At 41.6% G+C, this 144,179-nt stretch overlaps 3 protein-coding genes across 4 annotated transcripts; all 3 read right to left on the bottom strand.

Moving 5' to 3' along the window:
- Window positions 1-14,129: 14,129 nt before the first annotated feature.
- Window positions 14,130-14,684, bottom strand: GREM1 (gremlin 1, DAN family BMP antagonist; the record flags this gene model as incomplete). Its single annotated transcript, XM_079700593.1, has 1 exon — window positions 14,130-14,684. The coding sequence occupies one exon, from the start codon at window positions 14,682-14,684 to the stop codon at window positions 14,130-14,132; it is 555 nt and encodes a 184-aa protein (XP_079556719.1).
- A 39,834-nt stretch (window positions 14,685-54,518) lies between these two features.
- On the bottom strand, window positions 54,519-109,956 carry LOC307049590 (neuroendocrine protein 7B2; the record flags this gene model as incomplete). Its single annotated transcript, XM_079699139.1, has 7 exons — window positions 54,519-54,655; window positions 58,534-58,587; window positions 65,246-65,358; window positions 68,811-68,960; window positions 108,134-108,366; window positions 109,131-109,260; window positions 109,857-109,956. The coding sequence occupies 7 exons, from the start codon at window positions 109,954-109,956 to the stop codon at window positions 54,560-54,562; spliced, it is 876 nt and encodes a 291-aa protein (XP_079555265.1). The 3' UTR covers window positions 54,519-54,559.
- A 3,602-nt stretch (window positions 109,957-113,558) lies between these two features.
- On the bottom strand, window positions 113,559-139,303 carry LOC307050852 (rho GTPase-activating protein 11A-like; the record flags this gene model as incomplete). Of its 2 annotated transcripts, none has more annotated exons than XM_079701080.1 (12): window positions 113,559-115,144; window positions 115,546-115,684; window positions 118,307-118,415; window positions 118,900-119,029; window positions 121,639-121,803; window positions 122,601-122,675; window positions 131,120-131,266; window positions 131,433-131,596; window positions 132,273-132,526; window positions 133,049-133,145; window positions 135,380-135,450; window positions 139,175-139,303. In XM_079701080.1, the coding sequence occupies 12 exons, from the start codon at window positions 139,301-139,303 to the stop codon at window positions 113,559-113,561; spliced, it is 3,066 nt and encodes a 1,021-aa protein (XP_079557206.1). The 2 variants fall into 2 exon arrangements, with proteins under 2 accessions (XP_079557206.1, XP_079557207.1); XM_079701081.1 differs by having other exon boundaries at window positions 118,361-118,415.
- Between the last annotated feature and the right edge of the window lie 4,876 nt (window positions 139,304-144,179).

The raw sequence follows: 144,179 nt of genomic DNA, 5'->3' as shown, positions 1-144,179 counted from the left end.
GGATATTTCTTTTTTTTTTTTTTTTTTTTTGCGGTACCTGGGCCTCTCACTGTTGTGGCCTCTCCCGTTGTGGAGCACAGACTCCGGATGCGCAGGCTCAGCGGCCATGGCTCACGAGCCTAGCTGCTCCGCGGCATGTGGGATCTTCCCAGACTGGGGCACGAACCCGTGTCCCCTGCATCGGCAGGTGGATTCTCAACCACTGCGCCACCAGGGAAGCCCCAGGATATTTCTTAAAAAGAGAGAGAGAGAAGGACAACAAGCAAAAGAGAGCCGTTAGAAGTGATAAACGTAATAGCCCAAATTAAAACTCATAGGAAAATATATATTTTTTATGCTGCAAAACAACTTACCAAAAACTCAATGGCATAAAGCAACACACATTTATTAACCCACAGGTTCTGTGGGTCAGGAGTCTGGGCACAGTTTAGCTATGTCCTTTGCTGAGGGTCTCACAAGACAACAATAAATGTATCAGCCAGAACTAGGTTCTTATCAGAAGCTTGACCAGGGAAGGACCCAATTCTAAGCTCCTTCAAGTAGTCTGCAAAATTCATTTCCTGCAGCTGTAGGATTCATGGCAGCTTGCCTCTTCAAAGCCACCAATGGAGAAAGAGAAAGATCCTAGAAAGATGGGAGCTACACTTCTATGTAATCACATTCACGTGATGATCACATGGATCCCATTCCCCTGGTCACATTCCATTGATTAGAATCAAGTTCCAGGACCCAGCCACACTGAAGGAGAGGGTACCATGTAAAGATCTGAATATGGTTTTCCTGGGGGAATGACTTAAAACATGGTAGGGGTCACTCACAAATCTGCTTCCCATAGAAGAGGTGTAATAGTGCATTCAGGAAATCACTAAAAAAGCTATGGAAATAGAAGTGAAAATATAGGAAACTAAGAAGATTGGTCTAGGATGTCTAATACCTGACTAATAGTATTTCTAGAAAGAGAGACCAGAGAAAAAACATGGAGAAATTTACAAAGAAATAATACAGGAAAATGTCCCAAAACTGAAGGACATGATTCTGTAGATTAAAAGGATTTATGGAGTGCCTATCAAAATTAAGAAGAGGGATTTCCCTGGTGGTGCAGTGGTTAAGAATCTGCCTGCCAATGCAGGGGACATGGATTTGATCCCTGGTCTGGGAAGATCCCACATGCTGTGGAGCAACTAAGCCCGTGTGCCACAACAACTGAGCCTGCGCTCTAGAGCCCGCGCTGCAACTACTGAGCCCATGTGCCACAACTACTGAAGCCCTCATGCCTAGAGCCCATGCTCCACAGCAAAAGAAGCCACCACAATGAGAAGCCCATGCACTGCAGCAAAGAGTAGCCCACGCTCGCTGCAACTAGAGAAAGCCCGCGTGCTGCAACTAGAGAAAGCCTGCGTGCAGCAACAAAGCCAAAAATAAATAAATAAAAATAAAATTTAAAAAAAATTAAGAAGAAACTCAACATCAAAGCACATCATTGTGAATTTTTAGAACACAAGAGATGAAATCCCTAATAGTTTCCAGAGAGAAAAATTAGAATTCCTTTGAGCTTCTTAAAAGCATGGCAGAACATAGAACACAATGGAGGAATGCCTTAAAAATTCTGAGGGCCTTAAAATTTTATGCTCATTAACTCTATAAATCAAAGGAGGAGAAACCAGAGACATTTTAAAATGTACAAGGACTCAGAGAACTCTCAAATAAAGAATAACCAGTCCACACTTAAGCAGGTTAAGTAGAGAGTCCTGAAAGGGAGTTCTTCAGTGAACAAAATGGAACTAATATATTCTATGGAATATTTTTATTTTCTTCCTTTCTTTCTTTCTTCCTTTCTGGGTGTGTTGGGTCTTCATTGCTGCACATGGGCTTTCTCTAGTTTCAGCGAGCAGGGGCTACTCTTCGTTGCAGTGCACGGGCCTCTCATTGTGGTGGCTTGTCTTGTTGCGGAGCAGGGGCTCTAGGTACGTAGGCTTCAGTAGTTGTGGCATGTGGGCTCAGTAGTTGTGGCACACAGGCTTAGTTGCTCCGTGGCATGTGGGATCTTCCTGGACCAGGGCTCGAACCCATGTCCCCTGCACTGGCAGGCAGATTCTTTACCACTGCACCACCAGGGAAGTCCCTCTTTGGAATACTTGAACACCTAAAAATCAGTATTATAGACATATAAAAAACGAATGGAGTGTATAAAAATAAGGATAAGAATATATACACACATATATATATGAATACCTAGTGAATGAAAAATGATCAAATAATTCTAGGATCAAAAAGTTGAACAAGGAAAAGTAATTCAGCAGTAAATAATAATTGTCATAACAATGCGAACTCTGATTATTGATGTAAGCAAAATTTGTGATATAATTGTATTGATAGGATAGAGTGAGCAAAGTGGACAATGTATGAGCAAAAGATTCTTTCCCACAACACTTTGCTGACAGACAATATGTAAAAATAAAATAAGAAATGGGAAAAATTGATGCAATGGCAGAAGAAATAAACAAAAAGAATTGAAAACAGTTGATCCTGAGGATGAGACTGAGGAGAGTCAGGTAGGAGGGATGGGATAAGAGACTGATGTCTTTCATTAGAACCCTTTAAAATCTGGGGTTTTTTCCACTCCTGTGTTTATGAATTACTTTGACACCTATTCCAGTATCCTTTTAGATTGCCTACTGTACTATAGAGCATAGAAAGCTAAACACTTGTACTTCTCAGACTCCCATAAAGTTAATAATTTGCCCTAGGTCCCAATGAGCAGACACACTACACTAGACTTGTAGGCAGAAGCAACGAACCTGAGTCAGCAATGATTCATAGAGACTCGTAATTTCTGTCAAGCACAGAGAGGGAGTCCTTGGGTTCTTGGGCAGCTGGGTTGCAGTTTCTACATGTGTCCCTAGTGACATAAAAAGTGAATAGTAGGCAAACCAGTGGGGTTTTCCTACAATAGCCCCATGGTGTGTTGGACATTGTCCATGGCTAGCTCATTTCTGGATTTTATATTCTAGGTAACATCCAAACAAGATTCTTGCTCCCTCTCAAGATGTTCTCTGAGCTATCTAATAACTTTTAATATACTTTTTTCTGATTAAACTACCTAGACTGGATTCTGTTGTTTATAACCAAGAACACTCACTGATATATTTAATAAAAACAAGAATTAATTTTTAAAATTTATAATAATTTTTCTAGTCAACTAGTTTATAAATGTAATTCAAGGGACAATTTCTTTTCCATGGTTTACAGTCTCTTCTGTTCAAAGCATCCTTTACTTCGCTCTACTGGCATAAATTTTCAAAAATGTAATATTTAGAATCTTCAACATTAATATTCTCTTTCTGGGCCCTTAAATTGAAAACTTCAAGGTGAACAAGTGTTAATTAGGCCTTTTCTTCTTCTAAATGAAAATTGATTCCAAAATTTTGATCTATGAAGAGGATGCCTGAGTTTGAGATTTGGAGAGGAATTGAAAGGCAGTGTAACAGGTAGCTCCATGGTACTAAATATTGGATCCTATCAAGAAGGCCATGCTCTGGGCCTGCTAGAAAGTAAGTTATCTCTGATATATGTTAAGGTCTCACCTTCTGTAGACTAGTTTTGTTGCTACTGATGATACATATGTAAGACAGTGAAAGTAACACTGCTCTGATTGCAATAGATCATGAGAGACCAATTCACTAGAGTAAAAGCAATAGATTATAAAACTTTCTTAGTGATGCAGATATAGATGTTGGTCAGGACTCTTTGGGTTTTAAGTGACATATGTCCAATACAAACTAAGCCAAAAAGAGGAATTTATTTATTTATGTAACTGCAAGTGTGCTGGTTTTTAAACTCTTTGATACTTCTCCCTTGAAAAGTTGAAGACTAAAAACCCTCCTCTTGAATGTGGGCAAACTTAGTGACTTGTTTCTGACTAATAGAATAAAATAAAAGTAAAGGTATGTGACTTTGGAGGCTATGTCATGAAAGGTATAGTGGCTTCCCTGTTGCTTTCTCTTACATTATTTTGCTGAAGGAAGCCAGCTCCCATGTCGTGAAGAGAAGTCCACATTGTGAGGAGCTGAGGCCTCCAGCCAACAGCCATGGGGGTGAGCCATATTGGAGGTGGATTCTCCAGCACCGGCCAGCCTTTAGATGACTGTAGCCCCTGCTGACACCGTGACTGCAAACTCATGAAAGATTTTGAGCCAGATACACCCAGCTTAGTCACTCCCAGATCCCTATATGAACATGTGTGAGGTCGTAAATGTTTGTTGTTTTAAGTTACTAAGTTTTGGCATAATTTGTTACAGAGCAATATATAACTAATATGAAATGACTCAGAGGTTGGCCTAACTTCCAGCATAGCTTGATCCAGGGGAAAGAAAATCTGTCATCAAGATATTTAGTTCATCTTTTGGCTCTACTTTTCTGTGTAGAAGCTTCGTTCTTCAGAAAGTTTTATCCATACACTTGGGAAAGATGGCTGTCAACAGATTTTGTTCTACAGGCTTATTATGACTTGTGATCCTAGAAGAGGAAATAGATCTCCCAGACCTCATATTCAAATCTTAAGGAAGATTCTAGGGACTCAGCTTGAGTTTCAAGCCCATTTCTAAAGCCAGTCATGGTGGCCAAGTGGAATGAGTATTCTGATTTTCTGCTGTGGCCTTATGTCACCCCTATGCCTAGGGAGGGATCAGGGAAAAAATATACAGTGATAAGAAGCCTGGACGACACCACATGGAATGAGGGAAGGATAGTTCTAAAAAAAATTAAGGAAAAGAGATGAAAGAAGTAATAAACAATAGGTATCTACTTAAAAGCTATTCCCATATTTAAACTTCTGCTGTCATTGTGCATAGTATAAACTTCTACATTCAAGGGATCAGTATTGACAGTTGTGTAATGGATTGTCTGGATGGCAGTGAAGCTCATTTCCAATGGACTCATGCTACATGCGTTTAGTGATAAATAGGATAGAGAAGGTGGTTTTGATCATAAGCATTGAAGACGGTAGAGTCCTTTTGTGAGCATCAGAATCTAAGCCTTGTTTATATGATGATAGGGAACAGTGAGAATAATTATTTTATTATTTTTTGTTTGTTTTTGTTTTTTATTAATTTTTATTGGCGTATAGTTGCTTTACAATGTTGTGTTAGTTTCTGCTGTACAGCAAAGTGAATCAGCTATACGTATACATATATCCCCTCTTTTTTGGATTTCCATACCATTTAGGTCACCACAGAGCACTGAGTAGAGTTCCCTGTGCTACAGTAGGTTCTCATTATCTGTTTTATACATAGTAGTATATGTATGTCAACTCCAGTCTCCCAATTCATCCCACTCCCCATCCCCCCCTTGGTATCCATACGTTTGTTCTCTACATCTGTGTTTCTATTTCTGCGTTGCAAATAAGTTCATCTGTATCATTTTTCTGGGAGAATAATTATTTTAAATACCTTGATACATACAATTATTTTAACCTTTTTTCCCAGTAAACTTGTTGGTGCAACAGGAAGTGAACACTGGTAATCCTCTACTTGGTAATCACCATTAAGATCATAGGAAGGGGGTTAGCACTGCTGTAATTTAGGCTTTTATCTTTTCCCACTTAAAGGTTTGCAACCAGACTAAACTGTAGAATTTAGGCATTCACAATTTGGTGATAAAACTAAAGATACGCAAAGAAATTACTGTAGAAGTTAGGAGAGTGATTATTATTATGGTGTGAAAAAATGGTAAAATTGAGCTGGGGCATAGAAGAGCTTCTGGAGAGACTGGAAAAATTATATTTCTTAACCTAATGGCCGTTAAAAGAGTGTTCGCCTTATAGCAATTCTTTACTGTAAATTTTGAAATCAGGAAGTGTGAGTCCTTTAACTTTGTCCTTTTTCAAGAATATTTTGGCTATTCTGGGTCCCTTGCATTTTCATATAAATTTTAGGATTAGCTTGTTAATTTCTGCAAAGAAGCCAGTTACGGATTTTGATAGAGATTGTGTGAAATCTGTAGAGCAATATTAATTCTTCTAATTCATGAACACAAGGTGTCTTTCTGTTTATTTAGGTGTTCCATAAATTCTTTAAACAGTGTTTTATAGTTTTATTATATTTCCTTTGTTAAATTTGTTCCTGTGTATTTTGTTCTATTGATGCTATTGCAAATGGAATTATTTTTTAATTTTGTTTCAGAGTTTTCACTGCTAGTGTATACAATGCCACTCTGCAGCATGTGGGATCTTCCCAGACCGGGTATACACTGCTAGTGTATACCGTTTTCACTGCTAGTGTGTACAATTAATGTTTGAATATTGATCTTGTATCCTGCAACTTTGATACTAGCTTTTGCTATGGTCTGAATGTTTGTGTCCCCCCAAATTCGTACGTTGAAATCCTAACCTCACCAAAGATAATGGAATTAGTAGGTGGGGCCTTTGGGAGGTGCTTAATTCATGAGGGTGGGACCCTAATGAATGAGATTAGTTCCTTATAAAAAGGGCTCCAGAAATATCCCTAGCCCCTTTCACCATGTGAGGACACAATAAGAAGTCTGGGACCTGAAAGCAAGCCCTCAGCTGACCAATGTAGCACCCTGATCTTGGGTTCCCAGCCTCCCAAACTGTGAGAAGTTACGTTTGATGTTCATAAGCTACCTAATCTGTAGTATTTTGTTATAGTAGCCTGACTAGACTAAGACAGCACTAATACTTTTTTTGTGAATTCCTTAGGATTTCTACATATAAGATCATGTCATCTGAAAATAGAAATAGTTTTACTTCTTCCTTTTTAGTCTGGATGACTTTATTTTCCCTTACTTGCATAATTACCCTGCTAGAGCCTCCAGTACAATATTGAAAAGAAGTGGTAAAGATATCTTAATGGGGAAAGTTTTCAGCCTTTCTTTCACCTTTAAGTAATGTTAGTTGTTGGTTTTTCATACATGCCCTTTTTCAGGTTGTGGAAATGCCCTTTTATTCCTAGTGTGTTGAGTGATTGTATCATGAAAGGGTGTTGGATTTTGTCAAGTGATTTTTCCATATGATTGTGTTTTTTTCCTATATTCTATTAATATGTCATATTGCATTGATTTATGATTAAACTAACCTAACATTCCTGGGCAAATCTCACTTAAGCATGGTGTATAATCCTTTGTATATGTTGCTGGATTCAGTTACTCAGTATTTTGCTGAGGACTTTTGCATCTATGTTTATAAGTGATATTTGTCTATAGTTTTCTTTTATGATGTTTTGTCTGGTTTTGGTTTTCATGGTAATACTGGTCTCATAGGATGAGGTAGAAAGTGTTTCTATTTTCTTAGAAGAGGTTATAAAGAACTGGTATTAATTCTTTAAATATTTGGTAAAATTCACCAGTGAAGCCATATGGTCTTAGGGTTTTCTTTGTGCAAAGCTTTTTGAATATGAATTCAATCTCTTTATTTGTGATAGTTCTATTCAAATATCTGTTTCCTCTTGAGTGAGTTTCAGGAGTTTGTGTGTTTCTAGGTGTTGTGAACACCTGTATAAACAGAGTAGACCCTTACCCAAAGTTTGGTTCAGACCCATGACACCACAAACACCCCAAGAGTATATGAAAAGATTGATTACTCACATAATGAGGCTTTCTGTGGAGAGCCGGGCAGTCCTCCCAACCTGGTCTGAAAATGGCTTAAGAGAGCAGGGAAAGGAAACTGACTTGCAGTTTTTATGATGGTTAACAAATGATGCTGGGATGAGTGTTCCCACCTGGGGGAGAGGGGCCCTTGTATAGTTCAATCATCTCATCAGTGGTAAATGAAAGAGAACCTGGGCTTTCTTATCAGCTTGCTCAGCTGTGGGGAAGAGAGAGGAGTAAGGCTTAAAAGACTAGGAATTTGTCCGTTTTATCAAAGTTTCTAATTTGTTGGCATACAATTGTTTATGGTATTCTTATAGTCCTTTTTATTTTTGTAAGTTTCATAGTACTGTCCCCTTTTTTATTCCTGATTTTAACAGTCTTCCTCTCTCTCTCTCTCTCTCTCTCTCTCTCTCTCTCATCAGTCTAGGTAAAGGTTTCTCAATTTTCTTTTGCCTGCTCAAATCTGCTGTTCAGCCCCTCTAGTACAATTTTTATTTCACTTACAATACTTTTCGACTTTAAATTTTCTATTTGGCTCTTTTTTATGATTTCTACTCTTTACTGATATTCAGGATTTGGTGAGATTTTATTCTATTTTTCTTAAATTCTTTAGAAACGGTTTTTCTTAGTTCTCGAACATATTTAAACAGTAGACTGGAAGTTTTTGTCTAAGTCTAATGTCTGGGCTTCCTAGGGGACAGCTTCTTTGTTTTCTGTTTGTTTGTTTGTTTTTCCTGTGTATGGGCCATACTTTCTCGGATTTTTTTTTTTTTTTTTGGCATGTCTCAATGTTCTGTTGAAAGGTGGGCATTTTAAGTAGTATGATGTGGTGACTTTTGAAATCAGTCTCTCTCCGGATTTGTTGTTGCTGCTGTTTGTTGCTACTTGTTTGTTTAGCAACTTTTCTGAACTAATTATGTAAAGTCTATATTTTTTGTTGTACGTGGCCTGAAGTCTCTGCTTGGCTAGCTTAGGGGTCAGCTAATAGTTGAACAGTAATTTCCTTAAACACTTGGAACCAGTAAGTCTTCCAGTCTTTGCTGAGGGGCTCTGTGTTGTTGGGGCACACCTTCAACACTCAGCCAAGCAGTCGATAACTCTGCCTTAGTCTTTATTTTCTGCCTATGCAGACCCTCAAGGTCAGCCTGAGGTAAGAGCTTAGGGCCTTCTCAGATTCTTCCTGATCATGTTGAAAGCCCTGGGCATGGACACAGCCCTATACCTGATTTGGCTTTCTAGATTCCCAGTAATATGTTGAAGCTTTTCAAAGTTACCCCCCCCCATTCTGTACTTTTAAGCTTGCCATGGCTCACTGGCCCAGCCACTCCGCGGCATGTGGGATCTTCCCAGACCGGGTCACAAACCAGTGTCCCCTGCATTGGCAGGCGGACTCTCAACCACTGCGCCACCAGGGAAGCCCCATCCTTTTAAGCTTTTTGTTTAGGCTATTGCTTGCCCCAACCGCTATCTACTGCCTCAGGCAGCCACAAAAATAATCAATTGCCTCTGTTTTCAACGGGGCTTTTCACACTTGGCAGTTTCCAATTAGGTCAAGTAAAGATACCTTTGCAAGGGGGGGCCTTCAGGGCCTGACAGGTCAAATAATTACAATTCTCTGGGTATTTGGCTTTGAAAGAACTCCAATCTCATTCTACCTCTTTCAGTGACTGCCAGATTGCTGGTATTCACTATAGTTGCCAGCTGTTTGTTTTCAAGTCTTCCATGGAACTGGAGAGGGAGATGAGAATAGGGCAAGTTACAATATCACAGTGCTCACTGTTGTTACAGAGATTCAGCTTTTTCTTCAATAAATGTTCCTCAGACTGCTGCAAGCCTTAGGTTAATGCCCAGAGTTCTAAACATTTTTGCCAGTTTCTCATTGCTTTTATGGAGGAAAAAATTTTCAAAACTCCTCACTCCAACATTTTTGCTGATGTCTTACTACATACTTTTTTTGAAACCTAGAATGCATTTGTTTCCAATCCCACTACCTTTTCAAACCCTTCCAGCCATTACCTCCTAGGTGTGAGTGTGGCTTTTCTGAGGACACTGTCTCCTTGGTACTTGCTGCCTTCTTTCCCCTCCAAGTCCAAGGAGGCCGTGACAGAAAGAGAGGTGGCAAAGAGGCTTTGAATGCTTCAGAGCTGGGGCTCCTGATGATGCCATCTACAAACTCAGGGGGGCCTTCATCATTAGACGAAATAAGCAAGAGTTGGATCTATTTTTAGACTGCTGCATTCTATCCTTAAAAGAACAAACTGATAAGTTGAACATCTCACAATTTTCCATAGTGTTTAAGCGCACAGCTACTGCAGTAAGACTTATGAGTTCACTGCCTCCTAGCAGTGATGATAATGGTATACATATTGTTGAGTCACTATGAAAATTAAGTGGAAAACAAAATAAAATCCTTGGCAGTGTCTGGCATAAGCACTCCATATATAGTTGCTGGCACTTTCATTATCACTGGCAGAGTACCAATACCTGGTATAAATCCTGTATTGTACATCTGAGTAGAAAGGGACCTCAGAACTCCACTCATTTAATTGCATATCCAGGACAATAACTCACAATGCTGCAAATCCCTATCAAATGATATCTAGCATATGTTTTAATATTTCCAAGGACAGGGAGTGGATCATCTCAAAGGCAACTCATTGCATTGCCGAATCACTCTCATCGTTAGAAAGCTCTTTCTTCTACTGAGCCCCAAATCTTTCTCCCCCTTTTCCCTTGAACACCTCAAAATAAAGCTATTATCTTTTCAGTGTGACAATTCTTCCACTATCTGAAGGCTTCTCAGAAGCATTCTAACTCTTCTTTCTAGCTCTGGGGAAGAGGTTGGTACATTCCACTGCTCACCAGATTTCCCCTGCCTCTAATTGCCATGGCCTGAGGTGTCCTCCTGAAATCCAGTGGGATCTGGAAGGTCTGAGTGGAGAAAATAAATTTCCTTTCAGATCACAAGAGATCTCATGATCTGTTTTCTACCTCCCTTCCCATGACAAGTGAATCCCTGCACCTGCCCTGTGAGCATTACCCGTGAAACACACACACACACACACACACACACATATACACATGCAAACAGAGAAGAGGTTCAATTTATTGATTGCTCTTTGGGAAAGGTTATATAGAATATTATTGGGGTGGAATTAAATTCTAGTTACAGATTCATAAAACGTTGCTTTCAACCCAATTAGCTTTTATGAGACTATCAAATCCCCTCTCATCCTCATATACAGCAAAGGACCCCAATCATAGTCTTCATAAATTTGTTGTTTTAAATGATTAAAGCAGACATAATACATAATGCAGTTGATATTAAATATATTGAGAATGACAAATCAGTAGAACTACTTTCACTCTTCAGCATTAACTGGTCATTTATAAATGTTCTGTACATACATTTTTTATTTTAGATGTTCTCCTTAAAGGACCTTGTGAACTATTCATTATTATCTGCTATTTGTTTGTATACACACATTTTAATTCTTCCAAAATAACATTTAAGATCTTTCTTAAATTGCCTCAGAAACGTTAACCTTTAAGGAACATTCAATTAAAAAACTAAAAGCTCAGGTCTTGACTCTGTAACACACGTTCAGATGTGTCAAGATTTTGTTTCCCTCTGATAAAAGCCTCCAACAATATACAATGTGCCAGCCTCTTCTTTGCTCAACTCAGAGGAAGTCATATAAAGGAGAAAAAAAAATGCTTGAAATCACAGTGACCAAAGGATTTGAGTTAATAATTACATTAAATAACCATAACTTTTTGATTAACTATTCACATTCCACACAGTGGAAATTATCCTTTCCTCCAGATTTTTCACTTACATTTTTAACTTTGCAGAACTACAATAACAAAAAACAACTTACAGACTTGCAGGATGTGTTTTTCTCTTTTAATGCCAAGCACAAAGTGTACATCATAAAATTCATATTTGGTGTTTGGCATTATTTTAATAGGAAAGATCTAGATCACAAATATCTTGCCATAAAAAATTCTACTATAGTAATGAAAAAAACATATCATTACATCATCGGTGACTTCAGTACAATATGTGACAGATATGGCACTCTCAATAAATGTTGGAAGACACACGGGACTTGGGCTCGTCTTAATGTAGGCACAGTAAGAAAAGCAGACATTTCCCTCTTTGGCTAGTGCTGTGCTTTTAGGGCAGTTATGCTGCTGATTACCCCAGTGAAGCTCATTTTGAGGAAATTCTCTTTACTTAAGCCAAATCCAACTTACATGCAAGACTGTGGTACAAGCTACTAAAAGAAGATTCCTGCTGCCAACTGAAGTCATCTCTTTTTAACAAAACTGCATGCTTGTGGCAGAGTTAGAACAAGAGAGATTCGGTGTCTGCTGGTTCTGGGCGTCATTCTTCCTCTCTAGTGTGGTTTTATATGTTCAGCTCCTTCCCCCTTTCTTTTCCTCTCCCCCACCCTCAAAATTCTAGCTTAGCATTTGCATGCTTAATTAAATCCATTCTGTGTTTTATTGTTGGGAGGACGTGGACGATACAAGGATTTAGGGCAGGGGCGTACGGTGTATGTGACATGCACAGACTATGTGTTTGCACAAATTCGCCTAGTATAGAATCATCAGTAGTGAATTTCAAAGTTTTAAAACTAGACCCAATAGTTCGGGTGTTCAAGATGACTTCTGCCTCAAAGTATGGTTCCTATTTATTTGTTAGGAGGGAGAGCACTGGACCAAAACAAAAATAAAATAAAAGCAGCCTCTTTAGTTGCACTGGTTCTTTGAATGCTGGAGCCTTCATGGGCAACTGAAACACAAGTCTATGGTGTTTGTTTCCCATGTGACACATGACTTGGCTGGTGAGACTGAGGGTGCAAGGCAAGAAGAGTATCGGGGGTGGGGGAGGTTTACATATAAAACCTCAGGCTTGAAGAGAGCAAGTTGTCCAAATCCAAAATGCAGGAAGGTTCACCCACCCTGTGCTTTGGCCATCAGATAAATACTAAATACACATTGCAAATAACCTAAGTTTAATCGGGGAACAGTAGTTTCCAAATGGTTACAATGTTACATAAATCCTACCAGCTGTAGGAAAGCTAATGCACACAAATACTCTGATTTCTTAACTGGGGGTTCCCATTAGACCCTTCAAGGGCAAAGGAAGAAAGGCTGGTGTATCCCTTACATGTCCTCCCTGACTTTTGACTACTCCTTAGCCAGAGGCAATCTCCTTCCTTTCCTTACTCTCCGCTGCTCTCCAGCTCAATCTCTTACAGATGGCTAAAACAAAAAGACCCCAAATATACTTCTTTCTAAACAGGAGCAGGCCTAAACTCTCTTATCTTAGCCTGGTCCTTCACTGTCAGGTACATTTGGCAGAGGCAGAATCTTTACAATACAGGGTTGTGGCTCTCAGAAACATGACACAGGAATAAGGAACTGGGAAAGAGGTGATTATACCCCAGCCTGAAGGAAAGATAATAAGACCTTCTGCTTATAAGGTTTTTGTCTTTTTCCTATTCCTGGGGCAGGGTGGGGGGGGCGGTTCTGAACTACATCTTTTGTCCATCTGAGGGGCAAAGCAGGAGGGGCTGTTTTGGTTTCGCTCACTCACTTGGTTCTGAAAATAGGAGTGGTCAATATTTATGTTTTAAGTTTGGTATTGGGTTACAGCTAATTTTGACAGTCACAGTGACTCACAAAGTTAATGATTTCTTTTGGCAATTTCATTTCTCCTCTGTTTCCTTGGGTTCTTTAAATACCAGGAAGAAACTTGCTGAAGCATGGGTCTCACCGTGTTTGGGGGTTGGCCTTTCCAGGCTCTGCACATCTCCCTCCTGAATTTTGCTGGGCCAACTGGTCCTCACCTGCGATCTCTCCCTTCTCTCAATCCTCTAACCTTCCTGCCCTACCAGCCTCCCCCAGAGTCTGAAAGGTCTTCCCCAAATAGGAAACATTTGCATCTGTGGTCAAGCGAGTTACTTTAGAAGCTCTGGCAGGTAGGGGATTAGATGGAAATAGTCACTGAGATCCTAAGAAGGGATGGACTGTGTCAGGGAAGAGGAAGGGGGAAAGCATGCACAGGTTGAAATATCCTAAGGCCAAGGCAGCACTAAAACAGGTCTCTTGCCCTCAGAGTAGCCTCTTCCATTAACATTCATTCTGAAGGGAGGTTCTGGTCCCCAGGAGGGCACATGGAAGACCAAGGCAGAACCAGACCACAACCCCGCCCCTCCAAATGTGCCTCAGGTGGTGTGGGCTTTCTGTACCATCCCGCATGGAAGCAGATACATTTACATAATAGGAAGTGCCCTCTAGCAGAGACTGTGTTTCCTCTGGTGTCTGCAAACACCCACAGGGACCCGTGCACACTCATGCACACAAACTACGCACTAGCAGGCTCCTGGCAGAAGGCAGCTGGTGGTTCTTCTTGCCTCTAGATTTAAGCCAAGTAAGAATCAGGTTGATTTAGGTCTGGTTCTGGGCCCGTCTGGGGGCTGCACCCCAAGGACAGGCTGGGTAGGCCCGGCTTAATCCAAATCGATGGATATGCAACGACACTGCTTGACACGAGTGACCCTCTTCTTCTTGGTGGGTGGCTGTAGTTCGGGGCAGTTGAGCGTGACCATCATGGTGGTGAACTTCTTGGGCTTGCAGAAGGAGCAAGACTGAAAAGAGCCTTCCTCCTTCCGGATGTGCCTGGGGATGTAGAAGGAGTTGCACTGGCCGTAGCAGAAACGGTTGATGATGGTACGGCTGTTGCAGCCCTCCTCGTGGATGGTCTGCTTCAGCGGCTGGGTTTTGCACCAGTCTCGCTTCAGGTATTTGCGCTCGGTCACATGCAGGGCCTCCTGGCTGGACTCCAGCACTTCCTCCCCCGGCACGGCAGTGCCCCGCCCCTGGCCCCGCCCCCGGTTCCTGGAGCCAGGCTGCTGGGGAGACTGAGTCTGCTCCGAGTCATTGTGCTGGGCCTTGTCTGGCGGGGGGATGGCCCCTTGGGACCCCTTCTTTTTCCCTTCAGCAGCCGGCAGCAGGGTCCCCAAGAGGAGAAGCAGCGCTCCCACAGTGTAGGCCGTACGGCTCATGCTAAAGGGGGGAGACACAGAGAGGAGAGACATGAAAAATGGAAAAGATAATTAAAGAAAACATTCATAAAACAGCTAATGTTTTATCAGGCACTTGCTAAACACTCGACGTAAACGATTTCATTGCCTCTCACGGTATATCCGTGCATTAGGTACTGTTATTCTCGTTACCCTCTGGGCCATTAAGCCATGAAGTAGCTTGCCCAGGGTCAGCCAGTGAAGAAGCCAAGATGTGAACTCTGTCACTTGTCCTCCCAGGGGAATTGCTTCCTGGCTTCTGGCACCAACTACGTTTGACTTTGTATTATGGTCCCTTAACTGTATTCATTCTTTTTTTCTTTTAATTGAAGTATAGTTGATTTATAATGTGTTAGTTTCAGGTGTACAGCACAGTGATACAGTTATACATATATATATTTATTCTTTTCCAGATTCTTTTCCATTATAGGTTATTACAAGATACTGAATATAGTTAGGGTCCTTGTTGTTTATTTTATATATATTCATTCTTGTACTTGACAATATTTGGTTAAGTTCCTACTACGTAAATAGATGAATTAGCCTCGCCAGCCAGAGGGCTCATCTGACAGGAAAGGGTCTCACTCTTTCTCCCTGACTGGCCTGAGCCCTTCCTGAGTTTGCTTGGTTGGATGCTTATGAGATGTTCAGTGTTATCAGGCATCGGAAGGAGATGTGCGGAGGCCAGACGGAGGAAGAATCCTTCACAGGAAGAGCACTAGACGAAATGTCAAGACTCAGCTTCTAGGGCTTCCCTGGTGGCGCAGTGGTTGAGAGTCCGCCTGCCGATGCAGGGGACATGGGTTCGTGCCCCGGTCCGGGAGGATCCCACATGCCGCGGAGCGGCTGGGCCCGTGAGCCATGGCCGCTGAGCCTGCGCGTCCGGAGCCTGTGCTCCGCAGCGGGAGAGCCCACAACAGTGAGAGGCCCGCGTACCGCAAAAAAAAAAAAAAAAAAAGAGGGTATAAGAGAGAAGCATCAGAGTCTTAAGATTCTCCTGGGACAGTGGCTCTCAAACCTGAGTGTGCAGACAATCACCTGGGGATATTGTTAAAATGCAGATTATCATTCAGTAGGTCTGCCTTTCTAACAAGCTTTGAGCAGCAACACCTGTAGCACCTGCAGCCGTGGGGCACAGAGGGAGCTGTGAAAATGTGGAGGGATTTTCTTCTCAATAAGTACAGTTTCAAATTCCCAGCCTCCCTCCTCAGGCCATGACACCAAGTCTGCCCTGAATCCAGAGGTTTCCCTTGTCTTCCACATCCACCACAGTTCTGAACCCGAGGACACAGCAGTGAAGCACCCATGTCCCTGCTCTCTTCTGTCCACCAGTGTGACACATGATAACCACTAAATGCAATTTAATAGTAACCTCACCGTGGCCCCCAAGGGACTATCCAAGTTGGTATTAGTAGCTGGAGCAGTTACCTTTCAAAGACAAAGGCAGGGTGGAATCTGCATTCTCTAAAGGGCAGCCCCTGTAAGTAAAGACCATGCAACCCTAAGGATAATGTCAAATTAAGATAATTAAATATTAAATTCAAAATATTCTTAAATGGCACCATCTTTTAAACATTAACCTAATACTTTTGGGCAAGTTCAAGTTTGGAGCTGATAATGTGACATTTAGCTCTTGCTCTGACTTCCTGGCTTTTGTCAGTTTATGTTACGGCATCTTTGTTCTTTAAACAGAGCATTTTTTGCCTCAACAACAGCAAAAAATTAATTTCCTTGTTTTGTCTTTAAAACATCGCTCATGACGAAAGCCCAGTTATAAAACAGTGCTGATTTTCTCCAGGGAGTCGGACAACTTGAGCCATGACGATCCAGTCTCCTGGGCAAATATATTGTGAATTCAAGAAGCTTTCACAAGTTTCTGTTTTTATTCAATTCTGGGCCAGGATCTGAACTAAAGTTCAGTCTCTGCCCATTTCCAAGAGGAACACATAAGACAGCCCTAGGCCTCCACCCACCATCTTCCCCATCCCTCCTAAAAATGGCCTCCAGAACAATCCAAGCCTCCAGAGCAAGATTTCAGAGCCAACATCCCAGAGGCCAATCTGAGACTTGACTGGGAAGGTATATTGACTGCATGGGAGAGGTTCAAGTCATGGGGCCAGCCATACCCACAAACATCTATCCAAAAAAATGCAATTTTCTTTCTCTACACCACTTAGGACCTCCTTTATACTCAGCTTTCCCTATCTGGCATTTCCCATCTGTCATTAAATAAATACCAAGTCTGAGAGTCATGAGGGCTTATTCATCACCTCTTCCTCCATGCCTGGCAGAGTAGATGCTCTTTTGTTCAATGAATGATTGTCATGGACCACACTGACCGACAGAGTTTCTGTTCTTTGCATTTAAAATGTCTTCACACATGCTGAAGATCAGCAGAGTCTAGCCTAGGGAGCTTCTTAATACTTCTCTTCCTTTTTCCAAGAAAACTCCAAATACCCACTTCTTTTTACCTGGTCCCATGGAGAACACCATGGGGTTTATATTTCCAATTAAAGCCATGTATTCTCTCACTTCGTCCCAGCTTACCCGTCCCCCTCCCCATGTCCTCAGGTCCATTCTCTACGTCTGCATCTTTTTTCCAGTCCTGTCCCTAGGTTCTTCAGAACCTTTTTTTTTTTTTTTTTAGAGAGAGAGAGTGGCATGGACATACATACACTACCAAATGTGAAATAGATAGCTAGTGGGAAGCAGCCACATTGCACAGGGAGATAAGCTCGGTGCTTTGTGCCCACCTAGAGGGGTGGGATAGGGAGGGTGGGAGGGAGATGCAAGAGGGAGGGGATATGGGGATATATGTATATGTATAGTGGTTCACTTTGTTATACAGCAGAAACTAACACACCATTGTAAAGCAATTATACTCCAATAAAGATGTTTAAAAAAAAGCCATTGTATTCACTCTGGAAGAAACCAACAATAAAGCAGTAAATTCAAAATCAGTCAACTGTGGTTTTCTGTTTTAATTTGGACTGACTTCCTGTTCCTATGGGAGTGTGCAAACCCCATGAGAAAAAGGGGTCTAGAGTGACAGACTTTTTAAGAAAAGTAAATTTTTCTCAAAATTTATTAGGTGTATTATGAAGTATTATGAAATGGCTTTTCATTTTCAAAAAGTCTACTCTTTAAATATCTTCAGCTTTTGAGTTCTTAAATCTTATAACTAGTTATTTGGAGAGAGGAAAAAAACCACCTTAGGAATCTCAATCAACAGAGACCTCAGCTTCTTAGAGAACAGCAGTGCTCTGAAGGACTCTGCATATCCCACACAAGTAAGAGGGAGGGGGATGAGAACTATAACCAGTACTAGAACCAGGGCTCTGTCAAGTCACTGTGGTCAGTCACCCAACCTCCTCCACACCAAAATGATCTTGCTTACTCACTGAAGGAAATAGGGCTGTTGTGTTCTTGAAATCCCAATTGTATTGCCACCAAATAATTTGCACTCTGTAAATATCACAGACATGGAGGAAACCAAGAAAATGTACATTCCTTGAGGATAATTCTTTTTCCCATCAACACCTAGCAGAGTGCCTCGTTATCAAAAGTGAATCCAGGGCTTCCCTGGTGGTGCAGTGGTTGGAAGTCCGCCTGCCGATGCAGGGGACGTGGGTTTGTTCCCCGGTCCGGGAAGATCCCACATGCCGTGGAGCAGCTGGACCCGTGAGCCATGGCCACTGAGCCTGCGTGTCTGGAGCCTGTGCTCCGCAATGGGAGAGGCCACAGCAGTGGGAGGCCCGCGTACCACAAAAAAAAAAAAAAAAAAAAAAGAATCCAAAGGCTAGTCCAGATTTAGGTCTTATGAACTGTCATCCATATCCAAACGAGAGCTGAAAACATTTCTGGTAATTTGCATTCATGAAACGACCCACTCACATTATTAAATTAAAGCTGCATCTCATGGACCCAGAGTGCATCAGACACCCACAAAGACCTCCCTTTATTCTCCTTTGCAGACAATATTCTTTTCAAATGCTACCTCAACTTCCCCTTAATGTATTTCTGCTTCTCCAACTAATGTGATCATATTTTCATGATGAGTTTCTCTGCAACTGTTTCCCACCAGCAAGACCCACCCACCCCTACCTTTTTTCTTCCTGTACCACTGTTCTCCCCTCTAATCCATTTGTCCCAGAGGACATAGATACTCTCAAAGCATGTCTCCTCTACCTGATGCTTTCCTTCAGGTTGCCCCAAGTGATCAACAGCAAACATCTGCACAAAGATATGCCATATCAGCCACCCTCTGTCCTGTGCAGGTCATGGTGATTTATTCCAATCTTCGCCAGGCTGTGAGAACACAATCATGTAATTCTGGGGAATCAGAAATAAAAGTGTTATGTGTAACCTGTTTCTAATATTCTCAATGTCTTTGGGAAAGTTTAGGCCAGCTCCTTTCAGCACTCTTCTTGCCCTATTTCTCATTTTAGCTAACCAACCTGCTTGTATTCAGTTAAATGGAGTGCTGAGTGGAATAAACAGTGAGGAGACAATGATCAGCAAGCTAGATGTCTGTGGCTGATCAATTCCTCTTGATGAACTGAATTTTAGAAAGCTATTCAACAGGCATGCCATCAAATTATTCCCCAGTATTAAAAAAATAATGGAAGTGACAGCACAGGCTCTAAGGGCAGGCCAGGTTTTAGAAGAGCCTATTCCTATTTCTCAGAACTAAATCTTTGAGAAGGGCAAAGGTTGTTTTTAAATTGGATCTTTAATTTTTAAAAAGACAGTCAACTTTTAGAAATTGAGCAGAGAAGCTCTTAAGAATATACTGCGTTGATTTTTTTGTTTTCAGACAATTTGCACCAAAGGCAAACTAGTAGAGGATAAAGTCTCATGCTGTATGTATTGCAAGTACCCTAACTGCAACCTCCCTATTCTGGAGACCATTCAGGCTAAGTCAGGCTGGGGCCCAACATCATATAGGGCAGGGAGGAGACCACCTAGTAGTTAAGTATCTCAGGAGCTCTCAAGGCTCATCCGAAGATTTTTTGGTGAAGTTAATGATGGTATACAATTCTTGTGGTCAACAGGAGACAAGTTAGAAAGTAATAAATCTTAAATGTCCACTGAGCGGCACTATTGAGAGTTGGTCAAGTCATAGGTTCTATATTGTAGTGAAAGATGTGTGTTGGTCCCTGTGTGAGTGGGATTTGTGAGTTCATTTCAGAACCACCTTGTGGTACACGCTGATGTCCTATAATGTTACTGCCTCTCCCAATACCACGACTAAGAGCCACCTCTATTTTTTAAACCCTATGCCAGGCATTATGCTCAATTCTGACTGAATTTTATAATTGATTTTTCACAACAAAATATGAGGTAGACAATATCATCTTCCTTTTACCGATCAGGGAATTCAGACTCTGAAAAGTTAGGAATTTGTCCAAGGTCACACAGCCCCTCATGGGAAAGCCAGGGTTTGAGCCCCATTCTCCCTAGCCCTCATACACATGCCCTTAACCACTATTCTATGGACACTCAGCACGATGTTTAATAAGGGACACATGGACTTGTTTCTAATGCAATCAAATTTGAACAATATTGTGACTCAAATAATTCTCTATTTTGTTCACATGTAAAGAAAAAACCCTTTCTGGTCCCAGGAATTATTGTTGTACTTTGCATTTCTAAGAGCATATGTTAAAACTAAAGACAATTCCTTGCAGATGTAAGACATAGGCTGATAACACTGGCCTGATTTGTGCTTTCAGTTGGATGCTACAGTCACCTCCCCTACCTCCCCCACTCCTTTTACATAAAAGGTTTAGGTTTTCCCGTCTGTCCTACACTCTCTATTCTGCACAGCTTTGCTGGTCCACAGCTTTGCTGCTGACAAGCATTTCTTGGGAGCAGGGTTTGTGGCATAAAATTTCGTGGCGTTGCATCACTTTTAACACTTAAACCTTAAGATTAGGGCTTCAGTTTAGAAGACAAGGCAGGCAGCTCTCATTCAGAGAGCTGAGGATGTAATAGGTTTCTATTCTCCCCTGTGTAACCATTCACACAAGTCTATGTTAGCCAACTTGGATTTCCCATAGATCGTGCATGGGTTACCAAAACATTTCACTCAAAACGAACTTTTAAGAAAATAGGAAACCTGTGAAATTACAAAGTTTACAAAACACTTTAATTCCTACAATGACCTGGGGGTTAAACACACACACACAGCCCTACACACAGCAACTAAGTTCTAAAGAGCCCTTAAATAATTAGTTAATACTAACAATTTGGAGTGTGCAATTTATCCAGTGATGGTAATCAAATCACCTACCACTGTAGGCTGCAGTGTGCCAGGGAGGAAATGAGAATCTGTAATTTTTAAAAATATTCTTCTTTCCCTCCTTGCTTTGAAAAGTCCATCCTTTCAAGTCCCGCATCCCAGAGAGACAGAGAGAGAGAGAGAGAGAGAGAGAGAGAGAGAGAGAGAGAGAGAGAGAGAGAAGGGAAGGAAGGAAGAAAAAAAGAAAGAAAGAAAGAAAAAGAAAAAGAAAAAGAGGGTGCTGGAAAGTGGAAAGCCCTGGGGTGAAAGAAGATTCCTCACCCTGGGTTCAGGGTTATCTTAACCTCTTCTCCGCTATTTATTTAACTTGTGTGTACAGCCAAAAGGAAGCCACTACTCTGGGGTCCCTGGGACAGCTTAAATCCCTGGTGACCCACTTAACACAGTAGATTGTTTTAATCAACTCGTGTCCTGGCACCATCTCGAAGGGGAACATAAACAGACGCGCACACCGCTTGGATCTGCTCTTTCCAGCGGGAGATCCAATTACCTACCGATGGTCGCCTCTCTGCCCTTGAAACATTTAAGAAGAGATTTTTAACCCCTAACTTCGAGGCTATATTTCTGTCTAAAAGAGGAGAAAGCAGCACCCAGATTTGACCGGGGAGCCCCTTCGAGCCAGCTCTGGGGCGCGCTGGAAGGGCTTCACTGGAGAGGCTCCTGTCTGCCCCCTGCCTCGCCCGGGGGGCCATCACCAGAGCCCTGCGCGGGGAAACGCCAGGCTGGGGCGCCCCCAAGGCACAGCTGGGATCCGAAGACAATGCCAAGCCAGAGCGGTGGCGCGTCTGTTCTTCCTAAGCCAGAAATCTACCAGTAACTCCGGTCGGCAAGGTGACGGCCCCGACACCCCACCGCCCGCCGGCCTTGCTCCGTGAGCTGCAGAGGGGTCAGCAAAGTGGCGGGGGAGGACGAGGGATGACCTGGGCGTCCAAGCCCGGGGACCAGCCTCCCGCCGCCAGTCCCGCCTAGTCCATCTCTAGGAAGGCGCGGCGAGGTGAGGCAGGGGCCTCTCGGACACAAATTAAGGGGTACCCGCACAAGTGGGACCCGGCAGGTTGTCACTGCCCATCGCCCGGACGTCCGCGGTTCAGCCGAGAAGCGCATGGGGCAGGGAGAAGCCTAGAAGAGGAAACAGCGCGCACGAGCGCGCAGTCAGTGTGTGCGGTGTTTGCTATGTGAGCACCGCGGGCTCGCGGGACTAGGCGTCCGGGACCGCGCACCTCCCTTCAGCTGTCCAGTTACCTGACCCTTGGGTTTCCGCCACGGCGGAACTCCGCAGCTCCGCTGTTGCACGAGTCTCCATCTTGGGGAGAGGCAAATGCATCGCTGATTCTCAGGATCCACCACCTCACGGCGGGATCACTCATGGCCCTCCGACGTGCGCGCCCCGAAGTCCCCAGACCCAGCGCCCCGCCTCAAACAAATGGGACCCTCTCATTGCAACCTGCCCCGGCGTTTGCGGTCGAGCTGAAGGTCCCCGCAGCGCCTCACTGCTCCCGCTCGCTCATTATACCTCAGCTCCTGCGCTCTGGATTCACGGACTCTGCGCCCTCAACCAGCGGGCGCGACTGTTAAGCGCGGCTGCCAAACACACCCGGAGCGTATTAGCGGAGCTCCGGGAGGTGGAACTGGGATGCGGGGCTCTTGCTCTTGACATCCTCTTTCCCAGTCTTGCCCTGCAGACCGCGCAAGGTGAGGTCATGGCAGCCAAGAGCTTGGCACGAAAGACTCCGCGATGGTTCTTCAGGGCTCACCCCAGGGATCGCGGGGCCTCGGCCTGCGCTCACGAAGGGCTACGGCAAGTCTGCACGGAGCGGGACGCGGCAGTCGTTTGCCGACCCCTACACACACACACACACACACACACACACACACGCCCGCCCGCGCCTTCGCGCCCACCTGTCAGTGCTGCGGGCCTTCGGGGCCTGCGCTCTCGACGCGTGGCGCGGTGTGCGGCCGCGGCACGAGCCGCCCGGGCTCGGCGCGGGGTCAGCGGGACAGAGCGCACCGCTCTTGCTGCACACTAGGTCGCCCGGTCCGCGGAGGGCGCACCGAGTGCGGGGCATCGCGCCGTCTCCCGTTTAAATGCCGGCGGCGGAGCGCGGCGCCCGGGGCCGCGCCTCTCCATTGGCCAGGCGCCGCCGCCGCCGCGGGACCCGCTATCCGCCCCCTTTCCCGGTACTGCCCCCGCCCCCCGCACCCCTCCTGCCTCCCCGCGGGGTCCCCTCTCCGCCTGCCTCGCCTCTTTGTCTGCTCCCCCCGCCCAGGCCGGCTGGGAGAGGTCACCCCAGGGAACCGCGCCTGGAATGCACAGCAAATCACATTTTCCGCTCCCGTTGGAGGGGGAAGCGCGGGAGGAAATCCCCCCGGCTCCCGGCCCCTCATTCCTCCTCTGCCCCAGGCCTGGGCTTTTCCTCTCGCCGGCTCCGCTCCGCCCGCGTCGGCCCCGCGACGCTCTCGGTCCCGGAGACTGCCCCAGGAAGAGCAAGACCTCCGTGGGATCGCGACCAATTAGGCGATCCTTTCCCCGTGGAGGGAGCGGGACTGCAGGGCGCTCTGGTTGAGCGGTCGCCGCGGCTCTGGTGCGTCTCCGCCCGAGGCCCCCAACTTCGAGGGCGCTGACCCCTGCGCCCCCGTTAACCCCGGCGGGCTCGCCGGCCGCCAGCAGGAGCCTGTCGCCAACATGACACCCTCCTCTCCTCGCCCTCCACGGGTTCTTTCAGCTCAGATGCCGGCGGCCTCGGGTGTGAATGTACAGAAGGGAGTAACGGGGGGCAGAATAAACCTAAAAGGAACCTAAAAAATCTAAAATGGAAAGTCAAGCTTTCCATTCCTGAGCCATTTTTAAAAGGGAGAGAACAGTCGCTAGGAGAGAAGAGGTATTCCGTAGCATGTTAAATTTAATAAATCAAGGAAATAAAACCTCAGACGAGGAAATAACTTCCCAGAAATGGAAGACAAAAACTTACGTATGTGAAAAACCCATGTCACATTCTGTGTTCATTCCTTCGAACCCGATAAGAGTGGGAACATACCAAGCGCAGAAATATTTTTGAGAGATGAGCGAACACTTTCATTTGTTCTCTTAGCTTGGAAATTGGCTCCTCAAAGAGGCTGTAAAGTTTTGTGTGTCGAAGTTAGAGCCCGTGCAAAAATCAACTCGGCTGCAAGGTCTGCAGACCAGCTCCATCAGCGAGGTCAGATGATGACTTTGAAAAACATCTGTTACAGAAGGAAATTTGAAGGTGTTTGTACTGACTACAGCAAAGTAAACAAGGCAATGAAAGCCATCAAAAGGTACTTATGAGACATTTGTGATTTAAGTATTTGGCTTAAGAAAACAAAACAAAACCCCCAAACTGTGGTTTTTTGTTTTGTTTTTGTTTTTGTTTTTCTCTCTAGGCAGGCATTAGGGGGAGGGGGCAAGAAATATTGAACTTCTACTAGATACTGCTAGGGACTTGAAACCGATTTTTCAAAATAAACAAGAAGGAAGTCTGCATTAAATCAATATCTAGAGAATCTTCATCATCTGAATGTTTTGTATGTGCAAACAGCGGTTTCTATCCATGAACTCAGTGCTGCACTTTAAATGTTTTCAATAATTTTTTGTTAAATCATCCCGTGAGCCATAGTTTGTAGTTGCCTGCGAGATGCAAACATTCAGTAGGGCTCAGAGACTTATCTTGGTCAAGTGGGCTGCAGGAGAGATACACAGTCAGAAATACACAAAGTACGCAATTAACAGCCCAGCCAAAGTGCACCACCAAGTCCTAGGAGCCAGCTGTTCTCTCCCTGTGTAAACTATTCCGCCAAAGAAAAGGAAGCATATTTTACAAATTCATTAACTCCTTCTAATCTAAAATCAATGCTTTAGTCATTTTTTTCCCCCAAAACTCATATGAACTGCTCCAAATAAAAATACAAAGAGACAAGAGCTTACCTCCTACATTGGAAGTCATTGTTTAAGAGCCCCGACCCTGTGGTTTTATATATCCCATCTTTTTCTCACCATCTCTATCTAGTAAGTGTTGTTCATCTTTAGGATCCCTCCTCAGGAGGCTTCTCAGACCACACTTCCTACAGTAGAAACATCCCGACCCCCATCCCACCAGCCCACAGCTCTCTGCCCCATTTCACTGCATCTTGTTTCTTCATTGTCACTTATCTCTCCCTGCCACTAGAATGTAAGCTTCACGAGGGTGGGCACTTTGTCAATCTTGGTCACTTTGATTACACGAGTATATAGAATACAGAAGTAGCTAACACAGAATTGGGATTCAATAACTAGCTGTAGATTGGGAATATTCAGCACATGCTCACTCGGTAAGATTATCAGCTGAGCCAATGCTGAGGATATAACCATCATGCAGATGGTAAAGACGGGCCCTCGTCTCGCCGTTTATAGTCTAGTATGTTGGTAAATATTTCTCAAGTTTTCTGCCTCACATTTGTGTTTCCACAGCTCTCAACCAGTCATTGCAAACCATTATCCATTCAGGATGAAGGCATGAGAGTAAAAACTCTTCAGACCTCTTTAACCATAATTACATAATTGAAACCTGCTCTTAGTAAGAGAGGGAAGAAGTAGAATGACTCCATGTAGGCAAACTTAAAATTTGAAATCTGAGATGCCTAAACAATAATCACTCAATGATAAATTTCACTTACAGAAACCACTTTCAAATTAATTTGAGGCTCTTGTGAGAAGTGTTGATGCTACTGGCTTGTAAAAGGAAAGTCCATTTCTCTTGTTTTGCTCTCCTATCGAAATATAAAAAGTGTTTCCATCTAACTCACAAGATGCTAAAAGGGGGCTACTCTCAAGATCTGGAGAAAAAATTTGAAGGCCTTTGTAGGGAAGTTTTTGCTTAGATCTGCAAAAGCTATTTATGCCTATTCCCTCAATTGCAGAGACTGTGTATGCCATCTTGCATTGACTTAAAAAAAGAATAAAGATCTTTACCCATTTGAAACTGAACTTGTATGGCCCTCTTTTTAAAAAATGTGATAATGAACTTGACAATGATTAAAGAAAAAGATATTTGCAATGGTCAAATAACAGTTAAATGATTCGTATCCAAAATGCATCCCTCTTATAAATTAACAAGAAAAAAACTCCACAAATAACTGTAGGAGTTGGCAAAGCACATGACCAGGCATTACACAAAAGAAGAAACCTGAATAGCCAATAAACATGAAAAGATGCTAGATTATACTAGTAAATAGTGAAATGCAAACAGAAATAAGAAGGTACCCTTGCTGATCAAGCAGATTAGCAAAGATTTAAGTCTGTCTGTATCTAGCATTGAAAGGAGTATGGAGAAGCAGGTAATTAAATGCATTGACAATGAGGCTGTAAATTGGTACAAACATTTCAGAGAGTAATTTGTCAAAATGTGATAAAATTAAACATGTACCTAGTATACCATCCAGCCATTCCACTTCTAGGCAAAACACCTTATAAGAATTTGAGCACATGTATGAAGGATAGAAACTTGTGTGAGCACTTCTATTGTGGTTTGTTTATAACAATCTTAGTTCCAATCAACAGGAGTAAGAGAAGGCATAAGAAATTATTTTATTTATATAATAAAATGCCATACAGTTACTAACAGGAATGGACTAGAGTCTTCTGTTTCAACACACAGCTCAAAAACTTAGTGATATTTGAAAAAAAAAAGCAAGTTGTAAAATGATACAAGCTGTATGACACCATTATGTATATTTTATAATAAACATATAAAACAATAGTATAAATTGTTTATGGAAACATATGTGTTCATGTAAATATATAAATAGTGGATTGGAAACCAGACCCTTGACGGTGCCCACCAGAATGGAATAGGGGATGGGGTTGGACTGGGGATAGAAGACAAAAGAGATTGCAATTTTATAATGCTTTTGAAATTTTTATTTTTTAAAAGATCTCGAAACTAATATGACAAAATGTTGACAGTTTTCATCTCTGGGTGGGGGTATGTGGCTATTTGTTAGATTATTCTCTTTACATTTTGGTTATTTAAAAAAATTTCTCAAAGTTAAAAGAAAAAAGGATCTGATCTTTCTATCGTGATTTCAAGGGTGATTTTGATGCTCATTTGGACGCTGAGGATTTTTCCTTCCTGCGTGTCCTCTGTAACCAGCTCTAATCAAGGTAGGCAGGCTTTCAGAACACATACAAGCCCTTACTGGGGTCTGTATGTCTGCAGATCTGTCTGAGGGTCAACTCCTGACTAGTCAGCTTGCTCTTTACACATAAGCAGTAAAACGTTTACCAGTCGTCTGTATATAAAAAAATGTGTGTGAAAATTCTGACCAATGCTGCCAAATGCAAGCATATGAAAGGCTGAAGCATGCAAATTTTAATACAGTTTGAACCTAATTCTACACAAGTATTTATTGTGCACATTACATGTGCAGTGCAGTATATAAAAGGCGAAAGCATAAAAGTCCTTCCCAGTCAATATGTAGGCACGGTGGAAAACACACTGAACTGGGAATCAGAAAAAATCAGAATGTCCTGACTCCTCCTCGTAGGAACCGAGTGTCCCTGGGTTAGATATTTAAACCCTCTACCTGAATTCAATCATCTGTGTTACAAGAATGGGAATAATACCTACCTCTGGGTGGATGATGGAACTAAGTAAAATAAGCTCCATGAAAGTGCCAGACATGTAACAGACATGTAATAAACAGTGGTGTCTGTACGGATATTAGAGTTCAATTGGGAGCTCAACCAAGACAATGAAAGTATAATATCAGTATGGGTCGTGTCTTATGAATCTTAATTTCACAGTGCATAACACAATGGATGCCACATAGTAGGTGGTTGATAAAGCTACTAAATGAGTACTTGCAGAGGGGGAAGGAAGAAAGGGAGGGAGGGAGAGAGGGAAAGAGGGAGGAATGGAGAAAGGGAGAAAGAAACAGAGGAAGGAAGGGAGGGGTGGAGGGGGAGAAAGAAAAGAAAGGGAAAGAAAAGAAAAAGAAATGAAAAGAAGCAATCCCATTCCAGTAAATGGCACAGCGACTTCTATTTTTGGTAAAACCAGTGAATGGTATAAATACCCCACAGAGGGGCTCAAGCAGAACAGAAAACCCTTCTGGCACTCTTCTGCCTGCGTCATAAGAATCACTTTAAACCAAAACTTACAATCCTCAGGCTGTTTTCACTGCAGTGACAGAACTTGAGAAAAAGAGACCAGAAGATGCCTGAATGTGTAACAAGAGAGGCTGAAGCTCCCCAGCCGAGGTCTGCCGGCAGAGACATGGGAGTGAAACAAGACAAAGGCAGAGACAGAAATGTATCTCAGCAAAAATTCACATCCCCGGCGCCAGAATATAATGGAACCTGCTGAAAATTAGGCTCCCATCTTTGTGTGCAGACTAGGTGACTTGTTAAGTCTGAAAAGTTTCTATTTGTTTTGAGCTCTTTGATGTGACCTCCCTCTTGGAAAAAATTGGATGGGATTTTAATCAGTTATTGATTTCCTGCTTTCCCTTAGTGTTTGAACTGCTGTGGGTCTTCATTTTCTAAATCTTTTTTTGGGTACACTCCCAAGAAAAGCTCATTCTACTGCGAATTTTAAACGCTGGCGCCTTGGAGAAGATCTACTGAAGGTGCTTATTAAACTGAAGTTCTCTGGGTTTTACCTCATTGTCTTGGATTGTTCCTTCTTTTACTTTTGGCTCGTTTAATTCACTTGCAGCCTTTGTTCCCTCAAGATCTCTGCTATTTACTAGGAACTATGTTTTAAGATTTATCTTTTTTTAAGGCATGGAAACATATATCTGATTTTGCTCTTGCTATAACTGTCCTAATAAGTCACTTGCTCTGGTTCATTACATTGAAAAAAAAATTTATAACATTACAAGTATATTATAAACTCATCCTGGAAAACTTGGAAAATAGAGAAAATACAAAGAAATTTTCCATAAGCTCACAACCTCCCCCAAACCACTGTTTACACATATACAACACACACATACACACACAATACATATATACATATATGGATTTACTTCCAGTGATATAAAGTGTGTGTATGTGTGTGTGTATCTTAAAGTTGACTTTTATTAAGTACTTAACATGTACCGAACACTAGGCTTTACCTACATTATCTAATTTAATCTTTATAACAGTCCTATGGAGTTGCTTCTATTATTTGCTCTCTTTGAAGGTGAGGAAACCAGTGTCCAGAGAGGTTGTGTCACTGTCTCAAGGGCACACAGCTGTATGAGGCCGAGGAAATATTCACAGCCGGCTGATACCTAGGCCCCCTCCACTTACCTTCCACACCATACACTGTGTAGTTAAGAGTCTACACTGCACACTGTGTCAGAGCTGGTATTCAAACACCATGATCACTCCACAAAACAGCACCCTAAATGCCAACCGATTTAAATAATTCAATAGCTGGTATTGTCAAGACATTGGTTATGTAAGATATGAACATATATATGAGAAATATGAGTTAGATTCTACATGACTTGACTTATTAAAAATTCTGAACACGTGGTCATTGAAACCTCAGATATGCCCTGTCTTCTTGGGGTTTTGTATGAAAACTGCTTTACTGCGATTACAATTGTTATTAGTGCCAGACAGTATCAGTCTGTTTTTAAAATTAGGAGCTCATCAATAAGCTCAGTGTTTGGGGGTCTGCTCAGGGCAGAGAAGCGCCGAGCTGGAGGTGGGAAAGTAAATTCAAGACTTACTTTTCCCATCTAAAGATCAATAGAAGCTCATATGTCAGTTTGCACTTGGCTCACAAAGCGTTCAAATTTAAATCTCTTTTAAGTCATGGTAACCTCTTCACTCCTTCCCTCCTTAGCTGAAAAGGTTGGATCACCTGGAATAGGATTTCTCATTCCTTTTTAAAAGAAAGACAAAAAATGTAAACTGTGGGCCCCTCGCTGCTTATGTCAGAGTAATACATGTGTGCTTTATATAAACTAACCATTTGTCTATTAATGTTTGTAAAGCTTCGTAGACATAAGGTATTTGGGACACACTCTCTAGAGAAATGTGGTGCCTTTGGAAAAAGGATCAGAGAAGGAAGAAACCAATGGGAAGAGAAAGTCCTTTATCCTCACATCCAGAATGTGGAAGGACATCTCCAAGATGAGCATCAAACTGCCTTTCCCCCTATATTGAAGGCCATGGCAGGAGGAGGAAACTTCCAAGGAGACTAGGCAGCCTGGCCTGTAATGTTGGTTTCTAGATTCCATGTTACTTGTCTGTGTGATAAGAAAAAGAAAAATACAGAGGACATACTTGGGACTGGACAACATGGCAGTGTGTCCCCAGATACTGGCTTTCAGATGATCTCCCAGAGGTTTCCTGGTGACTGGATACCCCATCAGCCTGAGTGGTGAGGGGATCTCAGGATCTCCCAGGGGCATGTGTCTACCTGCCCACAGGCCCACCATGTTGTAGGGAAGTGCAGGGCTGAGCACAGGCTCTTAAAGACTATAAACCATAGACAAAACAACGTAGTGAATATAACAGAAAAGAAGCAGACTCACAGATATAGAGAATAAACTAGTGGTTACCAGCGGGGAGAGGAAAAGGGGGAGGGGCAATATAGGGATAGGGGAGTAAGAGGCACAAACTATTAGGTATAAAATAAGATACAAGGATGTATTGTACAACACAGGGAATATAGCCAGTATTTTATAATAACTATAAATGGAGTATAACCTTTAAAAATTATGAATCACTATATTCTACACTTGTAACATATAATAATGTACAGCAACTATACTTCAATAAAAAATACTGTCAAGCATGGTTCTTAGTCACTGTTGCATAGAGCTAAAAAAGAAAAACTTTCTGAAAATAAACCATGATTCCTGCTGCAGCTACTCTGCTAGCCAGAGAGATCCATGAGGCTGTGGACAGATTAGGAAGTACTTTCCCTTGACACATCTCTGTGGCCACCTCTCAACACCAGCAGCCTCAAAAAGCCTGCCTAACCAAAACCTCACGACACTAGCCTGAGCCCTTGTTAGGTTGCCTATATTCTTGAAAGGATGGAAGGGTGAGAGGGAAGGAGAGAAGGCGGGAAGAGATCACACCTTTTAAATAAGAAAGACATTATTTCAGAAAACAACAGCTTCCCTTAATTGGTACCTAAACTTTGGCTCTGTCATTCTAAGTGTCTATATTAATAGCAGTGATTGCTATGTGAGCTCTGTGCTGTCAATCTAGGGAAAAGAATCTTGCCCTAGGAAGAGGAATTTCAGAGTTAGAGTTTGCTTTTGATACAAACATTTGATACAAAGTTGCACAAATACAGCAGAGGAGGATGGGAAAGGAGCTGCCAGTGTCTGCTGCTGCCCCAGGGATGCTCTCAGTCTCATTTTCTGCAAATCCAACACTTGAGCCAAACTGGACCAAGGGCTGGTCCCCGAATACATACCCAGATCCCCACTTCCGGGCTTTTGCTCCTGCTGCACCTTCCACTTAGAATTTCCCACCCTCACATCTTTTAAATTCCTACTTCTACTTCAAGGCTCCTTTTCAGACGCTTTAGCATTTTCTGTGATTCTAGTCACATTTCTACTTTGTTTTAGTTGCATGTTTATTTGACATATTTTGTCCATGGAACACAGACTCCCTGAGGTCTGGCATCATTTCTTTCTTCATCCTTGAGTTCGCTGCGGGCCTAGGGCTGTGTGCTGAGCAAAGAAGTTGCTCACTCAGTAGATGTTCGTTGAACTGGAAGCCAGGATTTCACTTAAAATAAAGGAGGCTGAGTTGAATAGTAACAAAAGTGCCCCAAATCTCCCTATTGTTTCTGTCTTCTGTTTTATCCCATCACCTGTGGGAACTCTTGTCAGAAGTACTAAGTGCTAGCGTTCATCCACCAGCTAGTTGCTGGTGGTGGCCGTTAAGGTGCTGAGTTTGAGTCCACCCCATCTCTTTGCTTCCAGCACTCCAGTCCAGGTCACGGACATTTCTCTTCTGGACAGATGCAGTGTCTTCTTTACTGACTCCTCTCCTCACTTCCACCAACACTGACACAGAACTGTTGGAGTCAACTTCTTAAATCACATACCAGAGCATGTCGTTCCCCAGCCTAAAAGCTTTCTTCCTAGCTCTTACTGAACTTGCAAATTATTCAGTTTGTTAACTTACCTCGTTTTTGTCCGTCTCCTCCACAAGCTGTGTGAGACACGAACCATCTCTGGTTCCCTGTCTGCCTGGGCCCTAGCATGGTGCTTGGAATATAGTAGATGCTCACAGACATTTGTTGAATGAATAGATAAAAAGCACAGAGTTATTATCATTCTCCTTCACTTTAGAAACCTTGTGCTACCTCGCATTTTCCTGGTTTCTGCACTTTGCCTGGATCTCACTGGACAAATGAGCGTGCTATGGCTCTGGATCTGAGCCTTCCAGTGGAACCTCAGTTTTTAGTTTTGTTTTGGAATCAGAGATCACATCCCTGTGCTCTGTGTGTGCCCCACCCATTGAGGACCAGCCAGCAATGATGGCACAGACTCACTCTGGGAACTTCAACTGCATCCTAACATCCCTTGTAAAACCAATCATGGGACAACATTCCAAGACCCCAGAGACGTGAAGAAGTTTCATCGCCTGCCAGATAGGATAACATCCACTCCACTAAAAATATCATGGTAAAATTTTGTGAGAAATTAATAATACACTGTTCCTCTTGTGTTTGGTGGAGGCCTTAAAGATTTGCTGTAGGCAGATGTTTTTGTTTTCTTAGCCTGATGAAATAGGGCACAAAAGAAGAAAGTGATATTGAATGAGAGAAGGAACATTTGTGTATGTGGCCAGGAATGATGCACATTTTGCCACTGATTTTATACTTTACTCTTTTTTTTGAAGCACGGTCTAGTAAGTACACTTTTAGGGCATCCATATTTCCAAATGCCTCTTCCTTTACTCTTTTTTTTTTTTTTGGCTGCATTGGGTCTTTGTTGCTGCACGCGGGCTTCCTTTAGTTGTGGAGAGCGGGGGCTGCTCTTCGTTGTGGTACGTGGGCTTCTCATTGCGGTGGTTACTCTTGTTGCGGAGCACGGGCCCTAGGTCGCACGGGCTTCAGTCGTTGTGGTGCATGGGCTCGGTATTTATGGCAAAATAATCAGTGGCTCAGTAGTTATGGCATACGGGCTTAGTTGCTCCGCGGCGCATGGGATCTTCCTGGACCAGGGCTCAAACCCGTGTCCCCTGCACTGGCAGGCGGATTCTTAACCACTGCACCACCAGGGAAGCCCCCTAATTCATCTTGAGGAGACAGGATATAGTGACAGCATTTTATCATGGTGGTTGTGGCTTCTGAAAGCACAATTCCAAACCACAGGAGTATCCAATTGCCATTTGGAAGGAAGTGGGCTAGTTAGAAAGGTCTGGGGTCTCAGAAATAAATTCAGGTGATGCTAAGGCATATTTTTCAGATCTGGTAGAATTTTGTGAGACTGACTGTGGTTGGGTGTAGTTTTGCCCACTGCTCACACAGCAGTGGAGTGCCTATATTCCACCCCCTCCTCTCCTGGCCTCTTCAACCATTCTCACACTATCTCTGGTCATAATTGTGGGCATTGTTTCCCCAAATGGACCATGCAGCAGAGTCATTGGAGGAACTTACTTTTTTTTTTTTTTTGATTCTCAGAGCTTGCTCTAGACTATTGAATCAAAATTTCCTGGGCTAAGGCACAAGAATCTGTTTTGTTTTTTGGGTTTTTTTTTTTTGCGGTACGCGGGCCTCTCATTGTTGCGGCCTCTCCCACTGCGGAGCACAGGCTCCGGACGCACAGGCTCAGCGGCCATGGCTCACGGGCCCAGCCGCTCCGCGGCATGTGGGATCTTCCTAGAACGGGGCACGAACCCGTGTCCCCTGCATCGACAGGCGGCCTCTCAACCACTGCGCCACCAGGGAAGCCCAAGAATCTGTATTTTTTTTTTTTTTTTTTTTGCCGTACGTGGGCCTCTCACTCTTGTGGCCTCTCCCGTTGTGGAGTACAGGCTCCGGACGCACAGGCTCAGCGGCCATGGCTCACGGGCCCAGCCGCTCCGCGGCATGTGGGATCTTCCCAGACCGGGGCACGAACCCGTGTCTCCTGCATCGGCAGACGGACTCTCAACCACTGCGCCACCAGGGAAGCCCAAGAATCTGTATTTTTACAACACTCTTCAATGATTCTGACAAGTAACCTGGATTGGAAATCGCTGGTGTGGCAGAAAGAATTCTATTTGTCCCTAAACTCAACCACCAACTGCCTAACCAACTTCAGGCAAGTCACCTCTAGGACTATCATGAAAACAGAAGAAATGACACCTACATAACAAGGATGCACAGAATTAAAGGAAATTACATACAGGATCAATCCTCATGGGTATTTAATAGGCCAAGTTAGTTAATACTCTGCTGGTGACCTAGAGGCTTCCCAGAATCTTTTTCTGAAATAGTGTTTAGCTTCCTCTTCTGTGTTTAATTCCTTATGGAACTTCATTTCTCCCTTTGTCAGTCACTAAGAATAAGGCCATATGTAGATGAATCATAAGACCATTATGCCATGTGTTCTAAGAGCCTTCCAATTTCATTGATGCAAGAAATGCTCAACATTTAATGCGTATTGCTTCTCGCTATCTCTTTCCAAATTGCCAGTACAGTTTCCATTTCTGGGAAATTACATAGACATGTCTGGATCCAACTCTTTTATCTTTGCATTTCCAACTGCTCTGTTTTCCTTCTTTCTTCCCATCAAATTCTCATATTTTGACAGTTTTAAGACCAGCTCTTCCTTGATCTTTTCCTTTCTATAATATATTGAATTGAAATGAGCCCATTCTCCTTGGTGTGCATTCTCTCCAAACACAAAATATTCTGAAGCTCAGATTCTCTGTCCATGAGTGGGTTAACATCACAAAAAGTGTGGTTTCCTCCATCATAAACAAGAATGTTTTAAATGAACTCTGTTTCTTTCCTTACAGACATCACAAAAAGGTTGGGACAAAATGAAATGAAGTTTCAGTAAGAAATGTTACGTGTTAAAAATAGTGACAAGAAAAGTATGTAAATTGATTCAGGAGAAAGAATTTGTAAAATGCTTTAACTTAAAAGGAAATACTCTGGTAGACATTCACAATGAATCAGGAGGAAAACACTCTAGCCTCTTGAAAAAAGCTGTTACACTGTTTAGTATTGACCAAATGTATCCCCCCAAAAAAGCCCTTTCCTCTAATGATGTGAGGGAAGGAGACAAACTGCATGTGAGAGCATCTGATCATACATACTTCATTTGGGAATGTGTACACACTTGATCTGAGCATATTAACAAGCATAGTATTAGCTGCTGACAGTGTTTTGTATTGAACACACCCATTTGTAAAAATAAAAGAAATACTCTATTCACATTTTCAATTCTCCTATTTAAAAAAAACTGCAATGTGGTTTGAGTTGTGAATCTATTGAAGACAGCTTTGATGAATCAACAGTCAAGGCATATGTAAAAAGTGATTTGGAAAATTTCTTCTGGGTTATGGGGGGATGGATAAGACATTGGGGCATCTCTCCACACTCTTTCTGGCTTTTCCATTGGCCCCTTTCACTCTCTAAGTTCATCTGCTGTTACAATAAAAATAACTCCCTCCCTCTGATGCTAAACTCAGAGTTTTCTGGGGGTATGATTGACTAATGGAAAAGTAATCTGACCATTTTGGATAATGGGTGCCACCTGGATATGATGACGATTCCCCATCAGGCACTCTAAAATAGCATCATCCAATTTGAAAGCTTCCCAAAGCTGTGGAGGACAAATAAGGTAACAGCCCAATCCAAACCTCAATCAAAAAAAGGACAAAGTATAGTGAAAAATGAAAAAGAAAACCCTCCATTTTCACTTTTTTCATTCATACCATTGTACAAATGGGGGAGATGGCTCTTACATCAATACCAATGATAAAGCTTGAGTCTGATTACATCTTTGCTGCAATTACTCATTTTCTTTAGAATACATTTTTAAATTTTATCAAACAAGAATGTTGTTTAAAAAAAAAGTAGGGCTTCCCTGGTGGCACAGTGGTTGAGGGTCCGCGTGCCAATGCAGGGGACACGGGTTTGCACCCCGGTCCGGGAAGATCCCACATGCCACAGAACGGCTAGGCCCGTGAGCCATGGCCGCTGAGCCTGCGTGTCTGGAGCCTGTGCTCTGCAGCGGGAGAGGCCACAACAGTGAGAGGCCCGCGTACCGCAGGAAAAAAAAAAAAAAAAAAAAGTAGTTGAAAATTCCACAGTCTAGTGTTTGGCCAGACTTTCTCCTATGGAGCTATTATAAAATGATGAACTGATGGCTAAACTGAGGTCAGGTCCACAGGCTCTACTTGGACCTTTGACAGAGCATTCAACAGGCCTGTGCTTCAGCCACTCCTAGATGGACAATATAGATTTCCTGATGATTTACTTGACAGAGTGGAGCAAGGAAATGTGATGTGGACTACCTTCACTTCTAAGAATAATAGCTTATGAATGCTGGCCTAAATTTGTATATCTATTAATCATGATGATTAACATTTAAGATCTCTTATGTCAACACTGTGCTAAGTAGTTGAAACATTGGATGTGGTCAACTGGCACACGGTATTTAGTCCCATCACCTTCCATGCGCCTTCTTGTATAGCAGGCACTGGAAAACTTAAAACTGCATTTGCTAACTTGTGGGCAGTGAGGATTCTGGAAGCAAAACAGAACACCAGGTAGATGCACTCCCACAAGTTTTGGAAGAGGAGAGAGAACAACTATTTTTCTGCTGCTGTTCTGCTATGAGAGACAGTAGCTGAAGGCAAACTCGGCACACCTATGTCAAGACAGTTGCTTTAGGGGTGTCATAGCAGGGTGGTGTCGGCAGTTACAACAGTCACCATTCCTGACCTCTGGATCCTGGTTATGCTGTTAACCTTGAACTGGCTAAGCCCAGCCATGGGTTCCTGCCTGCTCCTCCATATCTTCAAATAATTTTGTAAGCACCTAATTCTTTTCATTAAATTGCTTTCATCTGGAAATATCCAGAGTAAGGAATTCCCTGGTGGTCCAGTGGTTAGGACTCCATGCTCTCACTGCTGAGGGCCTGGGTTTAATCCCTGGTCAGGGAACAAAGATCCCACAAGCTGCATGGCATGGCCAAAAATTTAAAAAAAAAGAAAATTAAAAAAATGGAAACATCCAGAGTAAAGACTTTGTTTCTCATAGTTTAATCTGACTAATTCTGAATTTGGCACCCAAATAAAGGTTTAATACAGGTGTGGTATCACAAGGAATTTGTCCTCACATCAGTTTAATGATCTAAGTATTATATTTCCCATTTGACAGATGAAAGAATTAAAATTCGGTGAGATAAAATAACTTGGTCAAGATTGGTTCAAGATGGCAGAGTAGAAGGACGTGCTCTCACTCCCTCTTGTGAGAACACCAGAATCACAACTAGCTGCTGAACATTCATCAACAGGAAGACACTGGAACTCACCAAAAAAGATACCCCATATCCAAAGACAAAGGAGAAGCCACAATGAGATGGTAGGATGGGCACAATCGCAGTAAAATCAAATTCCATAACTGCTGGGGGGGCCACTCACAAAATGGAGAACATTTACACCACAGAAGTCCACCCATGGGAGTGGAGTGAAAGTTCTGAGCCCCACGTCCGGCTTCCCAACCTGGGAGTCCGGCAACATGAGGAGGAATTCCTAGAGAATCAGACTTTGAAGGCTAGTGGGATTTGATTGCAGGACTTTGACAGGACTGGGGGAAACAGAGACTCCACTCTTAGAGGGCACACACAATGTAATGTGTGCATCGGGACCCAGGGGGAGGAGCAGTGACTCCATAGGAGACTGAACCAGACCTACGTGCTAGTGTCAGAGGGTCTCCTGCAGAGGCGGGGGTGGGTGGCTGTGGCTCACCATGAGGACAAGGACACTGGCAGCAGAAGTTCTGGGAAGTACTCCTTGGCGTGAGCTCTCCCAGAGTCTGCCATTAGCCCCACCAAAGAGCCTGGGTAGGCTCCAGTGTTGGGTCACCTCAGGCCAAACAACCAACGGGGAGGGAACCCAGCCCCACCCATCAGCAGGCAAGCAGATTAAATTTTTACTGAGCTCTGCCCACCAGACCCTCCTATCAGGAAGCTAGCACAAGTCTCTTAGGTGGCCTCATCCACCAGAGGGCAGACAGCAGAAGCAAGAAGAACTATAATCCTGCAGCCTGTGAAACAAAAACCACATTCACAGAAAGATAGACAAGATGAAAAGGCAGAGGGCTACCAGATGAAGGAACAAGATAAAACCCCAGAAAAACAACTAAATGAAATGGAGATAGGCAACCTTCCAGAAAGAGAATTCATAATAATGATAGTGAAGGTGATCCAGGACCTTGGAAAAAGAATGGAAGCAAAGATCGAGAAGATGCAAGAAATGTTTAACACAGACCTAGAAGAATGAAAGAACAAACACCTAGAAGAATTAAAGAAAAAACACCTAGAAGAATTAAAGAACAAGCAAACAGAGATGAACAACACAATAACTGAAATGAAAAATACACTAGAAGGAATCAATAGCAGAATAACTGAGGCAGAAGAATGGATAAGTGACCTGGAAGACAGAATGGTGGAATTCACTGCCACTGAACAGAATAAAGAAAAAAGAATGAAAAGAAATGAAGACAGCCTAAGAGACCACTGGGACAACATTAACTGCAACAACATTTGCATTATAGGGGTCCCAGAAGGAGAAGAGAGAGAGAAAGGACCCAAGAAAATATTTGAGGAGATTATAGTCAAAAACTTCCCTAACATGGGAAAGGAAAGAGTCACCCAAGTCCAGGAAGTGCAGAGAGTCCCAGGCAGGATACACCCAAGGAGAAACATGGTGAGACACATAGTAATCAAATTGACAAAAATTAAAGACAAGCAAAAATTATTGAAAGCAACAAGGGAAAAATGACAACATACAAGAGAACTCCCATAAGGTTAACAGCTGATTTCTCAGCAGAAACTCTACAAGCCAGAAAGGTGTGGCAGGACATATTTAAAGTGATGAAAGGGAAGAACCTACAACCAAGGTTACTCTACCTGGCAAGGATCTCATTCAGATTCAACGGAGAAATCAAACGCTTTACAGACAAGCAAAAGCTAAGAGAATTCAACACCACCAAACCAGCTCTACAACAAATGCTAAAGGAACTTCTCTAGGCAGGAAATACAAGAGAAGAAAAGGACCTACAAAAGCAAACCCATAACAATTAAGAAAATGGCAATAGGAACATACATATAGATAATTACCTTAAATGTGAATGCATTAAATGTTCCAACCAAAAGACCCAAGCTCACTGAATGTATACAAAAACAGGACCCATATATATGCTGTCTACAAGAGACCCACTTCAGACCTAGGGACACATACAGACTGAAAGTGAGGGGATGGAAAAAGATATTCCATGCAAATGGAAATCAAAAGAAAGCTGGAGTAGCAATACTCATATCAGGTAAAATAGACTTTAAAATAAAGAATTTTACAAGAGAAAAGGAAGGACACTACATAATGATCAAGGGATCAATCCAATAAGAAGATATAACAACTGGAAATATATATGCACCCAACATAGGAGCACCGCAATACATAAGGCAACTGCTAACAGCTATAAAAGAAGAAATTGACAGTAACACAATAATAGTGGGGGACTTTAACACCTCACTTACACCAATGGACAAATCATCCAGAGAGAAAATTAATAAGGAAACAGAAGCTTTAAATGACACAATAGAACAGATAGATTTAATTGATATTTATAGGACATTCAATCCAAAAATAGCAGATTACACTTTCTTCCCAAGTGCACACGGAACATTCTCCAGGATAGATCACATCCTGGGTCACAAATCAAGCCTCAGTAAATTTAAGAAAATTGAAATCATATCAAGCATCTTTCCTGACCACAATACTATGAGATTAGAAATCAACTAGAGGGGAAAAAACGTAAGAAACACAAACACATGGAGACTAAACAATACATTAATAAATAACCAAGAGATCACTGAAGAAATCAAAGGAGAAATCAAAAAATACCTAGAGACAAATGACAATGAAAACATGACGATCCAAAACCTATGGGATACAGCAAAAGGAGTTCTAAGAGGGAAGTTTGTAGCTATACAAGCCTACCTCAAGAAACAAGAAAAATCTCAAATAAACAATCTAACCTTACACCTAAAGGAACTAGAGAAAGAAGAACAAACAAAACCCAAAGTTAGCAAAAGGAAAGAAATCATAAAGATCAGAGCAGAAATAAATGAAATAGAAACAAAGAAAACAATAGCAAAGATCAATAAAACTAAAAGCTGTTTCTTTGAGAATATGAACAAAATTGATAAACCGTTAACCAGACTCATCAAGAAAAAAAGGGTCAAGACTCAAATCAATAGAATTAGAAATGAAAAAGAAGAAGTAACAACTGACACTGCAGAAATACAAAGGATCATGAGAGATTACTACAAGCAACTATATGCCAATAAAATGGACAACCTGGAAGAAATGGACAAATTCTTAGAAAAGCACAACCTTCCAAGACTGAACCAGGAAGAAATAGAAAATATAAACAGACCAATCACAAGCACTGAAATTGAGACTGCGATTAAAAATCTTCCAACAGGGCTTCCCTGGTGGCACAGTGGTTGAGAGTCCGCCTGCTGATTCAGGGGACGCAGGTTCGTGCCCCGGTCTGGGAGGATCCCACGTGCCATGGAGCAGGTGGGCCCGTGAGCCATGGCTGCTGGACCTGCACGTCCGGAGCCTGTGCTCCACAATGGGAGAGGCCACAACAGTGAGAGGCCCGTGTACCGCAAAAAAAAAAAAAAATCTTCCAACAAGCAAAAGCCCAGGACCAGCTGGCTTCACAGGCGAATTCTATCAAACATTTAGAGAAGAGCTAACACCTATCCTTCTCAAACTCTTCCAAAATATAGCAGAGGGAGGAACACTCCCAAACTCATTCTACGAGACCATCATCACTCTGATAAAAAAAAAAGACAAAGATGCCACAAAAAAAGAAAACTACAGGCCAATATCACTGATGAACATAGATGCAAAAATTCTCAACAAAATACTAGCAAACAGAATCCAACAACACACTAAAAGGATCATACACCATGATCAAATGGGATTTATCCCAGGGATGCAAGGATTCTTCAGTATACACAAATCAATCAATGGGATACATCATATTAAAAAACTGAAGAATAAAAACCATATGAGTATCTTAATAGATGCAGAAAAAGCTTCTGACAACATTCAACACTGATTTATGATAAAAACTCTCCGGAAAGTAGGCACAGAGGGAACCTACCTCAACATAGTAAAGGTCATATATGACAAACCCACAGCAAACATCGTTCTCAATGGAGAAAAACTGAAAGCATTTCCTCTAAGATCAGGAACAAGACAAGGATGTCCACTGTCGCCACTATTATTCAACATAGTTTTGGAAGTCCTAGCCATAGCAATCAGAGAAGAAAAAGGAATAAAAGGAATACAAATTGGAAAAGAAGAAGTAAAACTGTCACTGTTTGCAGATGACATGATACTATACATAGAGAATCCTAAAGATGCCACCAGAAAACTACTAGAGCTAATCAATGAATCTGGTAAAGTTGCAGGATACAAAATTAATGCACAGAAATCTCTTGCCTTCCTATACACTAATGATGAAAAATCTGAAAGAGAAATTAAGGAAACACTCCCATTTACCATTGCAACAAAAAGAATAAAATACCTAGGAATAAACCTACTTAAGGAGACAAAAGACCTGTATGCAGAAAATTATAAGACACTGATGAAAGAAATTAAAGATGATACAAACAGATGGAGAGATATACCATGTTCTTGGATTGGAAGAATCAATATTGTGAAAATGACTATACTACCCAAAGCAATCTACAGATTCAATGTAATCCCTATCAAATTACCAATGGCATTTTTTACAGAACTAGACAAAAAATCTTAAAATTTGTATGGCAACACAAAAAACCCTGAATAGCCAAAGCAGTCTTGAGGGGAAAAAACGGAGCTGTAGGAATCAGACTCCCTGACTTCAGACTATACTACAAAGCTACAGTAATCAAGACAGTATGGTACTGGCACAAAAACAGAAATATAGATCAATGGAACAGGATAGAAAGCCCAGAGATAAACCCATGCACCTTTGGTCAACTAATCTATGACAAAGGAGGCAAGGATATATAATGGAGAAAAGACAGTCTCTTCAATAAGTGGTGCTGGGAAAACTGGACAGCTATATGTAAAAGAATGAAATTAGAACACTCCCTAACACCATACACAAAAATAAACTCAAAATGGATTAGAGACCTAAATGTAAGACTGGACACTATAAAACTCTTAGAGGAAGCATAGGCAGAACACTCTTTGACATAAATCACAGAAAGATCTTTTTTGATCCACCTCCCAGAGTAAAAAATAAACAAATGGGACCTAATGAAACTTAAAAGCTTTTGCAAAGCAAAGGAAACTACAAACAAGACAAAAAGACAACCCTCAGAATGGGAGAAAATATTTGCAAACAAATCAACGGACAAAGGATTAATCTCCAAGATAAATAAACAGCTCATGCAGCTCAATATCCAAAAAACAAACAACCCAATCCAAAAATGGGCAGAAAACCTAAATAGACAGCTCTCCAAAGAAGACATACAGATGGCCACAAAGCATATGAAAACCTGCTCAACATCACTAATTATTAGAGAAATGCAAATCAAAACTACAGTGAGGTATCACCTCACACCAGTTAGAATGGGCATCATCAGAAAATGTACAAACAACAAATGCTGGAGAGGGTGTGGAGAAAAGGGAACCCTCCTACACTGTTGGTGGGAATGTAAATCGTTACAGCCACTATGGAGAACAGTATGGAAGCTCCTTAAAAAACTAAAAATATAATTACCATATGACTCAGCAATCCCACTACTGGGCATATACCCAGAGAAAACCATAATTCAAAATGACACATGCACCCCAATGTTCATTGCAGCACTATTTACAATAGCCAGGTCATGGAAGCAACCTAAATGCCCATCGACAGACGAATGGATAAAGAAGATGTGGTACATATATACAATGGAATATTACTGAGCCATAAAAAGGAATGAAATTGGGTCATTTGTAGAGATGTGGATGCATCTAGAGACTGTCATACAGAGTAAAGTAAGTCAGAAAGAGAAAAACAAATATCGTATATTTACACATATATGTGGAACCTAGCAAAATGGTACAGATGAACCAGTTTGCAGGGCAGAAATAGAGACACAGATGTAGAGAACAAACGTATGGACACCAAGGCGGGAAAGCGGTGGGGGGTGGGGGTGGTGTGATGAATTGGGAGATTGGGATTGACATGTATACACTGATGTGTATAAAATGGATAACTAATAAGAACCTGCTGTATAAAAAAGTAAATAAAATTCAAAAATTCAAAAAAAATAACTTGGTCAAGGTCACTCAATATGGAAGTAGCAGAACCCAAGGTCAAATGTAAATTTAATTACAAAATTTTTGTGCCTAACTACTCTGATGAACTCTGATGGTACAGGGTCAAATACATAATAATACTGTACAAATAGCTGAAGATTTTTTATTATTTATTTGTTTATTTTGCTACAAAGTACATGAGGGAAGAGTCTACATCTTATACATCTTTGTATAAGAAGACTCCCAAATCCCAGAGCATGGCTCAGTATTTGGCACCTAGAATAGTTCCTTCCTAAGTTACTGCTGAAAGAATAAATGAATTAATAAATGAATGGTATTGTGATGAATACTACCAAGGAAAGTGACACCAAAAGTTGACAATTCATATGATGGCCTGCTTGTGGTTTTATTAAGTTGTCAGAGTGGTTTTATTAAGATGTTTCTCACTCCTCATGTGTTCAATTGCCTCTACTAAGAGCTATTACAAATATTTTTCTCTTTCCTGTGTGTGTATTTTTAGTTTCTATTGGGAGGAATAGCTAATCGACAAGCTCTCCTGCCTCATCAAAGGGATCAAACAATACAACATTCAGTCTGTTAGGATGGACTTCCAGGTCTATTTATCTCATCCCATCTTGTAGCAGTTCTTTCTTAAAAAACCTCTTTTCAAGGACCTGTTTCTACTAGAACCTTTGCAAACACCTTGCCTTTGCTTCCGAAGCCAAAGTGTGATATCCACAAATCTCTTTCTAGGTTTCTCCAGTGTTTCCTCCGTGCCCATTAGCAATCCAGTTTTCTTTCACTAGTTATGATAATTTTCAGTGGCCCCTGCCTTCTTTTAGGACTGAGAGCTCCCAGATCTGCTATCTTCTATACATTTTCTTTTCATTGCCAAACCCATGTGTATCGTGGGAGGAAATTTGATCCATCTCTTTCTGATTCATCTACAACTCAGTCACCAAACTGGGGAGAGCAGCCTGACAGCCACAAAGTCCTGGTAGAGTCTCTTTTTTCCTTTAGAAACAGGAAGTTATGGATGTGAAGAGCGAGCACTCTGAATCCTACCAGGCTCAGGCTGTTGGTAAAACCAAGGTTTCGGGAGGCTTCAGGGAAGGATACTTTCTAAAAATATATGCCTCTTTAAGTAGGGCTGGCTTTCATTATTTTTTGTGATGAATGTCCTGGGAGTTGCTTTTGAGGGGTGATGGAACTGACCTACCCTCCTGACTTCACCTTGGGGCTCCTCTGTGTGCTAAGCAAGCTTCCATGGATTGGCCAATGTTTCCCAAGGTCTCACTGTTCTAATTCCAAAAGCAGTTACCGTAGCACTTGATATAGTTAAAGGCTGACATATGCTCTGAGTGCTGCCCACATGGCTACTGGATATTTCCCTGGTCAGAGGAGCACTGGCAGTTGAAAGGCCATGCTATAACCTGATGCTGAGGCTGCCCAGAGATCTGTCCTTGTGGTAAGCAGGACCACTACACTGGTCTGGTCTATTTCCCTGATGATTAAGTCATGCACAGCCATCGTTTGAGTACAGCAAATAGAGGTGCCTGACACTCCCCAGCTGTCGACATTTGGGCGGTGACTCAGGGAGCAGTCGTATCAGATGATTTTTAAAAGGACCTGACAATCGTATACACAGCTATTGTCAATCTGTCAACCAATGCAAAGTAAGAGGTAATGCCAGTAATACCTTTCCTTCTTTTTTTTTTTTTTTGGCCACACCGAGCAGCTTGCAGGATCTTAGTTCCCCAACCAGGGATTGAACCCGGGCCCCAGCAGTAAAAGCACTGAGTCCCAATGACTGGACCACCAGGGAATTCCCCACCCTTCCTTCTCTTTACATAGTCTAAGATATTCAACCTTATATGACTTTTAAAAACATTCCATAATATCCATTCATTCAGCAGTTATTGCATTTGTCAACACCTAGGTAAGTACCATGATAGAATGAAAAATAAGACATAGTCCATGGCGTCAAGGAGTTTATAACCCTGTAGAGTGAGGCTGACACATAGTAAGCAAACAAGTATTAGGTAGCCGTGTGGTACAAGGAAAAGAGTATTAACTGCGGAGATCAAGAGACTAAAATTCAATTTCCAACTCTGCCACATACTAGTTGTAGAGTTTTGGCTAAGTTATGTAACCTCTCTGCCTCAATTGCTTCATCTAGAAAATGTAAAGAGGGAGAATTAAATGAACCATGTATGCATAAACTGCTCTACATATATAGTAACTCATTATTATTATGCCCTGTTCTAGGGACTGAGTGGAAGTATATGTGAGGTCTCCTAGGAACACAAAGGGTTATAAAAGGGTCAACACTACTTGATGTTGGGGGGAAGAGTTACCTCTGACCTGACTGTATTTCCAGGTGAAAGTTGCTGGGAAGAATATCTACCCAGTATGTTGGAGTTCATATCCTTTTAGAATGAGCCTTAACTATTCTGACATAGTGAGGTGGAGATGGTACATTAGCCCAGCCCTGAGTCCACTTAGCTTTACAAATAGCTCCCAGGCATCACAAGACCTGGAATTTCTATTTGCCCTGACATTTCAGTATTTCTAGTGCCCTTACCCCCTTCTCCTGTTTTTTTCTTGTCTAGATTATAAACTTGTACAGCCTTTGGCCTGGTCCATACACTATCACCAGCGATCTTTCTAAAACATGAACTTGGTAATGTCCCTACCGCTTATGAAACCCTCCTGGGACTTTTCATCCTTCGGGATGAAATCCATACTCTTTAGTGTGGCCCATATGGCTCTTCATGACTGTCTCTTCCTCCTCACTAGACTCCTCTCTTAGATTTCCCCTCCGTGTTACCCTTAAAACTATCACCAGACTGGGCTCCCTCCACACGCTACTGCCTCTCTCTCCTCTGGAGTTTTGAACATGCGCTCCCTTGCCTGAAATATTCTGCCTTCCATCTCCTTCCTGGCTTTGAAGAACTCTTTTGAGACTCAGCTCGGGTGTGACCTTCCTGGCTTCCTTTCCTAACCCTTTCCCTTGATAGACCCCAGAGGTGAGGTAAAGACCCTTCCAGCATCCACTCTGAGTCAGCTGCCCCACTTCTGGGTCCTCGTGATACCTGCACGGATTCTGCCATGACTCCTGTCACCCTATCAGTCTCTCTACATGGGGAGGTCCTCGGGCTTATAAATCATTTCTGTCTCCCCACCTGGCTCAGTCCTGACTCATAAAATACTTGTGATTGTATCACAGAACCTGAGAGAACCTCAGCCCTCATCCTACATGGAGGTGCAGGAATGCCCTCTCCAGAGATTAAACTGAGTGCCTAACCAAAGGGCTGCTTCAAATGTCAGCCTCTTCTGTGTTTAGGGGGAGAGTTTGAAGACTGTCTGGAACAGAGACCAAAGACGAGAACCATTATGGGGTGAAAGGCCATTGGCTCTTCTTGAGTATCTAAGTGTCCTGGGAAAGGGTGTAACTGGACCTGATCTTTGTTAGTGTGGTCCTTGGAGATCGGGCAGGGGAGAGGGTGATGGGGTGGCGTGTGTTGGAGCAGCTCCACATGCTCCTGGACTGTGCTCTAGAGAGCAGCTGTGACTGTGAATTGAGAATATTTAACTCCACAGCCCAATCGCGGAGCCACATATCAGCCATCCTGTGGCCTGAGACTGGCATCCCACTAGGCAAGTGTCTATACATTAGGCAAGACCAAAGATTTACCAACAAGGCTGTGTGGTAGCAAGATGCCTGCAGTAGCGGACAAGGATCCAGAAATCCCACCCCACCCTACTTCAGACTGATGAAGCACCCTGGGGTCCTTAAACTGTTGTTTGGAGGGGCCCAGAGGAAGGAGATTCTGGACATACCTGCTAGGTATGTGCTTGAATGGTTACTGAACATATAAAAGAACTCTGGAGTTGATGGAGGGTTCATGTTGATTGCACAGTGGTGAGGAACCCAGTAGCCCACCAGGTGCCCCTTGCAGTTCTGATGCTCTGATGGAGCATCTTTCCCTCTGAAATAGGTGTTCACTGACTCCCAAAGGGCTCCAGGTGAGGTCTGGCTAAACAGGATATAGCTAAACTTAGAGTTCTTAGGTGTCAGAGGAAGCACAGTATCTATTTTCTTTTGGTTTGCTTTAATTTTGTGGGAATCATGAGATTACTAGAGTCTAGAAGTGAGGGCTTCTGCAGATATGGACTGAACTAGGCTCTGAACTGCAGCTACTACAACATCCTGCCCAATCCCCTCCTCTATCCCCAGCCCCAGCTCGGCTCCAAGACTCCATCATCTTTATTCACTATTCCACTTGACTCTGCAATGTCGCCCCGATAGGTGGGTGTAGGCTTATCTGAACCCTCACGTGCCTTTGCACTCTGCATTGGCTTTATTGCTTTAGTTTTACTGCTGCTACCTTCCCATCTTTTAGTAGTGTTCCTCTCCACCCCACACACGTTATATCTAGATCGGTATTTTCTGTAAGTCATTTAATGGAGAATCCCCAGAAACAGGGCTTCTCAATCTTTTTCAACCCACACCCACTCCTATGTTTTCTCACTCTCTCTTCTGTGCATGCCCGCCTGCCAAGTAGTAGGTATCTTGTTCTCCTTGTGAGTGTGTTGGGGGAGAGGGTGGGGATCTACAACCATCTCCCTTTTTTTTTTTAAAGATCCTTGGCTGAAGCATTGTGGAAAAATTGATAGACCCCAGAGGTGAGGTAAAGACCCTTCCAGCACCCAGAAAATTTAGTATTTCTGCTGTAGATGCAGCCCAAACTCCACCAGAAGGAAATGGCCTTTCTGAGTCTGTCTTTCTGATGGAGGGTCCCTTTCTTTCCTGCCTCAAGTCGTCATCCTCTTTCCAGGAGGATCTCTTCTCCTCCCAGGGACTCTGAGCCCTCACCATCCAGCTCACCGCCACCACCAGATTCTGTCTCCTAGGAAACCCCCTGCTACTTCCTTCCCCAGCACCCCAGAGAAACATCAGTCTCCGTTTTTGCTTCCTCACATTTTCCACAGCCTTACCCAGTAAAGCTTTATACCTTGTCCGACATTGCTATTTTACCATTACTTGTGGTTTTATTGTGGAAAATTTCAAATACACCCAAATGTAGAGAAAGAGGTTCAATGAACCACCATGTGCCCATGACCCAGCTTCAACAATTACCAATTTATGGCCAATCTTGATTTATCTATACCTCCAATTCCCTCCTTCACTATCACTATCATTGGATTATTTTAAAGCAACTCCAAGATATCTTATCATTTTATCTGTAAATAATTCAAAATTTATCCCTAAGAGAATTGTTTTTTAAAAATATAACCATATACAGAAGCAGGCACACAGAGCAATGGAACAGAGTAGAGAGCCTAGAAAAAACCCCACCCACCTACAGTCAATTAATCTATGACAAAGGTGGCAAGAATATACAAGGGAGAAAAGACAGCCTCTCTAACAAGTGGTGTTGGAAAAACTGGACAGTCACATGTAAATTAATGAAGTTAGAACACTCCTTCTCACTATACACAAAAATAAACTCAAAGTGGCTTAAAGATATGACATGATACCATAAAACTTCTAGAAGAGAACATAGGCAAAACATACTATGACATAAATCATAGTAATGTTTTCTTAGGTCAGTCTCCCAAGGCAAAAGAAATAAAAGCAAAAATAAATTAATGGGACCTAATCAAACTTAAAAGCTTTTTTACAGCAAAGGAAACCATAAACAAAATGAAAAGACAACCTACAAAATGGGAGAAAATATTTGCAAATGATGTGACCGACAAGGGCTTAATTTCCCAAATATACAAACAGCTCATACAGCTCAATATCAAAAAAACAAACAACCCAATCAAAAAATGGGCAAAAGGCCTAAACAGACATTTCACCAAAGGAGACATACAGATGGCCAACAGGCACATGAAAAAGTGCTCAACATTTCTAATTATGTGAGAAATGCAAATCAAAACTACAATGAAGTATGATATCACCTCACACTAGTCAGAAGGGCTATCATCATAAATCTACAAACTGGGCTTCCTTGGTGGCGCAGTGGTTGAGAATCTGCCTGCCAATGCAGGGGACACGGGTTCGAGCCCTGGTCTGGGAAGTTCCCACATGCCGCGGAGCAACTGGGCCCGTGAGCCACAACTACTGAGCCTGCGCGTCTGGAGCCTGTGCTCCACAAGAGAGGACACAACAGTGGGAGGCCCGCACACCGCAATTAAGAGTGGCCCCCCTCGCTGCAACTAGAGAAAGCCCTTGCACAGAAACGATGACCCAACACAGCCAAAAATAAAAATTAATTAATTAATTAATTAACTAAAAAAAATCTACAAACAATAAATGCTGGACAGGGTTTGGAGAAAAGGGAACCCTCCTACACTGTTGGTGGAAATGTAAATTTGTACAGCCACTATGGAGAACAATATGGACGTTCTTTAAAAAACTAAAAATAGAGCTATCATGTGATCCATCAATCCCACTATTGGGCATATATCCAGAGAAACCATACTTCGAAAGGATATATGCACCCCAGTGTTCATTGCAGAACTACTTGTTATACAATAGTCAAGACATGGAAGCAACCTAAATGTCCATTGACAGACAAATGGATAAAGAATATGTGGTACACATATACAATGAAATATTATTCAGCCATAAAAAAGAATGCAATAATGTCATTTGCAGCAACACGAATGGACCTAGAGATTATCATACTAAGTGAAGTAAGTCAGACAGAGAAAGACAAATGTCATATGATTTCACTTATATGTGGAAACTAAAAAAAAATGATACAAGTGAACTTATTTGCAAAACAGAAACAGACTCACAGATATAGAAAACAAACTTATGGTTTCCAAAGTGGGAAAATTAGGGATAATTTTAGGGATAATGAGAGATAATGAAAATTAGGGATAATGAGAGGGATAAATTAGGAGTTTGGGATTAACAGATACACACTATTATATATAAAATAAATCACAAGTTCCTACTGTATAGCCCAGGGAACTATATTCAATACCTTAGAATAACTTATAATGGAAAAGAATCTGAGAAAGAATATATATATATATATGTATAACCAAATCACTTTGCTGTATACCAGAAAGTAACACAACATTGTAAATCAACCGTACTTCAATAAAATAAATAATAAAAAATTAAAATCTCATAATATCTCATAACACCTAAATACCACCAGTCATTACACAAATTTCCCCAGTTGTCTGATCAGTGTCTTTTTCATTTGAGTCAGGATACAATTAAGACTCACACATTGTATTTGGATTGTAGGTCTCTTAAATCTTTCTAAATCTATAATAGTAGTTCCCCATCTATTTTTTTATTCCTTCCATTTATTTGTTGAAAAATGCTGGGTCGCTTGTCCTGTAGAGTCTCCCCCATTCTGGATTTTGGTGATTGCTTCCTAGTGGTGTGTTTAACCTGTTTCTAGTAGCAGGGAGTTAAACCCAGTGGTTCAGGTAAGATTGTTTGGGCAAGAGTATTTCATTGACAGTGCTTCATATTAATCACACCAGGAGGCACATAATATCTATCTCTTGTTTGATCTGATTGACTAGTGGGTTCAGGTGCTGCTGGCCTGGTTGATCTATTAGCAATTAACTCTTCGGTCTTTCACCTGGTGGTTAGAAGCCATTGATGATTATTGGCCATGACAATTTTCTTTTGAAATCCACATAGGAGAAGTTACTCTACCCTCTTCTTTCTTTCTCAAGGGCCCCTCACAACAAACTTGACTGTTCCTCAGTGAAGACCAACGTGGCTCACACTACTCCTCTCAGCAGTGATTTCTAAACTTTTGTGAGGTCACAGATCCCTTTAAGAATCTAGAACTTCTAAAGAAAAAAAAACCTACCAGGTATGCATGGGTATGCATAGGCACACAGAATGCCAGTGTCAGAGGCTCTTGGACCTCAGATTCAGCCTGCACTCTATAAGCTTGTGTGCAGCTTTGACCTCATACGGAATCTTACTCCCCTGACCTCCCCCTCTAACTCGAAGACTTTACCTCTCGCATTAGTGATCCTGTCTTTTGTTCTCTGAATTTACAGTTTTTCTACTTCCTCAAGCCCATTGATCTTCAGCTCCACTCAACTCTATTTCCTGTAGTTGTCACAACGGAGATGTGATTCATTGTCACTCGAAATTTTTCCTTTGCTGAGAATCCAAACTCAGCTTCCCTCAGGTAACCAACTCTTTACCTTTCCCTCTTGTTTTCTTTTGTACCTATTGAAGCTTATTTCAAGCCACCTCATTTCCACTAATCTTTTGACCTTTCTCAGATCATTGATCCAACTTGACCCATTACAGAGCCTCATGTCTATAATAGGGCATCTCAGGGTTGCTTTCCCTCATGTTGTAGAATCTTGGCTCCTTGGTGCTCTACCGTGTGCCAATCTGTGGGGTTCACTCTCACGTCTGCCCTACCTGCCCTTCCTCCCAAGATGCTGACAGTGGCTGGAGAAGGTTACTAAACAATGTTGGCAGGGTCCTTACGAATTCAGACTAAGTTATTAACTGGGCTCTCAGAGCAGTTCTTGCATTTTCATTCATCCTCTCCTAATTTCCTATTTCTGTGCAACTCAAGATGTTGCCCATGGACCAGCAGCACCAGCATCACCTATGAACTTATAAGAAATGCAAAATCTAAGGCCCTTCCTGGAACTACTGGGTCAGAGTGTGCATTTTAAACAATATCCCCATGTGAATCATATTACATTAATGATTGAGGAGCACTGTCCTCTGTGTTCTCCACAATGCTTGTTCTAAATTTTTCTCAGAATACTTTAACTTATTCTTGATTTCCCCTATGGATGACTGCATCAGTCAGGGACCAACCAGGAAAACAGAAAACACTCTAAAGATTTCAAACAGAAATAATTCATTGTGGAAAATGGGTTATACAGGTGATAGAAAGGCCAGGAAGCCAAACAGGAGTTGGTGAAATAACCCAGAGATTAACAATATGGCAGAAGCCATGGCCTCCTTAGGCTGCAGGGACCAGTGGAAGAGGTGACATGACTGGGGCCCAGGGGCCAGGCTTACCTGGCAGGAGATGGAGCCTCAGAGAAGATGCAGCTACCGGGAGCAAAAATGAATTACCTTAGGCTTCCCTGGTGGCGCAGTGGTTGAGAGTCCACCTGCCGATGCAGGGGACACGGGTTCGTGCCCCGGTCCGGGAAGATCCCACATGCTGCGGAGCAGCTGGGCCCGTGAGCCATGGCTGCTGAGCCTGCGCGTCCGGAGGCTGTGCTCCGCAGCGGGAGAGGCCACAACAGTGAGAGGCCCGCGTATCGCAAAAAAAAAAAAAAAAAAGAATTACCTTGTTTTCTCCCATTTTCTCACCTTCTACTCCGCCCTCAGTGACCTCACATTAAACCCAGCCAGAAGTCAGCTGACAAGGCAGCCTGTGAAACAGGGGAGGGCAGAAAAGGCATTGGAAGGCGAACAAGCCTAACCCAGGCACAATGACCTCCCCTTCTCCTGCTTTACTTCTACTTCCTTCCTCATGACCTCAAAGCATGTCTTTAGCCATTTTCCTTCCTTCTGTCCAATCTTGGAGAAAGAGATGTCCTTTGTCCTTTTTCTAAGAGGACTGGAACTGGTATAGAATGTAATTTAAATGCCTACAAAACACAGAATCCATAAAGGAGACCCTCCCAGCTCTATACGTCTCTAGGACGTGAGGGAACTCTCTCTTAAAATCAGGTGATAATGATGCTTCTGAAATGACACTACGGGTTGTGGAGAAATTGCCTGGTGAAGCACTCTAGGAAAAATGCCTCCTGCCGTAAAACAGGGGCTAATACCTTTCTTGATTTGTATAAGTAATAACAGACTCACATGCTAACTAAATATGGACAAGCTATTTCCATTAGACAAGTCACTGACATTTGGATTTAATATGCAGTTATTAAAATTAAAATCAAGAATGATCTTTCTCCCCGAGTCCTTTCTCACTGCCGTCTCCCTCTTATAGACAACGAAATTGAGGCCGATGATATTAAAGCCTGAAACCATCATCTCTTTTACAGTGAGGTATAAAGAGCACAAAAATAATCTCACCAGTGAACCGATTCCTGCCAGACTTTCACTGATTTTTCTGACTTGGGAAGACTCGGCTGAAAGAAAATTGCCTGCCTCTTCAGAAGCATGCAGGAGAGCACGTCTGCATCTGCCATTCCAAGCTTTGAAAGCAGCATGGAGCTGACTGACCTACTCAGAGCTCATGGATTGGATGCTTTGCTGCCTGAGGACCTGGCTGGTGTCAGTGTGAGTCCCCAGTGCGCCCCCCAGAGCCCAGCCCTGTGCCTGGCACATGGTAGAAACAATGTTTGCTGAATAAAAAGTCAGAGTCAGCAGACCTTAGTCCCCGAGTACTGACTGTGTCACTTTCAGCTTTTTGTGGAAGCTGAGTCTCAGTCCCACCATCTGTAAAATGGGAATAATAATACTCCCCCCTTTTACTTCACCGTATTTTTGTTAAGATCAGATAAGATCATATTTGTGAATTTGTTCTAGTAAGCAAAGAGTTTTTATAATGCTCTAAATTAAAAAGAAATTCACATACTCATTCTTGCATACACATTTATTAAGATGCAGCCAAGTGAAATGTGTCAGCTCCTCCTGGGTACAATCTTCTTTATTGCTGTGTAATAATGCCCAAGGGCTGGATTAACTACATAATCAAAATCAAATGCCAGCCTTTTACAGACTTGGCCAAAACAGTGCCACCCGAAACACCATTTTAAACTGTAAGAAATCAGAGGACATTTCATTCATTTGCTTTTTATTGTTATTGACACATACATTTTAATTTTAATGCTCATTGCAGCTCCACATTTAAAGAAAAAAAGCTCTAATTTAGCAGTAGGCAGAGCTATCAGTGTGAAGGACAATAGGATATCAAAATACAGCTGCTTTTCATCCATACTTGTCTAAATTAGAAACATGCTGCCATTCACAGGGGCTCTAACAATGTGTGCACATAAGCAACACCAAGGAGGTCTAACAGGTCGTGTGGGTTTCCACTCAGCATCTTCACTTTACTCTGGGTCCTTATCCTCATCTGAAAAATGAGGGACTGACTTCTTCGCCACAACATTGTCCAGCCTCTGTCCTTGCAGATATGGATTGACACTCTGAAAAATATACATGGTTGGAGTCATACGTGAACACCGGATACAGACATCGCACAGAAGAAGTGAACGAGAATCGTTTCTGGCCTATTGGGTTAACAAGGTAACAGTGGTGCCTACTACCTACCAGATGATTACTCCGGTGCACTGATCAATACCTCAGTGGCCAGAGAAACATTGACTGACAGATGTGTCTGTCTTTCACACAACTATTTCACACAGCTAAGTATCAGATACAATTTGGCTCCATCCCCTTTTTTGGCATAAAGATTTGAAGTGAACCAGCTAAGAAACCCTCACTATTAGATACAAAGCCTCACATGAAACAGAATTATTATCCTATGGCCTTATTTTAGGGGAGAGAGAATGTGAACTGCATTAAATCATTTTACAAGAAGAATGTCCTAAAGACAATGACAGAGCAGGGCCAGATGGGAATTAGTATCTGCAGAGTGGTCACAGATCACCTGTTGCTGTGACTGATTCTTTCAAAGCAGTATTCTACTTAAAGAGGATGCATCAGGGGCTCTAGCAATCATTTTCACCTTCCCTCAGTCAAATTCAAAACAAGAAGAAAAGAAGGAAGTTATACAGAGAGCTCCTTTATTTTTGACTCAAGACTCCACCATCTGAAATCCTTTTCAGCTGTTGGTATTCTGAATAAGTCAAGGTTTTTCCATTCCTTCTCTAATCCATATCTATTTTTTGAGGTTTGGATTTGAACTAGTAACTGGAGCTTTACAACATAGTATTTAGCAAGCAGAAAAAATTCAGAAGTTTTGGAAGATACTTGTTTATTGAAGTTGCCTGCCAATAAGTGAACAAAAACATAAGAAAGAAGCTGTAGTTACAAATAATCAGCAATCCCATCACACCTCTAGTCCCCATGGATGAATGGAGGCATTTTGCAGGGGGTCTCTCTTGCCCACGGGACGTTGTCTGCCATAACTTTTGAAGGGTGAGCAGACATTCTCCAAAAGAGAAGGCCTGGAATCTGAGTTTAGTATTTATGAATGTCCTTCCACATTCTGACAGGTAAAAGCATGAATGATGAAATGTCCCACACATTCTGCAAAAATGCATTCACGAGAATTGCAAGCTGAGAATTACAAAGTATGCAATGTCCTCATATATCTGAAAAGTGATATGTCACCAAATAACAGTACTTTGCTGGGAAGCATCTTTAAAATATTTTAAATAACTAAAATACCTTTTTATATCAGGAATTGTCAACTGGAATGGCCTGGCCTATCCCAGGGAATCGTATCAGAATCTCTGGCTAGGTGGAGCATGTGTGGACTGAAAAAGCATATTTACTATTATAAATATTTTGATTGTTTTTTAGTAAAAATATATTTTACTAAAAATTCTAATATATTTTAAAAGGATATGAGATATTCATGTTATCAAATATGGGAATAAAGGGTTGATAAACTCTTTAAATAATAGTAGATCTCAAATAGCAACAAGATACATCTTAAGAGTTAAACAGTTTGCGAAGTCATTTAAAAGGTGAATTGACCCTTTACTCTTGGAGCAACTAGGAATTCAACCAGATTTGAGCAAGTATAGAAATTTGCATAAAACCACCTGAGGCTCTGTTGTAACTCTGGGGAGAACCCCTCCTGGTAAGGGACTGTCATGGCAGCAAGTCCTTTGGCCCAGACCCGGAACATGCCAAATGATAGAGGGCAGGGGAAGTGAAGTAATGAGGAAGTAACAGGAGCAATCACTTGTTTGTTTGTTTTTAATTTAAACTACAATAGTATTTTTTAAAAATATTTATTTATTTATTTGGCTGCACTGGGTCTTAGTTGCGGCATGCGGGGCTTGAACATTCTTGATAAATGTCTATGAGTATTGAATCCTACACATAAGAGTAATAATAATGATGATACTTGGTTTTAATTATCCTCTGAAGAACTCAAGGCACTTAGATATTTACCTTCTCCCTTGGGTGAGAGACTGGCTAGGTTACACAGAGAACATTATTGCCACTTCACAACTGGCAGAACCACTGGGATGGGATCCCTGCTTTTAGTGACCTCTGGAAACCACAGCAGATGCTGAGCTTCATTGGAGAAAGCCTTGATTTTTCACAAAAGCCCATAATTTCTTTATATTGATTCGCACACTTGAGGGAGTCGTTTAAAGTCTTCAGTCAAGGTGGGAACACCACCTGAGGCCTGATGACAGGGGAGGCAAGCTCTGTTTCTCCACCAGACCTGAAAGGCCCCTGGTTTACGGCATGAGCATGGATCTTTGTATCAATAGATGCCTGAGAGTAGGAAGAACTTGATACCTCTGGGTCAAAGTGATCGTTATTTTCATAAACTCTAAGTGTTTCCTATGTGGAGGAAGTTGAAGCCAAAGTAAAATCCTTTATAACATGTTCTAGCCAGAATCCTGAGTTTTGGTAATCACTGGTCTCATGGAAAAATGACCTAAATCATGACCGACAGTCATTAACTGAGTCAGGGCAGAAGGAATAGTGAGGCAGGAAGTAGAGGCGATTAAAGCTTCATGCTAAGTAACTCATTTTGGTACGGTCATTGGTCTGATTTGGAAATGCCCTTGTTGTGCCATGGGGAGATGCTCAAGCCATCTTACTGGTAAATTAAGGGTATTCTGAGCTCTTGGAGTAGAATTTCTTGATGTTCTCTCAAGACCGCATCATACCCTTCGGACAGTTCCTGGCATCATCTGCCACTAGAAACTGTAATCACCCAAGAAAAACCCCTAATAACACCATTAAGTCTCTGAAGATCTGTTTACTAGCAAAACTTTGCTTCTCAAATAGAAAACTGGCCACGGGTCTTGTGTATTTTGTCAGGCAGCACAGGGGCTTGGAACTTTCTGTTTCAGGGACCTGAGGAATTAATGTTGAGTCCAGGAAATCCACACCTCTCAAAGCATTCTCTGCCTGGATTCGGCAAAACTATTCAGAATGGCCACAATTACCACTGTCCAGATTCCCAAATTTTGCCAGGATCCAGGCACTTGCTATTCTAAATAAACAGTCAGTAGCCTTGGGTATACAGTTTGGTTTGTATATTTTAACTAAAACAGTTACTCCCTGGCAGCACTTGGCTATGTAATAAGCAGGACTTTAACTTTTTCTTCCATCTGATCCAAAACAAATGGCAGGTGGTTTTGTCTAGTAAGGCACCAACCACTGACCACTTGTTCAGTCTCAACACCATAAAATGCATTGTAAACCCAAAGCAAATTGACATCGGCTTCACAAGAGGCGTCACTGTAGTGGGTAAATGCACAGCACCTTGGGCAGCTCAGAGATGGTTAATAACTAAGCCTGCAGTAAATTCACCAGTCAGCGAACAAATATAATGGATCTAGTGAATTTTTACATCAATCTGGCTAGAGCAAGGGAAAAAAGTATGTAGAAGGAATGAGGTTTGTTCATCTCCTCTTCTGCCCCTACATTCCTTCAAAATTATTGCCTGGAGCAGGCAGTTCAACACTTCCTGGCTCCTGTCTCGAGTTTTTATATAATTGATGCAGAGGTGTGAGCAGTTTCCCCCAGTGGCCTACAGACCCTTTGAGGAAAGACATACCCTCCTGTACTCCCCGCATCCCTACACCCATGGTAGGAATGCAATTGACATTGTGTGAGTGCAATGGAGCTGGCGGAATTGCCACAAAACTTAGCATGCCACTAAAAATCATATGCTAAAGCTTGGGGAAGACATCGCAGAAACCAAGGGCAGACTTGTTAGGCATGGCCCTTGTCACTCGGGACCACTGTTCAGCACATGAAAGGATTCTGCTACTTTCCAACCACTGAGGCTAACGGCCTGTCAACTGCCCCCGCTCAGAAAGCTCCAGGCATCCCCACAGCCCGCCAGCCAGCCAGGCGTTACCCTCCGCTTGCGTGTCTGTCCTCCCTTCATCTTCTCATAAAGGAGCTTCTTGTTCTAGAGTGGGGAGAAAAGAAAACACAAATGCAGAAGTATGCATCACATTTGGTCAACGTCTATTTTACACCTGGTGTGTCCCCCTGGATATTTGCATACACATATTTTGGAAACGAAGCCAGATGAAAGGAATGCCATGGCAGAAAGATAGACCACAAGAGAAAAGCCGGTGGTTGTACAGATTTTAATAAAGTACTCTGCAATGCCCCGAGGCACACCAGTGTCATCAACAATCACAGAAACAAGAAAATACGACATTCTAACACACAAGGGGCACTGGAGACCCATCTCCTCACTTTGAACAGGCTTTGTTTAAAACAAACAACTTTATCTTATTTTACTTTGGTATCTAACTCCCTTTCTATGAGCTGTACACATAAATTGTTCTCTAGAGTAGGGTCTGACTATTAGTAACAATCCTCTGTGTAAGCAAATGAGACACCTGACTTCTGTGACCCTTCCTCTTGTGGCTTGAGTCAGTGCCCCCAGTCAAGGCAATCGGAAAACCATTCGGTCTATAACATTTTTAATAGAGTGAACTTTTTAAAAACTGCCAAAAAACTTCTTGGCAGAAGGAAAGTTGTGTTGGGGCTGGGCGGTGGGGACAGGCTCCGTTACCAAGTTTGTGTAAGTGTTTCCTCATATTGTTGGATTTCAAACACGTAGTGGACTTAAATGAGCTCTAGAATATCAGACGCATGCTGAATAGATTTCAATTCTGTTGGGATTGCAAGAGACAGAACACTTAACCTGAGGGAGAACGGGAGAAGGGGAATTGGGGGCTTTCTTAGGTTGTTGTTCTATTTGATTTTTTAATCAGAAGGGAGATAATGTATAAAAGAGGTGATTCCTCTTACTCTAAATAAAATACCCTGACATTGATTGAAAAAAAAAAAAAGGGAGACAACAGAGTTCTGGTAAGGAACAAGTTTCTACAATCCTAGTATCTCCTGAGCTGTCTGGATATCAACTTTTTTTCATGATAGGCTTGCAAATGAAAATGACAAATGCCAAGAATGAGCTTCATAGTTTTCATGTTCATTAAAATCTACTCCACCCACAATTTACAATGTGCATCTCTTGCTCAACCTCAGCTATGCACGGAGGCCGTGTCAGGGCGTCAAGGAGCCTCCACAGCCCCAAAGGCCGGTCCTGGCCACAGCTTCCATCTCATGCTCATTTGGAGAACTGATCAGTTTAATCTCAGAAGGGAGAAAAGACGGACTTGCAGATCATTCACTCGAGGAATGCGGATATTGCTGTGAAGCTCATTCCCATTGTCTGTACTTGCCTTTCTGTGGAGGAAGCAATTCCTGATGCAAAAGAATGTCCTGGGAGTTCGTGCTAAAGCTGGGGAAGGGGGTTGGGAGATAGGGGGCCAGGAAAGAGGCTTCTTCATGTGCATCACCGGGATCAGCGCCTGAGCGGGAGGGAGGGCACAGGGGCCCACGAGCTGGTACCATGGGGTGGGACAGACAATCAGCCATGGCAGAGGTCCACTGTGCCACCAGCAGGGTTAAAGACAGCAGCATTTTAGTTACTCCCCTTTAGAAGGTCGTGGGACAGGTTATACTCATAAGAGCCTTCATTCAAAAAGAAATGCAAAGGTCTGTCAAGTCTTCCTCTCAAGGATGGTCCCTGTGTTTCCCTAAGAGCACAGGTTAGGATTAGCAGGATGCTTTCCAACCCCTGCCTGACAGTGGCCTTGGCATTCCCGATTAGCCCCGCTATCACATGGATTTAAAGGCAGGGACTGGCAGGGGGGGTGAAAGAAGTATACAAAAACGAATGAGAAGAAACCAGCCCCTCTCCTGACACCCATTCCCTATTGGTGGGGTGGGGAGTGGGGAGCAGTGAGCCTGTTTTCCAGGTGAGTAGCAGGTTTGAGTTCATGGAGAGAGCTTTCCATGGTGCCATCAAGATTTTGGACAACTGCCCAGATCTTGGCTTCAAATTCCATTCCTAAATGGAACCAGAGAGGCTTCTTAGAGAAATGTCTGATTCTAGGGCTAGGGCAGGGAAAGTACAAGAATGAATGAAGTTGGGATATCTAATTGGGCCAGAAAGTAAGGAAGTACTCAAAAGTGATGAGACATAGTGAAAGGAAAGAAAAGCCAGCCTGCAGAGACTCCCACTGGCTAAATCTAGGACAGTTTGAACAGCAAAATAAATAATAATAGGAAACAATGAATCTATACTGATAATAAATTTTAAAACAAATAAATAAATGGGGGAGCAGGGAAAAAAATCTTGCTTTCCAACCAAGAAATGCCAAAAGAATAGTAGAGTTTTTAAAAAATCACCATTTTACAATTACCATAGTTATCATTGATTCTGGTGAGTGTCATCAATGGATACTAAAATTGTTAGTTGAAAGTTTAATGGGTACAGAATATTTATACAGCCTTGAAGTAAATCTCCATAGATCAATGATTAATTTCGAAGGGAAAGATACTGATTTTACACTGGAGAAACTCGGCAAACACCACGTTGCCCAAGTCACCACCAATTCTGGGACAAACTGGCTTCATGGGCCTCCTGAGGGAAACACTAAGAACACATCAGAAAGGCATAGCTCATGTCTAATGACACGGAAACATGAGAGAAACCCAAACTGAAGAGCATGCGACTCTTCAGACACATTGAGGGCATGAAAGATAAAGAAAGGCAGAGGGTCCTGTGTCTCATTTCTCCCATGGCTCAGGTTCATGGCTCCGTTCAACTGCATCTGATTAAAGACCTGAGCTGCTGATGAAAAGATGTGGAAAGCACTTGGAAAGGAGAAACATTTGCTTTCGAGACAACTTTTTCCTAAGTGAGTAACACTCAGCAATGAATGTGTGGAGGGGGAGATGGCTGACATCTATGGTAGCCAGCCTTTGGTATGGCTGCTCAATGCTGTGGATACACACATCGTCTGAAAGACAACCAGTCCTAGATAGGACTCGACAAGACCGCTGTACAGGACACACTATGAGCGATGAGCCAAGAAAAGATAAGGAATTTATCCAGTTTTTACAGAACTCTCAGAGTTGAATGGTCTGGTTCAAATCCCAGCTCTGCCAATCATCAGCTCTTTGGTATTGGGCAGGCTATTCAAACTCCCTAAGCCTGTATTTTCTCATCTATAAAATGAGCATGATAGGGAAAGGCAGACTGAATGAAATAATTCATGTAAAGTATTTAGCATAGTGTCTGCCTCACAGTATGTGCTCAACAAATAGGACTATTTACTATCTTATTCTAAAATACAATGACTATGGGCTTCCCTGGTGGCGCAGTGGTTGAGAGTCCGCCTGCCAATGCAGGGGACGCGGGTTCGTGCCCCGGTCCGGGAAGATCCCACATGCCGTGGAGCGGCTGGGCCCGTGAGCCATGGCCGCTGGGCCTGCGCGTCCGGAGCCTGTGCTCCGCAACGGGAGAGGCCACAACAGTGAGAGGCCCACGTACCACAAAAAAAAAAAATAAATAAAATACAATGACTATTATCATCATCTTTGTATTTCCATCACCTAACACAGAGCCTGGAAGGCATATGATGTGCATTTAATAAATGTATCTTGATGTATTAACAAAGAGAGAGGAATGCAGGAAATTAGACAGACACTGATATTTATAATATGTGAATCACTGCTCAAAACCCAGCTGAGCTCCAGCTAATATCAAAGACAGGGGAACATTACTAGCAAATAAGGAATCAGGGTCTTGTGTGCAGGTCTCTTGTGAAAGATAATTCTTTTGTTAACTTAAAGGGTAGTGGAGCTTAAGACAAGCTTGAGACCATCATTCTTTATAAAGACTAAGGAAAGCTTCGGGACCCCAGCTTGCAAAAGCAAGACATACTCAATTCACACTTCCATGCGAAGATCAAGCACATCATGTTTGACTGCTGGGTGGTAATGAGAAAATAAATGAAGGAAACTTAAGATTAAACAGACACATAATTACAGATGAGAAAAGTGTGTAAACATTGTTCCTGGTCATTGATCTTTACTAGTCCTGACTTCTAGTCTTTAGCTCTGATGTAGACAAAGAATGGGAGTGACTGAGAGAAAACAAATCAGTATTTAGAGAAGGAAGCAAAAAAGAATGAGAGGTGGTGGCTGGCCTTGTCCTGGAGTGCTGGGAGTGAGTGGAACGTGATGAGAGAAATCTGTAAAGGTTTTCAAGAAGAGATGAGGAAAGTTGGCAACAGAGACGTTTCCACCTCTCCCACTTCCTCAGTTGGGCTCTCTGCCCTCACTCAGACTGTTCTCCATTTCCCCCTTGCATCCTTTCCCTCATTTCCAGCCTACCAGTCATGCGAGGTAGACATGTCACCCTAGAATTCAGGGCTGCCCTTTTTAGTGTCTTTGACGTCCTCAATTGTTATCATACAATTGACCACGTGAGTCCTCAGTCCTGGGTCTTCCTCTACCCTTCTCTTCCATTTTCCCCAGTAATTTAACCTGGTGTACTCATGGTATAGCTGGATCAGGAAGCTGAACAGTTGGGTTCATTTTATTTTCATGCAATTCATCACAAGATGGTAAGCTCATTGAAGACCACTACCATGTTGATGACTACTGTATATCAAGCACCTAGCACAGTGCCTGGAACAAAGCAGGCTCCATCCTGGCCCTTGCTTCAGTTTGGCAATACTTTTGCCCATCTCTTATGGATTGCTTCCCAGTGCTCTGCTGTGCTCTTCTACTTTTTCCTACCCTGTCTCTGCTTCCTTCTTTCTCTGCTACCTCCCTCTCTTCTTCCTTTCTTTTTTTTTTTTAATTCCCTCAGAGGAAATTTCTTCTATTTCTTATAAACCTGATATAGCTCTTTCCTCCTCATGCTATGTATATGCCATATACCAATTCTAGTTAGTTCCCTGGCCCCCTTTGAAATGTCTTGGATTCTCATTGTGTTGGTGAGATTCACTTAAATTCTCTATGTTCACAGCCTTCATAACTAGAATTACCTTCTCTATTTTTTTCCTGCCTTTAGTCTCTTCTCTACATATTTCATCATTCCCTATGCCACCCTAATAACTTTTATAGAAGACTTTCATGATTTCAGTCTCCTATTCAAGAACCTATAGATGATTGCCTATGTAATTCAACATATTTAAACACTGCTAGTAGGCTTCAGGATGGCTCTACAAATTCTCCCTAACAGAACTGCTTATGAAAAAGAAGAGAAATAGAATAACGCATAATGGAAGAAGCAAAATTAACTTAGAGTGTATTGTTGCTTTGTTGTTTTAAGACAGGAAACATGTGCATGTTGACAGCAGAGGGAATCAAACTGCTTGGATGACGGAAAAATGAAAGTGGTTATTAATGAGGAAGGACCTCTCTCTCTGAAACAATGTAAAAGGAAGTGAGAGAATTTAGTCCTGAGATCACAGTATTCCTAGTAAAGTAGGCAGCAAGCCGGCTGCCAGTAATGAGCTGAGAAGAGACCTATAATTTTAGAGGGGCTTACGCAATTAGGAGTATCTCCTCATTCCTCATTCACTCACTCCTTCCACAGATGTATTGACCACCTATGTATATGTGAACTAACACTTCTTAGTATTTTTCCACTTTGCTCACATGGCTTCAGCATTTGATTACATCATCCAAGCCACAGGAAGATAGATCTCTCTCCACTCAGTTGTGATCTTGTTCAATTCATTGTTCCAGCTTGTTAGGATCTTCTTGAATCCCAACTCTGTCATTCAGTGCTCTCCCTTCCAACTTCGTGTCTTTCTGAAGAATCTGATAAGTTCATGTTCTATAGTTTTTATTACAAATATGTATAAAAATGTGGAGTGGGATAGCGCTAAGACACACAGGATACCATGTGAAATCACTTTCCCTCTTGACATGGACTCTTTAAGAAGCTCCCTTCTGGTAATGTTTTCCTGCCTAGGTTGTATCCCTCCACTCCTTCAAACAGGAGATCATGAAAGAGCTCATCAAACACTTTGCTGAAGTCCAAATGCACCATGCTCACTTCATTTCCCATATCAAGCTGGCAAGTAAACGAATAATGCTGGCAAGTAGAAGAATACAATTAGATTGACAAAATTGTTTTTTAGCAAACCTATGCCAAATGGCCATGATTTCTCTTCTAAGTGCTTATAAAGAATTTCTTTAACTGGCAGTTATAGATTCTTGCCTGGTATTGACAGCAAGTTCACTGCTACACATTTTGGAATTTATCTTCTCTTTACATAGAGCAGAATTACATGTCTGTTTCTCAGCTTCTGACATGGTCTTCCCTTAGTTCTGCAGGGATCATCTTCCCCAGTCTAGAAATAAAACTTGCGAATTTTCTTAGTATCCTTTTTTTTTTAAAACAAGAATATCATATACTTCCTATAAGAGCTGCATGAAACACTGATGAGACTTTAGGACGTGCTGTGACACAGGCTATGGAGTAGACCAGAGTAGAAGCCTCTGGGACTACAGCCGATGAGACTGGTTCAGGTCCCTGACTCTTCGGATGGATTGGTGTATTGAGCCCTAGACAGTGTGTGGGGTTTGGAATTAAAGTACCTCTCAACCAGAGATTTCTGGAAAAAATCAGCTTCTAAGCAATTTTCCTTCTCTCTCCCCACCCACGTTGCTCATCTTTGCCATCAGTACCTTCAGAGTACCAGAGTATAAGACCTATTAGCAATTCAGATTGGACTTACCCACTTGCCCAAGCCTGGATAGTCATGTTCTGGATCAAAAAGGTGCTGGTGTAACTGGAATTCTCGACTGAACTCTGCTGTGTCAGGGGTGTTTTCTAGACATCCATCATCTACTGCAAACAACAAAAGGTTTTTGAGGAACAGCCATGACATCTATTGTTATTCTAAGAGTTAATTTATTAAAAACAACTAGGCACCCAAAGGTCAGAATCTATTTACATCAGTCACTCTAAGTCACTTTCCTTCTGGGATTTGCTCATCCCAGACTCCCACTCCTCTCCTACCCATGGCAGAGACTGGTCAGCTGCTCCCCAAACCCACTTCCTATTCCCTGTCAGCACATGGCTAATTTCCCAGCCTTGCCATGCAATCAGGTGGAGTCATATGCCTGGGTTTGGGCCAATGGAATGTGGGCAGAAGTGATGTACTCCACCTCCAGGCCTGGCCCATAGAAACCTTCTATATGACCCCCTCTCCTTCTCTCCCCAACCCCCTGCCTTCTGTCGGTCTGCTTGCTACATGTTGCCAACCAGGGCAGCTGTAGATGTCAAGTGCAAGGACGAAAGATGGCAGTCTGTGTTGCTGAACCATCCAGCCCTACCACACCCTCACCCACCTTTGGTAGGACTTCACACAAACAAGAAATAAATTTCTATTGTATTAAGCCACTATTATTTTTTATCTGTCATAATGGCAAGTATTTCCTTCACTGGTATACTTCCATTCCACATGACTCACTCTGTTTTCTCTTGGGTGGGCTCTTTAGAAATGATTCTGGCTTCTTGGAGAAAGTCATTATATAAGAACAGTAATTATTAGACAGTATTTGATGTTGTGTGTTGTAGTGGTAACAGGGTAAGCCTGGAGTCAGAAAGCTAGACCCAAGCTCAGGGTTCAAATCCTAACTCATGAGTGATAGATGGGTTTAGTTTCTTGGGAAAATTAACTTAGTCTAAGTCCATTTATTCATCTATGAGATGGGAATAATCAAAGCCTTACCTTACAGAGATGATCATATATAGAGCATCTGGCACATAATAGGTTTCCTCCATGTTTTAGTTCCCTTCTCACCATCTTTCTTTAAATGACAGTTCATATTATCAATGCTCTTTGAAATAAAGCATGTCTTCCATTCAAACCCAAGAAAGGTTATCCCTCTTGGCTGCTGCTTTTACCTAAGCCCTATCATTACTAGACACAATACTCTGAAAATAAGCCATTTTTTTTTCTGTCTCTAATGTGTTTTAAACAACAGCTTTAAAAAGGGGGGCTGGGGAGGGATGTGAATTTTGTGCAGGACTAGAATGAAAGAGACTTCCTTTCGAAGAGATAGTGAGGCATCAAAGTCAGTACTAAAGGGGGATCTAATACAATCAGCCAGGTAGTCTGGTCTCTTGAGACTGCTCTGACGCCTTCCAGCAGCTTTAAGCATCCAGTCTCTCAGCCCTTAACAGCATGAAGCTCCTGAGGAAGGCACTAACATTTGGAACAAATCCCTAGTGTGGCTCTGACGTGGCTCCCCACTTCTCACTGAACTATTTATCTAACTTCATCTAGAGCAATTAACACGGAGGAAAGGGATAGCAAAGCAAGAGAGGTCAGGCAGTCTGCATATGGCAGCGTATGTCAGCTTAATGAAAAGACAGGGAAGGAAATGGCAGGTAATCTCAGACAAGAAAAGTCCTGGAAGCTGGGTCCTTTTATCCAACTCTATCAGCCCGCCCTGACTGCTCCATCTCGGAGCTCCCAAGTGCTCCTAATTATTGCTTGATCACATAGATCTATATATTGCTTTTCTTTCAGGATAAGCTAGGACTACATTGAATTTTTTTTTAAGATACTGACTATGTCTTCATTTTACAGATGAAGAAACTGAGGTCCAGGAAAGTAAACTGACATACTATGATTAGAACAAGAACTCAGATCTCCTGGCTCAACCTCTGGTTCTCTTTCCATTCTCCAACAACACTTCTCAAAACTTTGGTATGCTCCAGAATCACATGAAAGGCAGGTTAGAATATGAATTTCTGGGTCCTACCCCTGGAGTTTTTGATTCAATAGGTCTGGAGTAGGGCCTGAAAATCTGCATTTCCAGTAAGTTTCAGGTAATGCTGATATTGTTGGGACTATATATTAAGAACCACTATATTATATGATATCCAATCAATTTAACCAAATCCCCATGGAGCCTGAACTGGCCTTTCTTCCTTCCCATCCAAAGTCCCACAAGCAAGTAAAAGGTGGCTGATTCAGATTTTCCTGTAGTCCTGTGCCAGCGTCCCTGCACTAGCTTGGCCACAAACAAATACTCTGGTTGTCCCATCCCAGGATGAAGCCTCTGTCCCCCATGGAAAACAGAGACCTCACCCTAAATGAAAAGAGGAATATCTTTCAGAGAGAGCCTGTATTGTGTTTCAGAAAAGCTGAGAGGCCAATACTGACAGAATTTTCAGAGCAAGGCAGCATGACATGGTGGTTGCATGCACAGTCCTGAATCAGGTAGATCCGGGTTTGAGCCTTGGCTCAACTACTTGCTACATGGAAAACCTTGGTGAAGTTACTTTCTAAGTTTCCTTATATGTAAAGTAGGGAAAATAAATACTACCTAGTATCATTATTAGGTTGTGGGGAAAAGACTACTCTGTTGCTGGAAGAGAGTACGAGCCCAAGGAAAGAGATTCATTTCTTACTAGTGGCAAAGCTATTTATAATCAGGATGATATTTAATGAGTCCTTACTCTGTGCTGGGTGCTGTACGAAGTGTGTAACATGGATAATTTCATTTAATTCCCCAATAATCCCCATTTTGCAAATAAGGAAACTGAGGTGTAAGTGGTTCACTAACTTGTTCGAGGTCACATATCTTGACTTTGGGTTTGAATTCCAGTAGTCGTCAGTCTAGAGCCACTACTCTGAACCACCGAGGTAAGCTGCTCAAAGCCCAGCATAAGTGTAGCACACTCACCATTCATTCTCTTTGGAATTGGGTGGTAGGAAAGTGGGAGCGATACATGAGGAGCAAGGAAAGTTTCAACCTTCTCCCTTAACCAACTTCTTCCCTTCCGGGATCCCCTCTCTCTCACGCCACCTCCCAGCCCCCAAAGAAATATTTCAGGATAGATGCTCACTGGTTACAACATAGTTGAAATATCGATTGTCAAGAGAAGGTAAGGAGAACAAATGAGCATGGACCATCCACATACTAAAAAGTTCCAAAGACACTAAAAGTGGGCAGCGATTGTATCATAGAAGAGGCAAAAAAAGAGAAAATCCTTCTCCCTTTTTATTAAAATTAGAGCAAGTGCAGAAAAGAGCATCAACTCCCAAAGAGGGAGAGAGACAGAAGATAAAACCTTGGCTAGGGGAGTCCTCTGTGGGTGTATCGGAACACCAGAACTCACCAAGGGTTCTAGAATCAACTTCCCTTTCCAACCCACATACAAATACAGAGGGGCTCATCGGAATAGAAATACTATTTCTCTGGACATGTGCAGCCAATGTTAGAATTTTTAATTTCCTCCCAAAGGCTCTACATTTCATGAGAACCCAAGGGCATGCCCACTACCTGTTTTTCCAACTGGACAGGGATTTGGAGGGTCTGGGTAGCCCTGATCTTCACTGAAGTCCTTGGGAATGTTGTCACCGGTCAACTCTGCCACAATGTTTGGGATGTTGCCAAAGGGACCCAAGTGCTGAAGACCTTCATGAGCTCCACCTGCCAGGGAATCAGAAGTAGTTCATTTCAGTACAATGACATTCATTTCAACTAATATTTATTCGGGCATACCATACAGACAAAGCACTGTGCCCTACGCTGTGGAGAGAAAAAAGGAAATCCAACAGTTCCTACCCTCTAGGGGGTTAAAATTTTAGTTGTGGAAACAGACACATACTGCACATATATCATTTCCACACAGGGCACACTGTATATGTGCTATAATAGACATGTTAAAATATAGCATTGGGAGCAGAGTAAAGGGAGAGTTTCATTTGGCTGATAGGATGGGGAGGGCTTCTTGAATGAGTTGGAGCTTGAGTGGCACTGACACAGATGGGCTGGGGTTTGGAAGCTGGGCATGGAGCTCAGGGAAGAGAAGAGGATGCAACTGGCATCCAGGTAAAAGAACAGGCTGAATGACAACCAATTACCACAAAAAAGGGAGATGAAGAAAAATGTCTTTGTCCTCTTGCCATTCTAGATCAACCACTTAAAACTGGGTGCATTTACTTCAATTTTCTTCTCTGCACATCTTTTTATATCTAAGTGTTTATTGGTTTTCCACTTACTATTAAAGCATGTGGCTGCATGGTCTCTATCCCCTTGATTATAAATGAATATGTAGTCTTCTATCCAGTGGCTCTACCACAACATTTTAATCATTCCCACTTTGTGGGATGTTTAGTGTTTCCCAATTTACTCTTGGGCATTTAATTTTTTCCATATTTTAGATTAGTTTTCCTTAGGAGAGACTCCCAGAAGTCAAATTACTGGGTCAAAGGCTATAAATATTTTATGGCTCTTTATATTGCCAAACTGTTTTCCAAAAAGGAGGTATCAATTAATAAAATATCATCAACAAAATCTGAGAATACCATTTTTATAACATCTTAACCAGCATTGGGGTCTGCAAAAATAAAGTTTTATGTTGTCTTTGCTAATTTAAAATCTTTTAGAAGAATTAGTTTTATTTTGAATGTCTTTGATTACTAGCTCAAATATTTTTCCATGTGTTTATTTACTAGCTTTAATTTCTTTTCTGTGAGTTGTCTGTTTATGCTCTTGGGCTTTTAGTGTTTCTCTTATCAATTTGCATGAACATTTTACATAATAAAGATATCAGGCCTTTGGCCATTACATTTCCTGCAAACACTTCCCCATGTTGTCTGACTGAATTCTGGTTATTAAATTTGTAATATCGATAGTTTGCTAACATAAGTTTTTAATATTTATTCACTCAGACTTGTTGTTATCCTTTGTGATTTCTTCTCACCTTCTAAACTTACAAAACTATTGCCACTTCAAAAGTACTATCAACATTTAGATATTTCTTTCAGTTTTTCTATTTTTAAAATTAACTCTTTGGTACAGCCACTATGAAAACAGGGTGGAGGTTCCTCAAAAAATGAAAATAGAACTATCATATGATCCAGCAATTCCACTACTTGGTATTTATCCAAAGAAACTGAAAACACTAATTCAAAAATATATATGCAGCCCAATATTAATTGCAGCATTATTTACAACAGCCAAGATATGAAAGCAACCTAAGTGTCCATCAATAGATGAATGGATAAAGAAGATATCTATATATATCTATCTATCTATTGAGAGAGTCAGTGGAATATTACTCAGCCATAAAAAGGAACGAAATCTTGCCACTTATGACAACATGGATGGACCTGGAGGGTATTAAGCTAAGTGAAATACTGTATGTTTTCACTTATATATGGCATCTGGAAAACAAAACAAATGAACAAATATAACAAAACAGAAACAGATTTGCAGATACAGAGAACAAACTAGTAGTTGCCAGAGAGGAATGGGGGTGGCAGGGGGTTGGGTGAAATAAATGAAGGGGATTAAGAGGCACAAGCTTGAGGTTATAAAATAAAAAAGTCACAGCGAGGTAATGGGCAGCACAGGGAATACACTCAATGATATTATAATAACTTTGTACATTGCATAATCTATAAAAATATTGAATCACTGGGACTCCCCTGGTGGTCCAGTGGTAAAGAATCTGCCTTCCAATGCAGGGGATGCAGTTTCGATCCCTGGTCAGGGAACTAAGATCCCACATGCCGCAGGGCAACTAAGCCCATGTGCAAACTACAGAGCCCATGCATTCTGGAGCCCGTGCCACAACTTGAGAGAAACTCAAGCAGACTGCACGCTGTAACGAAAAAGATCCTACGTGCCTCAACAAAGATTCCATGTGCCACAACTAAGACCCGACGCAGCCAAAAAAAAAGGAAAATAAATAAATATTTTTAAAAAACATCGAATCACTACGCTGTGCACCTGAAACTAATATAATATTGCAAGTCAACTATATTTCAAAAAAAAGAAAAGAAAGAATTAACTCTGTAATCTATACGCTATGTGTTTTAGTGCATGTAAAATAATTAACCATTTTCCCATTTGTTAAGTGATTCTGTTCTTCCCCACATATTTCATTCCTTCAACAAATATTTAGGTGCCCCATAGATACCAAAACCTGCTCTAAATACCAAGGCACAGTAGTGAATAAGAGCAACTTATGTTGTGTAACTTACTTTACTTAAATATAATGCATGTCAACTTCCGGACTCTTCTCTTGTAGCCTTAATATCCTATAAGGTTCAGGAACCTTACTTTTCCAACCCTAGAGCAGCCATTTCAGGAATGAATTCCTATTTATTAACCTTATTGTGACACAGCTCCCTTGATGCACAATCACCCTGTACATAGACCTATACACAAAGGGCCAAATCAAAAGGTGCTTGCTTGATGTGCATGAAATTAGAACAAACTCAGGCTAAGGTAACCATACTTCTACCTTCATGAGAAGAATGGTCTTGCCAATAGTTTATATTACTTAAGTCTAGCTGGGTGAGGCTCTGTTTTCCCCTGGATGAGCTGAGCCAAGGTGTGCCCTCTGAATCTTGCTTTATATTTTTCTCTTTTTTGGTTGACCTAGCTCCCCTTTGGATCAACACAATTTTTCTTTGGAAATATTGATATATTCAGTAGGATCATGGCTAGCTCTTAGTGTCCTGGGAATCATATTGTCTCTCTGAAGTGACATTGCATTTTTTTGTCTTAATTTATTATGTCTGATTAACATTTATTCTTTTTTGTTTGTTTCTTTGTTTTTTTGACCTCACAGCATGGCATGTGGGATCTTAGCTCCCCAACCAGGGATCGAACCTGCGTCCCCTGCAGTGGAAGCACGGAGTCTTAACCACTGGATCACCAGGGAAGTCCCGATTAACACTTATTCTTAAAAGGATAATTGTACCTCCTTTAATTCCAAATTCCTCTATCTTCCAAATATAGACACTGTAAAGTAACTGGGTTGTTTTGTCTACATTTATACAATATTTCACTGCTTTGTGAGCAAACCTGCAAAATTTCTACATTTAAAGAAAAAGATATTATTTTTATAAATTTTCCTTGTGAGTATTTAAGATGTATTTTTATATAATCCACAAACATCTAAATATAGCCAAGGGCTTCCCTGGTGGCGCAGTAGTTAAGAATCTGTCTGCCGATGCAGGGGACACAGGTTCAAGCCCTGGTCTGGGAAGATCCCACATGCTGTGGAGCAACTAAACCTGTGCGCCACAACTGCTGAGCCTGCGAGCCACAACTACTGAAGCCCGTGCACCTAGAGCCTGTGCTCTGCAAGAGAGAAGCCACCGCAATGAGAAGCCTGCGCACTGCAACGAAGAGTAGCCCGCACTCGCTGCAACTACAGAAAGCCCGCACACAGCAACGAAGACCCAACACAGCCAAGAACAAATACATAAAATAAATAAGTTAAAAAATATATATAGCCAATTATTCAACATTCTTAATCATATTCTTTTATGTCCTTATTCATATTTTATCTCTTTATCATAATCTGATGGCTATGTGTTAAAATCTATTACTACCAATAAGTGTCTGTCAGTATCTTTTATTTCTCAGTTTTTGCTTTAGCATTTTGATGCTATGCTAATTGGCATGTCCAAGAGTATAAATTCTTCATTTTAATTGTGTTATTAATTGGCAAAGTAAAAAATTAATTGAAAACTCATATCTTTTTTTTTAACATCTTTATTGGAGTATAACTGGTTTACAATGGTGTGTTAGTTTCTGCTTTATAACAAAATGAATCAGCTACACATACACATATATCTCCATATCTCCTCCCTCCTGGGTCTCCCTCCCACCCTCCCTATCCCACCCCTCTAGGTGGTCACAAAGCACCGAGCTGATCTCCCTGTGCTATGTGGCTGCTGTCCACTAGCTATCTATTTTACATTTGGTAGTGTATATATGTCCATGCCACTCTCTCACTTCATCCCAGCTTACCCTTTCCCCTCCCTGTGTCTTCAAGTCCATTCTTTACATCTGTGTCTTTATTCCTGTCCTGCCCCTAGGTTCTTCAGAACCTTTTTTTTTTTTTTTAGATTTCATGCATATGTGTTAGCATATGGTATTTGTTTTTCTATTTCTGACTTACTTCACTCTGTATGACATACTCTAGGTCCATCCACGTCTCTACAAATGACCCAATTTCATTCCTTTTTATGGCTGAGTAATATTCCATTGTATATATGTACCACATCTTCTTTATCCATTTATCTGTCAATGGACACTTAGGTTGCTTCCATGTCCTGGCTATTGTAAATAGTGCTACAATGAACATTGGGATGCACGTGTCTTTTTCAATTATGGTTTTCTCTAGGTATATGCCCAGTCGTGGGATTGCTGGGTCATATGGTAGTTCTATTTTTAGTTTCTTAAGGAACCTCCATACTGTTCTCCATAGTGGCTGTATCAATTTACATTCCCACCAACAGTGCAAGAGGGTTCCCTTTTCTCCACACCCTCTGCAGCATTTATTGTTTGTAGATTTTTTGATGATGGCCATTCTGACTGGTGTGAGGTGACACCTCATTGTAGTCTTGATTTGCATTTCTCTAATGATTAGTGATGTTGAGCATCCTTTCACGTGTTTGTTGGCAATCTGTATATCTTCTTTGGAGAAATGTCTACTTAGGTCTTCTGACCATTTCTGGATTGGGTTGTTTGCTTTTTTGATATTGAGCTGCATGAGCTGCTTGTAAATTTTGGAGATTAATCCTTTGTCAGTTACTTCATTTGCAAATATTTTCTCCCATTCTGAGGGTTGTCTTTTCGCCTTATGGTTTCCTTTGCTGTGCAAAACTTTTAAGTTTCATTAGGTCCCATTTATTTATTTTTGTTTTTATTTCCATTTCTCTAGGAGGTGGGTCAAAAAGACCTTGCTGTGATTTATGTCATAGAGTATTCTGCCTATGTTTTCCTCTGAGAGTTTTATAGTGTCTGGACTTACATTTAGGTCTTTAATCCATTTTGAGTTTATTTTTGTGTTTGGTGTTAGAGAGTGTTCTAATTTCATTCTTTTACATGTAGCTGTCCAGTTTTCCCAGCACCACTTATTGAAGAGGCTGTCTTTTCTCCATTTATATTCTTGTCTCCTCTATCAAAAGTAAGGTGACCATATGTGCATGGGTTTACCTCTGGGCTTTCTATCCTGTTCCATTGATCTATATTTCTGTTTTTGTGCCAGTACCATACTGTCCTGATTACTGTAGCTTTGTAGTAGAATCTGAAGTCTGGGAGCCTGATTCCTCCAGCTCTGTGACAAATCATATCTTTATACATATTTCTTCTATTAGCTTTGCCACTCTCATTCTGTTGTTTTGTCTGGTGAATCTTTGATCATTCTTTTATTTTTAAACTTTCTGTATCTCTCTGATGATTTTTCCAATTTATACTGAGGTGCCTGCCTTCAGAGACATTCTAGAAATTCACATTTATTAACTCACATTAACTCAAGACCTGCAAAAAGTTAGAGAGATAGATCAGTACACTTAGTATTGATATATTCAAAGTTCTGTACAATCTTGGCATTAGAGCCACCACTGTGCTTGCTATAGGGCATGCCTTCTGGTGTGTCAATACATGTCTTAACTTTTGAAAGGACCCTAGCCTTAAGTGCCAGGAATTATCCAACTTGGCTTCAGGGAGAGTGCATGTCTTAATGCTCCATTAGTAATTAATGAAAGAAGCAAACACAGTTTCCTTTATGGAAGACCTGCCAAGGCTCTGTTTACCTCTGTGTACCAGTGCCATTAGAATGAATGGCACTCTTGTTAGGAAGCAACAGATGTTTAGCACCAGGCAGATACATTATAACACAGGCTCTTTTAAAACTATATTTAATGACATCAAATCAAGAAATACTGAGGAACTATGGGAGATAGATGGAAGTAAAAAAAAAAAAAAGCTATCCTTTGCTCTCCAAGAGCTTGAATTTTATAGACAAGTAACCACATATAGAAAATAATTAGAAAAAGATATAATTGAGTATACAATCAAATGCTATTTATCTGGTTCAGTATAATGTTTAGATTATGCTGATCTATTGCACCTGAAACCAAGTCAACCAAACTGTTAGGATGCCATGGATGCTATTTGGTCCATTTGTCTCATACTCAACCAAACATATTTTAAAATCATTATTCAGGCAGCTTAAAAAAATATGTACTGAGTACATACTACACATCAAGACGTGGACTAGAGGGTCAGTGATGAACCAGGTAAATATGGGCCCTGCTCTCACAGAGCTTACAGTCTGTAAGAGATACATAATGAAACACATATTTAATGATACAGATGAACTTATTTACAAAACAGAAATAGACTCACAGACATAGAAAACAAACTTATAGTTACCAAAGGGGAAAGGGTTAAAGGCAGGAGGGATAAATTAGGAGTTTGGGATTAACATATACACACTAATGTATATAAAATAGGCTACTCTAGGGCTTCCCTGGTGGCGCAGAGATTGAGAGTCCGCCTGCCAATGCAGGGGACACGGGTTCGTGCCCCGGTCCGGGAAGATACCACATGCCGCGGAGCAGCTGGGCCCGTGAGCCATGGCCACTGAGCCTGGTCGTCCAGAGCCTGTGCTCTGCAATGGGAGAGGCCACAACAGTGAGAGGCCCGTGTACTGCAAAAAAAAAAAAGAAAAAAAAAAGAAAATAGGCTACTCTATAGCACAGGGAACTATACTCGATATTTTGTAATAACCTATAATGGAAAAGAATCAGAAAAAGAATATATCTGAAAGAATATATCTGAAAATAATCTGAAAAAGAATATATATATATTATATATATATATTGGTATATAACTGAGTCACTTTGCTATATACTTGAAATTAACACAACATTGTAAATTAACTATAACTCAATAAAAAAAAGAAGCGCAGATTTAAGATGCAGAGTTGTGATGCACTTATAGTGTAACTGGGATACAGTGAGATGTCACAGGTGTGTAGAGAAGAAACATCTAACCCAGATCTAGGATGTGGAGGACTGACTGCAGGAAGCAATGTACCAATGATTATGTGCAGTGCTGTAGAAGACACAGACGTAAAAGACATGATTCCTGCTCTCTACTTGGTTCTTCATTCTAGTTGGTTGTTTAGCACCAACACAATAAGCCAGTGGTACGTGATAAGATACATTCCCTGATATAATTCATTATGTCATAGACTATAAATGATGTAGAAATTCAGGAAATAGGGAACCTTCCAGGAAAACTTCCATGGAAGAGGTGACACTTGAGTTGAATCATGAAAGGCAGGATCCATCCTTATAGGTGGCAATGAAAAAACCACACGCGAGGGCACAGAGGTAGGTGTGAGCATGGGATATTTGAGCACCAGTGATGAGCACTGCTGGGGAAGGGAGAAGCTGGATGGGAGAGGAGAAGGCCAATGCCAAGCTGAAAAGTATGAATTGATATAATAAGAAATAGCAACCAAAGCTTTCTGGGCAGGAGAGTGATATAATAATTGGATGTTGTATAGAACATTAATTTATCAACAGTTTAAGGCCCCCTTTCCTACCTTGGGGTGCACGTCAGTATCACTTGTGGAGTTTTTCAAAATTCCAATGCCCTCTACTCCAGATCCACTCTACCCAAGCACCCTTCTGAAGACCACTGTACATAGGTAAATTAGAATGAAGTTAAGAAGACCTAATAAAAGGCTATTGCTAAAACTCAGGGGAGAAGCAATAAGGATTGGGGTTGGGGTGGCCACAGCATGAGTAGAAATAAGAGAAATTTCAAACAGTGCACAAGGAGAGATGAGTCAAGAGTCCATGAGGTTTCCAAAGTCTAGAGCCCCCTTGATTTGGGAAAATAATGCCATTGGCAAAGAGGGGATCTTTCACTACAGCTTTTAAATTATTTCAGGCAATTAATTATTTCTATCCTGTGATGATGCTTTATTTGTTTCCGTCACAGCCACACGTTTCTAGAATAGATAGAAAATATTTAATTCTTGCCAAATAAGTTATAAGCCCTTTTGCTTATATAAACCTTGCTTTATACAATAAAACTGGTACCACCCAGCTGTTTATTTTCAAATTCTAGACATCAAATCATTGGTAGGTTTTCTCTGCATTGTTATGGCAGTAAAGTGCCAGTCAGTTGTGATGTTCAGAGGCCAGGGAGAGCAGGGAAGGGGAAGAAGGGAAAGAGACCTGGGTTGGTCTGACCTAGGCCAAGGCCCTTAAATCTCCTTCTTGGCCTGCACTGGAGCCCTCCATAAAAATCTGCCAAGGCTTTTTCCACATCTTGGGGAATTTCTCCAACATCTCTCAGCTCTTTCCTGCACTCCCATCCCTGCTTTGTGCTGGGATTCTCCCTCCTCTGCGTGTCCTTTTAGTTTGGCAGTTCTAATGGGTGGTTGATCTTGTTGGTTTCAGACAGCTATCTGGTCAGCCTCAGCTGCATGCTTTGCCACCTGTAGCCTTGGCGGGTCTCAACATGGCAGCTCCCAGCAAGACTCCAGAGGACCACCAGCCGGGAACCAGCACCACCAATAATCACTTATCCAGAAAAAGGCACTCACTTTTCTGGTTAATTAAAAACTCCATTCAGTTTCAAATCCATTTTCCTGCCTTAGTGATTCTGAAGATCAGTTGTCATTATCTAGTAAATGAAAATATGAAAACTGAATACTACTTACTGACCCCTAAAATTTTACCCGGCTCTGGATAGTCATGGGTTTTTTTGGTTTTAACAGTTGAATTTTTTAGCTGTTTAGTTATGCAGTAAATCTTCTGTATCGCACCTTATCTTGATGTCATCTAACTCTCCTAAATGGAGTGCATAAAAAACATAATCTTTTTTTTTTTTTTTGCGGTACGCGGGCCTCTCACTGTTGTGGCCTCCCCCGTTGCGGAGCACAGGCTCCGGACGCGTAGGCTCAGCGGCCATGGCTCACGGGCCCAGCCGCTCTGCGGCATGTGGGATCTTCCCGGACCAGGGCACGAACCCGTGTCCCCTGCATCGGCAGGCGGACTCTCAACCACTGCGCCACCAGGGGAGCAAAATCTGAATAAGAACCTGTTGTATAAAAAAATAAATAAAATTCTAAAATTCAAAACAAAAACAATAAAATCTGAGCGAACTGGGGTTTCCAATTATAGTAACATCTCACTTATCTCTTTACTGGAGAATATGGTTTTCCACATAGTATCCAGATCACTGAAACATCCCCATTAACATCAATATTCATTTATTTAACCACTTTAAGGAAAAATTTTCACCATGAACTTTAGGTAAATACTCTAAACAGCAGCTTTGAAATATGGCTTTACCTCTTCTTGATGACTTGGGCCTAGTATTGGGAATATCCGTGACTATATAGTTTTGTAGCAGTGTGTTCTCAGAGCATTAAAATGTATACAGCAATACAATTGTATTAAGCGGTCCCAGCTGCTAGGGCTTTTAAAGTTCTTTGTCTCCTCCCTCTTTGTAAGCTATTAATCCCAGTCATCCCCAGTGCTTTTCATAATAAAGCTCAGTGCATAAATAAATAAACTGAGAGTGGGTCAAGGCCCTGTAAGTCCTGTCTTCAAATTTGCTTTACCACACACATATGCTTCACACGAGGATCTCGTCAAAATGCAGTCTGATCAAAAGATGGGGTGGACCTGCCTCTGCATTTCTTACGAGCCCCCAGGTGATGCTGATGCTATTGCTCCATTAACCACACTTTCAGCAGCAAGGGCTCGAAAACCAGAGGGCCAGACTTATTCGAATTATATGCAAAATAAGAGTCAGCACTGAGAGAGACCTTGGAGTGACCATCTTGGTTCATGGAGTTTGTGACATTCAGCATGGCTGCTGAGAGGCTTTTTAAAAGTCACTTGAGGTTTCAGATAAGGGAGCTCTAGGTACAGCTGAAGTCCCTTTATTTAAGGTTGTATTTTAATTATAGAGGCGCTCGCACACATTTCACAAGAAAAGGAGCCCACTGCACCCTTTCCCATTCTAATGAATTCTGTGGGCACTGGAAGTAAAGACGTGCTCATGAAGCACGAAGGTACGTTCTCAGGGAATAAGCGACGTCCTCCGCAGAGCCCGTTGGGTCACGCCACGATGCAAGAGCCCGGGGCTGAGGGGGATGGTTTTGGTAGAAGTCAAGGTTGGTCAGAAAAGAAGAAAATGAACAGGGGCTGCACCACTCCCCCGCCTTTTTGTAACGCTCTGATTTCAACACTTTCAAAGTACTTCCATCTCCTTATTAAAACCATTTTAGTGAGGTCATTGGGACGAGAGTTACTACTCAAAACTGTGAGAAAGGGAGTCCTAGGAGATCGTTACTTGCCTAAAGCCGCTCAGCAAGTCAGTGCTATTGGGAGCCTGAGATCCCAGCGCTGTTTCCAGGCACCGGGAGAGCCCCCCGGGGCCTCCTGTCGTCCATCACCTAAAGATCAGCTCGTGCTCCTGAGCAATAGTTGGTAGCATGGCGTATCAGCATAAAAGGGGCCTCTCTCGTATTTTCTAGCTCACTCTGAGGCTCCAGAGTGTCAGCGACCCCGGCGGGGTCGATGGCCCCCCTCGAGCCAGGCACCAGCGGGGTGACTCTAAGACAGGGCTCCAGCCACGGGCCTCAACACCGTGGGTCCCGCGTGTCTGAGCGCCAGCCTCACGCCAGAAGGCTGAGAGCGGCCAGGCACAGCCCCTGCCCTGCAGACTCGGCTTCACAATCCGGCAACACCCTGCCAAGCTCGCAGCCAGGAGTCTCACCCGCAGCCCCGCGCTGGGGCCGCCGGGGGGACCGTGCGACGGGGCAGCCTGGTGCCAGGGAGCCGGTCACCTACCTCCTAAAGAGGGAGTTCCGTGAGGAGAGTTTGGCAGGCAGCGGGCACACTCGCCTGAATACCAGCCATTCAGCTGAAGGGAACGGATCCAGCAGTTTTCACTTATGTTACCACAAACAGCAGATGCTAAAAATACACTGCGGTCTGGGCCTTCATTCCAACCGCGTGTCTCCATACATCATTTATAAAGCGATGTCCAGCTTTCCTTTTGTTCACGGTCTGGGAGACTGAAGCAGTCGGAGAGGTGATTCCAACTAATGCTGCCCTCTTTTGGTTTGTCCCTTTGAAGGGGCAAAGGAGGGGGCAGCTGAGAAAGAGGAAAGAAAGCGAAAGACAGCAAAGGCCCCTGGCCGGGGCTGAGGAGAAAAGAAAAGTGAGGCAGGCGGGGCCCCTGATATTGGTTTCCGAGGCCACAGGGCAGGTGTGGGTACTGTGATCAGGCAGCCCCGGCTGGACATGAGGGGACAGAGGGGGCCTTAAGGAGGAAGGGCTGGCTGGCCCCAAAAGCTTGCGGGTTTTTTCCCACAACCTATAAACACATACACTTTTACAAAAAGTGCTGTCACTTCTCAGCTTGGAGGACAACAAGCGGGCCTTGGGGATGTGGTGGGTTCAGTTCCAGACCACCACAATCAAGCAAATATCACAATAAAGCCAGTCACACAAATGTGTGGGTTTCCCAGCGCATATAAAAATTATGTTCCCACTATACTGTAGTCTGTTAGGTGTGCAATAGCATCATGCCTAAAAGAAAATGCACATACCTTCATTAAAAAATACCATCTTGCTAAAAAGTGCTAACCATCCTCCAAGCCTTCAGCAAGTCGTAGTAGTAACATCAAAGATCACTGATCACAGACCACCATAACAAATACAATAATAATGAAAAAGTTTGACTTATTGCGAGAATTACCAAAATGTGACACAGACACAAAGTGAGCACATGCTGTTGGGAAAATGGCACCGATAGACTTGCTCGTCACAGGGTTGCCACAGACCTTCAATCTGTCAAAAACGCAACATCTGTGCAGTGCAATAAAATGAGGTATGCCTGTAACCTGTCACCTCCTGTACAGCCATGGGTTTCTCCTTAGTGCAGCATTCAGGCAAGTTTCAGGCAAGCACACGACTGTCTGCACTGGAGCAAAGACAGAAGCAAGGAGAAAGGGCTGGAAAGAGACAAACAACTTAGCCCTTATTAATGGGGGAAAAACACCTGAAAGAAATAGCCAACTTAAGGGGTGAGATCTTTAAATTTTTGATGTCTGACATCTGTTTCTTCTTCCTTAAAGCCCAATAATTTAAGTGGGCTAAAAGGAAGAAGTGAAAACAATTAAGAGTAGTTTCTGCAGATTCACAGACATAGAGAACAGACTTGTGGTTGCCAAGGAGGAGGTGGGGTGGGGGAAGGAAGGATTGGGAGTTTGGGGTTAGCAGATGCAAACTATTCTACATAGGATGGATAAACAACAAGGTCCTACTGTATAGCACAGGGAACCATATTCAATATCCTGTGATAAACCATAATGGAAAAGAATAGGAAAAAGAATATATATGTATATGTATAACTGAATCACTTTGCTGTACAGCAGAAATTAACACAACATAGTAAATCAACTATATTTCAATAAAATTTTTTTTTAAAGGAGCTTTCTGTACATGTCCATTCTCAAAACTAACTCTGTGCATTAAGGCCTTTTTTGCTTTGATTCCTGGTGAGAAATGAGAGTCCTAAAATTCAAACATAGTTATGAGGGCTTCCCTGGTGGTGCAGTGGTTGAGGGTTCGCCTGCCGATGCAGGGGACACGGGTTCGTGCCCCGGTCCAGGAAGATCCCACATGCCGTGGAGTGGCTAGGCCCGTGAGCCATGGCCGCTGAGCCTGCGCGTCCGGAGCCTGTGCTCCGCAACGGGAGAGGCCACAACAGTGAGAGGCCTGCGTAACGCCAAAAAAAAAAAAAAACATAGTTATGAAAAGCAACTAATTTTCATTTACTGAAGCCCCACAGACAAGAGAGCACCTTTTATATAAAGAACCTTTATAGCCTCCCTTTGTTTGGGCCCTGGGTTCAAATCCACATGCTGTTGCACATCTGATGACATCCCAAACCCTTTTTCACTTGTGCATAATTTGCTACATGCATAGCTAAGCGCCTGGAATGTAGTAAGAACTCAATAAATGTTAACTGCTTTCATTATCCAATCAATGTTTCCTAACAGCACAATTAACAGAGCCCAAATTCACGATCCTACATATTTTTCATTCTGATGCCCACAGTTCTGTATTTGGGGCAGTGAGAAACAGGGGCTCAAAAACAGTTGAACTTTTTATTTACAGCAGTGCCTCCTCATCCACTTAAAGCTAAAAAATTAATGCTTGAACTCATTCTACTCATGTTTTTCAGGGCAAGCACCCCCCTGCCTCAACCAGGCAGCATAATCTCTTTCTCAAGGCTTTGTCATCCACTTACAGGGGACAAAACACATCCACATAAACACATATAAGTGCCAATTTCATGGAACAGACCATGAGCACAGTGGGGGAAAAGAAATATGTATCCTAGAATGAGAAAATGAGCATCTGATCACGTACAATTAGAGATGGATGTTATGTCCTCAAATCTCCTCCCTAGTAACAGAATGTAGTTTAGGCTGTTTAGAACGGTGAGGACTTATGTTGCAACATTCACATTCTCTAAACTCATGACAAGTGACCCCAAAGCACACAACATTTGGTAATTGAGAAAAACAAAGGAATGATTCTATCTATGCTGAACTGGCTTATTCATCGATTTGCCCCAGGGCAGGGGGCTGGTCCAGGCAGCTTGCTAAAGCTATCCTAATGCTCTGAGTGCGAGCCTGGTCCCTCAACAGGGACTTACCCACGTAGCCTGCATCACTGGCAAATGCACCCTATTTCAGCGGCATCATCCTATACATGCCGGACAGATCTGAATTGAGTTGCGCCTGTTGGCAAGTAAGCAAAAATGAAACTCGCTGTGCAGATATTTTGTCTTGAAAGGCATTTGTTTTCATGACTTTTCTTTCTTCTTTTGCTTCCTCCCTCATCCTAGGATCTAAAAGACTCAGGCTCCTTTGGGACCAAAGGCAACATTATCAGCTTCTACTTGGAGGCACGGAAACAGTGAAGGCAGAAAGTCGGAGTTGAAGTGTACTGCGTTTGTAGCTTTCACATCTCCATATGGTCCCAATTTAGGATCACAAGCAGAGTTGTTTATTTTAGAAAAGCTTTTTAGTTCACTTTTAAGGTATTTTGCTTAGGCATTGCTTGCTTTTCAAAAGGAGAAAATGTGTATTTTTTTCCAAAGTGGTGTTTGTTTTGGCTGTTTACTCATTTGCAAAAGTTCAGATTCTATTCTGTGAATTTAACTCATTTTCCTGCAGCCACAAGCCCTGCCCCTGCCCAACACATACACCCAAAACTCCAAATTAAAGCAAAATACATTAATTTGAAAATGAGGCATTTTTAGGGTAGCTGTGAATTTTGAAAAAATCATTTTAACAGGTAATTTACAGTAGCATCTTCAGTCCCTTCATGAAATGAAATGAAGTCTGCCTGAAATGAAGTCTCTATTTGGCAATTTGTATGGAGGCCAGGTATGTTTTTGTACTGAGGTTAAAACCCATTCAGGGTCCTTTAAAACCTGTAGTCTATGATTCTTGCTGAAATGATATGACTTAACTGGGAGGCAGTGGAGCTTAAGTTGAGGTATCAACTAATGTTGAAAAAATGGAACATACAGACAAAATTGTGGGGGGATGGTATTAGGTGAGAATATTGGTAAAAAAGTCAAACTATGAACTTGGACCCTCTAGCACCTGATTCCATCCAGGAGTCCTGCTGTCTCCAACGATTCAAAGCCCCCAACTGCATCTTCCTTTCTGAAACTTCACTTACTGATGACAGCCTCTGTCCAGAGCCTGGCTGTCATTCCTGACACAAATCCTGGGTGTCACTCCTCTACTAAGAAGTATGAATTGACATGTGGTACTCTGCTCCTGTATAATATATTTGCACCTTAGAGAATTCTTGGGATAATTATTTTAACTTAAAGTCATGACTTCACTAACAGGAGTTCCAGGCCCCCTGGTGTACCAGCTACAGAGACAAGCAGGCTATGTCAGGTTCTCAGGTCAGGAGAAAGGACAGTTGCGGTGACGATCCTGATAGGCAGGCAGAAATCAACGTAAGGAGGACATCAGAGGCCAAACCGGAGCCAAGGAAATGGCTGCAAGGTTCATGATGAGTGATCAAGCATCCAAGGAAATAGCTTCCAACACAAAGGAAAAAAAAAGGAGGTCTGCAGAAGTATAGAAAATAGGGAAGCAATGACTGGGTGAGCCGACAGGTGACGTCAGCAACAAGCCATTTGGGATCATGGAGGTGGTCCTCTGCTCCAGACTTAAAGCTCTTTGATAATTTCTTTCCCACCAGCTTGAGTGTTACAGGGGCAGCAGGTCACTAGGAACACAGGGCTGAGAAGGAGGCGTGAATAAGGGGTAGCAGAGGCCATGGCGGGTCCATTCTGGATGGGATGGAGATGGGAGGTGACAGGGCTTGGCAGTCCTGTGCTTGGTGTCAAGAGTCTCCTTTCTGAGGTTCTGTACTGGCCAGAGGAACAGCAACCTAGCCCAGAAGGTACATGCCCAGGAATGCAATCATTTCCTATGGCAGTCCCCTTGTCTGTAGATTAAGACAAAGGGACTCAATTCCGGTCAGGGAAGGCCTCTGGGCCATGACAAAGAATGATCCCACCTGGTCTTACCAACTGGTATCTGCATTATCGATCCCCTATTTCCCTTTCTCCATCCAGAGCTGCTGTAAGTAACTAAGCATCTTATAAAGAGCTAGCATAAACATTTGTTTTGGACAAACAGTGATCTTATAGGACACTCTTTTCTGAGTTTCTAGCAGTTATTACCTTTTTTCTTTCTTTCTTTTTTGTTTTTGAATTGCAGCCTCAGGAGGAGAGGGCAGGTGGTGTGTGTGTTGGAGGGTTGGTGGGCAGGGGGGACACTGGGACGAAATCCTCCGCAAACATTTGGTATAGTTTTTCTGGCCTGTAGTTTTCCCATCTCACACACATATTCCCAACTTCTTCCTTTTGTAGCCATGTAATCTCTGCCTGGCAACATTATTAAGAATAAAACAACATCCTCACACTGTGGATGGGAACGTGCTAGGATACAACTGCTTTGGGAAACAATCTGGCAGCTCTACAAACGGTTCAACAGAGCTATCATATGACCCAGCAATTCCAGGTCTAGGTATATACCCAAGAGATATTAAAACATACACCCACACAAAATTCGTACTCAATGTTCATAGCAACATTATCCATAATAGCCCAAAAATGGAAATAAACTAAATGTCCATCAATTTTAAAAAGGAATAAGACAACGTCAAAACCAACAAAAAAATGCTTAGCTACTTACTGAGTATAAACTAAGTGCCAGGCACCATACCTGGAGCTAGGGGCCCATGGCATGCTGGAGGAGACACAAAGTTGGTTGTCACAAAGCTGTGTGGAAAGTGGAAGCAGCTCCCACCAGGGAGGACAGAAGAAGGGCATATGCCATGCAACATTGAAGTCATAACTCACGCGTTTCTTCTGAACCTTAAAAATGGCAATCTTTCTTACCCGCAAATAGTAATGGGAGTGAAGAAAGCATAATTCAAATTCATTCATAAATCCAGACTTACATTTTAAAATAGCCTTAAAAAATAATTTAAAAAATTTTTAAATGGCTTCAGCCTCCCCACCCACCTTACCAACTAAAATTTTAACTAGAACTACTGATGAGAAACAATTAAATTTCATAGTCTCTCTTTACTTGCAATAGTAGATAGCAGCTCTGTCCTATAGAAATATAATGAAAGCTACATAGGTAATTTTAAATTGTCTAGTAGTCTCATTTCAAAAAAATAAAGAGGGGGCTTCTCTGGTGGCGCAGCGGTTGAGAGTCCGCCTGCCGATGCAGGGGACACGGGTTCGTGCCCCAGTCCGGGAAAATCCCACATGCCGCAGAGTGGCTGGGCCCATGAGCCATGGCCGCTGAGCCTGTGAGTCCGGAGCCTGTGCTCCGCAACGGGAGGGGCCACAACAGTGAGAGGCCTGTGTACCGGAAAAAAAAATTTAAAAAATAAATAAATAAAATAAAATAAAAAATAAAGAGGAACAGATGAAGTTAAATTTAATAACTAGAAAAATTTATCCCAAACTATGCAAATTGCTATATGAACATGTAATCAATATAAAAAATGACTGATGAGATATTTTGCATTCTTTCTTTTTTTTTTTTTTTTTGGTACTGCCTTCCAAATCTGGTGTGTAGTTTATATTTAGAGTACATCGCAATTCCGACCAGCCATATGTCAAGTGTGTAGTAGTCACCCATGGCTGGGGTCTGTGTGGACAGCTCAAGCTCACATAGGAGGTGAGGCATGGTGTGCAAAAGTGGAGGCTCTGCAGTCTGAATGCTTGAGTTTGAATCTTGGCTCCATCACACTACTGTATAACCTCATCTGTAAAATGAGAATACAAATAATGCCAATTTGAAGGGGTTGGTATGAGGATAAAATAAAAATAAAATAAATAATATAAATAAATAAATAAAATAAATTTTAAAATAATTTAACAAATTTAAGTTAAAAATAAAAAATTAAAAAAATACAAGTAAAACAAATAATAAAATAAAAATATAAAAACTAATAAAATAAAATAAAATAAAATAGACCTTGTGAGTTTTTTTGCATGGATCTTGGCAAATATTAAGTTGTTGTAATTTTACAATACATGTGCTCCATACTTAAAAACTTAATGTGATCCTGGACAAGTTATCTTACCCCTTTAAATATTCATTTTCCTTTTCTGTAAAACAGGAGTGATAATAATACTTCATTAAGAAGATTAACTTGTACAAACATAGCACTTAATAAATGTTCGTTTCTTTCCCCTTGGATTCAGGTGTCAACAAACAGAGAAATAGCCGAAGGGCCAGCAGAGTTGGAACAGAGGTAAATGGGCCTGGGTAATTGGCAAACTGGATCGTCACAAGGTAACTGTGCGACAGGCAAGCATCTAGATGGTTCCAACCTACCTCGGGCAGTTTGAGAGTGCCCACGGAAGGTGCCTCTTTTGTAGTCCCTGTACTAGAAGCCATCTAACAACAAGCAGGCTCACTGTTTCATAGGCTGATGGAGGATGGATTTACATCTTATATGATACGTCCCTATGTATGCCCAATTCAATAGACAGCCGTTCGGTATTTTAAAGCTACAGCCATGACTTGATTCTCTTGGTGTTAATAAGTAGAAAAACAAATAAACTATTCATTTACTATATAATTCAAAATCTCTAATGGTAATGGCCTTGACTGCTTTCCTACTCCGAGGCTTGTTTTTTTCATATTTAAGGTCTTATACAAGATTTTGAGAAGGAAAACTTAAAAATTTTAATTAGAACCATATCCTAAATATCCTTCTGCTCCACTGCATATTTGTTTATTTTTTCTTAGGATTGATTTGTTAAGAGTTTTGGAATTACCGGAGAAGAGCTTTTGAGGATGTTTGAAATCCATGATTCAAAACAGGGAAGGTCACAAGAGTGATGGGATTGGTTATGACACTAGAAGGATCCAGCCATTCCTCAAACCAGGGGCTCAGAACACTCCACCCTGCACTTCAAGGAGATGTTGTAAACCCTCCCAAGGTTTTAATGCCCCTTCGTGCTTTAACGTTCCAGAAGGCTCATTTCTGAATAATAATAAAACTGCCATGAAAAAACAAAGTGAGCTTTAGATGATACCAAAGACTCAGCCATTCCTCCCACCAATGGAAAGGGAAATTTCGATAAGACACGAACAGTACTTGATTTTACCTAAAGGGACTCACAGCTCTGACTCCTCACTTCTCCAAGGAATTCAATAAAACTAAGTGTAACAATAAAAAATGAAATAAAACAAACATCACGAAAACACCCTCCACTAAACTAGGTCCCCTCTTGACCCTAGATTTATCTCTGTAGCCATGTTATATCTTTCAGAAAGTGGCAAAAACCACTCTTTTTTTTTTTTTAAATATAGGAGTTAATGCTGATATGATCAACTAAATAAAACAGAATTGGGCACAGACAGATGCCTTACCAAAATGGAAATAAATATCCTGAGAATCTGCATAGAGATTATTCAGGATACTCATGTTATTCTAACTAATTCAGTGGCATCAGGCACAGTTTTAGGGAAAAGGGGCCCTGATGAATAAATGTACTTTTAATTCATTTAAAGGCAGTGATTTGAAATTTAAGGGACTTTGGGGTGAGTTGGGGAGGGGTGTGCAACCACAGAAATGTCATTTAAACCATGAAAAGTTTTTCATCCAGAAATCCCAAGGGTTTTACTTATGTTGATGTCTATTCCCCACCTGATAGAGGGAGAAGAATGATTATGAGAGGAAGAAGGGTCTCTGAGACCAAAATTGGAGGCACAGATAGAGGTTGGGTTTCCTTAGGCATCCCTGGCCCAGCCCACAGTTGTGAAGAAATTATTATGGATTTATTATTATGCTTTGGAGCCTCATCTCCTAAGTGAGACTGTAGCCTCTTTACCTCTCTCTGTCCCCTTCAGTATATATATATATTTTTTGGCCGCACAGCTTGTGGGATCTCAGTTCCCTGACCAGGGGTTGAACCCAGGCCATGGCAGTGAAAGCCCAGAATCCTAACCACTAAGCCACCAGGGAACTCCCCCCTCAGTATTCTTTACATACAGCAGCTATTCAAGACATATTCATTGATGGAATGGCCTCCATTCTGTGAGACTGGAGGTAACTAAACGGTTCTCAGCAGGTTATGTGTTATTTATACAAACAAAAAATTCTAGCAGAACACACATGACTAGCTGCTATAACTGCTCCTAGAGGTGGATTTACAGTGAAGTGAATGAAGCTGAAGATCAAAACCTCTCATTTTCATAGACTGCTTCCAAGGCCCTGGACCTAATTTTGTAATTTGGTGTTATTTGCCTTAAAGAGGGTTTCCAAATTACATAAGCTTCAAGCCTCACAAAGCTTGGATCTGCTCTGGGTTGTTCTTAAAAGCCATCCATGAATACCATCGTGGAGTTTTTATCTGCCATTATTTTAACTCCTACTTATCCAAAGCAAATATAAATCAATTAGCTCTGGAACCATGGACAAATTAGGCCTGGGTTTCCTGGCTTCTGAAAATGACAAGCAACTGCATAGGATTCCTCAAGTCCCAAAAGAGAGAGATGCGGACACGATACAGTGGGAAAAGAAGGCAGCAAAGGACCTGAGCCCCCAGCCCCAGTCCTGGCTGCACTGCTAACAGCTGGTATGTGACCTTCAGTGAGGAACTTCGCCTCTCCAGACCACAATTTTCTCTACTGTGAAATGAGGCAGGTGGACAAGATGCTCTCTGAAGCCCCATCTCGTCCTGTGCTTCCAATACCCTAATTTATGCCATAGGCCACACCTCTCACCTACTCTCACCAGATGCTCACAAGAGCCCCAGGGAGTATTCAGTGGGGTATTCTGGTGAGTTTCTGGTTTCTAATTCAGTGTTCTTTCTGCAGTACGCCACTGCAGACACTTGCCAGCCGAACAGTAAATAAGGCTGATGTCACTGGCTTTGATGGCCTTCAAAAAATGCGCTGTTGTCATGCCAAGTCAAAGATGACGCTCTGACATGAACCAGCCTTGTAGCGTGTGGACGTGGTGATCACAAGTGTGCAGCTCCCTTCCCACGAGAGGCAGTGGATTTGAAGCCGCAGCTGGTACAGCTGGTCTGCAGGGAAACGTCATTTTTTTCTCATGCCTCCATTCCAAACCAGGTTTCCTTTTCTCCATTACTTGACTGTCCATTGCTGACAGCTAGACAATCATTGGAATCACCTGGGGCACCAAAAAAAAAAAAATCCTCAGCAGCCGCAACTCCCCAGAACTACCAAATTTACATTCCTGGAGATATTGGGGGCCAGGGATCTTTAATTCTAAAAGCTTCCCAGCTGATTCTGATTACCCAGCGGGTGAGAATATCACTGTTCTCGGTAGTTTTCTCTATCTTAACAGGCCTGGAAATGCCACAGCACTTGAAACAGTCTATCCCGCTACTCTGATGCCTCTTGTTACAAAGTCAGCTGGGGCAGTGTTGGCTGGGACAAGTAATAACAGCCAGAGAACACCACCCCTATCACAAAAGACCGCGCATTGTACGATCCCGTTATATGAACTGTCCAGAGTAGACAAATCCATAGAGTAGATGAGTGGTTGCCAGGGGTTGGGAAAGGGGCATAGGAAGTAAAGGGAGGGGACGAGGGGGCAGAGATGGAAGGAGTGGTGATAGCTAAGGGGAATGGGGTTTCTTCTGGGGATGATAAAAAAGGTCTAAAGTTGACTGTGGTGATGTGAATATGCTGAAAACCATTAAAATGTATGCCATAAATGGGTGAATTGTATGGTATGTGAATTATATCTCAATAAATAGATAAGTAAATAACCAGACCTAACCTTCCCTTCCTCCTCTGCACACACACATAAACACACACCCACACACGTACCATGCCAACTTGTGATCACTGGCAGGTTAATCACAAACACCCAACAAGTGAATGTCCTCTGTGTTTGGCATTCAGCCTCCTTATCACCTCACTCACCTGGGACCACTTGTTATGACCCTCCTCCCACTCTCCCAGACCAGATCCCAAATTGTCCCAGGCCAATGGCACCACCTGGTGGCCAACCAGGGAAATCTCTGACTAGGTATTTCTGCGCTACCTCCTCTCTCACTGTCTGAGGACCTCAGGCATAAGCCATTCTCTCCTGTTTTCTTCTGCCAACTTCAGGGTTCTGTTAATTCTCATTTAGGTAATCTCCAATTTATACACAAGCATTCCCTTCCATCTCTTCTCCCAACCCCTTCCCAGACTCCCCTTCAACTGCTGCTAAAAAGCTTAAGGAACTTCAGTTATAAGCCTGCACTGTGAAGAAGGCAAAATCTGAAAGTGGTTAGTCACAATCCGATCTACTAAAGAACAATGCACCTTATTAACAAATATTTTGGAGAATATGAAAAGCAAATAGCTACATGATAGATGGAAAGATGGTCAGTTTTGCTGGTAATCAAATAAATACAAGCTGAAACAATGAGTGTCATTTTTGCCTGTCAAAAGATTTAAAAAGGTAATACTAATAGTTAACAAGGGAGACAAGATTCCCACAGAGGAAGAGAGAGCAGCCCTATTACTCCAACATTTACAGAAATCAATCTGACAGTAGGTAGGAAATGGAGCCTAAAAATATGCATGGAGCTTGACCCAATTTTTCTTTTCATAGAAATATATACCCTAGAGAATTTTTTTTTTTTTTTTTTTTTTGTTGCTGTACGTGGGCCTCTCACTGTTGTGGCGTCTCCCGTTGCGGAGCACAGGCTCCGGACGCGCAGGCTCAGCGGCCATGGCCCACGGGCCCAGCCGCTCCGCGGCATGTGGGATCCTCCCAGACCGGGGCACGAACGCACGTCCCCTGCATCGGCAGGCGGACTCTCAACCACTGCGCCACCAGGGAAGCCCTACCCTAGAGAATTTATCAGGAGTCTACACAAAGATTCATATGCAAATATGATCACTGAAGCAATGTTTTTGATGGGGACAAACTGGAACAATTCTTAATGTCCTGTATTTGGGGAATACTTAACTGAACGTGGGATAAACATATAATAGAATATAAGTCAGTTACTAAGAATAATTACAGTGATTTTTAAAAATGATAAACAAAAAGGCTCTTGATATCATATTAAGTATAAAAATCCAGATTAAAATATTTACAGTATGGGGGGGAGGGATAAATTAGGAGGTTAGAATTAATGCATACACACTATTACATATTAAATAGATAACCAAGTGCCTGCTGTATAGCACAGGGAACTATACTCAGTATTTTGTAATAACCTATAAGGGAAAAGAATCTGAAAAAAATATATATATGTATGTATAACTGAGTTGCTGTGCTGTACACCTGAAATTAACACGACATTGTAAATCAACTATACTTCAATAAAAAATATCTACAGTATGATTTTTTAAAATTACATATATATGCATAGAAAACGAGACTGGAAAGAAGCACAATAAATGTTGAAAGTAGGTATCTCTCCGTGGTAAGACTGTAAATAATTTATTTTCCAAATCATCCACAGTAGCCTTTATTACTTTTATACTAAGAAAAATTACTATAAATATAAGTAGTCCATACCACCTAGAGAGTCTTTAAAAGTACCCCAAATTTCCTTCTGAAATGTGCTGCACCAGGAAAAATAAAGCCTGCAGAGAAGTGGTTCTCCACAGGCGGCGATGTTGACCCACAGATGACATTAGTTCTGGTTGTCACAAGTCAGGGAGTTCTGCTGGCATGCAGAGGGCGGGTGCCAGAGATGGAGCCCTCACAGCAGAGAAGTCTCTGGCCCAATGTCACGGGTGCTGAGAGTGAAAACCCCGCTCTCAAGTCAAACTCACACGATTTGAATCCAGACCTGTATCTGTATTCCCCTTAGCTGGTCAGTCCTGGCCAATTACTCACCGACTCTGCACATCAACTTGCCCTTGTGAGAGAGAAGCATCTGCATAGGATTCCTGAGGGCAAAAGTAACTATATATATATATATATATATATATATGGTGTCTGGCACATAGTAGATGCAAAATAAACATTAGTTCTCTTCCCCTAGAACCACATTTAAAGGAAAAATACTATTACATATTCAATTTTGTGTTTCCTTTTGTTAGGTATTATAAAAAGAGAGCTTCTTAACCTTTTAACTAACCTCAATTACCCTTTTCAAACTTACATTTGGAGTCAAGTCAGCTTTGATGTGCTCTCCCCAGATTCTAGAGCTTTAATATCAGGTTGATAGGATGAAAAAAAGTGAATTCTTGAATCTACTAAAAACTCATGGAGGCACATGTTCTAAGTACTGGGGCTAATGTAGGTGAAAAGCTGATCTTCTGTCCTGACACTGCCCACTGGGTCCACCCTGGGGTCTGGAGGGGGACACAGGGCACCAAAGGACACACAGGTGTTGTGTGTGCATCTCTGCTTAAATCGGAGGGAGGCTGACGGTCATCACGTGCTCTCCTCGGTGCTGTAACTGGGGGTGAGGGATGAGATCTGACTCGTCTTGGACCACAGATGAAGGCACTGAAGCAGGGTGGGTAGGCCTGGGTGGGTAGGCGGACCGCAGAGAGAGTTGTGTGGGTACCAGGTACCGATCACTTACTCTGCTCAAGGCCTGGATCTGGAGAGCTGGGAGGAGCTGACCACTCCCTGCCTGCAGGCATGTCTTGCACAGCCCAGACCCCTAGGCTCCACAACTCTGCCTGTAAAAAAAAGCCAGAGGCGCTGACCTGGCTCCAGCGTGCTGTATACAGACCCAGTTCAATGAGAACCAACTGCCAAAAATCCTCTTCACTGACCCCATGCGAAAAAAAAGAATCCTTCTGATATTAGTATAATGCATCATTTACCGTCAGAAGAACTGCTCTTTTACCCATCCCTTCGGAAACATTTTCAGGCAATAGCACCTGCACTGTTGCCATATTTTTGCACACTCCAGTGACCAAGGACTATTCAGAGTCTGGACAAACTCTACAAGTGGTCCTTCCCATCATCTGCTGAAGGATTAAAAAAAGAAGAAGGCAGGCAAGCAAGAGACAGGAGAAGCTACCCACTGGTTCAGTTCAGGAGACGGGTGTCTCCAGTAGTTTACAGCAAAGGGACTCCTCCCAGCAGGCCCATCCATTCTTGCTGCTCAGGTGGAAAACGTGAGTCACCCACATCTCGTCCAAACCGTGCTGGGCTTGTTGACACAGGCCTGCTGAGCTCTTGGACCAGAAAGGTCCCCTGGGCCTCTACAGGGCAGGCCACTCTACTGGACTGACCATCTCCTCAGCCACAATCTGTCTCATGCAAGATAAACTCGGACAGGCCACCAGGGGAGATGGCCAGTAGTGCCCCGAGCCTGTCACGGATCCCTGCTGGAAGGGCCCGTCACTTTGGTTGTTTCCAGCCCTGAGGGGAGTATCACTCTGCCTTGCTCGGGCCAAACACCATGCCACACCCACTGGGCACCAGCGTCCTCTGAAGTGCTGGGAGGGGTCAGTCTCTGGCCCCCTGAGAGCTTATGATCCAGCGTGTCCAACACAGAACAGGTGGAGCAGCTAGAGGAAGGAGCTGGTCCACAGACCATCCAGCCCGTGCTGAGCATGGCGGGGGGCATGCTCCCTCGATTCTCTCTCTGACATCCACATGCGCTGAGTGACTGAAGCAACACCTACCTCCGTCCCCCGAGATCCCAATGGTGTTGATGCCTAATGCGCACGTATCTGACTAAGACACAAAGAAATACCCCACCCACCTCCCACCTAAAACCACCACCGCTGCCGCTGCCAGCCAGGCTCGGGGCAGCCTTTTTTTTTTTTTCGCGGTACGCGGGCCTCTCACTGTTGTGGCATCTCCCGTCACGGAGCACAGGCTCCGGATGCGCAGGCTCAGCGGCCATGGCTCACGGGCCCAGCCGCTCCGCGGCATGTGGGATCTTCCCGGACCGGGGCACGAACCCACGTCCTCTGCATCGGCAGGCGGACTCTCAACCACTGCGCCACCAGGGAAGCCGTCGGGGCAGCCTTTTTATCTGCAAGGAGACAGAGGAGGGTGCAGGACACTCTGCAGACAAGGGGGACAGGCAGAGTCACATGCACCATGTACCCCTGTCCCTGGATGCTCTTAAGTAGAAAAACTCGGTGACAACCCTCAAAGTGACCAGCTTTCCTGCCACCTCCCCTCCACCCCTAACTACCCTGCACTCAACACATTCTGGATAAAATGTCTATTTCTTCCCGCCTCCTCCTGCCTGAACCTGAGTCCCCATGATCCACAAGATCCTTCCTCAAGGAAGCCCGGCTCAAGTTCAACTGACCTGCAGCGTTTTTTGTGTTTTTTTTTGGGGGGGGGGGGGTTGTGTAGGGCAACGCCTTACCTCCCCTCAGAGCTCCTGTCGTGGTGACTGTGAGAGCCACATTCTGGACTCTCAGCTCCTATCCCAGCGTGTGGAAAGTGTGCATTTCTATTTTTATGTCCCTTTTCCTCACCTAGACTTCAAGCTCCTCAGACAAGAGCTGCTATAGTCACAGTAAGAGAACAGAGGCCCGGCCGCTCCCCCGCAGCTCCGCGGATACCGGTCTGTATCACACCCATTTAACTGACCCACTCCACTGGAGCGAGGGTGTGTATGAAAATACAGTTTATCATTCCTGATCTTGCATGTGTTTTCTCATTCTTACCCCTCTGGAGCACCGATGGAAAACGCATCCGGGGATGGGGTGAGGGGAAAGGTAGTCCAGTCCTGCTCCGTCCCCGATCCTCAGGAAAACTACCCAATTCCTCGGGTCGGAGTTTAACTTTTACTAACAGGTTCAGAGAAGATAATGACCGACTCTTATTTCACAAAGATCCTATGTAAAAAAATTAGATGTTGGTTGGTTTGAAAATGTATCAAGGTTACAGCGCCTGGCATGTGGTAGGCACTCAGTAATTACTTATGGAGTCAGTAAAAATGGAAATGTGTTAGATGATATTTTGATAGGATGCATGGTTCAGGGGAAGCATACTGATCATGGCCTGCCAGTCATGCCAGCACGTGGACAGTCTGCTCTCAAGCGACTGAGAACACGCTTTCCAACCCATCTGCACACCATTCTCACACCAGCGTCTCCTACATGCACATGAGCATGCTTCGCTCTTGGCTCGGCAGCTGACTAAACAGTCAGTCTTCTTGACTTTTTTTTTTTTTTTTTGCGGTACGCGGGCCTCTCACTGTTGTGGCCTCTCTCGTTGTGGAGCACAGGCTCCAGACGCACAGGCTCAGCGGCCATGGCTCACGGGCCCAGCCGCTCTGCGGCATGTGGGATCTTCCCGGACTGGGGCACGAACCCATGTCCCCTGCATCGGCAGGCGGACTCTCAACCACTGCGCCACCAGGGAAGCCCAGTCTTCTTGACTTTTAAGATGTTTCTATAACCCATGTCATGGCCAAACACAGGACATATAGTCATAAGGATAAGAAATAGAACAGAGCATGGTTGCGTATATAAAAGTAGCTATTTACTCGTTTTCAGGAAGCATCTGTCTTCACTAGAGTCACATGTTCCTAACTCCTAAGGTCAATACTAGCTAGAGCACTTCATAAGACTGGGGGTGGGGGGATTGGGGGGGATGGGTACGGTACTGGTTCCTCCAAAGTCTAACATGCAACTATGGTGGGCAGTTTGCCCAGGCCAAGCCTAGGAGGACACAGGGAACATAGGATATGACCATAGACATGACCATCTTCCAGCCCTGAAGCCATTTATACCTAGAAATATATATGGTAGAATGAAACAGGTAATGACCATGACAACAATACTTCCCATATGAGTAACATCTCATATTGTCCCAAACACTTTTATATGTATGATTTAACTTGACCGCTATATCAACCCTGTGAGATGGCCTGGGTAGCTGACCTCCATCTTCAGACTGGGAAACTAAACTTCATAGAGTTTAAGGGACTTGCTTAGTGCCACAATGGCGGGTCTGAGCCAGGACTCAAACCCCTGGGCTTCAAGCTTCGGTGCTCTTCCTGCTATGCCACATGATGATCACCTCCCCCACCATCCACACCACGTGCCCCTTCTGCCACTCCAGTCCCATGGCACACCACGGGTAAAAGTCACACTTAGTTTTAATCGTGGTGCCAAGCTGTGGTCTGCTAAACCCTCCCAGCCGGCTTCCACAGCTTTCTTTACAAACCGTGGTGCCCAAGGTATTTGCACCAATTTGTTCCAAGAGGGCAGTTTGTCAGAAAATTTGCTTTCTGAAGCTTCACGTCCCTGAAACACCATCTGCCCCAATCCGCCTGTGGTTTACCACGACTCCCAGCATCATTACAGCTTCTCAGCTAAATATCACAGGATTAGCCAAGTCTACGGGGATGGAAGACAGCTGGTTGGAGAAATTCAGTCAAACCTAACACAGCTGTCTTGCCAACTAGATCGAAAAGCTCAAGCTGTGTGATTGTGGGCAACTTGACACTTTTTTTTCATTGTCAGAAAGGTTATATCAAACGAGACAGGGTTTGGGAAAGTAGTTTTGCAAACCATAAAGCATTATATAAGATTTTGTTACCACTATTCCATTTCCCATATGTGTGTGATCTGCTTTGTCCATTATCTGTGGAAATCGTGTCCTGTGGTGACTCAGAATGCTGCTATTGCCATGCCCTGTCTCCAGATGGCAAGTCTCAGGTGACGAGGTCCCAGCTTGAACCTGCTCTGGGCTTCAGATAGGACAGCTGTGTCTAGGAGGACACCAGCCAGAAGCTATTTGCACGAGGAACTGAGATGCCTCCTGGGGAAAAGCTCAAACCAAAGCAAGGAGGAGTCTGGTCAGCAGACCCTGAGGCAGGGATAAGTCCTGCCCTTCTGGTTAGTGGGCGGGGTGGGGGAGGGATTGTTAACCCCTATGGTGCCTGATGCCTAGTTAGGTTTCTCTACCTGTGCAACCTCTCCTGTGATCTATGGAGAGCAAGGTGGGGGGCTGGGTGTTGCTGGGAACAGTGTGAAATAAAATGGAAAGCTCTGTTTTCCTAAAACTCTCTAGGGTTTAGGGGCACAAGGTACACTGATGGGGCTCCCCCTGCCCTCGCCACCCAACACTTTATGACAGGCTCCCTGAGGTTGAACAGCTCAGTGGCTGGAGTCTGGAGGATGAGGTGTGGTGCACAGCTGAAGGGAACAAGGAGAGAAAGAAGGGAAACATGGGTAAGTGCTCCATGGTAGGGGCCAATGCACTGTGTTCAGACTCATACGTGGATTTAGGGCACTTTGCAGGAGCTGAGGTCCTAAGTGAGTAGGTGGGAGAAGAGCCACTGAATTTTGAATTATTAGGGTTAAAATTCTCGGAATAGGGAGTTCCTGGCGGTCCCGTGCATCCACTGCAGAGGGCAGGGGTTCAATCTCTGGCTGGGGAACTAAGATCCCACAAGCCGCGTGGTGTGGCTAAAGAAATAAAAAATAAAAATAAAATAAAATGCTCGAAATATAGTTACAGGCTGGATGATCTTGACTGATCTAACACTAGTTTCACCTGCTGGCATCTCAGAGGTCAATGTTGTTTCCAAAGAGCAAATACAGTGAGAGGTTCTTTCAAAAGATATTTCGTGAGCATCTATTATGTGCCTGGCCCTGTCTAGGCCCTGCAGATACAAAAAGCAGGGCAGACATTGTGTCTGCTCCTGCAGATCTTACAGTCTGGTGAAGAAGGCAAGCAGCAACCTCATCATAAATGCCAATTCACAGGCAGTCTATATAGAGCAGCAAATTCCAGAAAGATCAATAACGAGCCCAGGAACAGGGATCATCCTTAAAGATAAACCTATTTCCCCAGTTTGGTCCAAGATCAAGCCTGTCCTCAACCACACCATTAATCAACTAGCGTAAGCAGCAGCATGCTCTGTTGGACAGAACAGAAGAAGGGTACACAAGGGTCCAGCTCAGGCTCTGAAACACATTCAAATACCAGCTGCATCCCTGGACAAGTCTCTTCTCTGACCTTCTGCTTCCACATGTGTCAAATGTGGCAAAGAATACCTGCCCTCCTTGCCTGAATCAAGGAAGCAAGTGTGAGGGGCGAGCATGAACCTCACAGCATCCCGACATACTTCTGCCTCTTCCCTTTTTTCCCAGCTGAGGAAAGACCTAAATCCAGGCCTCCATCTGAGCTCCCGGTTTCATCTCCTCCCACCTCCCCAGGAATGTTCACCCCTCAGTCATCTGCTCTTCATCCCACATCTTTAACTCTCTATTGGGTCTTGGCAATTAGCACTTCAACAAGTGCAAATCTCTAAAACAACCACCTACATGAAAACCTTCCTCATCTCTACATCACCAGCCCCCCATCCTTCCACAACTGTTACTCAGTCTTCTCCCCACTACCCGACACTCTGGAACAGATGTTTACATCGTGTCTTCTCTCCTGCTTCCTGCACTGTGGTTTCTGGCCCCACTACTCTGCAGAACCCGTTCTGCCCAAAGACCCCCGGGAACTTCAGTGTTGCTACACTCAGTGTCCACTCTACACCCAATGGTCCTTATTTCACACAACCTCTCTGCTGATTTTGACAAAGGTGACCACTGCCCCTTCCTGAAACATTCTTTCCTTGTTTACACCGCACCTTTCTGGTCTCCTTAATGCCCAATCTTTCTTGGTTTCCTTCGCAGATCCTTCTACCTGGCCCTGCAGACTGAGTTGTCCGGGCCTTTTCTCAGGTGTCTGCTCTTCTTTTTTTTTTTTTTTTTTTTTTCCACGGTATGCAGGCCTCTCACTGTTGTGGCCTCTCCCGTTGTGGAGCACAGGCTCCGGACGCGGAGGCTCAGCGGCCATGGCTCACGGGCCCAGCCGCTCCGCGGCATGTGGGATCTTCCCGGACCGGGGCACGAACCCGTGTCCCCTGCATCGGCAGGCAGACTCTCAACCACTGTACCACCAGGGAAGCCCCTGCTCTTCTTACTTGATACCCACCCAGGTAATCTCATCCATTTCTATGGCATCAGCTGCCACTAATATGGGGATGACTCCCAAACCCCTTCCTTTACCCAGACAGCTCTCCTGTGTCAGATACACCTGAGTGCCTTCTGGACACCTGCACCTGGATGTCCCAGGGCACCTTAAACACAACAAAGTCATCATTTTCATCTCCTTATCCTCCCCCCACACCAGAAAAAAAAAAGCAGACCTCCCCCTATTCCTTTTCAATTTCTTATCACTATCCATGCAATTGCCTAAGACAAAAAACTGGAAATCATCCAGGGAAATTTTAAGGATTTGAGTTCAGTGTGGTCTCAACGGATCCCCAAAGGACATGGGCCAAACCGGAGGCCCTGGTCCACTCAAAGACAACCCTTCAAGCCCATTGCTCTCATTGGCTCTCCCAGGATGAGGATAACCTAGAAAGAGATTTTAGTCAGGATACCTGGGTCAAGAGTCAGCCCCACCCCTTCCTCCAAATGCCGAGAGAGGCTAGCCTGAAACTTTGAGGCCCAGGTCGGTTGTTCAATGTTAACAACTCTTCCCTCCAACCTTCAAATGGGAAGCAACCATTGCCACCCTGTGGCCAAGTGGAGGCACTGCGGCTCCTTTACGAGGCCAAAGGTTGGCCAAGTAGAGACTCCTTAGGATCTGCCCCTTCAAATAGACCTTATCTTACAAAGACTCTCCCCCTGATATTTATTAAGAAAATAATCTTGGTTCTCTTTATTTTAAAATAAGAAAGATGAAGCCCAAAATTTAGTGTTATAAAAAGGAATTTTGGTATTTTTAGGTTTGGCAATGCTGGTTTAAATTAAATCGGGATCCATCAAGTGCCAGTATTTATAAATTTCCCAGTGGCTTGGTATCTGGGGTTATCATGTGGTCTAGAATGGTGGGGAAAATGAACCAGTGGTATTGAGGAGACTCTTTTACCTGAGGCTGCTATTCTGAAGACTGAAGCATGTTTTCTGGTTGGATTCATCAAAAGCTAACATTAGTGTCAGCTGGCAGAGCCACTTCTGATTCCCACGCATCTCTATCCCATAGCTAATGGCTCTCTGAATCAATCCCTTGGACAGCTGGTGGCTATATTTGTTTCTAGGGATAATATAACAGCAGTAGCCATTTAGCTATGTCATAGGGATCAATGAGCCACTTTGAGCTTGGAGGGAGGTGGGCACTGCTGAGATACAAGGTGCACTGAAACACAGCTGAACTGTACTGCTAACTGGGTGAGTCATCCAAAATAATATCAGGGAAAGCCATTAAAGACTGGAAGCGTGTTCCTGATATCCACAAAGTGAGAGGAGGCAGGCCTACATTCAGTTACTAACAGAACCCACTTGTGAGAGCGGACTGAAGCCCCACTATGAGAAAACCAGGTTTCAGAACAGTCGCTGAGATCACACACAGCTAATACATAGTATGGTTAAGACTCAACCCGTGACCACTTAGGGGGTGGGGTAGCGAGGGTGGGAGGGAGACGCAAGAGGGAGGAGATATGGGGATATATGTATAGCTGATTCACTTTGTTATAAAGCAGAAACTAACACACCATTGTAAAGCAATTATACTCCAATAAAGATGTATTTAAAAAAAAAAAAGGACTCAACCCGGCTTTTCCTTACCATCAAAGCATGTTTTCTTCTCTATAAAACAAGTTGGTGCCTGTTTGTCTTTACTTTGTATTTTTGTTTTGCTTTGGGTTAAGAATTTACACATTTGATGGCCATCCTTTAATAATATAGTCCTTTTTTTTTTTTTTTTTTTTGGTGGTACGCGGGCCTCTCACTGTTGTGGCCTCTCCTGTTGAGGAGCACAGGCTCCGGACGCGCAGGCTCAGCGGCCATGGCTCACGGGCCCAGCCGCTCCGCGGCTTGTGGGATCTTCCCGGACCAGGGCACGAACCCGTGTCCCCTGCATCGGCAGGCAGACTCTCAACCACTGCACCACCAGGGAAGCCCTATAGTCTCTCTTTTTCCCCAGACAGAAGATGAGCACAAACCACAACTCTTCATTAATTACTTAATGGTTAGCAATTCTCATGCTAGAAGATGTTTCTCATACAAATTATTAAACCCCATGATTATTTTCTCTACACTATATGCAAGGCTATGTAAAATCAGTTAATTTGGGGGCAAAGTATGATTAATCCTCACAATGTTTATAACATCATAAAAAATCTTTACAATTGTAATTAAAGAAATACATTTATTTATGAAGTTTCAAAACAAGAAAAAAAAGAATTTACACATTTGAAAGATGCTCCTTACTGAGTCATGTTTAAGGTACCTACGGAGAAGTGAAAAATAACCTCCAACCTCTTAGGATGTTTTGGGCAAATGCTTCCTCCCCAGGGACCACTTAGAGCGGGTCAACAAGAAGGCTGGCTTAACAACGGGTGACTTAACAACCAGGAGGCTGGGTACCAGGTTTCAGGAATCCTCTATCTATTGCCTCAAGTCTAGTTGGCCCCCTGCTGGTTTCATTCCATAACTGCAAAAAGCCTTTCCCATTTCTCAATAGGCCCCTGTACAGAAGATTCAAACCTTGCACCCTGGATCAGTCATAGTCAAAGCAAATAGACCTTTTGCCAAGCACATTATCACTGAGTTCCTGGCAAAAACCTCTAGGTAGATTTTTTAAAACACAGAACAGAAATGGAATATTTTCCTTGAATTGAAAGGAATAAAGTCTCAAAAGATCCAGAAGTCAAATAGAATTTATATACTTATTGCTGCCAGATATACTTATTTTTAAAATATTTATTCAAATATACATTCATTCTTCAAATATTTACCAAGTGCCTACTATGTGTCTGGGTATAAAGCAGTAAATAAAATAGATATTGCCTCATGGAACTGCCGTTCCAGTGGGGAGACAGATAATAAATAAGCAAGGAAACAAACATTCATTATAAACTTTTTTAATGCTATAGAGTTTTAAAAAAACAAAAGGGAGGGCTTCCCTGGTGGCGCAGTGGTTGAGAGTCCGCCTGCCGATGCAGGGGACACGGGTTCGTGCCCCGGTCCAGGAAGATCCCACATGCCGCGGAGCGGCTGGGCCCGTGAGCCATGGCCGCTGGGCCTGCGCATCCGGAGCCTGTGCTCCGCAACGGGAGAGGCTGCAACAGTGAGAGGCCCGCGTACCGCAAAAAAAAAAAAAAAAAAAAAAAAAAAAAGGGCACTGTGGCAGAGAAGGGGGTCACTGAGAGAAGCCGGGTAGGCCTCTCTGAGCGGATGACTCTGAAGCTGAGCCCTGCAGAGGAGGACAGGTATACGCAGAGTGGAAAGAACAGGTGAGAGCCTGGAGGAGGGAAGACACTGGTGTGGGTGTGGGGCTGCAGGGATGTTGGGAGGGATGAAGGCAGAGTGCAGGTGAAATGGGCAAGGAAGTTGTTGGCCTTCACAAGCACAGCCTAAAAGGCACCTCAACATTAACACATGCAGGGCTTCCCTGGTGGTGCAGTGGTTAAGAATCCACCTGCCAATGCAGGGGACACGGGTTCAACCCCTGGGCCGGGAAGATCCCACATGCCGTGGAGCAACTAAGCCCATGCGCCACAACTACTGAGCCTGTGCTCTAGAGCCCGCGAGCCACAACTACTGAGCCCACGTGCCACAACTACTGAAGCCCACACGCCTAGAGCCCGTGCTCCACAACAAGAGAAGCCACCGCAATGAGAAGCCCACGCACCGCAATGAAGAGTAGCCCCCGCTCGCCGCAACTAGAGAAAGCCCGAGCACAGCAACAAAGACCCAACGCAGCCAAAAATAAGAAACAAAAAAAAACAAAGAAAGTTCCTTTCCAGGATATCATGCCAATATCCTGGCGTCACCCCTGGCTCCTCTCTGTTTTTCAGTTCCTACCTCTAACCCACCAGCAAATCCTATTGGCTCCAACTTCAAATATACCCATCCTCTGACCATGCCTCACCACTTCTCTAGCTGCCATGCTAGTATTCCCCTCACCTGGATTATTACCTTAGTCTCCTAACTCATCTCCCCCATTTCAGTGCTCCCTCCCTACAGAGTATTTTCAAGACAGCAGTTGGAGTGGTCCTTTTCAAAGGAAGGCTGAACACATCACTGTCCAAAGTCTCCAGTGGCTTCAGATACACGCTCAAAGGAAAAGCCAAAGTCGCTGTAGGGCTGTAAGACCCTATGACACGATCTGTCCCCCCACACCACCTCCCACCTCCCCTTCCTGCCCTTACCCCAGTCTCATCTCTTCCTGCGCTGAGTCCTGGGCTACAGCCACACTAGCCTCCTCGCTCTAACCTTATGGCTTTCGCATTTGCAGCCCTCTCCATCTGGAAGGTCCTGGATCACACAGCTGACTCTCTCAACTCTTATTTTTGCCTGTCTTCCCAGTGAGGAGTCCCCTGCCCCTATTTTGCTTCCTCCATCCCCCTCTTCTGCTTTATATTTTTATAGCACTTATGACCATTTGACTTATTACATATTTTACTTATTTCTTTATGTAATGACTCTATCTACCCTGTCCTGCCAACCTTTCAGGTTCATGTTCATTTCTTCAGTACATAAAACAGTGCCTGGCATTCAAAAAATGCTTGTTGACTTGACAAATGAGTGGTGAGAACAGTGGACTACAATGGACTAGGAGAGGACAGGAGGTGAGGAAGTACATTAGCATGTGTGGAAAGGTTGCTGTGGAAGAAAAATGGTAGAGTAACTCAAAGGGATACGGGATCAAAGGAGGAAATAATTTTTTAGTGGGATATATGACCCCAGTGACCTAATAGTAATTTACACTGATACTACATCCTATTTTAAAAGGACAGTTTATAATGCTATGTTTGAGAGCTTATATACATCTTCAATAGTGAGATTAATCTAAGGATTATACAATTAATTAATCAGAGTAGACACAATAAGAAGAAATTGGCTTCTATGTGCCACTTATTAGACAATGAACAGCCCTGCATGCAAAGAATTGAAGAGTCCAGTAATTGTCACCTAAAATGACAATGATGATTCATTTAGAAATGATTTCATGGTAGAATAGTTGGAGTATGCTAAAACTTTATTTTTGTTTCTCTGAACTGGAATATTACCTGCTTGCAGGTGAATAAATTTAAATCCTACCCCCAAGCTAAACGGAAGCTTCAAGAAGTAATTCACTCAAGGTCACGTTACTGATAAATGATGGAGTTGCCGGTTAAATCCAGATATCTTTGGGAACAGTTTATGTTAAATGTGCATTAAAATTCACACCAGAATATATGTATGTATGTGTATATATATATATATATATATATATATATATATATATCATATTCTTTCTATAAAAATTAGAAAAACTTTCTAACTTGGTCCTTCATAACAAAATACTAAAATAAATGTTGAAGGGATATGGAAGATACCCCATGTATCTGTCAGACACCTGGGAATTAGCATGAATGAATGTCAGCAGAGACAACGCAAATAAACGGATGAGTTGAAACAATCCTACACTCACATGAGAAAATATTAGACCACCCAATAAATTAAATGCCAAAGTGCAGGACAGGGAAAAATCCCAGGCTGCTTATTTTGTTTCCCTGTTAGCTTGCACCCAAGCTGTCATAGGCAGAATTCTAAGATGACCCCCAAGATTCCCACCTACCGGCGTACACGCCCTGCATAATCCTCTGCCTTTGAGTGTGCGTAGGACCTGTGGACTATCACTCCCTTGATAAATGACAAAAGTAATGAGATAGTCACTCCTATAATTATATTGTATTATGATTAGCAGACTAAAGGGATATTCTCCCTCTGGATTTGAGGAAGTAAGCTGCCATGTTGTGAGAGGGTCAGATGGCTTACAACCAACCTGAGAGTGGCCTCTGAGAGCTGAAAGGGACCCTGTTGACAGCCAGCAAGAGAAAGGGGACCTTGATCCCACAACAGCAAAAAACTGAATTCTGCCAACAACCTAGATGAGTTTGGAAGAGGACCCCAAGCTCCAGCCAAGACTGCATCTCCTGTCAACACTGTGATTTCAGCCTGACGAGACTGAGCAGAGGGCCCAGCTAACCCATGCCTGACTCCCGACCAAAGGAAACTGTGAGCTGATCAGTGGGTATTGTGTTAAGCTGCTAAATGTGTGGTAATAGAAAACCAAAACACAAGCCGATATTCATCCCTTCCACAGACACTGTTAGAGGAGACCCATCATGGCTATGACGTCACATTACGCCAAGGGTAATAATGAAAGCAGAGTTTTTAATTCTGAATTGTTCTAATCCATGCTCTTTCACACCTCCAATACCTTTTCACTTGACATTCCCTGATGAATTCAAACTTCAAAACCCAGGTCAAATGTTGCTTCTTCAAAACAGCATTTCCTTACAGACACCCCCATCCACTCCCAAGCAGAATAAATTACCGAGTTCTTTACTTCCATGGCAGCAGCTTGCCTGTCCATCTATCAAAACACTGGCCATGATGCACTGTAATAACCTCTCCCGGCTCCCACCCCCCAGACAGAATCTTTTAGGGCAGAGCTGCCTCAGCCTCCTGCACGGTGGCCGGCACAGAGCGGGTGCTGAATAGCTGGCTACTGAGTGAAGGAAAGGAGGCTCTGGATATACATAGGCTGTTGATGCCCAGGGAGTTGCTGTTTCTTTTCCACACAGATGATCAGGCCTCCAGTATTAATGGAAACCTAGAAAGCCGTCTCCATGACAACAGCTGGGTGACTAATCAAGCACTTTTACTGGTTAAAAGGGCAGATATTTACTGTCTTGAAAGAGCTGGTCTGAAATGGGTAGGTGTACTTGAAGCCAGAGTTGGCAGCAGATGCTGAAAAGGATTTAGATTCACCCCAGAAGGGGTGGTGTGAAGCTCTGTCTGATTTGTTCTGCCTCAAGCCCTGTGCTAGATTTGCATGCTTCTGATTCAAATCATGTGTTAATCTATTCCTGAAATCAAATGTCAGCCTAAATAGACAACAACTCCACAGAGTTAGTTTTACTCAATGGTTTAAAACTATGGGTAACAAGACAGAAATGAGAATCATATATCAACAATATCCATAGCAATCCCAGGACCCCCAAAGCAGATAGCTGTTTTAGGAAATTATGGACTCAGGCAAAATTATACAAAATCAATGCACAGGAAATAGTATTTGCTGGGTGTGTGTTTTGACAAAACTCAGAGAAAGAATTCATGTTTTTCCTTAGGACCCACTCCTGTGGGCAAACACTTGAAGTGCTCTTTTGTGTTCAGACTAAATTAACCATGCTACTGCTTTAGGGCTCCACCTTGGTGGAGAAAAAGAGCATTCAGAATCAGAGGGATACAAAGCAAGGCATGGAAATAAGGCACCTGCTCTTAAGAGCTGCTCATCACCACCTCATAAGAGCGAGATTCCAATTCTCTCTATAAGTAAATCACTAAACAAAAAAAGTATCACTTTCTAATAAAAGTATTACAATCATATTGCCAGAAACTTAGAAGAATTAAGGTGGGAAATGGTCTTATCACCCTAAAACAGTTAAATTAACATCTGTTATATTAAAAAAAATTTTTTTTCAGTTATTGACATAAACTCTTAACATCAGTACCTCTTTTGGCTCCCTTGGGTTTATCTGACATCATCCCTAAGAATCAAATCAGATCCTTTAGGTCCCATATATATATATATATATATATATATATATATATATATATATATATATATATATATATATATATTTTTTTTTTTTTTTTTTTTTTTTTTTTGCGGTACGCGGGCCTATCACTGTTGTGGCCTTTCGCGTTGTGGAGCACAGGCTCCGGATGCGCAGGCTCAGCGGCCATGGCTCACAGGCCCAGCCGCTCCGCAGCACGTGGGATCCTCCTGGACCGGGGCACGAACCCGTGTCCCCTGAATCGGCAGGCAGACTCTCAACCACTGCGCCACCAGGGAAGCCCTAGGTCCTATATTTTGAAGATCTTTTACAAACACTGGCTGGCAGTGGCTCAGAGGCAGCCAACTGGGACACAATTTCCCAAAGATCAGTTTGGGAGAAGACAAGGGGTCTGGGTTCTAATCTTTTTTTAGTGATAACGCTAGATGCTCCTTCATTCACTTACTAAATATTAATGTACCAGATTTTGTGCTAGATGCTAGGGCTACAGCTGTGAATTAGATAAGGTCCCTGCCCTCACAGGACTTATATTCTCATGTGTATGTATGTATCTATAAACTGTGTAGTATAAGAAGAAAGGGAAAACAGAAGGGGGAAGTAGAGTTTCTTCAATATGCATTAATTATTTTACTGCTAATGGAAACTGCAAACTGGCAGAACACAGTAAATACCTTCAATGCTCTGTGGGCCCACAAGGTTCATGGCCTGGTGAGCTGGATACTCTACCCGTGGCCTGGCAATGCCCAGCTGCTCCATCACACCATGGAGCAGCCTCTGGATATCTGTTTCTGAGACCCGGTCAGGGGTTCTTGGGCTATAAGCAGCTGTTGCAGTCCATCCAAAAGTCAGCCAAAACACTAGGCCAGACAGCATGGTAGAAACCATCCTGGCAGCAATTTTTAACCTGCAGAAAAAAGACCAAACATATATCAATTGGCCACAGCTGGCAATTGTGATGATGCAATCATGTAATCACTCCAGGGAGTGATTCAAGGACCACCCAGGAAGGGACTGCAATGAAAAATTCTTAAGGATTTGCTTAGGCCTTATGTGTCCACCCTAGCCAGGACATCAGCTGTGAGAAGGTATTAAAGAAACAGAATAGTCTGTCTGAGATAGCCAATTCCCTCTGTCCTCACATTCTTGGGAAGTCTAGACTATAATGGCACTTCTCACTCATTTCTTATTGTCCTTACAGCTCCCTGGAAGCTCTGCATTACGCCTACCCCACCATTCTCTCCCTCGCTTAAACAAACAAAAATAAACAACAACAAAAATTTGCCTCACTTTTGAGAAAGGGAGAGGGAGAGTGACATCTTGACTTTTCTAATCCTGGTGAAGAAAAGGCTCAGGGGAAGGAGTTGGAAGACACAAATGGTAAAGAAGCATAGAAAGCTTAGGAGTGGTACAAGGGAACATCAATACACACAGCTCAGGCCTGCCCTCTAATCTGGGAAGGAAGATGAAGGATGCTTGCTGCACCACATGCTGGCAGGGCGAACTTGGGCGAATGTCTCAACTTCCTTCTCTGCAAAAAGGGATGAGAAAAGCATCCGTCTTATAGGGTTACTGTGAGGTAAGTGTGAGGGCACACGTAAGAGGACTGAAAACAATGCCAGACACAGAGCTCCCCAGATTGCTATTATTATGTTGGCAATACTGCCTTACTGTTCCGGAGGTTCGAATTTGGGGAATCGAAGGGTGATGAGAGAGAAAACAGAACAGGTGAAGGAGGCTGGAGAAACCTTGTCTGGGGAGTCAACCTGTCCTGAATGTTGGCTTCCACGCAACCAGAAGCCTGCAGAACAAGAGAACAAATATTCACGCAAATTCCCTCTGCAGCTGCTGAACCTTAGGGCGGAGACTGCAGGCAGTGGCCATGCAAACCCTCTTTTGAGCATCCTTCTATGGCAGCGCGCGGGGGGGAGGGCGGGGGGAGAAGGTGGTGGCGGCATGCATTTCTTCCCTGAAACTGAAATATTCATAATCCCCAATATCTACTTCTGTAAAGGAAAGGCTTTTTAAAGAGCCACTCAGATGTAAAACCCTGTACTACAAAGAGCTGAGACAGCAAAGCCTGCAAAATCTGACGAAAAAGGCCAGAGGCAGACACCAGCCTCTCCGGCCATCTTCATCTTTCCTTCCTCCGCTCTGAATGCAGGATGTCTTTGTTTCATTTACACTCCCAGCCAACAGTGTTCGGATTTGATCTCCTTCCTCGGTACTCTTTCCCTCTTATTCAGAGCCGAACCTCCGGTTCCCACACCCATCCTTTGTCTGCCCCCCGCCTCCAGCTCAAGGATTTCAGCACGACGCCCTCCCCCACTCCCGATCGTGAAGAGCCCGTTGGTCTGGGTGGGCGTCAGGTCGAGCCGGCCTCAGCGCGGCACTCACCGAGCGGCAGCCGTAGGAGCCTGCTGCGGTCTGGGCCTCGGTGGGGGTCGGGAGCGAAGCGGGGAGATCTGGGTCGCTGGTGCGTCACCTCCCTCCTCATCTTAGCCCCGCCCCGTCCCTCCTCCAGCAGGTGGAAGTCGCCTGGCCAGGACTCCCCACCCAGAACTCAACTCAGATGCTGGGGCCTTCCGCCCACGCATTCCACATGCACATCTCATAGACACCCTCTTCCTCTATCGACCCCTGTGTAAGTAATTAACCTTTTCTCAAGCAATTATCCAAACAACGTGCCAGATCGCCTCGCCATTTTTGTCTTTCGTTCTCAATAGCACACTTTCCAGCTTTTAAGAAGTCTTTTAGCTTGAAGAGAAAAGAAGCACTGGGGCAATAGAAGAGACAAACAAAAGTTGAAGAGGCCTTAAGAGCTTTTAATGATGGCAATGATTAGGTAAATCATGAGTGCCTTCAGAAGCCTTTTCATTGAGCAGGAAACCTATGGGGTATTTAATACAAGATGATAGAAATTTGTTACAGTGATAAACCAAAACCACGTGAAAACCATTAGGAATATTAGTTCTGAGAGCTACTTCTAAACTTCCATACCAACTATCAAGTAAGATTTCTTTTGCTGGAAGAGAAACCATACTCCCTGCACATTGCGGAAATGTATCCAGGTAGATCCAGAATACCTTCTGTAAAAGATTTATAGGGGAACTTTGAACATTTGAATTTTGTTCAAACACAAGAATTGAAATGGAAAACCATACAATGAATATAAATATTTAAATTTCTTTCATCAAGACCGGGGATTGAAGGAATTCCCTGGCGGTCCAGCGGTTAAGACTCCCCCTTCCAATGCAGGGGGTGCGGGTTCAATCCCTGGTTGGGGAGCTAAGATCCCACACGTCTCTGTGGCCAAAAAACCAAAACATAAAACAGAAGCAATATTGTAACAAATTCAATAAAGATTTTTAAAATGGTCCACATCAAAGAAATAATCTTTAAAAAAAAAAAAGACTGGGGATGAGTAAAGTACCTGGAGGTCCAAGAATAAGTACCTTGAGGAGGTTAGAATCCAGAACTCTGTACATACCCTAGCTCTGTTCCCCAAATCCATTATCATCTACAGCAATTTTATGCAATGAAGAGGGGGCCTGCCAAATTCATCCATGGTCTTTTGGTTTGAAGCCAACCTCCTTCCTAGCACCTTTTCTTCCACGGATGATCTTCGGTTTCCAGCTTTTTGTTTCAGTGCCTGCTAAATCAACTGGACAAATATTGTCTATTGGTTCTAGGCTCAAAAGACCATGCTGGGGTTTAATATTTATTATTCACACATACTGAGGTTTTATTCAATTCTGAATTTTACATTAATGTTGTTTCACTGTCGTCTTCATTTTGTGCTTGGAAAGATGGAGAAGCCATTACAATTTACTGCCTTTGTGCTGAATGGAAATTTGACTGAAATAGACTAAATGGTTTATGCTTCATATGAAATTTGATTTTCTAAAAACAAAACATCTATTATATGTCCTGGGCTTGATGATTTTCAAAATCCTATATCAAATTTTTAGTGATTTTAGAATATTGCCAAGCAGTCTATTAAGTTCTATGTATAACTGTATTGTTTGTTGCTCATAATAATCAAATTAATATTATTAATTTATTTACTTGTAAGAACAAAGTGAAAATAGTTCTTGGAGTTACTACACATGTCCAGACACTTTAACCTTGTTAAGTATGTTTGTATACCATTTGACCAAATATCCCCATGAGATTGGTAACATCTCTATTTTTTATAAGAAAAAATGAAAGCAGGAATATTAAATCAAGTCTAAAACTCAGCTTTCCCGACTCTCCAATTACTGCATCTCCAAGGTTTGCACCTTCATAATCCTTTAATCTGTATTGCAGCTTTCAGCTAACAAAAAATGGGAGTGACGTGGGTAGTTTTCTTTTTTAAATAAACATCTTTCATTATTGATTAATCTCTCAGAATATCCACTAATTCAGGTGATTTGTACAGTTAATTTCCTATGACTTCTTACTGAATTAGTCTTCCAATTCAACATTTCACCTACCCCCGTGGATATAAAAGGACACTGATGTATTTTTAAAAGTTTAAAAGTAAAGTTTAAAAAAACTGCTTTGAACCAGACAACAAACATCTCAGAATTTATAAATATTTTCTATATCCACTTACTCTTAGAAATACCATAAACATCTGAAATGCATACCCAGTCTATATTAAAAACCTGTTTTGATGTTAGATAAACATGATGTTTATATCTACAGATTTTTAGTCTTTATATAAGTAAATACTTACTAATTCTGAGAAAGGGTCGATTCCTAGGTAGTGAATATAGAAACAGGAAATAGCTTTGAAATAAAACAGATGTACTGCTATTAGGGAGAACTTGGTAAAGCAAACCTCTGGTGACTTTAAATTTCTCACACAAATTCATGCTGCCTGGTTGCTCGGAATGGTGTGCAGTGTGGTTCTATTCTGCCCCAAGCTTGAATGTGGCACCCTAACAACTGACCTGCAAAACTGTCTTTAGTGGTTGAGTTTGCATGCATATTCCTTCCTCCAAAACTCAGAGAATACCCTCTACTGTTGATATTATTCTTTCGTTAAAGATTTGTTATTTCTAATCATTTAAAATATAAATTTAGATAGATTTGCTTGACAATTTGGGTCAAATTCTAAAAGGTTATTTTGAATTTCATTAGAGTCTCAGGCAAGTCATTTTCCAGAAAGTTATCTTTAATGTCTTTGCTAAATAAATAACATTTACACACACGACAAAACCATCACAGGCTCCTGTAGGAATCCAAAGTGTAAAAATCCAAGGTAAATGTACAGAGGTGCATCAACTATTTCAAAGTCTAAAATCAAGCATCTGAATATAAGCAATCACTTTGATTAAACTCTTCCAAGCTTAATTACTCCCCCTTAAAACATTTTAAATTCTATATTGGACAAAACAGATATAAATGTACTTGTGCAAATTAACTTTAAAAAACATAGTATGGCTTTAAAGTCACAGTTACTTCTGCAGCATCATACTAAATGAGCACACTTGAGTCGTCATTCTGCATTAGCCATTATTCCTAGTTCAAGTGAACACACTGTCACATCTATAGACAATATATGTCTAATTACTCTGCACCCAAAAGGAATAAAGGATTAAGATGCTATTGAAACAAATTAATTTCTAGGGACTTTGATATAGACAATAAACATTAATGGAATTTGGGAAATAAGATTTGCAGGGCTTATCTCTCTCTCTCTCTCTGTGTTAGACATTTCTTAGAGAAACCTCATCTGACTTAGGAGTAACAGGAAATAGGCACAACTCATTCCATTCTTCCTATCGCACGTTAAAAAATAAAATTCATGCAATTTTCAAAAATTAATTTCTTATAAACCCAGTCAACAATTTCTTTAAAAAAGTAAAGTGTAACCTCTGCTTTGAGAGATGACAATAAAATTAAGAAGTTTAAATATTGCCATAATTAAGAAAAACAAAGTCATCATTTATACAAGCTTAAGAATTCAAGTTGCTTGTGCAATGAAATTAAAATTGATCACATACCAATCATTCTGAGCTACAAACTAACATGTAGATTACCTTGCAAGTCATATCACCAACTGCTAATTTTATTTACATTAATGACAAGTAGTATAACACTTACCAATTACAAGTCTACAGGTCTACTTGTTGGTAGTAGTTGAGCTTTTCCAATAGGATTTTTTGGAGAACCTTTATACCAGACCCTCTCTTTTTCTGAAGGTCTTCTAAGGACCCTGTTATTTATGCCACGAGAAAAGCCCATATCATTATTTACAACAGATTTTACTATATCATGATTTGTCAGATCATCCAAGGGAACCTTAATTTGGCCATTAGATATCACTTCCTGCTTACAAACTCTGGTGGACCCAAGAGAAGCATTTCCAGAGTTTGGGTGCCTCTTCATTTGTGAGAAAGATGTAGAAGTTACCTCCATGCTTGATTTTGAAATCGTATCAACATTCGACTGTTTGCATGATGTAGACTTCTGTTCTTTAGGACTTGATCTGGTACATGGAATAGAGGAATCTTTTGACGTACATTCTCCACGAGAGGGAAGAGCACTATCACAGCTCACTGATTTAACCAGAGGAGAAGCAGCATCACCAAGACTTGCTAATTTATGTCTTGGAGGTTGTCCACCATACAACAACAAAGAATTAATTCTTCTGACAGATTGACGGACAGGCATACGCTGAAACTTAAGAGGTGACTTAACTTTTGTCCTATTTGGTTCATGTAAAGAAAGATTGTTAAACCACTGTATGTGGTCTGAAACCTTTCCATGCTCTGTCATTTGTAAATGTTCAGAAACCGTTTTATCACATGTTTCCACCAGTGACTGCTGTTTAACAATTCTCACAGGCCTAGGTTTTGACAGGTTTGCGCTATTACGCGTAATCTGCTCTGAGGAAGAGGCGCTAGCCACGTCCTCTCTAGAAGCTGCACATTTCAGTAAGTTCTCTTCAATCATATTTTCATTCTCCTTTAATTTAGTATTTAGTATATCCCTTGGGGACTCTTGTTTCTTTATTTGTTCATCACTGGGCAATTCCTGCTTGCTTAAATAATCTTTTGGTATATTCGAATGAATGCTGTCTTCTAGTTCTATCTTCATCTGAGTTGAGTAACATTTTATAGTGGCTTTTCTACCCAATTTTTGAGTTTGATGTAGTGAGAAGTCTCTTTCTGAAAAACTATTTTCATCTTTACTAGTGTGGTGTTCATTGGATTCTATCACAGTGAAATTATTAATTTCAAATAAATTTTTTCCTGGGCTACATTTGATAGAAGATGTTTCATTAAATTTTACTTTCCCTACATTAGTTAATGATGACCGCCTGTGATTTATCAATGCATGAAGATTACTTCCAGATTCAGAAAATGCTTTCTGAATTTTCACCACAGTCTCTGTGGTCAGGTTATTTTCATCCCCACTAAGAGAGCTGCCAGTTACGTTGTTATTATGCCTACTGTGTATATTAGAAGGGGTAAGCTCATATGACCTAACAAGTGACTTTTCAACCATCATATCGGGCTCCAAGGAAGAGTTTTCCACCTCAAGAATTGCATCTATTGGAGAAGCTTCATTTCCATCTATTTCTTGAAAACTTGAATTACTAGGTCCTGTCCAAGACATCCGGTAATTTCTTCCACCTAGTCGCTCTGGAGTTAATAAGTTTTCCTCAGACTTACTGATCTTTTTTGAACCTAAAATAAAGCAGTTCAGTGTTTTTAATCATTTATATCTGATCTAGTTTTGAAATGTTATTCAAATACATGACAAATTAAATACTAAGCATTTAATTCCAATAAACTAGATTTGTGTTAAGAGATAATTTTTATCTATAAATATGTCAAACATCTTTATACTTACATTTGTAAAGATCATCCAATTATTCATAGAAAAATACATTGCAATTCCAATATTTTCACTATTAAAACACGAATTTTCAATTTCTAGAACAGTAAATTACTTAATATATTTTATCATTAAAAACAACTAAAGGTTATAAGTCAATTATATCTCACTAAAATGGGAAGAAAATTTTTTAAAAAACAACTAAAGTAGGCTTTTGGGGTAAAACTCTAACAATATCATGTAAATGTACCTTTTTTTGTTAATCTTTCATCAATATATGGGCTAAAAAGCAGACCTGTGTTTACAGATTCAATCCTATTTTTTAAACTTTGTTGATTTGCAAGTCGTCGACCAACATTTTCAGATCTATCGACACCAGAACACACATTCTGTACAGAACAAATTGAAAAAGTTTTGGTTAAGAAATAAACCTAGTTAATTCAAAACATTACTTTGTAGTTATCAAAATCCTCTACAGCTGATTTTAAAAGGCGTGTATATAATTGAGGAACAATATTATAGCAAACACAATATACTTGCATGCATGCTGATGAAAATTATAAGCATTTGACTTGGCTATTAGTGGATATTTTATGATCTAAAATAAAAACAGCCTCACACATTAACTTAAAAAAATTTTTTTGTGTGTGATGACTGTGCCAGTGCCTGTTCACAAGAGTGAAAGAAAACAGAAAACAAAAAAACAGAACAAAATCTTACCTCATGGAATTTACATTCTTGATGGGCAGATTTAGACCAGAAGAAGACAGACAATAAACTATAAAGTATAATATACAATACATAAGGTGAAAAGTGCTAAGGAAAAAGCAAAGCAGGGTAAGGAGGATACGGAGTGGTGAAGGGTGGGGTATAATTTTAAACACAGTGAACAGATTTGTGAGTAAAGAAAAATGAGAGCGACAGTCATGAAGGTATGAGGGGGAAGAACATTCCAGGAGAGGAAAATGCCAGTGCAGTTTCTAAGGCTGAAGCAAGGTCTGGCACATTTGAGAAACTGCAGGAGGCAAAAGTGAATGAAGCCAAGAGAGCAAGGGAGGGTGGCAGGAGGAGAGCTCCAAGAGGGAGGCCAGGAACAGATCATGCGGGGCACTGCAGATCAGTGTAAGAACTTTGGCTTTTCTTTTTTTCCCCTCAGAGTGAAGCAAGGAGTCACTGAAGAATTCTGAGCAGAGGAGTGACATGAGTGGCATGATTTAACTCTGATTTTTAGAGGATAATTTTGGCTCTAGTACTGCAGCAAGGTAGAAGCAGGTAGACCTACTAGTAGGAACTTGTAGTAATCCAAGTTCCAGATGACATAACTTAGAGAAGGTTAGAAATGTAGTACTGGTGAGAAATGGTCAGCCGGGATAGACTGAAAGCAGAAGTTAGACAGGATTCCCTAATGGTTTCGACAGTACATATGAGAGAAAGTGAGGGGTCAAGAATGTCTGCATGCTGTTGGTGGGAATGTAAATTGATACAGCCACTATGGATAACAGTATGGAGGTTCCTTAAAACACTAAAAATAGAACTACCATACGACCCAGCAATCCCACTACTGGGCATATACCCTGAGAAAACCATAATTCAAAAAGAGACAGGTACCACAATGTTCATTGGAGCACGATTTACAACAGCCAGGACATGGAAGCAACCTAAGTCTCCATTGACAGATGAATGGATAAAGAAGATGTAGCACATATATACGATGGAGTATTACTCAGCCATAAAAAGAAACGAAATTGAGTTATTTGTAGTGCGGTGGATGAACCTAGAGTCTGTCATACAGAGTGAAGTAAGTCAGAAAGAGAAAAACAAATACCATACACTAACACATACATATGGAATCTAAAAAAAAAATTGTTCTGAAGAACCTAGGGGCAAGGCAGGAATAAAGACGCAGATGTAGAGAATGGACTTGAGGACATGGGGAGGGGGAAGGGTAAGATGGGACGAAGTGAGGGAGTGGCACTGACATATATGCACTACCAAATATAAAACAGATGGTTAGTGGGAAGCAGCCGCATAGCGCAAGGAGATCAGCTCGGTGCTTTGTGACCACCTAGAGGGGTGAGATAGGGAGGGTGGGAGGGAGACGCAAGAGGGAGGGGATATGGGGATATATGTATACATACAGCTGATTCACTTGGTTATATAGCAGAAACTAACACAACAATGTAAAGCAATTATACTCCAATAAAGATGTTTAAAAAAAAAAAGAATGCCTGCATGGCTTTTGGCCTAAGTGATTAGAAGAATGAATTGCCATAAGTGAGATGGTGAAGACTGCAGGTAGAATAGAAGTGTGGGTGGAGGAGACGGGGAGGAGTGGAGAAATAGCAACAGTGGAGAAATGCATCTTGGGAGCTCTATTTGGGGCAGGTTACACTTGAGATGTCAACACCTCCCTACTTGGGATCAACACCCAAGTAGGGAGGTCAAGTAGGTAGGTGTTAAGCAGTCAAGTTGTTCAGGAGAGCATTTTGGGCTAGAGATATAAACTTGAAGTCATAAGTATATACATGATGTTTAGGGCTGATGATCACCCTGAGTGAGTGGAGTGAGAAAAGAGAAACCCAAGGGCAAAGCTTTGGGCACTCCAATGTAAAGGAATTAGAAAATTAACTGACAAAGAAGGAAGAATATCATGAGACTATATGTCCCTGAAGCAAGGAAAGAAAGTATGCCAGAGAGGAGCAAGTCATCAGCCAGGTTTACATGCTGCTGACATATCAAGGCTAACAAGGACTGGTCTGAGCAATGCTGAATTCATGAGTGATCTTATGAGAGCTGTTTCAGTGAGTGTTGGGGATGAAAGCTTCACTGGAATTGATTTCAGCAGAATAGAAAAGGAGGAACTGGAGATAACAACTCAAGTGTAAGGGCTGCTATAAAGAAGAGCAGAGAATGGGACAGTAGATGGAAGAGAGGCAGGGTTGAGTCTTTTAGCATCAAGTCTTCAGCTTTATCCTAATATAAACTTCAATGAAATGGTGAAAGACACTTACTTCATCTTTGCTACTTTTCCCTAGATTAAATTTCAAACGAAGAGATCTTCGAACCTTTTCTTTACGGCTGATTTTAGGAGAGAAGCAGTCTGCTTTTCCTGATTCCACCCTAGAAAGAGTCAAATTAAAAACATCAGTTTATAGCATAAGAACTGGAATTCCTACAAAATAAAGTTTGAAAGTCCAGAGCAAATCACATTGTTAGTAATGAATAGAGTAATAATTTTTTAGGTTTAAGATACCATATATGAACACATTGTATTTGCATAAAAATACAAATATTTTATAAAATAAACTTTCCTGTTTATCACAAGAGTTTAGTCACTTATAAACCAGAATCATTAGAGTAGACTAGCTTTTTATATTAACAGGAAATTTGAAAATTACACACATCAACATAAAATAGGATTTTAAGCAAGCAAAATGGATTCAAACTAGGAATCTTTCTCTAGAGGATATGCACTTGATTAATAAGACTATAAAGGCAAAGGGGATTTTTAAAAATTATGATTCAATTATGATTCTCAGTAGAAAGACACAAAATATTTTATTAACTGTATATACCAAATTTTTATCCAACCTGGATAAATTACCTGCCAACTTTTTTGCTTGCAAGCCTTTTACTTCGCCTTAGCACACCTGAACTGATCAAATGGTTTCCATTCACGGTGACAGGAGAGAGTGAACTCTGAGATGACCCTTCTGGGCTTGTATCAAAGTGAACTATAAAAATAACCACACATGATAGACCACACATACTCATTTTCTTTTCAAAGTATAAAATATTAATAGCAATTAGATTTAAAGTCTTAATTTCCACCCCTAAACAACCACAAAATCACATAATTTCTGGTTAGAATCTTCAGGGGTCAAATAACCCAAGTCAACTGAAAAAAAAATCTATTTCTTACTTTTTAGTTACCAATTAAAGGTCAGATTAAACATTATTTTTATATTAGAGTTTTGCTTTAAACTCTTTTAATACTACAAGGGAGGGGTGGGCACTGTTGCAGATTGGAGAAAGAGCAAGCTTTCGAGACAGACTTGAGTTTGTCCACCACTTACTAAATGGCTTTAGGCTCTAAAACTGGACTTCTGTGGTGAATATAAATATTACTGTAACATATATAAGATGTCTAGCACAGTACCTGGTACATAAGATTAATTAATGCTGTTATCAAAAATAAACTACTGAAAAACAATTTAGTATCTGAGTATCCAGTATGCACCTGCTAGCCAACTTGCTGTCTACCTGACTCTGGAGTGCAATTTGTCCAAAATTTTTGGCAAACAAAAACTGATGATCTATAACATACACCTAACCACTTGGCTACTGCCATATTCCATGATAACAGCTGGAGGTTACAACAGCTCATTTTGATTAAGTTATTTAACACTATACCATGAAATAAACTATAATAAAAAATTAGGGAAAAGTATAATAGTTATAAGCAAAGGCTCCATATACATTTGATTTGTATTTGAATATTGCCCAGGATACACTCAACAAACATGAACCCTTTCAACTTATCATTGGTATCGATAAAGAATTCACACAGGTCCCCAAACAGAAATAACCATGTTTTTTCAATTACAAAAACAGAAAATAATACAACCATTACAGTGACTTTTTGGGTGCATTTGGCTAAAAAGAAAGCTTGGAGGCAATATGATATATCCAATGTGACATAGGTAGCTTTATTCTAGGGCTGCAGTCTAGTTATCTTGAAAATGTATCAGTGGTGACAAGGAGGCACAGTCAGAATAGATGGAATAACACACAGTTACAACACATATTAGAAAAAAATTAAAAATAAGTACACTATGGATTGTAGATTAATATTGTTGGTTACATATATTAACGAAAAGCATCATATCTGTTATAATCTAAACTTAGAAACCAACTCATTTTCAATTTTGCAGATGCAATTTATTGAATTGTGGCTGAGAAAGTAGGGTCAAAGAAAAATGGTGAGTTAAAATAATAGAATTACTGATGTTGAACTTGTTAATTTTTTTATAAAAGAAGTTTCGCTGGTTAAGCAGGCTCATACTAATGTTACAGTAACATAATGTTTAATCTATTTTTTGGGAGCTTGGAGAGAAGGAATCTGCAGGTTCATTTCTTGGGGAAGATGATGTACTGCTAATAAACAAAGGCAGGTAGAACTATGATTCACATCTGTCATTTGGAAGTAGTCCTCCAAAGCAGAAAGCCTTTAAATACTAAAAACACACTAAGTTACTTTAAAGGAGTTTAAGTCTCCAGCCTGTGAATACAGATAGAACTACAGACATAGCTTCAGAGTTCTTATCATTACACTTTAATGAACCACAGAGAACCTGAAGGACCATAGAGAACAAGTTGCTATTCTGTTCACCTTTTTAATAAAACAAACAAGGAAAATGTAAACCTTTCAGATAACAAAAGCGAAAAAGAGGCTTTTGGGAAGAAAATCTCATAACCCAGCTAACAAATTCAAATTGAAACTCTTAACATTGCCTGAAACCAAAGAAAATCTAAAAGAGTCAGAGGCTACTCACATTTTGTCTAAATGTGACACAAATATGAGATGGAAGACTCTGGGCTTAGAGTTTCAATTCATTTTGGGTTGACCATAAGTTAATACGAGCCAACTTGTATTCTACACATGCTAAAGGAGCCAACTCAATCCAAGATCACACTAACAAAAATTAGGTATTCAAATTAGCATGATTATATTTTTCTCTGGAGGGTCTGGTTGGCCACATTAGGAACTTGTATTTCATTTGGAATAAAATGGCTGGGCTGGTAAGGGATGTGGAAACCATGCCATAAGGATGGCTTTTTATAAAAGCCACTTGAGTATAAAACTTTAAAAATACTGCCCCCCAAATTAACCCACAATGGTACTTCAATGGTAACACCCTTACTCTGCATTCAGAGATGCTCAAACGCTGGTGACCTCAACTCAACAAAAGACAGCAATCCAGCCACAGCTACAGATCCAGAAGTAACTAAAGTAGAATTTAGGATGTTCAATCACGTAAAACCTGAGCACAAGTGCTATCCTATCCACAGTGACCCATAACTTTCAATAGGCATGGCAGTAAAACACACACACATACACACACACAGACACACAGACACACAGACACACAGACACACACACTAATTATACTGAACCACTGTCTATTTTAAAAGTTAGGGGACTTTATAAAATTCAGAGATTTGATAAAACAGAATAACACTCTGGCTCCTAAAGGGTCATATTAATATGAAATAGCACTTTGCCCAGAATAGGCACTCATGTTAATGTTTATAACCCAATTATATAAATTCCATTTGTTACCTGATACTGGTGTAGAACTGCTACTGAAGAGATTACCTGGCAACAACTCAAAGTTAAAATTGTGCTTGATGGACTTCCTTTTCTTACTTGAGAAACCATGGGAATCTACCGGCAGTTTACGCTTAGCATTTGGTGTAAGAATCATTGGTGAAATGGATAGCTGGGCTGAAAAAAAGAAAATTTGTTTATTCTCCCACAAAGTTGATAAAATACAAACACTTTATATAATTTCTTCTTATAAAGCTATTTCTTAGAACCAAAAATGGGGGGGGATACGTTTACATTAACGTTATCAAATATATATTATAAAACTAAATTAACACTATGCAATTACTTAAAATAAAAACAGTGAAGTTGCAAAGAGGCCAGATTCTTAGTAACTTCAACACCAAATAGAATAAAAGATGCATATAATTCACATTAAAGAGTATTAAATAGGCAAGAAAAATTATAATCAAGGTGTTGAAACAAAAACTGATCTAAATATTTTTGATTTTCATCATAACTAAGTATTAACCAGTTAATGTCTTCAATCTAGAAAACAAAACAAGTAATCAAATTTTCTATTACTGGGTTGAATAATTTCAGCCCCAAGCAAACCAAAAAACAAAAATTGGAACAAATACTAATAAACTTCTGGTTCTAAAATAAAAATGAGATTATTTTCACATATTCAATATCATCCAACTTACAAATGGAAGAACGTGATTCAGAAGATCAAAAATATAACAACAGACTAAAATAAATTCATACCTACAATTTTAGGTTCACTATATCCAACGTAATTATATATTATGCATTACATATATATATATCCAATGTCATAATATTATAGTAAAATATCTCCACTGAAAATTACATTTGGAATTGATTAAACAAAATAAGTTAGGTAATCATTATCATAATTAATTTTTGTATAATATATATAAACATCCACTTAAATAAATATATATAATACCTACCAGTTCTTTCCTGTTGAGGTGTAATAGAGGGTGTCCTGTTAGATTTAAGTTTATTTAATGCTCCACTAACAAAATCTGAAATGCAAGGCATATTTATAATCATATAATCAATTATAACAACATTTACCTAACTTTTATCAATAATTCATATTGCTATTTGTGGTCTTTTAGCATCTAAGTTTGTATCAGCTTATATGTTTTAAAGTCACTTAAGGTCATTTAAAAGGAATTATTTCAAAATAGGGGAAAAAAAACTAAAGGATATATTTGTATTCCATTCCCCTCTTATACACCCATATCTCTCAATAAACAAACAAACAAACAAACAAATAAATAAATAGGAAGACATTAAATACAGAATGAGGGACTTCCCTGGTGGTCCAGTGGTTAAGACTTTGCCTTCCAATGCAGGGGGTGTGGGTTTGATCCCAGGTCAGGGAGCTAAGATCCCACATGTCTTGCAGTCAAAAAACTAAAACATAACTTTAAAAATGGTCCACATCAAAAAAAAAAAAAAAAAAAAAATCAAAAAACATACAAATAAATAAATACAGAATGAATTGTAAAACAAGTATCTATAATGTATAGAAAGAGTATGGAAGAGGAAATCATTACCTTTTGAGGAAGGAAAGAAATGGCATTAAGAGAGGAAGCTTTGCAAGGGAAATAAAACCTGGACAGTGTTCTGAAGGATTTGTAGGTGTTGATTAGGGTGGAAGGTAGAATTCAGGCAAGGTGACTAGTATATGCAAAGGTATGTAAGAAAAAACAGAATTTACGTATACTAGAAACCAGGAGTTTGATACTGCTAGAGCAAATAGTGAACAGTGGATATGGTAAGAGATAAGTCTTGTGTATTAGGCAGAACAGGGCTGTGTATCATTTTGAAGAACTTGAACTTCTCCAAAGGCAAAAAGGAACAAAGTCATCATTTCTGCACTTTAGGAAAATCACTAAATCTGCAGCAGTATGACAGATTTATTGGGGGGTAAGCCTCCTTGGATGGAGACAGGCAAACTAGCTAAAGGTTCTTCTAAGTATGCTATTCAGTCATTCAACAAATATCTATTTTGTACCTATTATGTGTCAGACACAATGAAGATACAACAGTGGCCAAAATATGAAACAGTGACCTTTACAAAACTTATTCTATTGGAGGAAACAAACATTAAATATACTAAGGAAATAAATACCTATTGACAAATGGGTAAATAGTGTGAAGTACAAATATAACAACGGATTTAGATTGTGGAGTTAGAGGAGGTATCCTTGAGGAACTGATATTTAAGCTGAGACCTGAAGGAAGAGTGGGAATTAGCCAGGCAAGAGAAGAAGGTCTGAACTGAGGTAGCAGCTGTGGAAATGGAGGCAGTATTAAAGGTATTTAAGAGATCAAAGTGATAAGACTTGGTAGACAGTGGGATTTGCGAATGAGGAAAGAGCAGATAAGGACATCTAGAATTCTGACTTTGATGACTGAGTAGACAATGGCGCCATCCAAAGAAACTCAACAGGCCAAGAAAGAATGGAATGACATACTCAAAATATTTAAAGATAAAAACTGTCAGCAGTATCATTCAGATATGAAGGAGAAATAAAGGGTTTCCCAGATGAACAGAAGCTGAGAGACTTCATCAGTGCTAGACCTGCCTTACAAGAAATGCTGTAAGGAGCTCTTCTACCAGAAATAAAAAGGCAAAAGTAAACAAAATTTTGAGTAAGATGATAAACAGAATCAGAAAATTGCAACTCTATATCAAAATAAGTTGTCAAACAATTCTATAATAAAGGTTAAAGGGAAAAGAGCAGTAAAACTATAGCTACTTCAATTTGGTAGAGAACACAAAACATAAAGAGACAATTTGAGACAACAGAAACATAAAAGGTAAAAGGAAAAGGATGAAACTCGTATAGGCAAATGAAGGTAGTAAGATGCTATTGGCAGAAAAAGGACTTTTATCTGTAAGACAATTTACACAAGCCTCATAGTAATGAGAAAATATAAATCTAGGGGGACTTCCCTGGTGGTGCAGTGGTTAAGAATCCGCCTGCCAATGAAGGGGACATGGGTTCGAGCCCTGGGCTGGGAAGATCCCACATACTGCAGAGTAACTAAGCCTGTGCGCCACAACTACTGAGGCTGCACTCTAGAGCCCACATGCCACACTACTGAAGCCCGCATGCCTAGAGCCTGTGCTCCGCAACAAGAGAAGCCACCACAATGAGAAGCCCGCGCACCACAACGAAGAGTAGCCCCTGCTTGCTGCAACTAGAGAAAGCCCTCGTGCAACAATGAAGACCCAATGCAGCCAAAAATAAACAAACAAAATAAATAAATTTATTAAAAAAAAAATATATATATATATCTAGAGCAGAGCCACATAATATAAAAGAGAAAACTGAGAAAAACATCACAGAAAACCACCCAACCAAAATGGCAGACAGAAACACAAAGAAAAAGAAACAATGGAGATACAGAACAAACAAAAGATAAAATGGCAGTACTAAGTCTTCATCTATCAATAATCATCCTAAATGTAAACAGACTGAATTCACTAATCGAAAGACAGAGTGGCTAGATGGATTAAAAAACAAGACCCGGGCTTCCCTGGTGGCGCAGTGGTTGAGAGTCCGCCTGCCGATGCAGGGGACATGGATTCGTGCCCCGGTCCGGGAAGATCCCACATGCCGCGGAGCGGCTGGGCCCGTGCGCCATGGCCGCTGAGCCTGCGCGTCCGGAGCCTGTGCTCCGCAACGGGAGAGGCCACAACAGTGAGAGGCCCTCGTACCGCAAAAAAAAAAAAAAAAAAAAAAGACCCAACTATATGCTGCCTCCAGGAGACTTACTTCAGCTCTAAAGATAAACATAGGCTCAAAGTGAAGGGATGGAAGATGATACTCCAGGCAAATGGCAGCCAAACGAAAGTGGGTATAGCCATACTCATATTAGACAAAAATGACTTCAAGCTAAAAAAGTTAACAAGAGACAAAGATGGACATTATATAACGATAAAGGGGATAATTCACCAAGAAGAAACAACAGTTAATATATATGCACCTAACATGTAAGTGCCCAAATATATAAAGCAAGTATTAACAGACCTAAAGGGAGAAACTGACAACACAGTAACAGTAGGGACTTTAACACCCCACTTACATCAATGGATAGTTCATTCAGAAAGAAAGTCAACAAGGAAGTAGCAGTTTTAAATGAAATATCAGATCAGATGAACTCAATAGATTTATACAGAACATCCCATCCAAATACAGCAGCACACACATTCTTCTCAAGAGCACACGGAACATTCTCGTGGATGGACCATAATTTGCGACACAAGTCTCAATAAGTTTAAGAAGACTGATATCATATCAAGCATCTTTTCCGATCATAATGGTATGAAACTAGAAATCAACTACAAGAAGAAAGCTTGAAAAATCAGAAATATGTGGGGGCTTCCCTGGTGGCGCAGTGGTTGAGAGTCCGCCTGGCGATGCAGGGGACACGGGTTCGTGCCCCGGTCCGGGAAGATCCCACATGGCGCAGAGCGGCTGGGCCCATGAGCCATGGCCGCTGAGCCTGCGCGTCCGGAGCCTGTGCTCTGCAACGGGAGAGACCACAACAGTGAGAGGCCCGCGTACCAAAAAAAAAAAAAAAAAAAAAGAAATATGTGAAGACTAAACAACATGCTACTGAACTACTGGGTCAATCAAGAAATCAAAGGCGAAAAACAAAACAAAACAGGTGAATCCTACCAAACATTCAAAACAGATTTAATACCTATCCTTCTCGAATGCTTCCAAAAGACTGAAGAGGAGGGAGAACGTGCTAACTCATTTTATGAGGCCAAATTTCCCTGACAACAAAACCAGGCAAGACAATGCAAAAAAAGAAAATTATAGGCCAGTATCTCTGATGAACATAGATGCAAAAATCCTCAACAAAATATTGGCAAACTGAATACAACATTACATTAAAAGGATCAAACACCCGCAAATCAATCAACATGATACACCACATTCATTAATAAAATGAAAGATAAAAATCATATGATCATCTCAATAGATGTAAAAAGCATTTGACAAGATTCAACATCCATCTGTGACAAAAACTTTCAATAAAATGGGTATAAAAGGGAAGTACCTCAACATAATAAAGGCCATATATGATAAACCCACAATCAACCTTATACTCAATAGCAAAAAGGTGAAAGCTTTCCCTCTAATATCAGGAAGAAGATAAGGATGCCCACTCTCACCCCTCTTATTCAATATAGTATGGAAAGTCCTAACCAGAGCAAATAGGAAAGGAAAAAATAAATAAATAAAAGATATCCAAATTGAAAGGAAGAAGTAAAACTGTCACTATTTGCAGAGGACATATTCTATATATATATATAACCCAAAGACTCCACTAAAAACCTATTTGAAATAATAAGAAAACAATCCCATTTTACAATCACAACAAAAGGAATAAAGTACCTAGAAGCAAATTTAACCAAGGAAGTAAAAGACCTGTACATTGAAAACGCTAAGACACTGTTGAAAGAAACTGAAGAAGACACAAAGAAATGGAAAGATACTCTGTGTTCATACATTAGAAGAATTAATACTATTAAAATGTCCATAGTACCTAAAGCAACCTAAAGACTCAATGCAATCCCTGTCAAAATCCCAATGACATTTTTCATGTCAACAGAATTAAAAATCCTAAACTTTATATGGAAACACAAATTCCTGAAAAGCCAAAGCAATCCTGAGAAAAAAGAACAAAGCTGAAGGTATCACACTCCCAGATTTCAAATTATATTACAAAGCTATATAGTATTCAAAACAGCCTGGTATTGGCAGAAAAACAGACACATATCAATGGAACAAAATTCAAAGCCCAGAAATAAATCCATACATATATGGACAATTAATTTATGACAAGGATGGCCAACAGGCACATGAAAAGATGTCCAACATTACTAATTATTAGGGGAATGCAAATCCAAACCACAATGAGATACCATCTTACACCTGTTAGAATGGCTATTATCAAAAAGGCAAGAAATAACAAGTGTTGGAGAGGGTGTGGAGAAAAGGGAACCCCCCATACACTGTTCGTGGGAATGTAAATTGGTGCAGCCACTGTGGAAAACATGAAGATTCCTCGAAAAATTAAGACTAGAACCACCTTATGATCCAACCATTCCATATGAGGGTATTTATCCAAAGAATATGGAAACACTAATTCGAGGAGACACATGCACCCCTATGTTCATCGCAGAATTATTTTCAATAGCCACGATAAGGAAACAACCTAAGTGCCCATCAATGGATGAATAGATAAAGAAGATGTGGTATATATATATACACAATGAATACTACTCAGCCATAAAAAAGGACAAAATCTTGCCATTTGTGACAATATGGGTGGACCTTGAGGGTGTTATGCTAAGTGAAATAAGCCAGACAAAGACAGACAAACACCGTATGCTTCCACCATATGCTTTCCAGATAAAAATCCCAAACAAACAAAAACAACCAAAATAAATAAATAAACCAAAACAAACACATAGATACAGAGAACTGAGTTATGGTTACTAGAGGGAAAGGGAGGTGTGGGAAGGGCGAAATGGTAAAGGGGGTCAACTATATGGTGATGGATGGAAATGAAACTTTTGGTGGTGAGCCCACCATAGTGTATATGTAAGTCGAAATTTAATGTCCGCATGAAACTTACAATAATGTTATAGACCAACATCAGATCAATAAAAATACATAAACAGTAAATTTTTAAAACGGAGGGGGGAAGCTTGCTGGATAAGACATTTAGGCTGGGTTTTGACAAGTGGATATTATTTGAACAGTAGAGGTAGATGGAAGTAAATTACATCAATAAAAAGTATAAGCAAACGAACAAAGTGTCTAAAAAACAATGAATAAAGAAAGCAGTTTGACTAAAGTATAGACTGCATAAAGGAGAGACAGGATACAGTAGAAAGGCATGGTAAAGCAATCCTATGGAAGATCTTTAATGTCAGGCTCCAAATATCAGTATTAATGAAAGTTTCTGAAGGGTATGCATGTGAGATATGTGATTAGAGTTATATATTATCAGCCTTGACAGCAATAAGCAGGGCAGATTCAAGGAGGAGGCACAAAGACCAAGAAGGAAATTCTTACAGTAAACATGCAGTAAACACTGCAGATAGAATCTTACAGAACCTGAAAACTGTATGAATATAGACGGTAAAGTAAGAGTTAGGCACCTATGGCTTAAAGCTGTGACTAGAGAATGGTGGTACCATTAATAGAAAAAAGAATTCGAGAAGAACCAGTTTAAAGAAGGTGAAGATGATCATTTCAAAATGCTGAGCCCAAGCACCAAGGAAAAGCAGAAGTGTGATGTCTGCCTAGTAGAGACTTTTACTAAAGTGGTTTGACATTTGTGAGATAACAGTGGTAGAGATTTAAGTGTTCATCTATTTAGATGCAATAAGTGAAACTTACAGGAGTGAATGAAATCACAAAGGGAAAAGGGTAATAAAGATGATCTGTATCCAAGAATATCTGAATTTGGGGTAGGAAGTTTTATGGGTTGAATTGTGTGCTCCAAAAAGATATGTTTAAGTCCTAACTCCCAGCACTTGTGAATGTGACCTCATTTAGAATTAGGGTCTATGCAGATGAACTCAAGTTAAGATGAGGTCATTAGTACACCCACTGGTGCCATGACAGTTCAGAGGCCGATCATAATAGGCCAAAAAGTGGGTGGTACTCCAACTCCTGGAAATCCCCACCTCTCCTCCAAGATAGTTAGAATATTCCTCCCACTTGTTAGCCTATGAAATTACCCAGCCCATAAAAACTAACGACCCTCACACCTCAGGGCCACGCTTGCCCTTCTAGACAGTCTACCTATTGCCTTCTGAGATGGCCCACACTCTGTCTGTGGAGTGTGTATCTCTAAAATAAACCTTTCACTTAAAAAAAAAAAAAAAATGAAGTCATTAGGGTAGGCCCTAATTCAATGTGCTTGGTGTCACTACAGGAAAAGTTGGACAGAGAGACACCTAGGAAGTTCGCCATATGACAAGACAGGCAGAGATTGGAGTGATGCAGCTGCAAATCAAAGAATGGCAAGGGGCTTCCCTGGTGGCGCAGTGGTTGAGAGTCCGCCTGCCGATGCAGGGGACACGGGTTCGTGCCCCGGTCTGGGAAGATCCCACATGCCGCGGAGCGGCTGGGCCCGTGAGCCATGGCCACTGAGCCTGTGCTCCGGAGCCTGTGCTCCGCAAGGGGAGAGGCCACAACAGTGAGAGGCCCGCCTACCGCAAAAAAAAAAAAAAAAAAAAAAAAAAAAAAAAAAAAAAAAAAGAATGGCAAGAATCGATAGCCACCACCAGAAGCCCAAAGAGGCATGAAAAGATTCTCCCTTAAAGGTTTCAGAGGGAGCATGGCCCAGGCAACACCTTGATTCTAGCTTCCAGAACTGTGAGACAATAAATTTTGGTTGTTTTAAGCCACCCAGTTTGTGGTACTTTGTTACAGTACTATACTGTACAGTACAGTACTTTGTTACAGAACAAAGAAGGCATAAGGGAAATCTACAAAGGAAGCAAAAAAAAAAAAAACAGGAGGAGGCAAAACCATACCAGCCAAAAGATTCAAAAAGGCATCGGACAGTTAATAGAAATTGGTTCTGATACTCAAAAGATAAGAAATTTCCTAAGGCAACTGGAGGAATAGCCTGTCTTCTGGATCAAGAAGATTAAGAAGTCTCATGATTGATTCCACCATGAGGAAACTTTGGTTCTTTTTGATTCTTCTTTCCTAATGTTTCCTTCATTATTTAGTTCATACTGCTAATTCATATTATTGTTTCAAGTCATGATCTCACACATGGACTATTGCCACACATTTCTGACTATTCTCCCTACCTCCAAGTCTCAATTCTCCAAACCAGATGATTTTCTAAAATAGTGTAATCATGTTATGCCTCTCTCCAAACCTTCAATGGTTCTCCAATACCCAGTTTAATGTTCTAATTCTTTAGTGTGAATTCAAGCTTATCATAATACCATCCTAATCCCTAGGATGAGCCACTCAAGTCATGCAGACATAGATTACTTCTACCTTACAGACACAGACATAGATTACTTCTAGCTTACACAAATCTTTCTTCATAGCATTCTCGAATAGGATACAAATATTCTGACCCTCCACCCAATTCTCCTAGATTCTACCCATTCTTCAAAAAGGTTCAGTTTAACTTTCTTTTTATAGTGTCCCTGGTCATTACAACCAGGGAACTTTTCTCCCTGGAATGCAGTTTATGTTTGTGCTAAATATCTAGCACATAATATTAGATTATATTGTCATTTTTATTTTTCACAAGCATGTCATACCTCCCCAACTATGCTGTAAGCACCAAAAAGGCATACACCATAGCTTATGCTTTTTTATGTTCAAACACATTTCAGGCAAAAGCAGACTGCTGTACGTCCACAAACAGGACTGCCACGACCGCTTACCTCCTACACTTTGTCTTCGCTTTCTCTTATAGTCACCAGGAGTTTCATAATCACCTTCTTCAAAGCCTTCTAGTGATGGAGTAGCAGAGAGATCATCAATACCCAACATAGCTGGTATCTTTTCTAGGATAAAATCTGGAACATGCCCTAAACGAAAATGTTCACAATTAAGATTTTTCCTCTACTCCCCCTCAAAACATTTTAATAGTGCATAGCCACTTTCTAACAGTTGTCTTCATAGTTCACTTAGAAAAAGCTGGGATCTCCCTCATTTAAACAAATCCCATTATTTAATAATGCAACTACATCTTACCAATAGCTGATGCATAATCAATAAGAGTTTGTACTACTGCAGCCTGTAATCGTAGCTTTTTTTCTGTGTTAGCAGACATCTTCTCATGCCCTTCACTTGTCTGAAGAAGATTTGGTGCAAATATCACAGCAAGATTGCTGCTATCCATCTTATTCTCACGGCACCTTAAAGGAAAAAAGGTTTTATGAGATAGAGCTAAAGATAAAAATACAGTGTTAAAATAACATATTGGGCACATTTTGAAGACCTCTTATTTTATCAGTTAAACACAAACCAAGATATAGTTACCCTTCATCTACCCATCTACATGACTGGCTTGAAATAAGACAGAACCAGAAATACACAGCCTCTCCGTGCTTAAATATATGTCATAAAAACATTGCTACCCATAGAGTTCACGCTTTGTTTTTCCACACAAATTGAACACATTTCTTTGATTTTTCAAACCCACACACAGAAAATTCAAAGTACTGAAGGCAGCAAGTATGTCTAAAACAAGCAGGCTCAATGACAGCAGGGAGAAGGGACAAATTTGAAAAGCAAATCGCAAATATTTTAGAAACACAATAATCTGAAGCCATTCAATGGACTAAGAAGCCTATAAACACCAATAAGCCCTTAAGACATTCACCATGACAACCCTAAGACAGCAAGGAAATATTATATTTGGTATATTGTTTTTTTAAATTATACAGGGTATACCTCTTATAGTAAGGAAAAATATAATATTTTTAAGAAAAATTTCCATGCCAAATCAAATTTAATTTCTTATCATAAGGGTAAATCTAGCTAGTTGAGAAATTAAACTACCATCTCCCAAAACTTTTAATTACTACTCACCTAAGAGAAACTTTCCTGAGAAAGTTAAAGAAGTATCTTAATATATCAATTGTGTGGTCAGCCATAAGACAGGAAAGCAACAATGTAGCTTTATTCTTCTCCTCAGTTCTTAATTGTTGAGCTTTGAAAAGTGCTTCATGCAAATCAGCTGGGAGAATGGGCTCTGGCAATTCCCTAAAAAACTGCTTAAGAAGCCCTGCAATATCACAAGGAGGTGCAGAAGACAGGCATCTTTCACCATGATCCAGTTTATTCTGAAAAAAATACAACAATCTTGAGCGTTCGGGGGCTTAAGGGTTTAATGCAAATAAAGTATCCTTTCTTATACTCTAAAGAGCTTTCTTTAATAAATTTCTCTTAACTCTTGTTTCAGTATTTATCACTTCTCTTTAGAAGTGATAAAACAAAATTTAAAAAAAATTTTACTTCATATAGTACATTATAGGAACAAGTACCATGAATTTGAAAGTACTCTGTAAACTTTTAAAGCATTATATAAATAGCTTGATTGTGACAATCATTTCACAACATATACATATATCAAAACATCAGGTTGTACACCTTAAATGTATTTGTCAATTATACCTCAATTAAAAAAAACATTATATAAATGATATACGTTTTGGAAAAAAGAAAAAGGGTTCTGCCATGAAAAAAAGCTATCTGCAAACTCAATTTCTGTCCATAATTCATGTAATAGTTTTAAATATTTCAATCCTAAAAACCAAATTAAAAAGTGGTACAAATGAAAAATTATAGTTCAAGAATATGCTTACCTTTAGTGCTTTTAGACGAATAACAGATCCTGATTTCCTAAAAAGCCCTTCTGTATGAATATGTTCTTCTAAAGATGTGCAAGCATCAACAAGAAAACTGAAAGAGAGAACTCTTTTTAGGTGGTAAGACACACATCTCACTAAATCCTATTCTCCTGCCAGAGACTACACCCCTTTCAGCTCTGATGCTACAAATCTCTTTAATCTCTGTGACAGAAGGTTACTTTTAGTTTTCCTTCTTGCTTCCTAAATTCTTCTCTAAGGCCCATCTTTTTACCCATGACAACTTCAGTGAGCCTGCTCAATCCTTGATCCTTGCCAATCTTAATCCATTTCTCTGCTTCTGCTCAGAGCACAAGATCTGTCTTTTTTTACTGCCTTCACTTCTTCATATCCCAGTCTTTGCTCAACCCTCTGCAATCAGACTCATCCCCATTACTCCATCAAGATCACTAATGGCCTCTGCCTTGCCAAATCCATGGTCAACTCACTGTCTTTATCTTGCTTGTCCTACCAGCAGTTGATACACTCGACCACTCCGTGATTATCTTGAAAATACTCTTCACTACACTTTTGGAATTTCTGCTGTCTCCCTGACTGCTCTTTCTCAAACTTCTTTTCTGGCTCCTCTTTTTCTGCCAGACTTCTCCATCCTAGGATCACCCAGGGCTCTAAGGCCTTCTCCATTTCTTTACCTATTCTCTCTCCACAGGTGATCTTGCACAGCACACATAGCTTAAAAAATCTACCATCAACTACATTTGCCCAAAAATAAGGCAAGGCTTTTTTTTTTTCTCACCAACATTACCTGTCAGAAAGTCAGATATATCCATCCCAGTCCTTACAATCCTTCTCACATTTAGAGGTGTGTGCTCAATTTCTTTATACTGAATAATTTTTAACAATCAATATTGGCTTTAGATGCTTAGGTAACAGCTGGTAACAAAAAATTTGAATGGATGTCAGCTGCAAGCAAATGAAAGCATTGTACTGGTGCATAGTGGCTGAATGTTGCAGAGTAACTGACAAACTTTCTTTTTAAAAAAGCAGACAAAGAAACTATAACAAAGATTTAGGGCTTCCCCGGTGGCGCAGTGGTTGAGAGTCTGTCTGCCGATGCAGGGGACACGGGTTCGTGCCCCGGTCCGGGAAGATCCCACGTGCCGCGGAGCGGCTGGGCCCGTGAGCCATGGCCGCTGAGCCTGCGCGTCCGGAGCCTGTGCTCCGCAACGGGAGAGGCCCGCGTACCACAAAAAAAAAAAAAAAAAAAAGATTTAGTCATTATTACTAGAGATATGACTGCAATTCTAAACGTTGAAAATCATCACTAAAAAGAGACCTTTCATAGGCCATTTAAAAAGCAAAATAGTAAGTGGTTACCTCATGAAGATCGTGAATCTGTATCTATAGGGTGAGTGAGGGAAAACTGTTCTAAGGCAGCAAGGTGTTCAACAAATACTTTTGGACAATGCACCAATTAAAAACCTAAGTTATTAGACTAGAGTAGCCAGAATGAACCTTACTTTGGATAGAGGGGAAATGAATTAGTAAGAGCTAAGGTAGTATCTTTCTACTACGCATTTTTAAACCATTTTCTTAAGCTGTAAACTTCCCTAGCAACTTCTGATGCAGTTAGTCCTAAAGGTTATTTACAAATAGTGACACAGAAAAGCTCAAGTGTTAAATAATTTATATTCACAAATACTCCAATAGTTAAATATTCTTTTGTCCAACATTTCTAAGACAAAAAATATTTAAATTATAAATGAATTGGTAGTTCAGTATATTACTGAGTATCATCAAAACAGCAATGAGGGCTTCCCTGGTGGCGCAGTGGTTGAGAGTCCGCCTGCTGATACAGGCGACACAGGTTCGTGCCCCGGTCCGGGAAGATCCCACATGCCGCGGAGCGGCTGGGCCCGTGAGCCATGGCCTCTGAGCCTGCGTGTCCGGAGCCTGTGCTCCGCAACAGGAGAGGCCACAACAGTGAGAGGCCCGCGTAACACACACACACACACACACACACACACACACACACACAAACAGCAATGAAAAAATCGGTACAGAATGGAAAACTCTGCCTTAATAGAACAAAAATAATTTGCTTTCTAACATTTATTCATCACTAAACCTTAAAATTCAATCCTGAAAATGAGTACAAATTAAAAAGTTAAAATATGCAAAAGTTTAAAAAACAACTTCTAACATTAGTTAATGAGAAATAAAATCATTTGCTAGTTCCAACTAATTGTGTGCATGATTCAACTATTTATTGTTAAACATTCCAATACCAGTTTGAAACATTTACTCTTCACTTCAAAGTTTGCTCACCTTGGAATATGTCCATATTCTGGAACAACAGACTGGGGCAATGCATTAAAAGGTACTCCAAATACTTTACCCTAAAATGACAAAGTCAGTTACTCTAACACAAATATTAGGCTCAATATAAGTTTTCTTAAACGTTAGGCAAATTAAAAACATCACAAAATAAAACAAGATAGCAGAAATAAACTACTGGTCAAGACACAGAAAACAATTACATCAAGTATATTTGTTAAAAAATAACTACTTTATACTAGATTTTATGTTAGGTGCTGGGAGTACAAAAATGGTCAAGATAGAGTCATTGCCCTTAAGCAACGCAGCAAATTCCCTCAGTTTCCAGTCCCACAACAGAAAATCAATCCATTTAGTGTTCAGTAAGGAAATTCTTAAACAGAATTTGGCCCAATATGCTAACATTTCTGGAAAATACTACAAGCTCCTTTAGTAACTATATAAATACTGACCTTAAACTTTCTGTTGGTCACCTTATAAATACTAACTTGAACAAAAGGCCAAATTGGCCTATAATAGTAATTCCTGTCACTCAGTGAGTACTTCCTAAAATTATATCAGGGTGGTTCCTTTTAGACCTGATTATCTTTTCCATGCTCTATGGGAGAGTACTAATCAAACTGTTCTGAGGTATCCAAGGAAGGGATTCTGCAAACAATTTAAATTTCACGTCGTACTTTCAAAACCAATTTTAAAAAGTCAGAGTTGAATGTATTACTCGCACTCAAATTTTAATACATTTGAAGATCCCAAGAGCACATCTGTATGTTGGTTAACTTGAGTGTTTGTGCACACCTCTGAATAAAGAATCTGCCACTATCTTTGGGCATATATTCAAACTTCTTAAAAACGAGTCACTGATTAAGAAGGTTGTAGCTTTGTCTTGGACTTAAAAGTAAATTCAAGTGATTTCCCTGGTGGCTCAGTGGTTAAGAATCCGCCTGCCAATGCAGGGGACATGGGTTCGGGCCCTGGTCCGGGAAGATCCCACATGCCCACGAGTGGAGCAACTAAGCCTGTGTGCCACAGCTACTGAGCCTGTGCTCTAGAGCCCACGAGCCACAACTACTGAGCCCGTGTGCCACAACTACTGAAGCCTGAGCGCCTAGAGCCCGTGCTCTGCAACAAGAGAAGCCACCGCAATGAGAAGCCTGTGCACCGCAGAGAAGAGGAGCCCCTTCTTGCCGCAACTAGAGAAAGCCCGCATCCAGCAACAAAGACCCAACACAGCCAAAAATAAATTAATTAATTAAAAAAAATTTCAAGGCTGTATATGTCTGCTTATATGAAATTAGATTAAGTGGGCATACCTAATCACTCATGTTAATTTAGTTTAGATACATCTGCTCTCCATGAATGCTCTTGAAGCACTTGTGTTTTAAGAGCACCTTATTTAACCTGTTATTTATAAGAAATCATTCAGGGAATTCCCTGGCATTCCACTGGTTAGGACTCCACGCTTTCACTGCTGTGAGCCTGGGTTCCATCCCTGGTCGGGGAACTAAGATCCCGCAAACCATGGTGCGGCCAAAATCATTCAGCATTCTTAATCATTTGACAAAATCTTACTAGGCCTTTTTCAAGTAGCTGGCTCAATTTAATTGACGAATATAGAAAAGACTGTGTAGCATAGTGCTTAAGTGAGCAGGCTCCTAGAGGCAGGACTGCCAAGTTTTAAAGCCTGGCTCTTCCACTTATTAGCTGAGTGACCTGGATTAAATGATCATTCTCTGTGCCTCAGTATCCTTATATAGGTCCTAAGTCATAGAGTTGCAGAGAAAATTAAATGAATTAAAAGATGTAAAACATCAGTGTATGACAAAGCAAACATTCAAAGAATATTTGTTGCTGTTACAATTATCATTTCAAGGTGAGCTATTTAAAAAAAAAAGTTAGGGGGACTTCCCTGGTGGTCCAGTAGTTAAGACTCTGTGCTTTCACTGCAGGGGGCAAGGTTCCATCCCAGGTTGGGGAACCAAGATCCCACATGCCGCATGGTGCAGCCAAAAAAAAAAAATTAAATTAAAAAAAAAAACGTTAGTATGGGCAACCCCTTATTTGGGTAAATCAGAATTTTCTTGATACTGTGCAACCAAAATGCAAAAATAAATCAGATGCTGAAGCTGATTGTAAGTTTACAAATGTCTTACATAACCAGAATTCAGGGTTGTTTTTTTTTTTTCAAGTCTCATTATGCTCAATAACTGGCTTCACAAGTAAGTGCTATAATTTAATCTCATAAAATAAAACTAATAACATGCTTTTAAAATTTTATGTATTAGAACATCACTTACATCATCATCTTTAAAAAGATGTCTAGCACGTTTCTTAAAGAGCTCAAAACTATCATTAGATAACATAACAAACACCAAAGAGCCAAAGAAATCTAGTATTCAAATAATTACCTAACATGTTAGATCTCGTTCGTGTTAACACAATGATCTTCTGTGTTTCTCTATTAGAGTATTTTTATTAGGGTTTCTAGCATGACTACCAATTAGGATGAGGACCTCTGATTATCATAACAACTAGCTGAATAAGTGGCACGTGACAGGCATTGTGTGCTAGCCTCATCGACAGATCTTATAATTTTTTTAAATCCCCTAAACAACTCAACGAGAGATACCATTCCCATTTTATAGAGTAGGAAACTAAAGCTTAGGACAAGCAGCCCAAGATCACACCCCAGGTAGGGGTAGAGCAGGAATCAAACTCAGGTCTATCTGACTCTAAAGGCCAAGTGTCAGTTTTTCTTGAGGGGTGAGAAAAAAATCTGCATACAAATTCTTTCATATACGTACAAAACCTACTATATTTGAGATCTTGGAAAGCCAGTTTTACAATCAGAAGAAACCACTTTGTTTTTAAATATAAACAAATATGTTGCCAATAAGTTGCAAACAACAAAAATAATTTCTCCAGAATTTATAAGCTGTTAAGAGGAATATAAATTATTTGTCAGTTTTCTTCTCCAAGTACTTATTTTCTTTCAGAAACTATAAACTGTTAAGAGTTTTGAAAATTAATTTTTAGTTTTCATCTGTAAGTATTTAGAAAGCACCATATAATTAGGCAAGTAAATCTAAAACAAAATGCTTTATATTCAACTTATTTTTCACAATGAAATTCTTGATGATTCTGTAGATATTAAAATCTCATTCGAAATCCCCTAACCTCAACCAACCAAAAATCAACAGCTTCTGAATCATTCCACTGTGGTTTCTCAATTTACTCATTAAAAAAAACCCACAAAACCTTTATGTCTCAAAAATATGATATAGCCAAGCAGCAAGCATGTTCTTTTCAAATAGGTGAATATAAAGTTATTATCTAAAGCCTATTCCTAATACTGTCACACCTCATCTACTGATTCATTTAAAAAAGGTACTGGTACCCCTTGTTCCTCTCCAAATATTACTTAAACAGTGGTGGTGGGGTAGTGTTTGTCTCCCTTCCCACGTGCAACTTGTTCAAAATACTTACAATAACTTAGCAGTATCTGGAGACATTTTTATTTGTCACAACTGGGACACGCTACGCGCATCTAGAGCATAGAAGCCAGAGATGTTGCTAAACATCCTATAATGCACAGAACAGCTAACCCCAATGCCCCCCAAAGAATTATCTGGATCAAAATGTCAATGTTGCTGAAGTTGACACACTTAAACATGTTCTCTTTTGGATCCATACAGAATGAACATTTTAGCATGACCTGGTAATAAATGATGATAGGGAATACGCCCCCCTCCTCCTTTCTTAACCTAAACCTCTTTCCCCAGAACTTACCACGATTTCCGTGGCTGCTGTCTCCTGTCTCCTGCGATCGCACTGCCCACGGCCACCCTTGACCTTAATGCCATAAACAGCCCGAAGCTGTTGTACAACGGCCAACCGCACCAGCCTCTGATCCCACATCCCGGACACGTCGCCCACTCTCCGAGGTGGGATCTGAGTCCTGACCCTCTTTCGCCACCAAGTCTTCCAATTTCCGAACACTCTCAGTTTTGCGCTCAGCTCCGCTGCCTTCCGGCCACGTCTGGCACTCTTCCGGCCCCGGACCCCAGCCACTTCCACGGCTTTTTCCTTGCTCCACCGACCGTCTTCTCTTAGCCCTTTGACCTAGCCACACCTCACGTTTCCTTCACTTACACTGGCATTCCTTCTAGTCACTTAATCCTTTCAACTACTTACACAGACCTCCCTTCTTTCTTCCAGATCCTTTCGGTTCCTTGTACCACGCCCGTTACCAGCTTCTCATTATTTCAGGCCACCTTCCTCCAAACCTCTCTTTGCCCTCGTCTCTCTCCGAACTGTAAAGACAACCCTTCTCCTCACCCCTCCTGCCCCCTCCCCCCCCGCAGACTCAGCTGGGCGTTAGTCCCTGAGGCCCCGAGTCCCCCACCCTAGCCCAGTCGCCGGACCAGCCGGCTGTTCAGGGGCCTCCTCCAGTCCCGGTCCCCGCCCGGGCTGGTGGCCGCCGTCACGCCGTTTCACAGGCTGCTCCCTCCCTCCTCCATCAACCTGCCTGCCGCCCCCGGCCAGCACATCCGGGTGTGCTCACTGAAGTCAAGTGTCCCTCCTCATGCCTCCGCCCCACCGCCTCGACAGACAACCGGAGCCACCGCAACCGGCCCACCTTCTGTTCCAGTCCAGCCTCAAACGGCAGCGCCAAAAAACGTTCCACACTCTGATTGGCCCGCTCCTCTTTTCAAAATCAGGACCCCGGAAGGTGGCCAGGAACTGCCTGTCTAGTGAGTTACGGGCAAAGGGGCGGGACCCCGAAAGGTGTGGCGGGTAAAACTAAGAAACAAGAAAAGACAGTTATATTTGCTCCTTCTTAGCCATATTTTGGAGGAAAATACTTTTTATCGTGTATTTTAAAACACCCGGCCTGCGCCTGAGACAATATATTCGGGGATATGTAATAGACACCTCATTCTCATTTTTTTCAGAACTTGGCCGAGGCTGAAGGCCCTTTCACAGAGAAACCTGTTCTACGGAACCGGAGGGGAGACAATTTGGATCAGAATTCACAAACGCTGATTTTAGTAACCCTCAGCTGGGGCGTTTGGTGGGAACTTCGGCTATGGGAACTGGTCCATACTTGGCCGGGGGGGAGCTGATGGTGACGCCCAAATCTTAGCTCTTAGGTAGTTAAATACAACAAAGAAAACCCGTCATGAGAGAGTATAGAGTGCGGGAGGAATGCGAAGTCCGCGGAAGGCGGCAGCTGCAGAAGCTTCATTTGGTGGGATATGGATTTAGGACACCAGGGAGGAGCCTGGCTCCGGGCCCACACAGTGCAGAAACCTTGCTTATCTTGTAGACAGACAAGATTGCACGTACTAGGCCCTAGTTCCCGGGCTGCTTTTCCATTCTCAAACATCAGCAGTCCCATCAGGGTGTTTTGTTTTGGGGCGATGTAATTTGTTTAGGGCTGGAGACGGACTCAAATACTACAGACAATACAGCATACATTTACTACCACCCTTGCCTCACTCCCATGTAAACTTGGTAAGAGTATCAACAGAACTTTATCTGCATTATCCACTTGTGTGCCTATTACCTAACTGTGCCAGGGGCCAAATGCATATTTGTGGACATGAACGGATTTAAGTGGGAAACAGTTTTCTTAGAACCATCTTGCTCCTTTTGGAGTTCAGGTCCTTAGGTGTGCTACCCTTCCCAATCTAAAGAGGATTCTCTGAAGAAGTGGGAACAAAATGGAAGTTAAACATTTTGCTTTAACAGTTGTTTATTGAGCCCCTATTATGCAGTTTGGTATAAGATGATGAACAAAACCAGACACAATTTTGGCCCTCGAAGGGAGCAGGGAAGAATATCAACCAAGTAACTATATGAATGGGGGCATAATTATTAACTGAGAGGCGTGCACTAGGAAAGGAATATTATTCCATGACAGGGTACAATGAAAGATCCTTGATGGGGGAGGGGCAGTGTACCAATTGACTGATCTGAAGAATCAGGAGAAATTAACTTAGTAAAATGTGAAGGTGGGGTGGTGGACTGGGACCAGCATTTAGGAGACAAAGGCACTGCAGAAAAAGCCATCAGTTTTAACAGGAACCAGTACATCAGAGGCTATGCTGAACCCATTTCTCCTCTTTTCTTCTTGCTTCAGACATAACTATAAAAAATTACTTATGTTATCTTTAGCCTCCTCCCGTCCCCAAACTTCACATTGTTTTGGGCTTTAGGACCCCCTATGTCTCTTAATATTAATTTTTCTAACTATGTCTTAATGCTTTTTTAAAACTGAGCTCTTTTTGTGTTTTGTCCTTTCTCTTAAGATGAAAATACTAGTTCTTAATGATATTAACATAATTATTTGCTTTATCCATGTATATAAATATATACACACATATACATATATATATATATATAAAACAGAATAGGAATAGCAATATTCCTAACGTAAGACTGCTGAATGAAGTTTAAATTTGTGTGTTTTTTTTTTCTTCACATTATATCCCATTGGAAATGTACAGACAAAATATTGTGTTTTAAGTGAACTGGACATACATCTTCTCTTTGGTTATTATGGATGTACCATAGTTTAATCAACCAGGCCTATACTGATGGATACATGGGCTATTTCCAGTCTTTGCTATCACAAAAAGTTACTTGCTAATGGATCTTTGGCATAGATTGGGACAAATGGGATTACTAGTAAAAGAATGTTATTTTCTTTATTATTCCCAAATTCACCTTCATAGAAGTGGTGTGATTTTGTATTCATACTAGTAATATGTGAGTTCCTATTTCCCCACATCCTCTCCCATAGAATGGATTGTCAAACTCCTAGATTTTTTGCTAATATGATAGGTGAGAAATGGTATCTTAGTATAGTTTTGCATTTATCTTTTTATGAATGAGATGGAGCATCTTTTTGAATGGTGCATGAATAAAATGAATGTATATAATGAAGTGCGAGGATGAATCTGTTAAGGAATATGGAAGATATAGAGCTATGAAGTGGAAAAAGCAAGGCACGGAAGACCATGTGAAGTATGTATGTAAGAAGGGGTAGAAATACATACACAAATGTAAACTTGCTTACATTTTTAAAAATAAACAATGGAGGGGACTTCCCCGGCAGTCCAGTGATTAAGACTCCACGCTTCCACTGCAGGGGCCACAGGTTTGATCCCTGGTCAGGGAACTAAGATCCCACGTGATCCCACATGCTGCATGGTGCAGCCAAAAAAAAAAAAAAAAAAGGAAACGTAAATCAAAATCTACTAAAAATGAGAACCAATAGGGGAAGAGCAAGGGGAGGGAGAGAGCAGGAATGGAAGCTAGATTTCTGAATATATCTTGTTTTATAGTTTGACCTTGGAGTCATGTAAATGGTTAACATGTTTAAAATACAAAATAAAGTTTAAAAGCAACCACTGAGTGGAATACAAACTGAAATAAGTGAATCAACCTTTTCATCTGTTTCTTTTTATCTGAATTTTCTTTTTATTTGACTTGTCTATCCATTACCTATTTTCCATCAAGATGGCCTTCTTTTTTTTTTTTTTTTTTTTTTTTTTTTTTTTTTTTTTTTGCATTACGTGGGCTTCTCACTGCTGTGGCCTCTCCCGTTGCGGAGCACAGGCTCTGGACATGCAGGCCCAGCAGCCATGGCTCACGGGCCTAGCCGCTCTGCGGCATGTGGGATCTTCCCAGACCGGGGCACGAACCCGTGTCCCCTGCATCGGCAGGCGGACTCTCAACCACTGCGCCACCAGGGAAGCCCCTGGCCTTCTTTTTTTAAAAAAAAATTTAGAAACTTTTTATATATTAGCCCTATGTGATATGGGTTGCACTTTTAAAAACTAACCTTTATTGGACTTTCTGCTTTGCTTGTTTGTTTAAATTATAGTTAAAATAATCAGCCTCGTCCCTCACTGAGACTCTGAATGATAGGAATGTTTTCTCCACTCCCAAGTTACAAAATAATTCATTTATTCTTTTTTTAAAAAATGCCAGTTTTTAAATGCCAGGTTTGTTTCTTTCTTTTAAAATATTTAGATCTCTGATCCATTTGGAATTTATCCAGTGTAGAATAAAGAATGGATCAAATTTTATCATTTTCCATATGGCTGCCCAGTCCTAGACATTTTATCTCACTTCAGCAATCCCCCCGCCCCGCAACCTGCCTCTGAAAGTAGAAGAACACTATTACTGAATGCCCATAGAGTACCTTGACTGGGTAAGGGGAAATCGCTTTTACTTGAACATTAGATTATGCTTTTATTATTTTATTTTCATTTTTATTTTTGGCTGTGCTGCGTGGCTTACGGGATCTTAGTTCCCCTACCAGGGATCGAACCTGGGCCCCCAGCAGTGGCAGCATGGAGGCCTAACTACTGGACCATCAGGGAATTACCTAGACTTTGCTTTTAGTTAGTGCCACTAGATGGCACACATCTTTTTCTTTAGATATCTCACTTAGCTCTCTTTACCGTGACATAAATCACGTATCTGCCAAAGGGCTTCCCTAAATTTTCTTCTTGCACCCCTGCTTGGGAAAAGGTGACTCGGGTAGCTTTTCAAGTCAGATACAGAGCGTTTCTCTGTAAATCTAAAGTGATTGTCCTTGAAATCACTGCCTCCAGGGCCTGGCACATCGCACAGACACAATTTCAAAAACCAAAACATTTGGGGAAATGTCTAAAATTCAGACTTGACTAAAATAGAAAATAATACAATGATTTTCTCAGGTCACTGGAGCTCTCACAGGAGTAATGGACACAGCAATGCTTCACCTAGATCCCCCTTC

This window comes from Hyperoodon ampullatus (genome assembly GCF_949752795.1).
Source record: "Hyperoodon ampullatus genome assembly, chromosome: 3".
In the NCBI taxonomy this organism is placed as follows: Eukaryota; Metazoa; Chordata; class Mammalia; order Artiodactyla; family Ziphiidae; genus Hyperoodon; species Hyperoodon ampullatus.
The sequence above is the reverse complement of the archived record's forward strand: the minus strand, read 5'-3'. Positions and strand labels throughout refer to the sequence as shown.